Below are 144,179 nucleotides of genomic sequence, written 5' to 3'. Positions count from 1 at the left end.
AATTGACAAGATAACAATAGAAGAAACTGTAAATACAATTATTGATTAAATGCAATATGTTATGTCACTATACTTAACTAGGAATGTTTGACATGTTTTCATACCATAATATGGTTATAAGAAAACAATGCTCCATTTTGGTTGTATAGTTTGCTTTGAAATACAAAGAATTATACTTCAATTGGTCTATACCATTATATGTCAATTGGTGGATTATACGTCAATTGAGGTATAATCCACCATTTGGTGGTTATTCCTGACCTGTTAGGCGTATATCCAAACACAGCCGTAAATATAATCATGCGCATTTTTAGGAAGATGCTAGTGCTATACTTTTCACGAAAAACCATTTGACTTTATTCATGTCATGCATGTATAAACCCGAAAATCAGTCCAAAGATTGGCAAAAACGGAAGCAAGTCAACTCGCCCCATTGCAATTAGCAAAACGCCCCATTATTTTAAAATCGCTCCACTCTTGTTTAGGGAGCTACCATTTGATTTTTATGGGAGAGGGGGCTTTGACGGAATTTGAAAAAATGTGGGACAGGAGTTTTGAGTAAAAAAATAAAAGCCAGGACCGAAAAGAATGAATAATAAACTGTCAGGACAGATATAATTACAACTAAAAACAATGCAGGATAACTGTTCATAACATTTTCATCCTAGCCCCCCCCCCCCCCCCCCCCCACCAAATCAAGTGGTAGCTCCCTTCATACCAACTTGCTTGCCCCACATTAAAAAAAAATCGCCCCACTTGTGAAAAGGATTAAATCCTGTTAAATATACAATGTACTGCCAACAGTGGCAACTTGCCTAACTTGGGTAAAATCCAAATGAATATAATCATGATAATATATAATAAATATATTATAAACAGATAAAGGTCTACCAACTCGCCCTACATGTACTTTAAAAAAAATGAAAACTTATCTACCCAGAATTAAAAAAAAAAATTGAAATTTAATATATGATATTTATTGAATACACCTTATCGCTATTTGTCCGCCATTACTGGACATCACACAGGTTCCCGTAAAATTTTGACGTCACAATACAAAATATCTGACGCCACAATAGAAAAGTGATTGTTGTATGACGTCAAAAGTTCAAGCGGGACAGATTCTCGGGTCAGCCGGGAATAGCGATAAGGTGTATTTAAATGATGTTTCACTTCTTAAAATATAATTGTAGATTCATTATTTACTATTATTTAATTTATGTATTTATTGGAAAATAACTTTATTCTTGCATTAGCTTAGTTATTTGCAAAATAATTGCAAAGAAACCTGTTAATTGTATCATAATCTATCTGATTGTTTTTTAGCCGACTCAAAATCATGCTGTTAATTAGGGCCCCCTGTTGTACATGTACTTAGGAATCGGACACCTCCAGAAGATGAAAGATCTACTTTACATGTACGTAATGTAAATATAAAAATAAGAAAATGTGGTATGATTGCCAATGAGAAAAGAGAGGAATTGATAAAAGTCCGTGAAAATTCACTTGTTTTCCAATCCTAATAAAACTGTCATATTGTAATGTTTAAATAACCTAATTATTTTCAAAATAAAATCTTGTTTACACTAATGAGAAAAGACAACTCTCCATCAGAGATTAAATGACATCAAAGTTAACAACTAGAGGTCACTGTACATCCTTCAACAATGAGCAAACCCATACCATATAGTCAGCTATAAAAGACCCCAAATGAAAATGACAAATTTGTAAAATAATTCAAACAAGAAAACTAGCAGACTAATTTATATACAAAACAAAGAACAAAAAAAAACAAATTATGATACACAGCAACAAACGACAAACTGAACCACTGAATTACAGGCTCCTGACATGGGACAGGCACATACATACAAATATGTACAGGATGGGGTGGGGCTAGACTAGTAGTTTGTGGTGCCGAACCCACCTCCTAACCTGGTATATTGATGTGAAAAGGGCTTAACTCGTCAGATCTATACAAAGTAGAAAGACATCTAACAAAACCACACACAAGACGTGGTGGGTACTTACACATCCCCATACAAAAAAGACCCAAGTTCAGATCTGAGAGTACTCCCAGTTTCTAACACCTAGTTCAAAGCCAAAAACAAAGTACATTGTACATGTACAATGTATTTACCACCAAACCTTGCCTGGTTTAGTCCATTTCTCAGATACTACCTTATATAAAATAGTCCAACTTTTGGTGTAATTTAAACAACTTTGAATGACTTAAAATTTCAAAGTATCATGATTATTAATAACTTAATCCCCAAAGATTGGCATTATAAATCATGACAGATTCAGAGATCCTGTAATATATACTGTACATGTAATCACTTTTGTTCATCCCTTCATTCAAGGGTCATATATGGAATTCATATGATAGATTAGAACATTAATTAAATGATTAAATACTTTTTTGTAGTCATTTTTTTTTCAGGGAAAGTTTGTTGGTCTAGTTTTAAAAGATCAAAGCAAGCCAATTTTGCCAGATCAAAATATTAAAGGCAATTTTGGCAGATACATTGTATTATAACTTCATTTTATTAAACATTATTTATTTTAGCTTTTTCAACGAAAGTACAATTACTTTGAGAAGTAGGAGAAGCTAAGCAACAGGACAGAATTCATTTGAGGCATTGCTTTCTAGATTATATAGTGGAGTCATAGATTGTCCTATTGATTTATGTGGATATGAGGAGCAGTAGTCAATGAATAATTTTGTGATGAGAGGTATGTAATGAAAATGATAACTATGTTTGAATAATTTTTTCTTGTCAGGCTCTGTACATGCAGTTTCGAAGATTTTTTTAAAAGTTTGAGGTCAAAGAGTTTAAAGTTTGATTCTTGTAATGTTGTGGGCAAGTTCGAAAATTATCCATGTTAGAAGTGACAAATTAATTTTTTTTACAGGTCATTTTTATAGAAAATTGCATTCAAAGCTCTCTTAATCGCTTGTTCTTTTTTGTCTAGCCACAACAGTTATGAAGCTGTGACTTAAGCATGCTGTTTTCAATAGAGGCATAGTCTTAAAAAAATTGTTGATATTCATGATGAGGTCAGTTTAAGGAAACCAAGAAATAAAACCTTTGCACCTTTTGTTGGCGGTATACCATCTTTTCCGCAAGTTCATTGTTTTCTGTTTAGTATTAAATTTATAATTAAGATTTATTATTACATCGGTGATCCGTTTATTTGGCAATTTATACAGGAATAATGTCACTTTGAAATGTATGAGTTAGAAAGTAAGTGCTATTAAAATTTAGGTTTACAGAAGTTATTCTGTGGAAATATATATTGTTTAATGTAATGAAAATTGCATTGCAAGCAATCCCAAACAGGTCTACATTTCTTTTAGATTATTTATGAAAATGTTTAAAAGAACAACCATATTGTATACTACAGCAAAAAAGTTTTGAGGTCTTATATTGCTATCAACTCGTTCGAAGACATTTGGTTTCCGGACAATAACTTCAGTTTAAGTTTATGAATGTCTATGAAATTAGATTTAAAGGTTCAATACCACAAAAGGAAGGTTGGGATTATTTTTGGCGTCATGGTTCAACCAGTGTAGGAATTAGGGGCCAAAAAAGGCCCAAATCAAGCATTTTTCTAAATTCAGGACAATAACTTGTTTATAAGTATTTTAATTGCTATGAAATTGTACCACAAGTAGAAGGTTAAGTTTCATTTGGGGGTATTTGCCCAAACCATTCAGGAATTAGAGACCAAAAAGGGTCTAAAACAAGCATTGTCAGACTGGCCTATATTATTAATTGATCATGATAAGTTGTTCTCGTTTAGAATACATAAAATATTTGCCTCTGGACATTAAAATAAGAAAAAAAGTCAATCAATATTTGTTTTTGCATTATCAGAATGAATTTGCAAATATATAACAATTAAATTATGTTGTATCCTTGGAGCTTTTTCAATGACCTAGCATATAAATATAAAAAGATGAGGTATGATCCTCAATGTGACAACTATCAATTTTTAATAGACCAAAGGACAAAGATGTAAACATTTACTGGTCAATGTACAGCCTTAAACAATGAACAAAATCAATACCATAAAGTAACCTACAAGGATGAAAAATATAAACTACATACAGTAATGGCAGACAGCAAACAACATAAGAACCAACTTTCAAAATTAGCCAAAAAGGACTGGATTCATCAATAGGTCTTATAATAAAAAAGGTGCAAAAAACATGTTTTCCCAAACTAAAATATCTATCAGTTTACATTCAACAGATTTAGTGTAACAATGTTTCACAGTTTGTCATTTTATGCAGTCTTAAGAAAAGTATGACTGTGTAATGTCAAAATATTCAATATATCAAAAGGGTATAAAACCTATTTCTCAATGCAAGTATGCAAGGATGTACAGACAGACAAGTGTAAAACTTGATGCCCCCTCCGTTACACCAAGGGCATAAAAAAGAGATGCACAATGGGACTATGTTGGAAGTTTTAATAAATTATGAATTACATGTTTATGCAGAAAAAACACATACAAATGTGTGTTCTTGTGTGCAGATATAACTAATTCCATGTCAAAATTCCATGTATGTTTGACAAAGTTGTTGATATCCAAAAAACATTAAAAAACTTTAAATGGGGATTTTCCAGTTTTGGGACAATAACTCAAAATGTGTTCACCAAATGGCAAGAAACTTTTGTGACTTGTTTGTATCTATTGACATGAGCTCCCTTTCGATTTTTATAAATTTAAGATTTTATGTTTCCAAGTTGTGGGGTTATATTCATTTAAAAAAGGGAGATTTTCCAGTTTTCAGACAATAACTCAAAAATGCTTATAGCAGTTTTCATAAAACTTTGGTGAATTGTTTATATTTATTGTCATAAGCTCCCTTTTGGTTTTTATTAATTTTAGATTTTATGTTTCAGAGTTATGTGATTTTATTCATAAAAAAGGGGGATTTTCATATTTCAGACAATGCTTTGAGCAGTTATCATGAAACTTTGGTGACTGGTTTATATCTATTAAGATAACCTCCCTTTAGTTTTTCATGAATGTCTGATTATGACATTGAAAAGTTATTGAACTTTATTCTTTGAATAAGCGATTGGTGTATCATGTGCTCATGGTGCAGCTGTCTATTTATTTTGGGCCAGGTTTTCAAATTGGTCTACATGCAGGGGTTAAAATTTGCATTAAAAAATGAAAGGTCCTGGACTAATTGAAATTTTCAGTCCAGTGAAAGGTCCTCCAGTTTTTTTGTCAACATTGAAACCATTCTGAAGCGTACGAAAGGTATAAATAAAATGTACTTCTAGAATTTTATATTTGACATCATGAGTACGCATATGACGTCACATTGTTTAGTTGCTAAAGACAATGCAAAAGATTTGTTAAATGGTATTTATTTTAATATGCTGCATTAGAAAGTAGATAACTGTATTGTATTTTAATCTTGGCCTTCATTAAACTTGATTTTACCATAGGCGGATCCAGGGGTGGGCGGCCCCCCTTTTGTGGTAAAAATTTGGTTGATTATATAGGGAATCACTGAAGCATGACTGGAGTGGGCCCCCCCCCCCCCCTTTAGTTATAAAAAGTTCTGGATCCGCCACTGTTTACTGTCACATCACTAGGTAAATACAGAATTCTCCTAAATGGATAAGCTAATTGTTTGCAAAACTCTTTGAATACTTATTATAGTCTTGCATCCACATGCTATTAATAAAGTACTGTTTTCTCCCTTTCAGCTGTACATTGTATTACAACAAATGGACAGAGGAGTTGACTATTGATAGTGACTGATAATGGACTGGAGTAACCTAGGGTCCAATGACTCCATGCCTGACAGTCCATGTGTACATGTATGTCAACAGCCAATTCTAAGTATGATAGTTAAAAATATATATACAAAAGACCTAAAATAATAGTATGTGCATCTATGGGAGACTTATATGTCACTGTTATCACACAGTGTTGTGTGGCTTCATTACTGATTAGAGACTAATCAGATTATCCTTTACTTTAAGTTCAAATATAATGTACATGTACTCAATGATTATGACTTGCCTTCATTAACTTGTAATAATTATGATGCAGGATCCAACAAAAGTATTTTTTTTTTACCTACATTTTATGCATCAGTCTCGCTGATTTTTTAAGTACCTTGTAAATGTATATGGATATATGTATGAATTTAGTTGTAATACTTAGTTTTGAGCCTTGCACATATATACATCATTGTACATTGTCATAGAAGTTAAAATTACTTTGATCGCTGTCAGACAATGACAGAGTGTTTTGAACATTGCTTCATAATGTTGATCAGATTACCTTATTTAATTAATAAAATGTTATTGTCACAGATTGAAATTTTTAGTATTTTATAAATAAGGTCTTACAATGTATGGTAGGATTGTCAATGAGAAAACATTCCATTAGTCAAAGAGGATGTAAAAAAATTTAGGTCACTGTATGACTTTCAACAATGAACAAAACCATACTACTGTAAAAGCAGAAATTTTCGTGGAGGATTTAATTTCGTTTATTTCGTGGAAAGAATATATCCACGAAATTAAAACCCCCACGAAAATTTAACCTACATATAATATCACTTCCATTTACTGGAAACCACGAAATTAAATCCCCATGAAATCTTGTAAAGAGACAAAACCACGAAATTTTAACCCCACGAAAATTAATGTTTCTACAGTATATAGTCAGCTGTAAAAGATCCTGACAAAGTGAGCCACAATCCAATCCAGAAAACTAGTGATGTTCCAATTACCATGTGCAGTATTGGTTATAATATAAAAATATCACTTGTTTTCTCTCTCTTTGCCAAGGGATAACTGTATTCCTAATTTATTCTTATTGGAAAGCAGACTGCATCAGGTTAAGATTTTATATGATAATCACAGGAATTTTAATTTTCAGAATTAGCTCCTCAGATGTAAGTGGAAGGGAAGCTATATACATTATATGTTTAAATGAAATTAACAACAGGATTAGATATTGAGGAGATCCTATAGCTACAGTATATATAAATGTAACTGGTATGTATTTGTTACAGTATTTAATTTCCAAATGGTATAACAAAAATACTGAATTCCAAGGCAATTTCAAAAAAATCGTAAGGGTTCCGCAGAACCCAGTGTCTCGCCTACTTTTGCTGTTAATTTCATCATTTTCTCATCTCTTGGCGTCCGTTGTCGTCCGTTAACTTTTAAAAAAATCTTCTCTGAAACTATTGGGCCAAATAAAACCAAACTTGGCCTAAATCATCCTTAGGGTATCTAGTTTAAAAAATGTATCCGTTGACCCTGGCCATCAACCAAGATGGCCAATATTGCTAAAAATAGAACATGGGGGTAAAATGCAGTTTTTGGCTTCTATCTTTGAAACCAAAGCATTTAGAGCAAATCTGACATGGGGTAAAAATGTTCATCAGGTGAATATCTATCTCTGTTGAATTTTCAGACGCATCAGACAACCCGTTGTTGGGTTGCTGCCCCTGAATTGGTAATTTTAAGAATTTTTTTTTCAATTTTTATACAACCACAAAAAATTATTGGTATCACGTTGTCGTCGTTGTCGCCCAAAGACACTTGGTTTCCGGACAATAACTTTAGTATTAGTAAATAGAAATCTATGAAATTTAAACATAAGGTTTATAACCACAAAAGGAAGGTTGGGATTGATTTTGGGGGTTATGGTCCCAACAGTTTAGGAATTAGGGGCCCAAATAAGCATTTTTCTAGTTTCATGACAATAACTTGTGGAACAGTGTATGGATCTCTCTGAAATTATACTACAAGTTTCCATACCACAAAGGGATGGTAAGAAATGGCTTTGGGGGGTTATGGCTCAAACCATTTAGGAATTGGGGGCAAAAAAGTGAGAAAAAACAAGGGTGTCCTGGTTAATGGACAATTACTTAAGTACAAATTACAGTGTAAGGGAGGTAATTCAAATACATCTTGGAAATTTGAATTGAAATTATGACCATAACTGAGGGAAAGATTTTTTTTTTTGGAAAAAGGGGGGGGGGGGGGACAATTTTTTCTCCTCAAGATTTCAGAAATCAAAATCAAAAAGAAAATCCTTCAAATTTATTTTTTTTTTTAAAAAGGGGATGGAGGTCAATTCGCAACAGCATAGTGTATTACACAAAAGCAAAATTTTGAATATAAATTCAAATCATATAACCAATTCTAAGTTCTTTGACTACAGTTATTCTGTGTCAGAAACCTATTATGTGTCAAATATTGAATTGCAATCCAAATTCAGACCTGTATCAAGCGCGAATATTGTGTCCATATTTGCCCCAACTGTTCAGGGTTGGACCTCTGTGGTCATATCCAGCTGCGCTCGGCAAAGCAATTTATTGGTTATTATCTTGAACATTATAATAGAGATAAACTGTAAACAGCAATAATGTTCAGCAAAATAAGATTCACAAATAAGTCAACAGGATCAAAATGGTCAATTGACCCCATAAGGAGTTATTGCACTTTAAAGTCAAATTTAAAAATTTTTTCGTAAATTTTTGTTATCTTTTACAAAAGTCTTTTCCTGAAACAACTGAGACAAATTTAACCAAACTTGGCCATAATAAGCATTAGGGTATCTAGTTTAAAAATAGAACATAGGGGGAAAAATGCAGTTTTTGACTTATATCTTTGAAACTAAAGCAAAAGTATATCTGTTGCATTATTTCATGCATCAATTGTAAAATAAAAAAAATATCAGGTGAGCGACACAGGTTCCTTGGAGCTTTTAGTTGGTATTGTAATTTAAATGAGGTTACGACATGTAAGAAAGGGGCTTGAAAAATGAGGAATCGTGTTTCTACAAGCACTTAGTAATCTAGATCTATAATACTAAAATAACAAGGTCCAATTTGTGAGCCAGCATGACATAAAAATGACGATTCAAAGAATTCAACTTTATTTATAACTTATATATATAGGACAATGGTGTTGATTAAAAATTACACCATTCCAGGCCCATTTGTTTTCCACATAATTATTACTACAGATAATTAACAAGTTCTGGGTCGAAGGGTTCAAAAAGAAAGATTTTGAAAGCAGAGAAAACTGTGCACCTAATGACCAGCATGACATTATTAGATGACAAAACGAAAAATCTTAAAATTCAGGCTAAAAATAAGGCTAAGGTACTTTGCTTCAGTCACAACACCATGATGTCCCGGAGTATTCTAGTATATATTATATATACAGGTAATGTGTAGTACACATGCATGAATAGAGTTAGTTTTCATTATTACGGTAATTTATGTTGATAAAAATGAGAATATGTAGTATTATTGCCAATGAGACAACTATCCACCAGATGTAATACAATTCCAATTTACGTAAAAGACATTAAACGAAAAATAAATATGATAAACAACAACTATTATATTCCACTCCAGTTGTTCACACGATATATATATATATATATGTAAGTTTGGTAAATTATTGGAGATTAAATTGATGTTATCATTTTTTGCCTGATTGGTAATCCAATATTTGATGTATGTTTTACAAAAAATATATGCTGTTTTTGTCTCGCTTGACGGAGTCAAAAAGCGAGGCATAGGTATGCTGTTTCTGGTGTTGGTGACGACAGCGGTGTCAACAATGTATTAGTTTGTGATTAGGTCTAGTTTATAGTGAACCACAAGTAGTAAGTCGAAGATATTTGGTATGCAGTTGTATTAGTATTGGCACATCTCATTACCATGGAGATTATTTGGCCCCGCCCCCTCAGTTATGGTTTATTGACTTAATTTGAAATTCTTGCTTAGTCTTCATGTATTAGTTTGTGATTAGGTCAGTTTATGGAGAACCACTAGTGGTAAGTTAATTATGATTGGTATGCAGTTGTATAAGCATTGGCATATCTCATTTCCATGGAGATTATTTGGCCCCACCCTCTCAGTCATGGTCTATTGACTTTTAAATTTTTGCTTAGTTTTCATGTATTAGTTTGTGACTAGGTCAGTTTATGGGGAACCACTAGTGGTAAGTTCATGATAATTGGTATGCAGTTAAATACGCATTGGCATATCTCATTTCCATGAAGATTATTTGGCCCTGCCCCCTCAGTCATGGTCTATTGACTTTGAAACTTTTGCTTAGTTTTCATGTATTAGTTTGTGATTAGGTCGGCTTATGGGAAACCACTAGTGGTAAGTCAATGATATTTGGTATGCAGTTGTATTAGCATTGGCACATCTCATTACCATGGAGATTATTCCCCCCCCTCAGTTATCGTTTATTGACTTTAAAATTTTCTTAGTTTACATGTATTAGTTTGTGTTTAGGTTTTTTAAAGGGAACTACTTATGATAAGTCAATGGTATTTGGTATGCGTTGTATTAGCATTGGCACATCTAATTTCCATGGAGATTGTTTAGCCATGTACCTTTGGTCATGGTTCATTGACTTTGAATATTTGCAAATCTTACATGTTAAAGTGTTGCTATTTTAATTTCAACATTTGCATTATCGAAATTACTAAAAAGCGAGACATATCTCTGTGATTACAGTTTATTTTTTTTATTACAGCAACTGTATTCCAAGAGTCTGATGGCTGATAATGTATTACAGGATTTTATCATTCAAGCAATATCTTAGAAGGATAAGTGCAAATGTATGAAGGAAGCCTTGGGTACAAATAGCAATTACAGCAATTACATGCAGGAGAGAACTCTTAACATTACTAACAGACATGTAGTCATTATATGGGAGTGGTGTATTCAAGAAATCTAAAACACATGGAATTAAATATCGTGTATATTTTTTCAACCACAAGTACTCTCAGAATATAATACAATTCAAATTCAAATTATTGTGCCAACATGACAATTAGAAAAAGTCTAAAAATGAAAAATGCATGTTTTAAACTGATTTTTATATAAATATTTGAAATAACAAGAATTTTTAGTTTAGTGTGCAGCCACACTTTGAGATCTTCTAATGGTATATGCCTGTTATTTGTCAACATTTGTCTTCTTTTTGCCTTAACCTTAAGATTGGTGTTAAAATGAAAAACTGAAATAGATATATGAAATAAGAAGGAAATGGTTGTAAATAACAGCAAGACTTCCAATATGGTATATCAAAATATATTTCACAGAACTTTCTATTTCAGTTTATTAATACAATGAGATATGAGGTATAAATAAATCAGACAGCTACACAACAAAAACACATGAAAGGCATTAAGGTGCTAACATACAGTCCTCAACAATGAACAGGTGTCTAAACAATGTCATGATCTACTTAATTAACCAGTCTATACCAATCAAAGAGCTGCCATCAACACCAAATTCTTTAAATATTTTTTTTTATTAGGATGAGACTTAGACAACCACTGAAAAGGTTCCTGGCTTGAAACAGGCACAGGAATATGTGGCAGGGTGAAATACTTTTTTTCTTCAAAACTTTCAAAAGAAAAATTGGCATCTTTTGCAAGTAAGACTATTTCCATAATGGGATTGGATTGTCTCATGGCTGATAACCACAAAATGACTTGTACATACATATTAAAAATGAAATATACATTAGTGCATACATATTCTATAAATGAATCACCAATCCTTACATGACTTTTAAAAAAAGTATTGAGACTTGAACATAACCGAAAAAATTCTAGGAGTGACCTAAGGTGACCTGGATATTTGCTTGCCTTCTTTGTTTTATTGCATCTTATCTCTTGCATTGGAGATATTGTGAGTTGGGAGTTGATAGATAAATATTTTTTGTATTGTTTAGGATCAAGAAAGTAAAATATAATGGAAGTATGAACACATAGTCAAGACCAAGAAGAATATTTATATATCAAAATAGAATGTGTACTAGATTAGCATTAACTTATCTAAAATATGCTCAAATATTGTGAATTTGTGTGATTGATGCTCAATTCACCTTAATTTCATTTTGCCTGTGTATATATAGAGAAAACACATGTATAACGCATGTGTTAGAAAAATGTGTTAGAAATTGCATGTAATTCACATGAGAACTGAGAAACATGTCAACAATCATGGTAATTGGACAAATAGGAGGACATTTTGAAAAATATTTAATACAGGCACCATGCCTTTTACATGTAGTAATCACGCATGTATCACAGGTGTATTTCCTTACGCATGTGATTCACATGTGAAACACATGATTACATGTGTGTATCATGCGTATCACATGTGTTTTTCACACATGTGTCACATGCGTGGCATGAAACGTCTCTTTCACATGCGTGTGACACGCATGTGAAACGCATGTGTCACGCATGTACACATGTGTGGCATTTTTGCCAGTGTAACGCTGATTCTGGCCAAGTTTGGTTGAATTTGTCTATGTAGTTTCAGAGGAGAAGATTTTTGTAACATTTAACAGACGACGACGGACGACTACGACGACGACGAAGGACGACGGACGCCAAGTCATGAGAAAAGCTCACTTGGCCCATTGGGGGTAATAGCTTAACTTACGAACTTGATTATGGTTCAACTTTATTCTGGTGCGGCATACGTTTTGCCTCTAGCCACCGCTCCATCTTATTAAATTGACTTTCTAAAATAGTTAACATTTGTTTCAGGTCGACCCACTTTGCATCTCGTCATGAATATGCATGACATATTTGCCTTAGGACGTTTAGGGAGCAATCAATTAATCAGCTTCTTTTAGTGATGTATAATCATTAGTCTTCAGTTGAAAATTGTCTGAAACAGTTTTCCAATTTTTTGATTTTATATTTGAGTATATAAGCGAGGGTTCCAGTAGACTTAACATTTTTGAATTTGCATTTACATGGATAGGTTTAAAGATATTTATAATAGGGGATCCTACATATGAAAAATACGTTGAATATTTTTTATAAATTAAAATCAAATCGGTCGATCCTGTTTTATCTGAAATAAAATGTTTAGGATGGTAACTAAACATTCGGCTGAATATTACATACAACTGAATAAACGGTAAATTAAGTTCGGATTTTCAAGTGTACCAATGGTAAAAAAAATGTGTATGGTAAGAAGGCGACAGACAATATGATTGATTTATATTATGTTGTTTGGAGATTAAGAATGGAATCATAATTAAATAGTGTAAGGACTTCGGATGTGTTATGATTTTCATGATTTATTTTAAATTCTTTTCACCAATAGCAAGAAGATCTGCAATAAACATAAATTTTAGCATTTCTTTCCTCATTTGTCTTTTTCCATTTGTATTTTATATAAAATATCGTGGTCCACACCAGGGGTAAAATTGTATCATGTCCAGCCAAATTAGGAGGATGGGAGTAGAACAGAAAAAAAAATCTTCATTGAGTAGCAATAACCCATATATTGAAGCAAATAACGATGGCAGTCTTGTCTAGGTGACTAAGTTTTATTTTTCAAGATTTTTGTTTTCTGGTATAAGTTTCATAAACTTTAAGGCAAAAATTGATAAAAAGTGTTTTAAGGCCAACAATTTATTTTATGATTCAAATTATTTTAGCTGTTTGATTTATTTGTAGACATTGTGTTACTGACCTTTTTTATTTGATATATAAAGTTTTTCTTCGTCTACAATTGTCTTTGCAAAAGGCGCAAACAATGTGTTAAAATCAGACATGTGACTTATTTGAAGATTTAGCTGACATTTGTTGCTGTTTAAATATTTCAATAATTTAACTTGTGTGTAGATCTTATTTCCTCCTCAAAGAGATATTCAAATGGTTTAACGTGTAGATAGCGTGAAGCTCTCACCACACGAGGCATTGGATATACGACATCTCTTTTTCGACCAGACGTAGCTGCGTAGTTTATTATCCGCACAGCCAAACGGACGAACCCCTTTTGCAAAGATTTACTGTCAGACGGGAGAAGTCCAGAGAAGTCAATATTTCTATACCCAATGTAATCCTTTGGTTTTGAATAAAAGGAGATAAGGGTATACCTTAATAAGACAGCAGCCCCAAGACACAGACAAATCAAAATATTTAGAGTTATACAGTCTTTTGTAATAGAAATATGCCTATACAGAATTTTAATCTAAAAACTGCTAACTAAAAAATAAGGAATTAATTTACTATTATTTACCGTCTGAGATATACAAACAGGCAAAACAATATTTTTCGTAGTTGAGCAATATCAACTTCCCTTTTTTAATCTCGATCAATGGAAATCACAGAAGATGTAATATAAACCAGTAGAAGAAAAATTCTTCACTATATAGTAACGATAAAATAAATGATGATAATGGATGGGTACTTAACATCAAGCGGCAAATTGAATGCATTTTCAGGACAAGAACATGTAAATATAATTTGAAAATTAACCCTGCTTTGTACTAGACCGACACGCTGAGCCGAATTTTTAACGTGTTTGTTCACAAGGTAACAGTTCGCAGGAAGAAAGTTCATCCTAGCCGGACACATTTCTGACTTCGTGCCGACCAGTCTTTGCATGCTCTTACTCCTAAATGCCGCGTGCTAAGTGTTCAAACAGCAAATACCAATTTAAACGTCTTTGTTTGACCTGGTTGTGGTTCGAATTAACGACCTCCCGTACACGAGACCACCAAGGATGTTAGTAGTATAAAATACCACACCACAAAGCTCAAGTACAATAAATAAAAAAAAACATTTTAGAAACATCACAGATACTAAAGCGAGTTAAAAGTATCTTACCTAATTAGACACGTTAAATGACCTTATTGGAAACTACACTTAAATCGATGGCCGACTTCGGAGTAGATTTCAGACATCAACGCTCTTTGCAAATTAAAAATTCTTTCACCAATTCTTTGAAGGTTCTGGATGTAGCCAGCTGTTGCAAGGCTAAATTTCTGTCCTTATCCAAGAAACCCTCGTTTTCCAGTGGCATTTCAATTTCCCGTCCAATTTCATAGTCGACCTCCAAGACCTACCTATTGTATTTAAAATTTATGCCTTTTCGCCATGAACATGCATGACATATATGCCACTGAACGTAAAGCAAACAACGATCAATCAACTTGATAAATTATTCCATGTAAACAGTACACGAGGACATGATCTTGTACAATGCTATAATGTAAACTACCGTTTTACTCGGTATAATAGTGCAAACTTTTTTATATTTTTTTCGTAGTTTTTTTTTTTATTTGCAATTACCGACATGATCGATCACTAATATCTATTTCTAAATCTTTTTTTTTAATGTTTTTTTTTATCTACTGTATTATTACGGTCTATCATATATGATTATGTCAGGCAATTAAAACTAAGAAAGGTAAACGTTTTTTTTTCAAGAGGTTTATGCTTCATTTAGACGTGTAAAGGGAATGACGGTTGTTTGTTTTCATGTAATACATTGTATTTCAATTTAAGAATAAAATTTATAATTATTATATCTCATCTATACACGTTTTGATCGAGCCGCTCAAACCTACATTACTTGATTCTGAAGATGTTACATTTAGGCTGTTTCAATACGACTTTATTCATTGAAGTTTACAGGCATAGTTTTTTTTGTTAAAAAAAAACAAACAAAACAAACAAAACAAGATTAATTAATTAATTGGACTTAAGGATGTTCGCTCCTCTTGTTTTTGAATTTTTGCCAGATATTCGGAATCCTCTGGTTTTATCCATGTAGTGCCATTAAAAATTTTTGCCCACTAACCCCTACTTTTCTTTTCATATTTTGATTAAATATAGTTTAAAATGCCATCTTTGAAAATCATATTAAATCCTTGTTATTTTTTCATACTTTTATACAGAAAAAAGGTGCCAATGTTAAATGTATGAAAAATCTAGAGAGAATCATTTCCCGCCAAATTTTCAATGGCTTATATCTCGAAAACAAGCACACAGACCCCTCATTTTTTTCTTCTTTTTCAGTTCCTTTATTTATATACTATCAATTTATAACAGTCTTTTAAAAAGCTTGTTATTTTGAAACAGAGTAGCGAACATCCTTAACAGAAAACACTAATTATTTTGCATTTGTATGTCACGTAGTGTAGGAAAATAACATAATCAAAACCCAAATATACTTAACCTGAATATTCGGAAGGACCTTATGCATCTAGGTCTGTTTGATTAGAATTTGTGTAACAAGCTCTTAAAATAACTAATTGTAGCAAGAAGTTTACTAACTGTTTTCATATGGTCTGATCTCGACAAATCTATTGCATGATTACTGACAGATTAAAAAGACCAAATATTTATAACAAGAAGGTTTTTTGCAGAACATTCATTGGTCAGTTGGAAATGAGGTCTGCATAGGGATTTAATTCACTCATTTATAAGATAAAAAATCGTTATTTTGAAAAGATGAAATTTAAAAATATAAATTTACCCCTGAATTTTATAAAACTATCCTACAATGTATGGTATTAATTTAAATCTACTAAATGTGCAATATTTGAATAATTAGATGATGTATTGCCATTTAACCGGTCCGTTTTCCATGCAATTAGGTCAATGTGTCTAAAATACCCCGGCAAAACATTTTTGGACTCAAAAAGTATCTAATATCCGGTACGGTGACGGACCATCAACAGACAGAGAAAAGGTAGGATTTCTGTTTATTTATTTGTTATTTTTATGATGTTGAAGAATATAAGTACACATATAACTATTTTCGATTGTGAGATGTAATATTTTCTACAACCGTTTTAGACTAACGGAGAAATAAGTAAAAATGCACGTCAAAATGGGGAATTGAGTGAACCTTGCCTCGAATTCGTTAATTTCTAGTTAAATTGTGCACTTTGTACAGAAAGAAAGGTAGAGAAAGAAAGGTATTAACACGGAGATTAGTCACTTTTAGCATATCAATGTTTGTATTTATGTGCATGGAACGAAAGAAATTGGTCATGTCAAAATGGAAGGACCCGATTTTGTCAATGTTGTTTACTACTTAAGGACCCGGTTTTGTCTTTGTAAAGGACCCGTTGTTTTTTTTTCTTTTTTTTTTTTTTTTTTTTTTTTTTTTTTTTTTTTTTTTTTGGAAACGACAAAATTTATAAAAAGCAACGTTAACACGGATCTGAACATTGTCCGTCGAAAGAAATTCAATATATATATGTTATTGTTAAACAAACCTGTCTCGTTAAAATTTATTTAAGCGGGAACTTTTCGAAATAGGGAGTACACATTTTTTTAATCCTATACGTATACCTTATTGCACTTATCTTATTTATAGCATGCACTTAAATTAAATCTTTTATGAAATTATGATGTTTGTTTATCAATTTATCAAAAGAGTAAATCTAGTATGCTTTACTATACTAAACGCTATGTTTACCGTATTTACTCATTCATTCATTCATTAATTCATTGACGGACAGTCAGAAAAAGACTTCAGTCAAAACTATTCTGCACGAATTAATTGTGCATGCAACACCGCCAAATTTTCTGGTACTATATATACTGTGTTACTCGTACTAATGCAAATTTTTACACTTGAGCAGGCACATTTCACAGTTCAAATTCAAAGGAAACTTCAAGTTAACATTTGCAATAAATATAAATTACAATTATGTATTTTCAATGTGAATAAAAGTTGGTTTGGAGCATATTATCGTCACAATATCTGCGTCTTATTTAGAACAACCTACGTGGCCATTTACCCCGTAAAAATTGCCAATGAGACAACTTTTCATCAGAGACCAAATGACCTAAAAGTTAGCAAATATAGGTCACCGTATGGCTTTCAAAAATGAGAAAACCCATACCGCATAGCAAGCTATAAAAAGCCCCGAAATGAAAAATGTAAAACAATTCAAACGAAAAAAGTATCGACCTGATTTATGTACAAAACAAAAAAACGGAAAGCAAATATGATATAAAGCAACAAAAGATAACCATTGAATTACAGGCTCTTGGATTCGGGACTGGCACATATAGAATGGTGGGGTTAAAAGTGTTGGCGCCAACCATCCCCCACAGTGGTGTAACAGCACAACATAAGAACAAACTATAAAAATCAGTTGAAAAGGGCATAACGTATCTGATTACAGAGTCTGTATAGTAAAAAGTAACTCTAAGGAAAATTCCAAACAGAAAGTCCCGTACCAATGGCAAAATCAAAAACTCAAACACACCAAACGAATGGGAAACAACTGTCATATTCCTGACTTGGTACAGGCATTTCATTATGTAGAAAATGCGCGAATGGCGATTAAAGTTATATCTTTGTTATGATTAACTATAACTATAATATATACATGTATGTAAGGTAAGAAAGTTTGGATTTCGATGATTAATTTTAAATTTATTAGGGGGGGGGGGGGGGGGAGGGTTGGTCTTAATGAACTTGGTTATAATATTACGATTCCCAAAAATTGTATAAATTTATCATATTGTTAAACACATCTCACACCAAAATAATCTTTTTTAATTACTTCAGATGACAGAAAACGTGACTATATTGAGGGAGCAAAAGAGTCATTTCATGAGCTTATTCATGAAAACTCATCTGCTGTTACAACTGTTTTAAACAACACCAACGATAGTCTGGGTTTATTTGCTGTTTTATACAAAAAGTTCAAGCCGCCACGATTTTACATTCCTTGGTATCGCCATTCCGACCAGACCAAAATACCAACATGATAATCCTATTCACATACATCCAATTTGGCGGATGTACGAGAATCATTACACACTGGAGAGATAAAAGAACCGTTTATTTATAAAATTTTTAATAAAATAATCATTATTGCATTTTATGGATGGCCTGAGACTATTTTACTAATTTATACTTAATATAATAGTTACAAGGAGGGGTACACAGATTTTAAACGCATGGTTATTATGATCCCTTGCGCCGCATGAAAATTCATGCATACACATTTGTCTTCTTCTCTTGCTATATAATGCACATTAAGTGTACAGAATATCTTTTTTTCAGACGAGCATAGGACAGATTACACCCCCCCCCCCTCCCCTAGGTGGAGTGGAATATTTATTAAGATAATCATTGCAAGGCGTACATATACAGGTACACTATCGAAGTTTGAACACTTAAACCTCAAATTGCGTTACAACCTTCATTTCTTTGTATTTCGCCGTAAAAGTTATCGTTTTAATACACGGCAAAATTAAAATTACTTTTTTTCCAATAAAGCAGGAATTCAAGTGTTTACGGATTCAAATAAACGAGAAGCTGTCCTCTGAATGAAACCGTTTTCCAAAGGGCCATCAAACTCCTGTTGAACGACGGATTTTAATTTACTTTGTACGATTATGCATCATTTCCTATGACAAAGCCATTTCCTGCTTTATGAAATTTTAGGACGAAACCGGGTCGTATACATTGACAAAACTAGGTCCTTCAATTTTGACTTGACCAATTTCTTTCGTTCCATGCACATTACTACAAATATTGAGGTGCTCAAAGTGACTTGTCTTGCAATCACCATGTTAATATCTTTCTTTCCGTAACTTTGTTTCCGAACAATGTGCACAATTTAACGAGAAATTAAACAAATTCGAGAAAAGGTTCACTCAACTCATCCTTTTGACGTGCATATAAATTACTTATTTCTCCTTTGATCTAGAACGGTTGTAGAAAATATTACATCGCACAATCGAAAATAATTATATGTGTATCTATATTCTTCAGTATCATAAAAATAACAAATAAATAAACAGAAATCCTACCTTTTCTCTGTCTGTTGATGGTCCGTCACCGTACCGGGTATTAGATACTATTATTGAGCCCAAACATTTTTTGCCGGGGTAGTTTAGACACAGTGTAGGTAACGGTTATCAGTCTGAGTACTGTTTAACGATCATTCAGATTGAATATATCTAGACTCGTCCATTTCATGGGTATCAAGCTTCTGCAAGTGCCTTTTTCTGTACTTTTCTTACGTTTTTGATAGTTTGTAAATCAGTAAAAGTTTAATGACAAGTTAATATTAACATTAAAAAACTCCTCACAAAAAGGGCTGTTCAAATCCCCTTGCCCTTCGGGCTCGGTGATCTTAACATCCATTTTGTTCGGAGGTCTTTTAATATCAATATTAACTTATCATTGAACTTTTACTATTTAAAATATCTTCGCTTATTTCTTATCAAATAATAAACGCCGGAAAAAACGCCCAAAACATCAATTTTCAGAAATTTTTGCACATTTTTGATATTTTCCCTAAAAAATAACTTTAGTTTAACTTATGTAGGAAGTAAAACTATTTATTGTATTTCGGATATTATTAAATTCATTTTGGTTATCGACGTCTTTAGAAGCAGCCGCATTTGGCAAAAATATGTCAGGTTTTGATGTAGACTTTCTTATGATCAATTTCCTGTAAAATTTGACAACTTTATATGAGTTTGACCCTGCAACTGAAACAAATATAAAGGAAATTAGCTCTACTCTTTAACTGAGTAGATCAGATAAGCTAGCCTGAGACAAGTGGGTCAGGTAAGTTTAATACAAACCCTGTTGGATTGGTTGGATAAGTTGGATTAGTTGTGCTGGAGCTGCTGGCGCTGCAGGAGCTGCTGGAGATGCTGGAGCTGCTCGAGGGGTGAGTGCAAAAACTACAATAAAATCAATTACTTTTTTTTTTGATACATATTCAAGATGTTTTGATTGCAATCAGCATAGCGACGGAACATTAAATAAACATTACTGAAAAATTGACGTTTCTAAACTTAAAATATGGTAAGCTGGATTTTTTTAAACCGTAAAGCAACATTTATATTGCAGATATCTTAAAAGATTATCATAACTTGTTTTGAGGAGAATTTTGATATAATAGACTCATAAATGTGGAAAATATTCAATTTCAGATCAATATCTAAATCATATTAAAATGAATTATTAAAGGTTTTTTATGCAAGTGTCCAAATTCGGGATATCAAATTATATGTTTGTGTATTTGTATATTTAAAACATGTGTAGTTGATGTCAGATCTTTTCTAGTCATTGTTTAATTCATTTCCCCGAGGAAAATGGTGAGTTAAACCTTGTTTTATAGGTAGCTAAACCTCCCACTTGTATGACAGTTGTTTATAGTTCCGTTATATTGACAAAATGGGGTGAAATAAGATGCCAATTTAGGGCTAGTACCACGCCCTTAGCACGTTAACGATTCTTTGCAACAACTCCATAAGGGTACCCTGTTGTAAGGCAAAAAGACTACTGCTATCCAACATGCCCTTATTTTTCAATTGCATTTTAAATTTTCCACCGTGCATCCCGGTAGACCTTCCTTGCTGAACCTACCTTTTATATTAATTGTTAATTTATTTTCGTCCAGACAATGCATGACAAATTTGCCTCAGGATGTTACAGTGTATGTAATGTGCGAATCCTGAAATGTCATTTTCACTGTATCGTATCCGTGATGAATTTCTGATGTAGAATGATAAATAAACAGACGACAAATTCATGATTTTTTAATAAAATAACAGATAATATATGATGTGTACTGTTTTTTTTAAATTCATGATATAGGTATGAGATGCGGACGGGTTTTCACCGCGTCTACAGCCATCCAGGTGCAAAGATCCAGATCTATATGTAGGATAAAATTTATCCTTTCCTATTACACGCCATCATTTAATACATATATCTTGGAAAGTTAAGCTAATCCACGTCACCGAAAAAGCAACGTTTCTGTTTCGGTCTAAATCTACATCGCATACTAATAAATTAAACGGTATTAGAGCTATTTTTCTAATGCTTGTAGTTTAAAGGTGTGGTTGGCTTGCTGGCTTTGTTTGTATAAATGTTTGCTTAAGCATTATAATAAAGATTGAGCAAACATTTATACAAACAAACAAAGCAAACAAGCCAACCAAACCTTTAAACTACAAGCATTAGGAAAATAGCTCTAATGGATGCATTTTAGATAACAAAGAGCATTCACAAAACGATCTTCATTTCACGATTAAATGAGTGGAAACGTTTTCATCTTGTACAAACAATTGACGCTTTGATGACTGGATAATTGATATTTATCGTGCAATTGTGTATACATCTAATACAGTAAAGAAAGTTCAAACAAAAGTCGAGTCACCTTAATTTATGTTTGAATTTCTTATAAGTTGGTGTTACAAATAAGCAAATACGCAGTTGTAAGAATACAGGGAAATATTGACAACAGTCAGTTATTGTTACATGTTTAAATGGTTCTATACTACGAGGTATAACCGCCGTACAGTTCATTCCGGACGTTAATTGCTACATCGCGAAGCGATGTTGGTAGATAGACTGTTCTTATATTTTCACTAAAGACTAATTGACGTAATGTTTAGTTAAGTATTCAATATTTATTAAAACAAAATTTACTGCTCCTGACATCATTGTATATTATTTATATTACATGAACACTATGTGACTATTTTAAATAGACAGGTCTGTGAATTACTTGTAAACATCGCGAAACAAACACTGTGTAACTCAAACTTGATTAAACTACAAATAGAGCATACTAGTAGTTGGTTGGCTCTTACACTACATGCGACCGTGTGTTTTGTGATTTGTTGTTGTTAAAAATACATAATGCGAATGAGAAACCCGTTGTTTTAGTTATTTTTGAAGACATTTACTTGCAAAATTGACCTCAGAATTTTGGCACTGTACGATTCATTCTCTTAGTTTGTTTACTTTCTTTAGCACCGTTCGTTGTACATTCTTGTACTGTTCGTTTTTTAAGCGAGTTCTAAAACTTTTAAAGGAAAATTCTCCGTAGAAATACGTTATATTCATGAATGTTCTGCTCCAGTAAATTTTCGGATCCATGACAAGCTTATAGCAAACTCACCAACAATATTTGAATATGCATGATATGAACGTGGTTATACCCGTGTTTATTCAAGTAAGCATCTACGACTAGCTTGCATTTCAAATTGTAAATATCCTCAATATTAAAGTCATTTAAAAACTATTTTCAGTGTTTGCATGTCGAATACATATAAAAAAAAAACAATGAAAATTCATCGCACCTCCAAAAATTTCACATCAGAAATGATTGCACTTACAGTGATAATTCATCGCATCTATAGTTAAAACGAATCGCATCCAGTAATCAATAATAGGGATTCTGCTGCTTTAATTACACTTTTTGGACTTAAATCCTGTTATTAAACATTAAAAGGTTATATTCTAATGAAAATGTGTTAAAACATACATCCAAATCAATTATTGTGTATTTTCAAAAAGTAAACAAACGCAGTTTTTCCCATCATCCTTTATTCTACAATAGACATACTCGCATACAACAGTGAAAATGAACTAACTGGATTCGCACTTTATATACACTGTGTTAGACAAGTAACCGACCAATTGATCAGTGTGTACAATGGGAGAGAGATGGAAACTGTCTGACGATGATCCGTTAACTGCTTTTAAAAGAGGATATATTTTCATTCAATGCTTAATTGTAAATAATTATGAGTGGGTGGCTCCTTTTATTCATATATTTTTAACAATCATAAGTTTTATAAACAAATGCGTTTGGTGTCTCCAATATTCTTTTACTATCAGCATTAGTTATAGATGGTAAAATTCATTAATTTTGGTGGAAATTATACAAATTTTCACGTAAGATATGATTGCTTAATTGTAAATGATAATGTGTGAGTGGCTACTTTTATTGGTATATTCTTAACAATCAAGTTTTATGAATATATGCGTTTGGTGTCTCCAATGGTCTTTCACTATCAGCATCATTCATATAAAGGGTAAAATTCAGTAATTTGGAAGAAATTAGACAAATTTCAACGTAAGATATGAAAAATATTCAGTTTTGCTACGATTTGCAACAGACGTAAACAATGTTGTTTAGTAATTTGGTTGAGAAAAATTCTGAATCTGAAATAAGCCGATCTGGGCACTTTTCTTTCTGTTCTTGTTACGTCAGAGAAAGTATAATTCAATTATAAAAGAGAAATCAAATGGAATTGTCAAAATTGGAAATAAGGCAAACATTTATATAGAAAATAAGTTTGGGTGAATTTCTTAATATCGAGAGTATTGTCAACAACCCCGTTCTTGGATGAAGCCCTGTACCAATATTACCAAATTACCTTTGAAAATCATGATAATAAAGCGGTTAAAATCACATGTGATCTTTGTAAGTATAAAATGGCAGAATATTTGTATTGTTTCGGAGGAAATATGTTTTGATAATTAGAAACATTAACATTAACAGAAAAAGGAAGTCAATTGAAAATTATTGAGTGACTACAAACTGTTTAGATGTTTCTGTCAATGATACTGATTTTGTTCAAATAGTTAAGGGGTCTAAAATAATCCAGTGCGTGTAATAAATAATAATCTTGTAGTTGTATTTTATTTCAGAGCTACCCTCTTTCGCCAATTTGTTTATTCTTTTTATGATAATGATTTTCACAATTATTATGTCACCCGATCGACAATGTCGGGTGACATATTGCTTTTCCTCTGTTTCTTTTTCTGTATTATTATTATTATACTTCCACCTATATTGTCCGGGAGTTTTCTCAGTGCAAATGGAACTAATCTTAATGATTATTCAGTATAACAAAGAACACCATCTTTTGCGTTGCAGTGGAACTTTTGAACTAAAAAATGGCTGCCGTTACCATGGAAACCGAAAAGAGGTGGACAAATTAAATTTTGGGGTTTAGTGAATTATTTGGGTATGCTGAAACTTAAAACCATTAAATTTTAATACAATGTAGTTGTCCACTATATACAGGTTTTGGATGATTTGGAACTACTAGTATGTTGCCATCGAAACGGCAGCAAAAATTTCAAAAATATCAAAATGCTCAAAACTTGGTGAAACTTCACAGAAATGTTGACTGGCATGTGTAAATGTGGCATTTGGCTTTGGAATTTCCAAAATGACTGCTGTTACCATGGAAACAATGCAAAAAAGGTCAAAATGCTGCAAAAAACAAAACCTTAAAGTAGCATTTCCTCTCTTAAAATGGTAAGTCAAATCCATTGAAACTTTGATGGTATGTTCCCTTCCATGTACCAATGTGGCATCTGTCTTTAAAAATTTTGGAATGGTCTCTGTTACCATGGAAACCAGCAAAAATGTCAAAAATTTCAAAATGCTCCAAACTTACTGAAACTTTACAGAAATGTTCACTGGCATAATATATATCTGGCTTTTGACTTTGGAATTTTAAATAGGCTGCCGTAACCGTGGCAATGGGGGTGGGTGACATCCGCTATTGCTTGCAATAGCAAATCTAGTTATCATTATTATTATTATTATTATTATTATTATTATTATTATTATTATTATTATTATTATTATTAAATTTTATCATAATTATTATTATTATTATTATTATTACTTTATGCTCTAATTTATCTAATTTTTAGAAAATAAAAATAGAGATTTAAAAATTTGGTGCTTTCTCTTTTCTTTATTTCATCATGAACGCTCCAAAAATACTTACAGGACAAGGTTGTATAAATACTTCAATACTTGAGGAGCTATATGACCTATATAAGGGAGGTAAATATAATAGTGGAAATAACCTAAGATATTCGTGGTTTACTGAGTTTAAAACATAGAACAGATAATACAGAGTATTTGAAATGAGATTTAATGAACATTTCGACACCAATGGACATTGACAATATGAAAGTATTGGGCATGGACAGATCAAGACTGCCGAAGACATGGTTATGATAATGACAATTTGATATAAATTTTAGTTTTGTATTTTAGGTATAATTCATAATGCGGCTATTTTATTGATATGTTTATATATATAATTCTGTACATAATCGGGTATATTGTTCTATTAAAAATAGAAACCGCTTCTAACATAGGAAAGTTAAGAGAAATAGTGTTCGTAATATATAGTAGTCGTAGAATAGTTTAGTGCATAATTGTATCCCTTCCTTTGATCATTGGTGTATAATTGTCTCATAGCAATCATACCATGCTTCCCTATTTTTATATTAATAGTATCTTTAGAAACAGAAATAATGGTAGATTGTGCAATTTCTTTCAGGTTTCTATTCACCAGAGCAGTTACACATTTTAGATATGGTTATTGATAAAATAAAAAATGTGCTATTAAATTTAAAGATATTTTATATAAACAACATACTATATAGAAATAAGAAGATGTGGTATGAGTGCCAATGAGACAACTCTCATCCAAGTCACAATGTGTAAAAAGTAAATAATTATAGGTCAACGTACGGCCGTCAACACGGAGCCTTGGCTCACACCGAACAGCAAGCTATAAAGGTCCCCAGAATGACTAGTTTTAAACAAATCAAACAGGAAAACCAACGGTCTAATCTATAGTTGAAATTCATAATAAAAAAACTTAATGGTGAGTCATATCAAAGATCAGTTTCCTTTCACCAGAACAATTACATATTTCTAGTACATGTGTATGGTTAGACTATCCATGAAAATTTTGGAAAATAAATATATAATTTAGTGACTGTACACCCATTGCAGTGGACAGCGTGATAACCATGACCAGGTACTGTCGAAACCAAACATTTAGATGTCAATACGTATAAACGTTGATTAGCAGAAAACTCTTCCAAGTCTTAAACAAAACATATCTTCATGGTCAAATTTACATTGGGATGTTGCAATTTAGGTTTAGATATAAAATAATACATTTACGAACGCAAAACGTAGTTAGTAATTATTTGTTACAGTAGTACTTACATATGAGGGGTAATGATAACACGAGCAATAACGATGTTAATCCTCCACCTAAGCTACCGCCGAATACACCGACAACTCCACCATTAAGTCCTCCATCTTGTAGTCCATCGTCTTGAATAAGATAAACTTCTGTTTCAGCCGTATCAGGATCCGGTTTAGGAGGAGGAAATCCGCCAAATGGTGGTCCTATTCCCGGTGGTGGTAGAAATCCTGGTGGAAATCCTATTCCCTGTTGTGGGGGAAGTATCTGACAGCTAACATAAACAGGACCATGCGTCAATCCAATTGAAATATTGATGACAAGGATGGTCAGTTTGAAATACGCCATCTATTTACAACAATAACTGATTTACATAAATATTCCGTAACCACAATTATAAAAAAATCGGATTTGAATATAAGAGAATTGTATTCTTGTTTGAATCTTGTTCCAGCACTTAATAATTTCGTTACCAAAATAATATTTAGAAAGCAAACGATTCTGTTCTTAGTTCTAATTACAAGTTCTATCGGACAAATTTAAAATTGTATATTGCTGAATTACATTTCATTACCTTTGTAGTCACCGGTTGTCTATAAAAATATCCGTTCCCGATCCTTATATATGCTGTGATGAGGAAGATAAGACTTCGGGGAACTCTACAAGGTTGTACTATCTTGTATATTTTGAATAACAGGATATTACACATAGTTTACATATGTAAAATGCATTGCAAGATTATTTAGACGAAAAGCATATATTGGAATGTAAAAGTGAGACGCATGTCATGGCTAAAAAAGAAAAAGACCAACAGACAAACATCAGTACACACAACACAAAACTAAAGACTGAGCAACACGAAGCCCGACAAAAACTGGGAGTGATCTCATATTCTCCGGAATGGTATGCAAATCCTGCTCCACTTATGGCACCCGTCACGTTGCTCATGTGAGAACAAACCCGGCGATAAAACCACATAAAACCACTAGAAACTGAAATGAAAGTCAAATTCCTAAATTATCATTAAAAATAAAAAAATAAACAACTAGAAAATAGATAATAAAAGTAAACTTCTTTTATATAAAAGACTGAAACATAATGATGAAATAGAAACATAAGACGTAATATCAACAAACTTAGATTAAGCGATCATAATTTATTGATCGTAAAGGGGACAAAATTCCGGTGTCAGTCCTGAAATACTGTTGGACATGTGAAACATTATGTTTAGTATTGCAGGAAAAACTAGATTATTAGACCAGCTTTTATTGAAAAAAAATACTCGAGGCAAATTGTACAGAAAATTTTCATAATTTGAAAGATAATGCAAAATTGAAATATATTCTCAGCACATTAACACAAAAACAGGTAGAAAGCATATGTTCCTTTATAAAATAGTCATTTTTACTAAAGGTAGATGACTAGTAATCGAATTGTCAACTATATTGTTATAGAAGCAGGGGTTCAAATCCCGCTGAGGGAAGAACAAACATTTGGTAACGCAAATTTGCGGATCTAACATTGTAGGGCTGAATATGAAACGAAGTAAATATAAAGTATAGTGTTAGACCTGTATAACCTCAGGTTATCCGGTGGAGAATGTCTGTCGTAAAGAAGTCACATGTTTAGACGTATATAATGTGACGATATGTTTAATTATCCTCTTTTACGACAGACAAAAAATAGCTCATCTCACCATTAACTTTCCATTATACATCACATGAAAACAACGTTCAAACTTATGATTGCGTTGGATAAAAAGCGCAATTTTTATACGTGTGCATGCAAAATAAATTTCTTGGTAGAGGGGTCTAAATACAGCACAAACAACATTTTCCAAAAGACCAACAAATTGAAAAATAAAATTGAGAATGGAAATGGGGAATGTGTCAAAGAGACAACAACCCGACCATAGAACAGACAACAGCAGAAGGTCACCAACAGGTCTTTATACAAAAAGTATATTTTAACAAAACGCATTTGACTAGCAGGTCGAACAACGGATGTTCTTTGACCCTGCTGACTGCCATTGGCGATTGCCAAATAAACGGATCTCCAGATGTAACAAAATGGATCTTAACTGTTAATTTAATACCTGTCTTCGGGTGTTTTTTTAATCCGACCTTGTTCAATTTGAAGGACAATATTACTTCTATGGATTTAAGCAAGATTTTCTTTTACTATTTGTCTTTAAGTTGTCAATACTTTCTGTGTTCATTACTGATCAATGATTTACTATGGCACAAAAACAACATTATGTGTTGCGCATCAAAACAAATTGAGATCTCGAAGAAAACAATATAGTTCCTTGTTTTTTTTTTCTTTAAAAATATCAAATTCAAAGTAACAAAAATGAATAACTTATCAAAGAATTCATATATCGAAAAATATTCAACACGTGTCCGAACAATGCTGAAAGCTAATTCATGCGCTTCGCGAATTCGTGACTTATGTTTTGTTGGTTACTCGTTGAATAGTTTTCGACTTTCTAATTCTACGATTATTTATTCTTTAACTATCTAAGAATCAGAAATAAGAAATAACTCATTTCTTCAAATAACCACAATATTCAAAAATACTTAAAAAAAATTGTATTTAAATTGTTTGTATCTTGTTTTAGTATTAACTAATTTCTTTACAAACATAATATTTAGAAATCAAAGATTTCTGTTCTTAGTTCAAATTCCAAGTTTGATCGGCCAAATATAAAATTGTATATTGCAGAATTACATTTGATTACCTTTGTTGTTGCCGGTTGTCCAGTTTATGAAAATAATCGTTCCCGATCCTTATATATGCTGTGATGTGGAAGATAAGCCTTCGGGGAACTCTACAAGGTTAAAGAATCTTGTATATTTTGACTCATCAGGATATTACACATGTGTTGCTTATACAAGTATAAAACCGGTGATAAAATTTCAAACAACCTAAAAACACTGAAACTGAAATAAAATTAATTTTAATTTTGTGGACGAAATCGTATACCATGAAGCGGTTTGTATGAAGATGAACAAACAAGGAAGCGTTGACATGCTGTTAATAAAGACATCAACTATGTGCATGTGTTTTGCTGCAAATGAAGGTAGAGACATTCATGTGTTAGTTGTCACGCACTCTTTGTACTAATTAATTGAAGTACACGTCTTCGTGGTTTCTCAGACATACCCACCAGCTTAATGTCTGGTGTATTTCTCAAATAACACACATTCAAAGAATGCAAGGCTGCACATTAAGCTGGTAGTATGTCTGAGAAACCACGACGACGTGTACTTCAATTAATTAAACACTGAAACTGAAATAAATAAAGGCAACAGTAGTATACCGCTGTTCGAAACTCATAAATCGATAGAGATAAAAACAAATCCGGGTTACAAACTAAAACTGAGGGAAACGCATCAAATATAAGAGGAGAACAATGACACAACAAAAACACAACATTAAAATGTAACACACACAGAAACGAACTATAATATAACAATGGCCATTTTCCTGACTTGGTACAGGACATTTTAAGAAAAAAATGGTGGGTTGAACCTGGTTTTGTGGCATGCCAAACCTCCCGCTTTTATGGCAACGTCAAACACAACACCAAAACGACAACATCACATGACAGGACCACAATACAAATAAATGGGAGAACATATAGGACAAAGAAACACACGAATAATAGCTAGCAGAAGGTACTAGGCTTAAAATTCAATACGCCAGACGTGCGTCTCGTCCACACAAGAGTAACAAGTGATGCTCAGATAAAAAAAGTTTGAAAGCCAAAACAAGTACAAAGCTGAAGAGCACCGAGGACCAAAACTTCCAAAAAGTTGCGCCTAACACGGCCAGGATTTTCTGCCTGGGACAAGAACATCCTTATTATTTAGAATAATTTATAATTTTGCAAACAGTAAATATTATAAAATGACTATATAATAGATATACATGATAAAACCAAAGTGGGGACTAAGTACAGAATTAAAACGGATACATTACGTAAAACAACTTAATCCAACATATAAAAATACACAGCCGAGTTAGCTAAAGCCTCAACGCACAAAGTGACGTCACATTTGAAATTCTAAAAAACACACAAAGTGACGTCACATATGAATTTGTAAAAATATTTCCCAAAAATAAGATAGGATTAGGATTGATTCAAGATAGATTTGTAATACTGCCATTACATTTATTAATAACAATGAAAATTACAATACTTATTTATATCAAATTGTGGTAGTAATTAGATAATTAATTGTATTATCTAGCTATGTCGGTGTTTCTTCTGAATCCAACTGTAAACCAAATATATTGTATAAATTTCGTTGAACCAAACTTAAATCTAATAAAAGAAGGGGGTGAATAAAATTAATTTTAATTTTGTGGACGAAATCGTATACCATGAAGCGGTTTATATGAAGATGAACTAACAAGGAAGCGTTGACATGCTGTTAATAAAGACATCAACTATGTGCATGTGTTTTGCTGCAAATGAAGGTAGAGACATTCATGTGTTAGTTGTCACGCACTCTTTGTACTAATTAATTGAAGTACACGTCGTCGTGGTTTCTCAGACATACCCACCAGCTTACTGTCTGGTGTATTTCTCAAATAACATACATTCAAAGAATGCAAGGCTGCACATTAAGGTAGAGACATTAACCTGTAAGTTTTCAGACACTCTTATCTGAAGATCACGAACTGGAAGTTGTCGTCGTGGTTTGTCAGACATACTCACCAGCTTAATTTCTGGTGTATTTCTTATGTTCCTATCTTTTCTTATTCAATTCATATTAATACTTGTTTTTTTAAAGAATTTTTACAACTTTTGATGCCATCTTGGTAAACCTGTATTTACGACATTACACTAAAATACGAATCTGCATTCTATTTTAACTATCTTTGCAATTGGTTGACATCATTAATAAAGATATAATTGTTCGTAGTAGAGATTATTTCAATGTTTGCCGTATCATTGATGATGGAGTTGTTTCTGTTTTTGTTTGTTTTTGTTTGTTTGTTTGTTTTTTTTTTTGATTGATTTTACTGTTTTTTTATGTCAGTATAATGTTTTACGTTTCTTCAGGCTTTAAAGGGTGTAGGGCAAATCTAAAAGATTTACCATTAAATTCAATAACTGTCTTTTTGATCTTTATATATCACTTCAAAGATTTGTATTTCTACAAAAGGAACTGTTACTGACTTCATTTACTTCATTGTTCTTGTATTCGTGGGAATATTTGCTTATTATACTTTATTGAAATATCCCGGAAAATAATGCAATTTGATTGGCTATTTTGACCGGGAATGTGAACCCATATACCCTGCAAAAAAGATCATATTTTTAATAAATGTTAAAATCAGTACACTCCATTATAATACAAGTGTTATTAATGATTTTCATAGAGAATATACGCTCATATTTCCGTCAGTTGTTTATTCCCCGGTCTAACCTCTACCTCTGGTGCCATGGTCCAGTTTTAGAAGCCCTTATAAAGGCTAGATATGAGGCATACCGGGTAACCCCTTTTTCTATGCTGCCGGACTCGGGTGTGTCTAGGGTATTTGTGGTATAGTGCATGCTAAAGTCTATGCCTACCTCTACCTATAATACCATGGCACACTTTAAGAAGCCCTTTATTAGGCCAGTCAACACTACAGTGTTAGGGCTACGGGACATACCAGCTAAATCATATTTTCGTGGAAAACTTTAGGTGAAAAAAGAGTGAGTAGAAAAATTCGAATGTTTTACATTAAGCAAAAAAATATACCAGAATATTTGACTAATTTAATTCCATCAACAACACAAAGTATGATAGTATATCCACCACTCAATGGTACCGATATAATATTTTATTAGATCAGATTCGCATTGACTGATGAATAATTTCTAATATAAGTTGCGCAAAAAGGTCACGCCTGCTTTCATCCCTGATGTCATGGCCTACTTTAAGAAGCTTTTCTGATTGGGATCCATTAATATATCCTCCAGAACTAGAAATTAAAGAAACAACAGACACGGCTTCTTCCGCTTCGTTTTTAGACTGATACCTCGAATTTGACATAAGCGGTCATCTCAGTACGAGACGATTTTATTTTTGAAATTATAAATTTCCCCCACCTTAGCAGCAATTTACCAACTTCACCTTCATATGGGATATACATTTCCGAACTCATTCCGTTTCAAGAGCTTGCAGCTGCTACTCAGATTTTATATAAAACGTCACTAGTGTCTGAGCAGAAAGTTGATTAACCAGGGTTATGTCAAAGTACGTCCCTTCTTTTTTCTAAAAAAGTTCATCGGAAGATACCAAGACCTTGTTGATAAATATTCCGTATCAACTTCACAAATAATACATGATGGTCTTGAAGTATAGATTCTTGATACTGACGTTGTTTATCTTCTTAATTACGTGTTATAGTGCTCTTTTTATTTGTCTTTGTATAATTTTAACCTCTACTTTTTAGTCCAGTTTTGGTAATATACTTTTGGCGTTGCACCGGATATATATATCCGGCTATTATGTTATTGTGTTATGGTCAATTTTGTATTCTTGTCTTTCATTTTACCTCATGTACTTTGTCTATAGAGTGCCATTTTTGCTTTTCTTTGTTGAAATAGTTATTTGTTTTATAATGATTAAGATTATAACACAATGTTGACTGCTGTACCCTAATTTTTGACATTTTTACCTATTATGTCTGTTTGTTTTGCTCACAAATTGTTGTCAATATACTTTTATTTCATGCGACTGTCATACAAGTGAGATGTTTAGCTAGCTGTAAAACCAGGTTTAATCCACCATTTTCTACATATGTTTTCCATTCGTTTGATGCGTTTAACATGTTTAAGTCTTTGATTTTGCCAATTGTTAAGGGACTTTCCGTTTTGAATTTTCCTTGGAATTCGGTATTTTTTTGTTATTTTGGAAATTTTTGTAAGGTCAGACGCCTATTCCTTTTTAGGGTTTCCAAATATTGTTTTCTACACTGCCGGACTCATACGACTCTAGAGAATTGTGGAAAGATGCACCCTAATGGCCATGTTTTCCTCTAGTACCATGACCCGGCCATGTTTTCCTTTATCTCTGGTACCATGGCCCATTTTATGAAAGCCCTTAGTATGGCCATTCGACAATATTGTATTGTTTGTTCCAAGAAGACATTTACTTCTTGTTGTAGTCTTTATATTATTATGTACGTTCCACATGTAACCTTTAATATTTTTCGTTTGACTGATCAGTGAACAATAGTGGTAGCACGATACAGATTGTATAATTTTAAAAGACTTGCCTAGTGTAATGTGTTTATTTAAGATAGATACTAATAACAAGCTATTGACAATGAGATGTGTCTCGCCTTTATATAATATAAATGTTGAGTGTTGAAAACGAATATTGAATATTGAAATCGAATGTTTAAAAAAAAAAAAAAAAGGAATAAAAAAAAAGTTTCGAAAAAAATTTTGAATGTTAAATGTTGAAATCGAATGTTAAATGTTGAAAACGAATGTTGAATATATATTGAAATCGAATGTTGAAAAATGAATGTTGAATGTTGAAAACGGATGTTCAATGTTGAAATCGAAAGTTGAAAAAAAAAAAAAAAATGAAATGAAAAAAAAAAGTTTTGAAAATTTTTTTGATGTTGAATGTTGATATCAAATGGTGAAAAACGAAGGTTGAATGTTGAAATCGAATGTTGAAAAACGTATGTTGAATGCTGAAAAGGAATGGTGAATGTTGAAAACGAATGTTGAATGTTTCAATCAAATGTTGAAAAAAAAAAAAAAAATTGAACAAAATCTTTGAATGTTGAAATCGAATGTTGAATGTTGAAAACGAATTAAAAAAAAGAAGAATGAAAAAAAAAAAAAAAAACAGAAAGACAAGATGAATGTCGAATGTCGAATATTGAATATTGAACCAACTTGACATCCGTATTGTCATTCCTCATGTGCCCATGTCCCATATTTATAAAACAGAAACATTTTCATATTGTCAGTGTCCATTGGTGTCGAAATGTTTATTAAATCTCATTCTAAATACTCTGTAATATCTGTTCTATGTATTAAACTCAATAAACCAGGATTATCTTATGTTATTTTCACTATTTTTTTAACCTCCCTTTAGGTCATATAGCTCTTCGTGTATATAATTATTTATACAACTTTGTCCTGCTTTTGTTTTGTTTTTTAAGCGTTCCTGATGAAATAATAATAAAAAAAAAAACGCTCTAGATGCACCAAATTTTAAAATCGCTATTTTCATTTACTAAAATTTGGATAGATAAGAACATAAAATAATAATAATAATAATAATAATAATAATAATAACAATGATAATTTTTGTAATAACCTTTATCATAAAATAAAAAAAATAATTATGTGAAAGAGAGTTGCTCTCAAATAAAGTATAATTTTAAGGTTATCATCTATCACTCGAACTTGATTATATGAGACCCTTAATCATTTGAACAATATATATATATATACAAGTCTAAATTGAAGACAACGTTCATACCTATGATTGCGTTGGATAAAAACCGCAATTTTTATACGTGTGCATGTAACAAATTTCGTTGTAGAGGGGTCTAAATACAGCACAAACAACATTTTCCAAAAAGACAAAAAGAGTGAAAAAAATATATTATAACAAAACGCATTTGACTAGCAGGTCGAACAACTGATGTTCTTAAACCCTGCTGACTGCCATTGGCGATTGTCAAATAAATTGATCACAAGGTGTAACAAAATGGATCTCTATATTAATTTAATACGAATTAAAAAACAATAAATTTGCGGCAAAGATAGTATACCACAACAAAAGGTGCTAATTTTTTTAAAACCATATCCGGATTTCGACAATGAATGTCTCTTCAGTGATGTTAGGGATCGAAAAGTATTTGGAAGGCTATTTGATTTACCTCAATTTAGGATAGACTCTTGAATTTTAAAGAGTCAAAATAGGATGAACGGATTATATAAACCGGAGGGAAAATATAATACAAGCCCAAACGAAATAAATATAAACAAGTCTAAATTGAAAACAACGTTCATACCTATGATTGCGTTGGATAAAAACCGCAATTTTTATACGTGTGCATGTAACAAATTTCGTTGTAGAGGGGTCTAAATACAGCACAAACAACATTTTCCAAAAAGACCAAAAGAGTGAAAAAATATATTATAACAAAACGCATTTGACTAGCAGGTCGAACAACTGATGTTCTTTAACCCTGCTGACTGCCATTGGCGATTGTCAAATAAATTGATCACAAGGTGTAACAAAATGGATCTCTATATTAATTTAATACGAAGTAAAAAACAATAAATTTGCGGCGAAGATAGTATACCACAACAAAAGGTGCTAATTTTTTTGACTCTTGAATTTTAAAGAGTCAAAATAGGATCAACGGATTATATAAACCGGAGGGAAAATATAATACAAGCCCAAACGAAATAGATATAAACAAGTCTAAATTGAAAACAACGTTCATCGCAATTTTTATACGTGTGCATGTAACAAATTTCGTTGTAGAGGGGTATATATTCAGCACAAACAACATTTTTAAAAAAGACCAAAAGAATGAAAAAATATATTATAACAAAACGCATTTGACTAGCAGGTCAAATGTTTTACATATATACCGGTATATGTAAGACTCAGATCAACGTCCGGTCTCTAATCGACGCCCGTTCCTCATTCAAATCGACGTCCATATCTGATGTCACAATAAAATAAGATTCCAAATCGACGGCCAATTTTATGCCCCTCTAATCGACGTCCAATGTTTGGCTTCTTTAATGGATGTAAGCAATTATAGGCAACCGTTTGTCATTCAACAATGATAAAAACCCATATCGGTTGGCTATAAAATTCCCCGACATGAAAAATGTAAAACAATTCAAACTAGAAAACTAACGGCCTTATATATAACAATTAAATTCTGAAAAACAAATATGACAGACATAAACCAACGACAACAACTGAACTACAGGCTCCTGACAGGCACATAAAGAATGTGACAGGGTTAAACATGTTTGTGAGCGCTTAACCCTCACCTAACCTGAAACAGCAGTGTAACAGCACAATATAAAAACATAATGTTCATATATTTTGTATATGTTTCACTCCAGGTGTAAAACTCAGAAATTTGTTCAAAAATATCTTACAGATTCCGAATTATAATACTCTCAGAACAATTGGCTGTACTTCTTTATTTTGTCTATTGTTGAAGACTGAAGGTTGCCCTCTAGATTTCGTTTTGATTTCTTTGTCGTTGGGTTATGAATGGTATACGACAACATAGATCGATTGGATTAACTTCTATCTATTTTAAATATGCATGTATATGTTATAAGATGTCGGTGGTTGTCTTGTTGTCATTTATCATTGTTAGTCCTTTCAATTTGTTTTAGTTGATTCTTTGGGAAGAGATGTAACTGAATTTGTTGTTCCTTCTTTTACGTCTACTTAAGTCATTACGATTCTTAAGATGATATAAATAAAGATCAATCTAATAACAATAATGCTGTGTCGGATAGAAATCGACCTTATGCAAATAAGTATCAATACATCTGTTACCTATTTCGGGTTGAAAAAATCTCTATGGAAGATCTGTAACTGTTTGAAAATTGAATTGTTATAAGAACCCTACAAAACAGACCCAAATTCATCTTTTATTTCGTATTTGAATGTTTCAAAATGAATCAAAGTCTTATACATGTACATGTATACATGCAGTAATTTATTATTTATTGATATTGGACATCGATCGGACGTCGTTTTGGCAATACATGAAGTCACATTGGACGTCGATTAGAGGGTCAAAATATTGGACACTGATTTGAGAATGTGACGTCAGATATGGACGTCGATTGGAGGAAAGGACGTCGATTAGGGACTGGACGTCGATCTGAGTCTAACATATATATGAAAGAAACATTTGTACAATTGGTAGTCACTCAATAATTTCAAACGCCTTCCATTTCTATTAATCTAAAAGTTTCTAATTATCAAAACATATTTCCTCCGAAGCAATACAAATATTCTCAAAGTAAGCTGCCATTTTTTTTTTATAATTAAATAATACTTTTTTCGGAAGTAACAAGAAAAGGAAGAAAAGTCTAGAGAGCGGCTTTGTTTAGATTCAGAAATTTTTTCAACCAGATTACTAAAAAAAATTGTTTACGTCTGTTGCAAATCGTAGCATAACTGAATATTTCTACAACATATCTTATGTTGACATTTTTCTAATTTCCCGAAAATTAATTAATTTTACTCTTTCTACGAATAAGGCTGACAGTAAAAGAATATTGGAGACACAAAATGCATATATTTATAAAAACTTATGATTGTTAAAAATATATCAATAAAAGTGCCACTCTCTCATAATTATTTACAGTTCAGCATTGGTGAAAATTAACGGCTCATCGTCAGACAGTTTTCATCTCTCTCTCCCACAAAACAAATTAACAATTAATTATTAATACAAAAGTTAGGTTCTGCACGGGATGCACGGTGGAAAATCTGAAATGTCATTGAAGAATGAGGGCATGTTGAATAGCAGTAGTCATTTGCCTTACAACAGGGTACCCTCATAGAGTTGTTGCAAAGAATCGTTAACGTGATAAGAGCGTGGTACTAGCCCTAAATTAGCATCTTATTTCACCCAATTTTGTCAATATAACGGAACTATAAACAATTGTCATACAAGTGGGAGGTTTAGCTAGCTATAAACCAGGTTTAACTCACCATTATCTTTGGAAAATACCTGTACCAAGTCAGGAATATGGCAGTTGTTTTTCACTTATTCTGTTGATTGATAGGGTTTCATTTTATAAGTTTTTTTGGACTTCCCCTTTTTTAATTTGCCTTGGCGTTCAGTATTTTTGTTGCTCTTTTTAAGAATTAATCAACAATGACTAGAAAAGATCTGACATCAACTACAAATACACAAACATATAATTTAAAGGTCCCTAATCTGGCCACTCACATGAAAAACCCTTTGATAATTCATTTTAGATTTAGATATTGATATGAATTTATTATTTTTCATATTTATCAGTGTACCATATCAAGTTATGGTTAGCATTTTAAGATTTCTGCAAAATAAATATTGCTGCAAGGTTTAAAAAAACCAGCCAACCATTTATTTTTAAAGTTTAGAAACGTCAAATTTTCAATTATGTTTAATTTTCCGTCGCTGTGATGATTGCAATTAAACATCTTGAATATGTATTCACACAAGTAATTGATTCTAATTGCAGTATTGGCACTCACCCTCCAGCAGCTGCAATCCAACCAATCCAGCTAATCCAACCAGGTATGTATTAAACATACCTGACCCACTTGTCTTAGGCTAGCGTATGTGATAACGTGGTCTTACTCAGTAATACAGCGTGGCTAAGTTCCCTTGTATTTGTTACACTTGCAGGGTCTAACTTATAAAGTTGTCAAATTTTACAGGAAATTGATTATAACAAAGTCTATATTAAAAAGAGGCGAAGGATACAAAAGGGACATTCAAACCCATAAGTCGAAAATAAACTGACAACACCATAGCTAAAAAGGAAAAAGACAAACCGACCAACAACAGTACACAAAACACAACATAGAAAACCAGAGACTGAGCAAAACGAACCCCACCAAAAACTTGGCGTGATCTCTATATCATATACTTGAAATAGAGTTTCACAAAAATTAATTTACATAATTCCGTTTCACCAAAATGTTTTTCAGCGCTACGTTAAGCTGTTAAAGGCACTTTGTATAAAATTCAAAATTTTACATAATTTTCTCAAATACTGCTTCGAAAGGCGTCGATAGCCAAAATGAATCCAAATGTATCCGAAATACAATACATAGTTTTACTTCCTACATATGTTTAGTTAAAGTTAAAAATGTTTTCCTGTACAATTTCGTGAAAATACTAAAAATTTGCTGAAAATTGCTGTTTCAAGGGTTTCTTCAGGCGTTTATTATTTGAAGAAATAAGCGGAGATATTGTTATAACCTTAATGTATATTTATTTCGCTTTGAAAAAGTAAGTATTTCAAAATAGCCCATGTGTGAAATACGTTTAGTGAAATTAGTGATACTTTTTTGGCTAAAAATGTTATCAAACCTTTATCTAATGTTGACTGCAACATAAATTTAAATTACTGTAATCACACTTGAAAACACATATTGTATACGAATAGGCATCTATATACAAGTCATGATGGTAATTCTATCGAAAGTTATCTCTTATGACATTGGATCATTCGATAGCTCATCGTAACGCTACTTTGTACCAAAATGAGATCTATATTTTTCAATAAACACTGAATTTAATGCTTAACGGTGTTGTGACCTTCGTTTCATTTTGCGGGGGAAAGAGGGGCAAAGAGTAGAAGGATGTTTTAGTGGACGGAATTTTCTATTTCACCTGTTACAAGTCACACATGTTTGTTTCACTCGGAAATTTATTTTTAAACACAAATATATCTTGCATTTTGTGGGGAAATACGTATTTTAAAACTGTCTTTAATAAATTAGTTCATTTCCAAAATCTATATCTCCTCCGGAAAATGGAATAGTCGTCCCCTCATATTTGTAAAACACTAAGGGAATAAAGAATCCGCTACATCTGTTTCATACACTATGTCATTTCATTGATGTAAAATAGATCATCCTTTTTTTATTCTATTCCAGTTGCTGCTGCTGAAGTAGTTACCACTGTTGTTGCATCTACCACTGTTGCTGCAGTTATCACTGCAGCAGTAGCTACCACTGCAGCAGCTATGTAGCTGTACTGGAGAATTTGGTAGTTGCAGCTAGAATTGCAGCTACCGAGGCACCTCCAACAACTCAAATGGCTGGATCGACTAGAACTGGTGGCTAAAATGGATGTGCAAAAAGATATATTGTATGTATCCAACGTATGGTTTATGCTTATATAAATAAGTATTAATCTGTAATCTTTTCGTGTTTATATGCAGGAAGAAAACGGGATGTGGGGAATTCCTCAAAGAGACAGCAATATACGAGGTTCTGGTTGGGTTTACAGAATAGAGGAAAAGGGCATAAAGTGGAGGGCCAAATATATAGAATAAGGAAACAATACAAAAAAATAGAGAATATAATAATAATAATATTTTATTCAGAGGCAATACAGCTTATAGAATATATATTTTTCCATTAAATTTTAAATGCATCAGTGTAATATTGATAACACTAATTATACAAAATACACATATGGCAGAGAATGACAATAAATTCATATGATAAATAAGGAATACAACTACATATTACGGATTTCTTCGATATTGAACACAAATTTACCTAAATTATTAAGTTCTTTTACATTGTGAACTGATAACAACTGTATAAGTTTATATAAAGTGGATGTTTTTTTCCAATGATATTCTTAATATATCGTTTTCTTAAATCACTATACCTATTACATTCTAAAATAGAATGGTATTCATCTTCAACAATATTGCTATTGCACATAGTACATAAAATTGAGAATGGAAATGAGGAATGTGTCAAAGAGACAACAACCCGACCATAGATCAGACAACAGCCGAAGGCCACCAATGGGTCTTCAATGCAGCGAGAAACTCCCGCACCCGGAGGCGTCCTTCAGCTGGCCCCTAAACAAATATATGTATACTAGTTCAGTGATAATGGACGCCATACTAAACTCCAAATTATACACAAGAAACTAAAATTAAAAATGATACAAGACTAACAAAGGCCAGAGGCTCCTGACTTGGGACAGGCGCAAAAATGCGGTAATCTATTTTCTCTATCTACATTGTAATATCTGCCTGTCTCTATTTTGAGACCAAGGGCAGAGATACGATATTTACATATATAAGTTTTATATATTTGATTTACAGGTCTATCTAAATAAAGTTGCAATATATTTGTGTCATATATATATATATATATATATATATATATACACGGCCACCAATCCAACTAAATCATACACAAATAATATGAAAACAAGTGCGTTAATCCGACTTCCGAGTATGCAGTAGAAGTAATAAACAATCAGGAATTGCTATACATTCACAAGGTAAGTCACCTATTTATGTCATAAGCTTTATATTTTAAAAAAAACCGAGAATGTCATTCGACCCTTTATTTTGTTTTCCTTCATGTGTTATCACAACTTTGTTGTACATTGAGTAGTATTTTTACTACAGCTTTTCTCCCGGTGAATAACGATACAATCTGCACGAAATTCTTACCGACATCTTATGTTATTTGTTAATAAGACACGTTATGCATGAGTACTGGTACATTTATTGATCGGTGTGATATATAAATTAATTATACGTTGCGAGATGTGTATATATGTCTTTATTATCATTTTATCGATATAAACCTAGGAGGATATGGTTTGAAGGTATCATATGTGATTAAAACGTACCAAGTATGAGTTGATGGTAACGTAAGAACACACTTCGAAAAATTTAGATCATAAAATTGCTCTTAGTATAATGTAGTTACACATCTCAATAATCCAGCTTTCTAATAAAAAAAACATCTTTATATGTGTAATGCTTGCTGAAAAAGCTCTCCTCTAAATTTATTTTCTTGTCTTTGCAGGTTCCAAATGGGAAAAGTTAAAGGGATTAATTTGACGTTTTTGCAAAAAATACAGATTGATTTTCTTTTCGCACTATTACAGATACAATATTGATGAATTGGTCGTCAAAGAAAAAGGCGATTTCAATCATTGTCCAATGTTGGTTATTTGATTATTTTTATCGTTTGTTTGCTGTCTCATTTTGTTAACGTTTCATCAAAGACATCCATTTCTTTATATAAGGTTCTGGTTGAGAGGTTATTTACTATTCCGAGCGAGTATTCTTATTTTTATAAACATTGTTAGATTGTTAGAAGCTGTTAAACTTAGATTACTTCATTTAATGAATTTAGGACGAGAATATTTATATATGATATGCAGGTTGCTAACTTGTTTATAACGATAAATAGCAAATAGATGCGTACAATAATTATTTGCATTTCCAGGCAAATAGTTTTGATCTGCGTGTTTCATTAAATGGATTTTTTTGCTAGCTCAGTTTTCGACTATTAGTTTTCTTTTATTGTTGAAGGCTTCCAGTAGACACTCCGGTCTTCGGTTAATAAAACTGGCAATCCCAGTCAACTAAGATAGGAGTCGAGCGCATCCGCCTTAAAAGGGTTGAATTTAAACCTTCATGCTTACTGGCTAATTATTACTGTTAGATATATATCCCTTAAAGGAAGGACGGTACCTAAAGATGAATTTATTCATAATTAACATTGACATTGTGTAAAAGAACATCATCATGTTGGTTACTAAAATATCTCTCACTTAATCATACTCGTTACTTTTAAGTCATATATGGTCCTTCTTAACCATACATTCTTAATTTTCTTGCGATAATTTGATAATAAGTACAATTATAAAGTATTTTGCTTTCTAGAATTAATTTATATATCACACAGATCAATAAATGTACCAGTACTTATGCATAACGTGTCTTATTAACAAATAACATAAGATGTCGGTAAGAATTTCGTGCAGATTGTATCGTTATTCACCGGGAGAAAAGCTGTAGTAAAAATACTACTCAATGTACAACAAAGTTGTGATAACACATGAAGGAAAACAAAATAAAGGGTCGAATGACATTCTCGTTTTTTTTTTAAATATAAAGCTTATGACATAAATAGGTGACTTACCTTGTGAATGTATAGCAATTCTTGATTGTTTATTACTTCTACTGCATACTCGGAAGTCGGATTCACGCACTTGTTTTCATATTAATTGTGTATGACTTAGTTGGATTGGTGGCCGTGTATATATCTATTAAGTATACATTTAGATGAATTGTTAAAAAACGCATTAACGTCAGTAATAAAGGTATCTTTCATTCGTTCCTTTAGCTCATGTATAAATATATCAACATTATCTACGCTTTGTTTTAGTCATGCATTATAAAAACCATATTTACATAAAATATCTCTGACTGAACATGCCCAATTCCATTTGTCTTTGGGTTTTTTCAATGAACTCTCCAACATATCTTCATAACATGCTTTTAATATACAGTTATCAGTATTTAATGTTTTAAACCAAAACTGAATCATTCTTCTGTGTCTTTCATAAAACACAACGTCCCAATTCACAGTAAACCATGTTATTAACAATAGTTTTTCTAACCTTTAGAATTCGCTTTAAAAGAAATAACTCTACTTTCTCTATATCATCAGCATTATATTTACCCCACACTTCACAACTAGAATTAAGAATACTAGATACATAAGTATCAAATAAGGATAGTAACGTTTCACAGTTATAATAATCATCTACAATTTTACTACATAAAGCAAAAATAGCCTTTCTATCTTGATTGGCTAACATTTTTTTGTGTTTAAAAAGCTACCATTATAATTAATAAGGATACCTAATACAAAATTGTCACATATATCAAGTTGGTTATTATCTAAAAAAACATTGTTTCTTGACTTTTTACACTACCTCTATTTCTAAACACGACTACTTTAGTGTTAGACATATTAATATATAAACCATATTCCTTTGAAGAAGAGTTTACAGCATTTATCATATTTTGCAAATCATCTATGTTCTCGCTAAATAAAACATTGTCGTCTGCGTACATAAGTAAAATTTATTTCAATTCATATGACTGACAGCCATTACTAATTAGCAATTTTACATAAAACATTTATCAAAGGCTTTAATATAATCAATGAAACAACAATGCAAGCGTTTACCCTTTCTTAATGACTTAGAAATTAATGAATGAAGACAGAAGATGGCACCATGGGCGGCTATTTTCTCCCTTGATTTTTTCCACAGTATAATCTTTTCCAAACGTCTTTCGTTCTTTACTAAATAACAGTATAATGTACAGCTCCATGCGTGTCATTTACGGTAATATCTACATTATACGTTGTATTTCTGAACATGCAACTCATGATAGTAATGCTTAAAGATGGATCAAAACTGCTGTCGGTTTCCGAATTCATTCATGTTGCATTTTTTAAATTCAATAATAATTTATTGCAATATTAGACACAAATCATTGCAACTTATATTAAGGTATATCCTTACCTTTATATAACTAGTAAAGCAGTTGTAACATATATAGAAAGCAAAGAAAAAGTGATCTCACATTCCTGAGGCGGATTTAAGGGGACAAGGGGCCAGGCCCCCGGACCCTCCCTAATGGAGCTACATATATGGATAATGCATAGACTTTTGAAATGTCTCACTCTAAACGTTGCTTGGTTAAGGGGCCACGCCCCATCCCTTTTTCAAAATCTGGATTCGCATCTGCATTGGTACAACAGAGGAGAAAAAGACAAAGTGGAACACAAAAAAGAAAAAAAAATGCTGACTTTGAATATTAAAATCTTTTTGACTGTTTAATGAAACAACAAATTTATCAAAAAGGACAGGCCGATAAGGGCTGTTTTTGGCCCCACCCCCAAATTTCCTTTAATTTGTCAAGTTGTAACTCTATACCACAAACCATCTGAAATGGTTGCATTTTGGGTCTATCTGGTATATTCTGTTGCCTAGCAACCAGTATAATGGTGGCGATAAACTCAATAAATATGCTAAATATACAGCTTTAATCTGTTTATGTTTAAGATCCAACCTGTTTAACATGCAGTAAATCAAACACTTATATACTGTTTAAATGTAACACAATGTAATGCACATTATTGGGCAAAATCGTTATAATTTCTCCTTAGCAACAAAATTATGCCCATAGCAACGGCCATTTATTTTCTTTTGCACTGCTTGGCTATAAAAAAAATATAAAATAAACTATCGCACCAACCTTGCACTTAAACGATTTTTTATCTGAAGTGATATGTAGTATGAACTGTCTAAATGTTAAAATTTCAAATTGGTACAAGCATGGTGCAGTGGTCAAAACGAAGGAAAACCACCCAAGTTTCTTTATTTTGCTTATGTTCCTGATTATGACGTCACAGTCGTTTACACTCCCCATTGTGTTGTCATTAAACATTTTTTGATAGATAAAAACAGTGTTTTTCAAATCATTTCCTCTAGTTCTAATAATTGATGGTGAAAAATATGATCATTTTAATTTTTTGTTATTTTGTAAATCTGGGGCCATTTTAGGCCATTATAGCTCCTACTCCTTTAAGAAGTAGTTGCGTAAGTATAGCGTTTCAATATCAATGTGTATATATCTATAATTTATATTTTAGATCATTGACCAGAGATATTCTTTCGTTGTGATACACGGCCACCAATCCAACTAAATCATACACAAATAATATGAAAACAAGTGCGTTAATCCGACTTCCGAGTATGCAGTAGAAGTAATAAACAATCAGGAATTGCTATACATTCACAAGGTAAGTCACCTATTTATGTCATAAGCTTTATATTTTAAAAAAAAACGAGAATGTCATTCGACCCTTTATTTTGTTTTCCTTCATGTGTTATCACAACTTTGTTGTACATTGAGTAGTATTTTTACTACAGCTTTTCTCCCGGTGAATAACGATACAATCTGCACGAAATTCTTACCGACATCTTATGTTATTTGTTAATAAGACACGTTATGCATAAGTACTGGTACATTTATTGATCGGTGTGATATATAAATTAATTATACGTTGCGAGATGTGTATATATGTCTTTATTATCATTTTATCGATATAAACCTAGGAGGATATGGTTTGAAGGTATCATATATGATTAAAACGTACCAAGTATGAGTTGATGGTAACGTAAGAACACACTACGAAAAATTTAGATCATAAAATTGCTCTTAGTATAATGTAGTTACACATCTCAATAATCCAGCTTTCTAATAAAAAAAACATCTTTATATGTGTAATGCTTGCTGAAAAAGCTCTCCTCTAAATTTATTTTCTTGTCTTTGCAGGTTCCAAATGGGAAAAGTTAAAGGGATTAATTTGACGTTTTTGCAAAAAATACAGATTGATTTTCTTTTCGCACTATTACAGATACAATATTGATGAATTGGTCGTCAAAGAAAAAGGCGATTTCAATCATTGTCCAATGTTGGTTATTTGATTATTTTTATCGTTTGTTTGCTGTCTCATTTTGTTAACGTTTCATCAAAGACATCCATTTCTTTATATAAGGTTCTGGTTGAGAGGTTATTTACTATTCCGAGCGAGTATTCTTATTTTTATAAACATTGTTAGATTGTTAGAAGCTGTTAAACTTAGATTACTTCATTTAATGAATTTAGGACGAGAATATTTATATATGATATGCAGGTTGCTAACTTGTTTATAACGATAAATAGCAAATAGATGCGTACAATAATTATTTGCATTTCCAGGCAAATAGTTTTGATCTGCGTGTTTCATTAAATGGATTTTTTTGCTAGCTCAGTTTTCGACTATTAGTTTTCTTTTATTGTTGAAGGCTTCCAGTAGACACTCCGGTCTTCGGTTAATAAAACTGGCAATCCCAGTCAACTAAGATAGGAGTCGAGCGCATCCGCCTTAAAAGGGTTGAATTTAAACCTTCATGCTTACTGGCTAATTATTACTGTTAGATATATATCCCCTAAAGGAAGGACGGTACCTAAAGATGAATTTATTCATAATTAACATTGACATTGTGTAAAAGAACATCATCATGTTGGTTACTAAAATATCTCTCACTTAATCATACTCGTTACTTTTAAGTCATATATGGTCCTTCTTAACCATACATTCTTAATTTTCTTGCGATAATTTGATAATAAGTACAATTATAAAGTATTTTGCTTTTTAGAATTAATTTATATATCACACAGATCAATAAATGTACCAGTACTTATGCATAACGTGTCTTATTAACAAATAACATAAGATGTCGGTAAGAATTTCGTGCAGATTGTATCGTTATTCACCGGGAGAAAAGCTGTAGTAAAAATACTACTCAATGTACAACAAAGTTGTGATAACACATGAAGGAAAACAAAATAAAGGGTCGAATGACATTCTCGTTTTTTTTTTAAATATAAAGCTTATGACATAAATAGGTGACTTACCTTGTCAATGTATAGCAATTCTTGATTGTTTATTACTTCTACTGCATACTCGGAAGTCGGATTAACGCACTTGTTTTCATATTAATTGTGTATGACTTAGTTGGATTGGTGGCCGTGTGATATAATCGACATTTAAGAAAATGGTCGATTTAATCTTCAACAGGAGAATCACGAGTATGGACATTTAGGATTGTTTACTTCATGCATTTTCGTATAGGTCACCATTGTCATTTAGGGAACAGCTTTGCAATATGTTAATATTTGTTTTGTATTCAGTGCATGTACTATAATTCAGTGGTTGTCTTTTATTGCTGTATATCCTATTTGTTTATCTTCAATGCTTTGTATATAAATCAGGCCGTTAGTTTTCTCGTTTGAATTGTTTAACATTTGTCATTTCTGGTCTTTATTAGTTGACTATACGGTATGGGTTTTGCTCATTGTTGAAGGCCGTACGGTGACCCATAGTTATTAACTTCTATAGCATTTGGTCTCTGGTGGAGAGTTGTCTCATTGGCAATCATGCCGTGACAACTTATTTTTATATGTAAATGTTAACATGAACTGCGATGCAAGTCAACAGATTAATAATTGAAAAAAAAATATAACAATTATGGAAATCATTATTTTATTTGTTAATTAATCACAATATTTTTTTCAATGTCTTGTTTGATTTAAAAAATATATCAAAACAGCGGAAATGGAGAAAAATGAGGCAAATAGATATAGACTCTGACATATGAAATTTACTTGCGAAAAATAATTTATGTAAATCCAGTTAAGATGATCTGGATGGGATCCACAGCATATAGAATAACTGGTAAAAACTAAAGAATAGAACTTGAGCAAATACAACTAACTTGAATAAAGAATAGAGAATAATGGATTGGCAATTTGCTTGAATATAAAGAACATGTGTATAAAAATAAAGAATAAGGTGAAATAAATGTTAACAGACAAACATTATTTACAGATTAACGAAATGGTTGATAACCCTTAAGGCCTTTCATAAAATTGGAGATAGTGGAGATAGTTGCAAGGACTATTTTGGGTCGAGAACAGTACGGAACATATAGGTACGAAATCGGTATAGAAACCGGATGCGGATATGGATAGTCGAGCATGCGTGCAACGTGGAACATAGAAAATGTCAATTTTCGATGAATTATGGTTATGAAGATATCGTCTTATTTGTGCTAACTAGAATGTAACCTTAAAGAGTGACCCGAGGAAAATTTAAACCGTAAATTCCATACCTTTTACACATATTTTCCACACAGTGACCATAAGGAAAAAAATGTCTTGTGTCTACAGACTTTTTAAGTGACTTCTTTTCAGCACTGTCCCTCAAGTTTTATATATGAATTCTAGTCAAATCGGCACCTGGTTAAATCGGAACCTGGTCAAATCGGTACCCGGTATAGTCAAATCGGCACCTAGTCAATTTGGCACCTGTTTAAATCGGCACCCGATGAAGTCATTTCGGCACCCATGTTAGATATGTTTAATATATGTTTTTTTTTCAGTATTTTAAGCATAAAGATTAAAATAAAGAAGGGGTTAAACAAGTATTGACTTATTTACATTTTTGGGGGATTTCTGTATGTATTTTTTTTTTGTCAACTTAATGTGTATTCAAGGTATTGGATATTTTTTATGCATGTTTTAACTAGTTGAGCATTTTGCATGATTGTTGGTTTAATGCTGTTTAAAGTTTCCTGAAAAACCACCTTAATTGCTAATTATTTTGCATGCAAGTTTGATTAGTGATAGTAATGAAAGGAACTCATAAGTTTTCCCTTTTATTGCATCTAATTTTCTCATAATTAAACAATAGCTTGGGTAATGGCTTCATTGTTTATTATTAAGTTTTTGAAGAAAAAACAGCAATAACTACCTGTATAGAGTTAAAACAACAAACATGTTAATTATGTAATTGATAAAAGTTATTAATTAATTAATTGAAAAGAAAACTAATCAAAACATCAGTCATAGAATGTTGAGAAAACTTTAAACAATAAATTTTTAAATTTATTTTTAAAGATGTAATGAATGATAAAATCCAACCCCAAAAATAATCATAAATAGAAAGATCATTTATACATTTTTAGAATTATTTTTATATATTTATTATATCAAATATTATTGGATGCCGAATTGACTTTAAATAGGTGCCGATTTGACTAGATGCCGATTTGACCAGGTGCCGATTTGACTTTTTCTATGGGTGCCGATTTGACCAGGTGCCGATTTGACTTGGAAGCCCCAAAAACATTAATTTGAAGACGGTCCAAGAAAAAAGATATGAGGCTCTTAGTGGTGAACATGTTATGGGGAGGGCAATGCCAAATTCTGATTGCTTCCTAAACTTAAGATATTCAAATTGAGCGAGGTAGTCTCTCTTCTTCCACTTTTTACCCCAATAAGGCAATATACCCCAACATACCCCAATATACCTCAAAAAACAGTTTCAACATAATTTGGTTGAATAATAATATCATTTTAGGCATTTTCGTGTTATTTTTACAACAACAATACCAGTTCTGCCAACTTTTAATAATGCAAATGCGTGAGATTTGGCCAAAATCGTAAAGATCAAAGAGAAAAAACAATAGATCAAAGGAAAATGCAGCCAAATAAGCATGAAAATGCGTGAGTCTCACGCTAAATGCGTAAGACTTGGCAGCCCTGCAATACTTTATTTTATAGATATATTTAATTTTAAATCACTTTTTTCCTCGTAACTTGTTCCGTTCATGTCAGCCGCTTCTGATCACAAAATGACTTTTTACCCCAATATACCCAAATATACTCCAATAAAACGTTTCAGTGCAATATTCATGTTCTGGAATGATAGTTTAACCATATTTATTTCAACAAACAATCCTATAAAATTGAGAATGGAAATGGGGAATGTGTCAAAGGGACAACAACCCGACCATAGAACAGACAACAGCAGGTCACCAACAGGTCTTCAATGCAGCGAGAAATTCCCGCACCCGGAGGCGTCCTTCAGCTGGCCCCTAAACAAATATATATATACTAGTTCAGTGATAATGAACGCCATACTAAACTCCAAATTGTACACAAGAAACTAGAATTAAAAATAATACAAGACTAACAAAGGCTAGAGGCTCCTGACTTGGGACAGGCGCTAAAATGCGGCGGGGTTAAACATGTTTATGAGATCTCAACCCTCCCCCTATACCTCTAGCCAATGTAGAAAAGTAAACGCATAATAATACGCACATTAAAATTCAGTTCAAGAGAAGTCCGAGTCTGATGTCAGAAGATGTAACCAAAGAAAATAAACAAAATGACAATAATACATAAATAACAACAGACTACTAGCAGTTAACTGACATGCCAGCTCCAGACTTCAATTAAACTGATTGAAAGATTATGTCTTCATCATATGAATATCAGGCACAATCCTTCCCGTTAGGGGTTTAGTATCATACCATCATAACATATATGAGAAGAACATCACCCGTGTCATGCCAACAACTGGTTTTTAAATGTGTTTGGTGCCGATGCAAAGACCCTATAAGTGAATCAATATTAACGCCAAAATATGCAACCTTTAATGACCTGACAACAGTATCGTAACTATACACATTTGTGTGTATTTAGAAGCTTTTAAAACTGTAAATGTAATTAATTTGTATACAGATAATGGTAACACTAAAGACCAGAACAGACCAGAAAATATACAGGGCAATTTTTATATTGCAATTTCTTTTTCACTCCTTCAAATTTAAGTTTTATTCAATAACATTGTATTTTCTGAAATAAGAGTTGAAATGTTTTTCATACATGTAGTTAAAATTAGAAATATTTTACTCATATTTTGAAATATTTTTCTTCAAATTTTAATTTTTTTTTCTCATATATGACTGTAAAAAAATAATTAGTGAAGAAAAAATCATATGGTGGTGCACTTCTTTTTTTACTATGGCCATTTGAAAGTACCCAATTCTGATGATTTTCCCATTTTTGGGCTATTATCATGAACAAAATCACAGTTTCACAATTAAACTTTTTTCATACTTTCAATAAAGATGAAGTGGACCAATCTGAATAAATTTAACTTAACATTGCTTAAGGTAGATGGGGTGTCTAAATTCTAATCCATAGATTTTTTTAATAATTTGCCAAAATGTAGTTTATATCATGCTTTTTAAAAAAAAATAATAAAAAGAATGGGTCACGGGGCTTATTTTCACGCTATAGGTTGTTCAAAATTGACAGATTTTGTATAGATTATGTATGGAAAACCCAATTTTCAGCCATAAAACGAAAACTACACCATAGAATTTTGAGATAGAATATGAGAAGATAGCTTTAATAGTATGCTTTCAGATAAGAAAAAGAAAAAATGGGGTCACCGAACCCGTTTTCTTGCTACATAATAAAATAGGTAAATTCCTAACACATTCTATTATAAAAGTACCTTTATCTGAATTATCTGCCCTTTCATTTGAGTTGCCTCCCCTTATGTGGCAAAGTTGGAAAAAATTGAATCAAACAAAAGTTTTCTGTTTTTTGTAAAATACAACCATAAATATGATAAAACATGTCATTTTCTATATTGAAATGAAAATTCTTACACATGAATTACCTACTACTCTCAAAATTTGCACATTCTATAAAAGATCTAGACCGATTGCTTTCTGGTATTTCAAAATCCAAGATGGAGGAAGACACCCTATCTACCTTAAGAAAACTATAGGTAGGTGTTAATATAAGAAAATTTCATAAAATGTTGTTGCTTTTTCGTGTCAAATTTACCATGCTGTCAATTTTGTAAATTTGGGATTTTTCTCTTTTTTTAGAACAAAAAGCATATTATTTCAACTTCTTTGTTATAAGGCCAAAAATAAATAATTGTTTGTTTCCCCAAACCCGACCCTATCAAGTCAGGTGTGGGTAGGTAGGTAGGTAAATTATTTTATTTTTTTGGTAAATTTGTTTTTTTTTGGTACTTGTAAATAGGAAATTACAAACCATCATTATAGGGCAGTATTTTAAATTCTAGGGTGTATCAAGCTATCAGTTTCCTCATGTGAGATATATTAAATAAAACTCTTATGTATAATTTGAAATAATTTATTTAATTGGGTGGTAATTTTCCAATAATGACACAGTCTCTGCAAACTGGTAGAACAATACGATGTGTTTTAATGGCATCTTGGTCCTTTGTTGCCCCCACAGCTGCACAGAAGGCACAGATATCGGGCTGTGCCAGGGTAGAGGCATAATATGGAAATTCCACATGTGTATTACAGTCTATCTGTAGGCGCACATTCACCACCCCTTCGAGAGCATCACCTGAAATAAAAGAACAACAGATATCTTTAATAAATAAAAAATAATATCTTAGAGTACTTTGTATATATATATTGGGAATTTTCAATGAATAAAATGTCTAAAATACTGAGCCTTCTGTTTATTATATTAAGCAGTATAATTTGTCAGAAATCTGTCTAAGTTCAATGTCAGAGAGTGTACTACTAGAATGAAGTTTATACCGTTCATTGAAGTATGCAATTTTCCACTGAAAGAAGGATTTAAACATTGAAACCATATCAAACACTGAATAACTCAATGGAACATGCATATAAAATACAATCAACTGAGAGTGTATGAACATTTTATTGTATGTTAAATGTGGAACTTTCATTCAATGTTGGTTCACAAAATCATGCTATGCAAGACCATGTTATTATATATATATTAAAAGTGATAAGAAAATCTTTTGGGAATACTATAAAAGCAAACCTTCAGGTGTGATAACAGATCCACAACAGTAGTCGTACTTGGTTAGCAGTCTGTCGAATGCTCTGGATTCTCGAACAGTTAGAGACTTTTTTGCGGAAAAGCAGAAAATACCAATTTTAAAGCCTTTGGTTCAGTGACTCCGACGGGGATCGAAGCCACCGTACTCGAGGCGAGCACGCTACCATTGTGGCAGCCTTCTTTTTAGAGAAGTATGGGCTGTCTGCTTTTACGAGACTAGTGTGGAGTGGTCTGCTTTTATTAGGGACCAAATGATTAATTTAAATCAATTGCTTTCAGGCCTCGGGTCAAATTAGTAAGGGCATAAGGAAATCATTAGGGAATTTAGGTTAAGGGTTTGCAAATTTGCAAGAAAACAAGAAAAAGAATGCAAACAAAGGTGGGGAGACTCTTCTTATCCTAAAAAAGTCTACCTTTGCTTGCAAGAAATAGATGTTGGGACGGTCACTTATTATGCATACCTGTAAACTTGTTAATAGCTTCTTCTTTTCGCTTAGGAAGTTTGTTGACAGCTTGACTGGCTCCCATCATTTTGTCAAAGGTATTGACAATATTTGAGGAGGAGGCTTCTTTTTCTGTAGAGGTCCCATCAATGTCAATGCAAAATTTCAAAAACTTAAAGTCTTTATTAAAGTCTAGTGCCAGTTTCATGTCATCACCATAGTGTGGACTAAATATTTCTGTAGAACCACTTTTTTCAGAAATGGATACACGGATGTGTTTTTGTCAAGAGCATCCTACTTCTCTTCAGTCAATTGTAAATCGGCTATCACGTCCTCACATACATGTATGTCTTCAAATATTTCCTTCTTCGAAAATCTGCGCAACACATTTGTTACCAAGTCTTTCTTAAAGTTTCCAGTCGAAAACGGCAACAGAAACCAACAGAACGGCGTCCATGTTCTGACATTTAAATGTATGAACAATCTAGAGAATATCGTAAAGACCCGAGACCATGTGGAAGAAGAAAGCCAAGTCGCGTCATCAAGACGTTTTCAACTATGCCGATTACAAAGGCGCTTTGAAGAACAGCGTCTCCTTCTTATGTCTTATGTATTTGACTCCTCCATTTCATAGGAGCACCGCACCACCACATGAATTTAGATAAAAAAAAATTCTACAGAAAATCGGCAATAAAATTATTCCGGTCGTGGCGATTTTTCCGGGTCGGTCAGGATTGGGGAAACAAACAATATTTTATTTTAGGCCCAAATGATTGAAAAAATACATATCTAAGAAATTTGAAAAGAAAAAATTGATATGGGATATACATGTTTCTGGTAAAATCATTTCTTGTACCCCTCACCCATTTTCTCAACATTTTGGCTAATGAGACTGACTTGATTGGTAATAAAATTTGAAAATTTCATTACTCAAAAACTACTTATTGTAAATACACAATTTTTTCACAGAGTTAAGTTTGATTATAATATTTTTTAAATTCATTGATATTTTCCACTTGTATCACATGTTTTGGAAATAATTCCAGAACAAGATTTCAATGAGACTGAAACGTCAGAAGAATACATCCTTAACCGAGTCTTGTTACTTAAAATGGCATATATTCATAAAAACGCAGCAAATTTTCAAAAAGATGAACAATGAATAGCTCTAACTTGATTTACTGAGAAGTAACAAGCATCATGAGCATATGAACAATGATGAAAACATCAAAAAAATTTACTATTTTCAAGGCTACACACTTTTCAAAAACCCAAAATAAAAATATGGTTCCTTGGAAGAAGTTGTTCCATTTTCTATAAATTTTTGCCATTTTAAGTAAAAAGACCCAGTTAAGAAAATTTCCAAAATTGAAAACACTAAATTTCAAAAGTGTAGTAATTTGGATTATGCAAATGCCTGAACTTAAAATTCAAAGGGAGGACATTTTTTTTTTACCAAAATGGTAACAGTTGAGTTATCTTTCATTGTCTTTCTTTCACCCAGATGGCTCCCCTCTCACAAATTGTTCATCTTTATCTGACCTTTTCATAATATTGAAGGCATTACTTTTCCATGAATGTGTATATATATGTTTGTATTTTTCTTGATTGATTTTCCTCATTCCCTTTGAGTAGAAAATAAACATATTTGATCTGGTTGAGAGGAACTATCTCTGTAAAATTATTAAACTGAATGGCAACATTATGAACTGATTAAAACATAACCTGATTACATAAACATTCAACTTTCATTAACATAAAAAAATATCTGATAATATAACTGACTACACAAACCACTCATACTTCTTAAATAAGGGATAGCCATATGTACAAAGGCAAACAACAAAAAAACACACGATCCATATATTCTGACTCGGTACAGGCGTGTGTAAATGGTGGGGGGAAACCAGTTAACTTGTATGTATTGTGAGGTAATACTTTTACTTACTTGGTATTTTAAAGTGAAAAGTAAAGATTCATACCTGCCAACTTTTTTTTGGGATTTTAAGCACAAGAGGACCTAATGCTCCTCTTATATTGCATGTATTGTCATAAGTGTTTTTAATCTACTTCTATATTGTTTGAATGAATGTACATGTATATCCTTTTAACTCATTTGAATGCCGGTTTTGAGATGTTCAAATAATATATTAAAGAATTTAATTCAGATCAACACCTCTTATGGGGGGATATCACCCATAAATCAGATAGTTGGTAGGTCTGAAGATTTATTTTTGTATTTACAGATTATGGGAGCCAACAGTAGTAGTATCAGTGAACTGACTAACAATGAATATTTGATGAAGCTAGCCGGCACAGAATCTCTGTCTACTATTGATCCATTCTGGAATCAACTGTTGTCGTATTCTTTCCTGATCCCAATAAACAGGTATTCTCTAATTTTCATGCTTTTTTCACATTTCTCGATCGATGTGAGAAAATTTTTTCTCATCTCTAGAGAAAACTTTGATCTCAACAAATGATTGGTCGAAATTCAATTATGACGTCAAATTTTCTTGGTTTCTGTTGAATTTCCTATTGTCAATAATTGTGATGTCGTGAAAAAAGACGACCATGTCTGGGAAATGTACACTTTGTTTAGATATCGTCTAAAAATCATTAGAGAAACAGATTCCACCAAGGTCTATATCTCGTGTATTACGATATTTCTTCCCTCTCAACAGTTAAATTTAAACTATTTAAAAAGCTTGGCAAGCCTCACCCTTTAAATATTAAAATTTAACAGTCTCAATTGGAGAAATATTGTAACACACTTGATGCAGTGGTGGAATCTATATTTATACTCGACCATGTTTACAATTAACATGATTTTAATGTGGATTTTGTCTTTCTCATCTGCCATTAGTGGGAAATGGACAAAGAATTCTTAATGGTTCCCTGTGTCTATCCTTCCTAATAAACATGTCATTTCTCTTTTTTTATGCCCCCCGCCGTAGCGGAGGGGGCATTAAGTTTTACCCTTGTCCGTCTGTACGTCCCAAAATTGGTTTCCGTTCGCTAACTTTAGTTTGCCTCAACCAAATGTTATGAAACTTATACACAATACTTATTACTACAAAACACAGATAAAGTTTGAATTTTGGTGGTGTCACTTTTACCATTCTAGAGTTATGCCCCTTTACAAATGGAAAAATTGCTGAATTTTTCATTTCCGTTCTCTAACTTTAGTTTGCCTCTACCAAATGTTATGAAACTTATACACAATGCTTATTACCACAAAACACAGTTCAAGTTTCAATTTTGGTGGCGTCACTTTTACCGTTCTAGAGTTATGCCCCTTTACAAATGGAAAAATTGCTGAACTTTTTGTTTCCGTTCTCTCACTTTAGTTTGCCTCAACCAAATGTTATGAAACTTATGCACAATGCTTATTACCACAAAACTCAAATCAAGTACAAATTTGGGTAGCGTAACATTTACAGTTTTTGAGTTATATCCCTTTATAACGTTATATGCAAGCGGGGCATCATCTGTGTCCCATTGACACATTCCCCATTTATTTTTTTATTTTTACATGTACATCATCATGAGAATTGAACATAGATTACCTTGGAACAATAAGTTAACCTATTGTGTTTAATTTTTTTGTCAAATGCTATGCTGAATTTGAGTTCACATGATTGGGCTTCCAACGGTTGGCTGTAAAATCCACGAGAGCTGTAGTAAAGACTTACGATTAATAAATATACAGTAAGATATCTTTTTGATATATAGAAAAACGTATGAATTTATATATGGGAAGATACATGTTTGTTATTGCCTGTTAACTGAAAACTCAAAATTAATTAATAAATAAACATCTTGACATTGATGAGTTTTTAGCTAAGAGCACTCTTGGGATCTGTTGAACATCTACTTCCATTAACTTAAATTTTTCATCACACATGTTTCCAGTACTACTGAACATAATAAAATTAATTCAAAAAGCATGGATTTTTCTAGCACTCCAGAGGGTCCGGTTATCTTACCCCTTCCCAATGCCACAACTCCTAAATTTTTCCCAATTTCGGAAGGAAAAATTCCCAAACAATTTCAAAATTTCCAAAAAAAATATATCCAGAAGTTATTCTTACCGAAACTACGCTCTTCACTTTGAAGGTGAAAAAGGCAGTAAATTCTTATCACATGTGCCCTTTAAGAAGTCCGATATTTTGCTACTTAGATAAAATATTTTTAAACATGTTTCTGTTTTTATTTTCACAAAAACATTATTTCTAATGAACTATACACACTAAAACTCACATCTGGTGTATTTGTTGTTTTCCCAATTTCCTTGAAAATCTCGTAAAAAAAATCCCAAAAGTGCCCAGGGTCCTTTTTCCCAAAATACTGATAGGATAACAACTGCATTCTGGTTTATATTTCTGTACTTTTCCAGGTTTTTCTATACTTTAAGGCTCTTTTGGTATGACCAGCTCTGAAAGTTTTTATTCTAGGTTTTTGTTTTTACAAATATTTTGGCCTCCAGCAACAATGAAGAGTCACCAATTGTTGAAATGCGCATCTGGTGAAGTCGAAGTCGGTATAATAATATTTGTTTATATTGCAGCTCTGATGCCAAACTTTTAGAAGAATCAACTGTTTCAGTCTGTAAGAACCTTGCCATCAACAATGCAAAATCAGGAAATTTTGGATCACTTGTACGGAACTTTCTCGTCAGAGCTACAGAACTGAAAGCATCAGCGCAATGTGAAGAGTAAGCAATTATGTTCATACATGTAAACAATGTGGGTTAACCATCAATGAGACTGCAAATCTAAAAACTGCAATTCCTCAATGGACCAAGTGAGGAGCCTGTAGTTAAGTGGTTGTCGTTTGTTGCTGTATATTTTATTTTTTTTTTATTTGTTTTATAGATAAAATCAGACCGTTAGTTTTCCTTCTCGTTGGCACTAATTTACAATTGTCATTTGGGGCCTTTTATAGCCTAATAACTTACTTTGTGGTATTGGTTTTGTTGATGGCCATACAGTGACCTATAGTTTCTCAACTTCTACATCATATGGTTTCTGATGGAGAGTTGTTTCATTGGCAATCGTACCACATCTCCTTTATTTTTACATAAATACCAACATATAATTAATGACATTTATAAACAAGATGAACAAGATTCCTGACTAGGACAAGCATTAAAGTACGGGGAGGGGTTGTAAACATTAAAACTTGATTGCTACATTTTCTTTTTTATAGAAATAGAAGATCTCTGTTTTATTATGCTGACTATACGGTATTGGTTTTTATGTTGTATATTGGTATCACGAAGTCGTCAGCGTCGTCCGAAGACATTTGGTTTCCAGACAATAACTTTAGTATAAGTAAATAGAAATCTATGAAATTTAATCACAAGGTTTAAAACCACAAACGGAAGGTTAGGATTGATTTTGGGGGTTATGGTCACAACAATTTAAGAATTAGGGGCCAAAAAGGGGCCCAAATAAGCATTTTTCTAGTGTCCAGACAATAACTTGTGGATCAGTGTATGGATCTCTCTGAAATTATACCACAAGTTTCCATACCACAAAGGGATGGTTAGGATTGGCTTTGGGGGGTTATGGCTCAAACCGTTTAGGAATTAGGGGCAAAAAAGGGGGTAAAACAAGGGTTTCCTGGTTAATAGACAATTACTTAAGTATTGGTCTGTGGATCTCTATGAAATAGATATTGGACCATTAAGCATTTTATAAGGGATAGCATTCGATTGATTCATGATATTTTACAGAATATAGAAGAGAACAATATTTTGGGATTTTGATGTTGAGAAAGGTTTGATTCTTTACGTTGGGACTTTTTGCTATAAGTATTACAATTTTTTTCATATGCTGAATCTAACTGTGTATTTGGTTGTTGGGCCCATTTTCTAATTGATCCAAATTTTGGTCCTAAGGCTATAAAATTTGTTTTGTTTGATTTAATAAACATTGAATACATTTTAAAAGATGATACATTTGTAATTACAATGTTATATTTGAATTACCCCCCTTACATTGCTTTTGAATTAAGCAAAATAATTTTTAGGGGGGATCTATTTTTCTTCAAGATTTAAAAAATTGTCAATTTTCCAAAGAAACATTGTGTGTCACAATTGCTAATTTTTTGTATATCGTCTGAAAACAGATTTACAAAGTATTGTGCAACAGCACAGTGTATTGCACAAAAGCAAGAAATTGAATATAAATTCAAATCATATAACCAATTCTAAGTTTTTTGACTACAGCAGAGCTCCAGATAAGCTGTGTATTTGCGTGATCACGCAATACAAATAATTAAACACCCAATGCAATTGCCCATTGCAGGGTTCAAAAACCCAATTCATTCAAAGGAAAACCCAATTATATGCCAAAACCATGAGTTCTTAACGCTTTTATTCGCTATTGTTTGCGTTATTTACCCTTATCTGATTACAGTCGTCGCGTCAATCTATTTTTATAATATTTATAATTGGAAATGTCCTTTCGTTCTAAAAATAGAGCCCTGCATCAAGTAGCCGAAATGGGTCCCTGTTGGAATTTTCCGTTGCTCAAAAGGTACACGTGTTTATGAAAACATTTCGATCTTCTCGGCGTTTATCCAATTAGCGTTTGTCTTGTTGTCATATTATTTTCGAATTGCTCGGGATTTATCATAACATACAATGAATTAAAACGAAAGTAAATATCCGATAAAAATATTGAATAGAATAAAATTGAGAATGGAAATGGGGAAGCATGTTTTCAGCTTCTTTTTGATACTTTAGGGAAAGCTATTATGATGATAACTTAACATACCTTAACAAGAACATTGCTAGAACGATAAACACGGGGTTTTGTCAAGAACGAAATCAGTTGGAAAAAGTGAAAGGCCAAATCAATTATGACATGATATATGTAGTTGGAAAGCATCAGAAACCAAAGTTCTAATCAGCTGGGACAACTTAACCCAGATTTATGTAAATTAAATTAAACAAAAACATTCAAGTATAATTTTAGTTTATATATTATTTTTTTCATTTTAGGGGACGACCATTTGATATTCTGTGGGGGGGGGGGGGGGGGGGGTCAGGAGGATTTGTTTTGAATCGGTTATTTATTTCTGTAAACTAAGAGGACAGATTATTTATTTTCTGCACTGTTGAAGCAAGATTTTTCATTTTCATTAAAACAAGGGACTGATTATTTATTTTCATAACTATATTAATAAATTTTGAAAACATACAATTTTTAAATTCATTTTTTATTATAAATAATACATGTACAGTCAAGTCATTAATGTACCATTTAATCAGAATTAATCATCATCCTCTGCGGAAATGAATCTTCTGAATTCCAAACTACAAATACATGTATTGCATGCATACATGGTATTAAAGTTGGGCTGTGACTAGCTTCTTTTAAAAGTATTACCAAATATATTTACGCCGAGCGGAGCGAGGCAAAAAAAATATTGAAGGGTTTTGCAGCTGCTGAAGGCTCAAAAAAAATATAGAACAAATGATGCAAAATCGTGCTTTCTGGGCGTTCCCAGACCCTTTCTTATTCTGAAAACGCAAGTTCTGTTTTAATAACTTTTTGACAATATTTTGGTCTCAATGCAAAATGTATAGATTCAGCGTAAGACTTAAGTTTTTATGGACAACATCAAAAGACCAATATGAAGAATAAAGTAAAAATGTAATTCACATAGTTAAGTATGTGGCTGCTGGTTTTTTTTTGTTGTTTTTTTGTTGTTTCGGCATGCAGAATTTAAATCTTTTATACCTGTAAATTATATGGGGTTTTATTCAAATTGAGTTAAGAGGGGGCTGATTATCAGTGATATAACTATGTCAAGTAATTTTTAATAACACATTTCAATTACAACTTGATGTAGCTCTTAACTGGGATACAATTTAAAGTAGTTAAGTTGTAAAATTAGCCAAAAAGTCTTAAATAAAATAAAACTCATGATCAATTTGAAAACAAAATGACTAAATCACAAAAGGAATGCAACACTAAGAGAATACAGAAGGGCAATCAATGAACAAAAGACAAATTTAAAGAAACATTGATCCCGAAAAAACAGGTGCTACATCCAAGGGAGAACAGAACTTGTTTCTTGCAAACACTCGCTGTGAAAACAATTTGATATGAAGACAAGCTTTTGGTTTTAAAATTTCCTACATAAAGGCATTTGCCTCAATGTAGTTACAGCCCTGTAATAAAAGTGAGGTAAGTGTTCCTGAGCCAATATACCTCAAGTTAAATGAAACCCATTTAAGACATATCAAGTATATTTAAATAATATGAATACCTTTATTAATAAAAGATTTGGGAAGTGTTTCCCGAATTTTTTTTTGAAAAAAGATGAATTTTATGAAGAATCTGGTGCCACCTCATACTTTCGAATAGCATTTAAAAAATGGCTTAAAGACCTGCCGAGTTATTCATTTTCAATACATTGTAAGTCAGGTTATTTATTTTCGAACAACCACAGAACAAACCTTTTATTTTTGTGATTATCAAGGCTGAGTTATTTATTTTCAAAATCCTCCTCTTTAAGTTGAATGTGGTCTCCGTCATTAAACCTATAAACCTGGTCAAGGTTTTGGGGTATATCTTAAATCTGGGAACTACTTATTATTTTTATTAAAAAGTAGATCTGGCAAATAGGTGAAAGGACTGGCAAAACTTTCTTACAGCACCTAAATTTCACATATATTACATAAAAATCTAAACACTTAGCCACGCCTACGTAGGGTGATCATATGGGATCTAGAAAGGTAATTAGTAACTGTCCAACTATTGACACCAGCTGTAGTTTATATAAGTTGTGAGAAGATACAAAACTGGCAGAACGTTTAAAATCGGACACAAATTAAACGTACAATTGCTCGTCAGTGAATAAACCAAATAAAACAGCTAGCAATTATATACAAAGAAAGAAACACATTTAAGATGGAAAAACATCTGCATGGGGTTGATATAATGTGATTATAACATGCCTAAACATTCAATATTGTGTTGATGAAAACACCCAATACATTATGGAGCTTGGTGGTGAAAAACCCAATTTGATATTTGCTTGAGGGGTGAATTGGAATTGATAATGCAATTTAAAAACTTTATCACCCAATTACATAAAAAAATGGTGGGTAAAAACCCCAATTTGTGAATTCTTATCTGGAGCTCTGCTACAGTTATTCTGTGTCAAATATTTAACTACAATCCAAATTCAGACCTGTATCAAGCGCGAATATTGTGTCCATTTCTGCCCCAACTGTTCATGGTTGGACCTCTTGGGTTGTATCCAGCTGCGCTTGGTGAAGCAATTTATTTTCATTGTTGAAGGCCGTACGGTTGCCTTTAATTGCTTACATCCACTTTATTTGAACATGAGTGGATAGTTGTCTCATTGGCAATCATACCACAGCTCCTTATTTTTATATCTATTAAAGTAAAAGAAAAATGAAATTCTATGTTAAATCTTGTATTAATTTTCTTTCAGTAACATATTCACCTGGCAGACATATAATGCCCTGTTTATCATCAGAAGTCTTTGTAAATATTTTGTGGAACATTTGAGTGAAGAACTTATCATTCAACAGTTTGAAGCCAGACTACCTAACATGGATGGTAAGATCTTTTTTTTGGAAGGATGTGGTTTAATAACACCAGGTTTAATCCACTATTTCTACATAAGGAAATGCCTGTACCAAGTCAGGAATATGACAGTTGTTTTCCATTTGTTAGATGTGTTTGAGATTTTGATTTTGCCATTTTATAAAGGACTTTCTGTTTTAAATTTCCCTTGGAGTTCGGTATTTTTGTTATTTTACTTCTTTTTTTTTTAAATGATTGAAATGTAGATAATTCACACAGGGTGACCAGTCATGTCAGGGTTTATAAAATAGTGAATGAAGTACCAAAAAGAAAAAGAATAGAGACAGAAAAGTAAAAAAATGATCAAATAGCAAATAATGGGATGGTCAAATATAAGAAAAAGTAACAGGCAAAAAAATAAAGAATAGATTGATTGATTGATTGATTGTTGGTTAGTCAGTAGTAATACTTTTATGTGTGTCTTTTATATACATGAATATGTAAGCCATATTTACTTGAATAAGAAAATTTGTTAGATTTAGATTTTCCTTTCAAGATTTAGATTATCTCCCCTTATGTTTGTACAAAATATTTTTTTTTACAATTCATGAACATTTCAATTTTTGGAAGTCAAAACATTCCTTAAGCAGTTTTTCTGGTTTGCTTACTATTTTTTAACTAGCCTCCAATCTGTTATCTAATGCACTATACAGAGAAATAGATTGTGCACAGATGTTAAATAACTGCACAAGGCCTTCAAAAAATGCTCTGAAGAGTCTTGTGAAGATGCTGTATTTTGAAAACAGACAAATCAGATTGTCAACGATACTATGTATTATAAACTGACAGTTTAACACACCATTATATTAATACAGCCTAGAGGAATTGGAGATAAGAACAAATATTCATTTAAACAAAATCTGAATGACAAAGGGAGATAACCTACCTCTAAATTATTTACCTGAAATAGCAAATAAATAAGTATTACCCCTAATTATTGGTGTTAAATGTCACTTTCAGCACTGAAGATTTTATCATGGCGGCCAGTTTCTGTTGGGAAAGGAACCCCTCATAAGAGCCTCATGTCAATAGAGTTAAATATATTGTATATATATCCAATGAGATCAAAAATATTGTAAAATTATTTTCATTGATTGACTTCAAGTTTAAGAAATATTTTATGCCAAAAAAAATATATGCCTGTTTACGGTTACCCGACAGACCCTACTTTTGAGCGCCAACCCTAAGTCATTTTATTCCCGTCATAAAGTGAAAAATTTAACTGATATCGTTTCAAAAGCGAAGAATTGCCAATGAAATAAATCAATTGCCTGATACTGTCATACATCTAAATGTTCACCAGCATGAATATGACAGCTGTTTTAAGTAACTCGTGATTCATTAAAAATACAGGTAAACTCTGCCCATGGACATCTCGAACCAAGGCAAGACGGACCGCACCACTCAAAATCATGTCGCCAAAAAAAGAAGTCTGTTTGTTTACATTTTTGATCAAATCACTCGAAAAACATGATCCTAGCCGGACACAATACCTACTGTGAATTAAACACACCAAAATCTAACATTCATCAAAATGAACATTGCACAATTATTGTATAATATATACTAACTGTTTTCCTGTAATGATTATAACAGGATATGTAGAAGCAGATGAAGTTGGACCACTGACAGAGGAACTCATGAATTCATTGGTAGAATTATTGGTAGATGTTCCTGTTGTGTAAGTCTTAAAATTTTTGCACAAGTCCCCATACTTCAAATTTTTTTAGGGAAAACATTTAAATTTGCTATAATAAGTTTGATGCATAAATAGACCTTGTTATTACTCCTTTAGTTTTCTTCAAAGCTAATACATTTTCAAAGTTCAAACTTTTTTTCGTAAGGGTGACATACAGCACACTTGTTATCTAAATGATTAAATCATATAAAATTATAAGTAGGGACTATTATAATAGAGTCATGTATTGGATGCTCTAAGCCAATGTAATACTATAAATTCAGAAATTATTGCATGCATTTATTATTGAGGTTTTTGAAAAATAGAAAAAAATGTGAGTTTAATTAATGCGGTTTCAGAAACATTTGCTTACAGATATATGTATCAGTTATCAGAATGCAAGTTCTTATTATTGAGATACTCACCCAGTTGCATTATTCGCATTAACAAAAACCTCTCAATAATTTCTGAATTTACAGTAGCTAATCTAGATGCAGGACAGTTATTTAGACGTGATAACTATCATTATATATTATTTCTTTTACAGGAATTTTACATATGCTCTACACTTAGAAGCTCTGAACACACTACTGGTATTATTGTCAATACAGATGTTCCAACCACAATCTGCCAGTAAATTTGTTACTTACAAGTACATGATGGAGGGAAGATGGTAGGTTTATATAAATATGAGATACAGAGAAAGTTCTGTGCACATAAGAAATACATGGAATTAATATTATTTCAGACATAGTCATGGTAGTTTATAGATTCCACCACTACATCAAGTGTGTTACTGTATTTATCCACTCGAGACAGTTAAATTTTAAAAATCAAAAACGGGAGGCTTGTTGAGAGTAGAGAAAATATTGTAATACATGAGATATAGTGGTGGAATCTGTTTCTCTAACATGTCTAATGATTTTAAGACAATATCTAAACAAGTTTATTCTCCCTCTTCAAAGGTTTGCAGAAAGTTATGTTCTTTATATGTGATGTCAACAGGCATGGTCGCCATTTTTCATGACGTCAAAATAGGAAATTCAGAAGAAATGAAGAAAATTTGACATCATAATTGAAATTATGACCAATCATTTGCAGAGAACAAAGTTTTCTTTTGAGATGATAAATATTTTTCTCACACCGATCGAGACATATGAAAATAGCATGAAAATTAGAGAAGCACATAATTTGTGACAAATTTGATAGCTAGATATCATGTGATTTATAAAATATATCTTTGCTATTTAAGGAAACCCATATTACTGCAGGCAGTGTTTCAAAATTTGAAGAAATTAAACCTCTAAATCAAAATGACAGTGGAAACAGTATACGTCATGTACAAAGACGTGACATTATACCTATAGTAAAAAACAATGTAATTTCACAAAAGAATTTGCAAATTCTCTGATTTTTAACCGGATTTTCGAAGGAAATATCGGTTATTGAATTGGGGATGTACGGCGGGCGGCTGCCAAACAGTGTCTACACAATAACATGAAAACGCTTTAACAAATTTTTTTCAAATTTTAATATGTTGTTTCCTGCGACTTAATGGAGGTCTAGTTCAATTTTCAAGATTTTAGTATTTCTCCTTTTTGAGTTATCACCATTTTTAATATCCAAAATTGGTATTTTTAAATATTTTTCTCTCTTGTTATCAATTATGACTAAGGTAAAACATATGGTAAAAGTCTTATCTCACAATTATAATTGGAGTGACAGATTTATTTGAAAATTTTCTGTTTTCTGATAAGATCTGTAGGACTGTATAAATAAATTTATAAATTTACTAGTAGGACTGTATAAATGAAGGTTGAAATTTACTGTTCATTATTAGACACTTTGAAGATAATTACAGATAAGTTTTATAGGTTTTTAAGAGATAGACATTTTGAAGTTAATTACATTACTAATAATTATATACCTAATGTTAGAGCACTTTGTTAAAAGGTTAAACCATAGTTCTGTTCAAGGGGAAATAACCTTTCAATTTGCAAGCATGATTCATTAGATAATAATCTATTATTTATAAGTTAAAAAGTTAAAATTAAGATAAGATAAGTTGCAGATCTATATTAGTATGTTACAGATGAAAGAAAAAATATTGGGAACTATCAACTATATATATAAAGTTTGATTTTGATTTATACACTAAGTGATAAGATAACACACATCTGGTAATTTTCAATGCAATCACCCAATTATAATTGGAGTGACAGATTTATTAGAAAACTATTATTTATAATTAATTATAATTTGAAAATAAATATAACATCATGTCTCTTTACATCATATCTAATTTTAGAGTCTATGGTTAAATCATATTTAATTTTAGATTAACATGATCATGATGATTAGTTCATGGAAATAAAGTTTATTTCCATTTAAACAGAAATGGTTTAACTAAGGAGTATTTCATCAAAAATTGAATTCTTGGGGTTCTTTGATATGCTGATTCTAGCAATGTACGTAGCATTTGGATATATGTAAATGTTCAATTTCAAATTTTTCAGTTCTTTGACCACATTTATTGTGTCCATACTTGCTCAACTGTTCAGGGTTTGACCTCTGCAGGAAAATCTGGTTTGCTGTCACTCTGACAGCCCCTTGTTATGGGATAGCCTTGATGGACTTGTGGTAGCATTAATTCCCTGAGTGGTGTAGGTCCTGTATTTTTATGCCCCATTATGGGCATTATGTTTTTTCGGTCTGTGCGTCTGTTTGTTTGTCCGTCCATTTGTCCGCTTCAGGTTAAAGTTTTTCAGGTTAAAGTTTTGGGTCAAGGTAGTTTTTGATGAAGTTGAAGTCCAATCAACTTGAAACTTAGTACACATGTTCCCTATGATATGATCTTTCTTATTTTAATGCCAAATTAAAGTTTTGACCCCGATTTCACGGTTCACTGAACATAGAAAATGATAGCGCGAGTGGGGCATCAGTGTACTATGGACGCATTCTTGTTTATTAAGCAACTGGGTGAGTTTCACAATTATAAGAACTTGAATTCTGATATCAGATATATATATATATATATATATATATTATGCAGCTTTTCCAGAAATCGCAATAACTAATCTCACATTTTTGTCTATTCTTCAAATATATCAATAATAAATGAATGCAATAATTTCTGAATTTACAGTAGTTTGGATTTATAAAAAATGTTAAAAAAATTTCAAATAAGTGTCCATGATATAATAGATTCTGGGAAGTATGCAAAAAATCCTTAAAATCAAAGAGTATGTCAATTCTAAAGTATTGAACGATGAATTAATTTCTCTTTTTAACTGCAAAATAAACATACAAAGCGTGTTTTTTTACCAGAAGTATAATTTCACTCCTACATTTGATGAAATTAAATATGTTGCTGACTCCATCAATACATTGAGATATTAAAACAGTTGATATTTTAATATAAGTCATTAAACATGTTAAAACTAAGGTTGATACAAGAAATTTTCATTATTTTTTTCAGTTCTATCCATGCCTGTTTATTGATAAAGGCATTGTTACGGAATTATACATCACAGCAGAAATGTCCTCCAGAATTATATAAACATACGTCAGATGCTAACAGCATGGTTGCTTCTGTGGCTGGTAAGAGTTGTCTCCCCTCTTATGCTAATCAAGAAGGGCATATGGTGTTCAAAACAAAGCAAAAAAAAATCAGTGCAATGAAAAAAAAATGTCATACTGCCCTCAGTCTATAAAGGAGAAAACCACATGTATCTTTTCAAATATGCAAGTTTGATAACAATATTTCTCTATTCTAATTAATAAAGTTTCCTTGAAAAGCAATTTTAACTGTCCAAATTGGAAAAATAAAGATATAAATTGTATTTAATGTCTTTGTACTTTTGTTTGAGTCAGGGCAGTTATTTTACAGTCAAATAAAACTACAAAAGAAGCATTCAGTTCTTATTATCATGTGAATCAGTGTTTGAGATATTTTTAAGGGTTAATGGGAATAACCTCAATGTTGGTATTCTTTTAATTTATATGATGGTTGTGTTAATTTAAAGTTGTGATCTCACCATGCATAAGTCAGGAGCCTGTTATTCAGTGGTTGTCGTTTGTTGTTATGTAACACATTTTTTTTTTGTTCATTGTTTTGTACATGAATAAGGCTGTTAGTTTTCTCGTTTTAATTGTTTTACATTTGTCATTTCGGGGACTTTTATAGCTGACTATGCGGTATGGGCTTTATTCATTGTTGAAGGCCGTACAGTAACCTATAGTTGTTAACTTCTGTGTCATTTGGTCTCTTGTGGAGAGTTGTCTCATTGGCAATCATACCACATCTTCTTATTTTTATATAAATATTTTAGTGAAAATGTTGCCAGTACATTACAGTATAATTCTATTTTCAGCCAGCTTGTGGTCGGTTATGACACTAGGAATGGCAAACAAAACTGAGAAAACTGAGGCAGAATATCAGGAGACATTATTAGCCAATCAGAGCCTGTTATTTCTGTTAGTGCTATCTAACCATTGTACAACAGAGTTCAGCTTGAACAACCCATACAGAGAGGCTTTGTGTTCATTTACTAACTCACAGGGTAGGAGACATACTAATATATTGCTCTTGTTTTCTTGAAATGTAAATAATTTAATTTTGGATGTAACACGTCTTCTGATTGGCTGATTTGTTTATCAGCTCATAGACATACTTTTGTCATGTGACCGTGACGTCATCAACGTTTTTTCATGGTTTACTCATGTTTAAAATGGAATTTAGAATTAAATTATAAGAAATGACTGTAATATTTTTTCTGTCTATTCGACAGAATATTCTACGCGGGTTATTCAGTGTGCACCACATTTTTGATGTTATTTCTTCATAGACAGAAAAAATATTACAGTCATTCCTTAAATAGATTGATTATTAATGTTTATCAGTGTTGATAGGCTTGTGAAAAACATATATGGAAACAATTTTGCAAAACAAGGAACCTAAATAATTGGGATGACCCCTTGAATAAAGAAAAATTGTTATTAGAAAATGTGGGGTCTTATGTCAATGAAAACGCATCTCAACAAAAAGACATTGAAAGGTAGGGATATTGATTCAACAATAGCATGTATATAGAAGACTTAATTTCTTAACAATATGTCAAGCCCTGAATAGATGTTTTTCCCCTTTATGCAAATTTGTCCGCCATTACGTAAAATCACACAAGTTCCCGTCACAATTAAAAAGTGATTGTTGCTTGACGTCAGAGGTTATTCAGAGCAGATCTAAGGTCATTCAGAAACAAAATTCAATTAAATACCAAAAGTGTGAATACGTTTATTGTCTCAAGTCTGGAGAAATAGTGAATAAATTGAAGTGAGTGTCAAAGACTTTTCTTAAGGTGGTACCAAACACCTTGACTAAAATTAATTTGGCTCGTTTAATTTTCACAAAATTTTGACAAAATATTTACTTTGACCCTAAGACAAAATATAAAAATTTCAAAAAACTTGAACCACACACTTTATTGGAAAAATTTCATTGAATATACAAATGTATACAGTTTGACAAACACTAATTTTGATCATTGAGAAGCTTAATATTTCCTTAACAATAGAACATGATTAAAACATTCAGCTGATTTTTACAGAGTTATCTCCCTGTAGTGTTATGTACCACCTTAAGGTGCTGTAATATCAGATATTTCTGCCAGGATTTCTTCATTCAATTGTTGAACAACAGACATAAAATTGGAGATAAATTATTATATTTTAAAATTTATGCAAATAATGCTATCAATTTTTAAAAGACTGAAAGTTTTTATTTTTTGCAAAAGCAATATATTTTTGTAAAAAAAAACATTGCAAAAATTTCCCAATTTTAGTTTGACAATAGACAACCACTGAAAAGAAATAAATAATGTTTCTGTCAGATAAATCTGTTCATTATATTATATCTCTTTCAGATCAGTCTACTCCAAGTCCAACCAAAGTAGCAGCCACATTCAAGTTTGACTTTACAGATCTGTATAATAGTTTGTGTTCGTCATTACGAGATGACCAGACGACGTTACTGTTGTATTTATTGATACATCAGAATGCTTCCATGAAGGCTTTCATATTGTCTAGAACAAATATTGATCAATTAGTAAGTTGATTTCATTTTCTGGTACATTTTTCCATTATAGTTGAGTCAGATAGATTTTTCTAACTTGTTTTTTCTTGCCGGGGACAAAAGTGTTTCTGGCATCTGGAATTCCAACAAGTAATGTAAATATAAAAATAAGACGATGTGGTATGAGTGACAAAGAGTCAACTATCCACCAGAGACCAAATGACAGATTTAAGCAATGGATGTTTTAACACTGGTATGACAATTTGTCTGCCATTACATAAAGTCAAACAACTTCCGCCTAAAATTTTGTGTCACAATTTTAAAAAATATGGCGTAGTGATTAAAAAGTGATTGTTCCATGAAGCCAGAAGGTTATTAAGAGACAGATCTAGCATCATTCTAAGCAAGTTCAGCTAAATACCCCAAAATTTAAATACATCTATTATAGGTTGCTGTACGCCGTTCAAGTAAAGTTAAGTTATACATGTAGATTATTACACTAGATTCATTTAAATACTGTGATATCACAGTAAAATGAAAACTATTTTCACAAGTGAAAGGAATCATGTACTTTCAATCCACTGATGTCATACAACATGTACAACATTAGGTGTTCGTGTCAAGACGTTGTCAATGACATGTCATCCAAACAAAGTGAGAATTCATAGATAAAGATATCGTTTCTTGCATTTTCTTCTTTGTTCACTTCGAAAGTCAAATGTGCTAAAAAGAATAACTAATCCAACAGTTCAAATATAAAAAAAATATATTCAACTCTTGACTGAACAACAGGGATATCTAATGTGCCTCCCATGTCCCCATGCATTTTATTCTGAAACATCTCTTGCATATAAATCCTTGATTTTTAAAAAATTGTAGAAAAACAGCAGCAATTATTATGCTATATACAATTTGAAGGAAAATACATAGTTTGTTTACATACTGAAAGAGTAAAAATCAACAAAAACTAAACTCGTAGAATTTAAGTGATATCATTTTTTAGCAATTGTCCTTTTATTGCAGGTGATGCCGATCCTCAAGATATTATACCATGCCCAGGACAGAAACTCACATCACATTTACATGGCTTTAATAATACTACTGGTTCTTAGTGAGGATGAAGTCTTCAACAAAGCTGTTCATGAAATTGTAAGCAAATGGTAGTATTTTATATATATATATATATATATATAGAACTCATACATGTTAAAGTAAACTGATTAGGACACTTTAAATAGATGTTTGTGAATTGTCAGAATCATTCATTATATTTTCTTAATTTCAGTTTGTAATGAAAATGGCAGTATATAAAATACATGCATTTTTCAGACAACCATTTGTGTTTATCAAAGATATTTATATATAATCGATGGTTTTTCAAACGAGAGGTTGTTTCTTTGCTACAATCTTATCGAAGAGCGAAACCCTGAGATGAGATGTGGCTGAGAAACATCTTCGAGTTTGAAAGACCATTGATAATCTATTTATCGCTATTTTGCCTATGACGTTGTTGATGTTTACATTGACAACGTCACGTGCCCCCTTAGTTTTTGATGATAATTTTCTATCTCAAGCAAGTAGTGTGATATGAATAATTATCACAAAAAAAGATCAAAGGAAAAATATGCAAAATAGCGATAATTAAATTATATCATCAAAACTAAATGTTCCCGCCTGACTATAATTTTTGTAACACTGAATAGATGCAAAGGGAGACAACAATATCAAAAATTGAAGTAGGTATATCCGAAACCAATGATGATGGAAAGGTCAACGGAATAATATTGTTTTTCTCAATTATTACCCAGCTAAACCAAAAAGAATTATCATTAGGGAGGATAACAAAATACAGTTTACATTTCACCTTTAGGTTAGAGAGCCATATATTAATTGATTTGATCTGAAATATGGAGATGCAATGCACAAAAAAAAGGTCTTCTCATATAGCATTTTAGAAGGCTATTCCATTAAAATAAATGAGGGAGAGTAAATAGAATGATTTATTTTTGTACATGGGTAGTGAAAAACCGACATGTAAAATAATAGCTGGTCAAAGGTTAGACAAGATTGAATATTTAAGACAACTTAATTATATATGTGGTATATTTCTTTAGTAAATACAGGTTTATAATATGTGGATTTTTGTTTACATTAAAGATATTACGAGATATCCCCTGGTTTAAAGATAGACATCTGACAGAGATTTCACTTGGTGGATTGTTGATTGTTGTGGTTATCCGAACAATACAGTATAATTTAACAAGGATGAGGGTAAGTTGAGAGTTGCAGAGACGACCTAGAATTATGAATAACTGCACTGTTTTAAAGCTGTGGATTTTAATTTCACATATGAATTTTTTTGGTGCTGCTGAGTCAGGAAAATAGATATTAGAGATTTTTTAGCACAATACTGATAATTGTATTCTTATGCAAAACTTGAATAAGTAATTTTTTGGGGGGAGATCATTCAAATGTATTAATCAGACATGTCAATGTATTTATTTGTATTTTGTAGGATAAGTACCTGCATACTAATTGTCTGGCAGCATTAGCCAACATGTCTGCTCAGTTCACAAATCTCCATCCATATGTTTCACAGAGACTTATTAAGTAAGTTGACAAATTTTGAGCGTAGGATATAACTGCTGTAGAATGTTTTTGACTGGGCAAACAAGACACATGTTAATCGGGCATAATCTTGCCAGCAAAACGATGATTTAAATTGCGAAAAAATCTGGCAGGCACACTTCATAGTGATGTTATGCCACCATCAAAATCAATATAAGGGAGACAACTTGTGATTAACAAGTCACACATACAAACAAAAATGGTGATTGACAAGGAAACTCAAGATTTTCAACGACTATTGCAGGGGTTTATCTAGGTATTTTGGGAAAAAGGACCCTGGCCAGTTTTGGGAATTTTTTAACGCGGTTTTCAGTGAAATTGGGAAAACAACCTATATACCAAATGCTAATTTTAGTGTGTTTAGTTCAATAATTTTTTTCTTTTTTGGTGAACATGGTGAAAATAAAGTAAGAAACTACATGAATGCTATTAATAATTCAATTTTCTGTTCTGTTTTTTGGTGAAAAAGACAAGTATTGTCACATTTTATTTTATTTTTACATGAAAATTTGTGAACTAAAATATTTTTCTGTATAAAATATATCCTGTTTCTTTTTTCTTTTTTTTTATATACATTTTTTAGTTTTCAATTTCAGGGTTGTTATTTCATAGCTGTCACATGCTTGAATTTTTTTTAATTTATTTATTTCAAGGATTTGTATATTTAGAACTATACAAATAATTTTTTTTGTTTATTAATTGTATTTTATCTGCAAACCCGGAATTATAGCCTTATCCGTTTCCCGAATTTGATCTGGTTTTGTAATTTTCTTCACTTCCTGTGTTTTGGCAGCCATTGTTTGTCAATGTTGTTTTTTGTCAGTCATTATGTTTCAACTGGGATTTACACATTACTTGTTGGCAATTTTTGGCATAAAACTAGCGGTTGAACATAATAAACATCTCTGTCTTGAATAATAAAGATGAAAATGAGTTTTGTAATCAATTGGGAATTTTTCCCCCAAAATTGGGAAAAATGTAGGGGTTTTGCCGTTGGGAATGGGTCCGAATACCGGACCCTGTGGAATGCTAGAAAAATCCATGTATTGTTGTACAAACAATATGTTTACATTTTTATTCATACACACCATATTTTTGTTTCAGTTTATTTGCTTTGCTAGGCAAGAAGCACAATAAGGTGATTGACATGATCCGAGACGCTGCACTGGAGGATACAGAAGATCACGGTAAAGATTCTGATCAGGAATCTGAACCAGATCATGTAAGCAATGTTTCATAAAAGATATGTAGGCTTTTAGAAAATATTTATTTGACCAGGTTATGAATATGATATTTGGATGATTATTTTTCATATTTTTAAAGCTGAAAACACTGCTCACTATATTAATCATTGTAAAAGCAGAAATGTATTTTGGGGTTTCAATTTTGTTTATTTCGGGGATATATGTTATCCACAAAATAAGAATCCAAAGAAAATTTTAACATACAAAGAATATTTCTCATTGAACTGGCAAACGCTGGAAACCACAAAAAATATGTCCCAATGAAATTAAATTTAGAGACAATACCACAACATTTTAACCACTTGAAAATAAATTTATCTATGTATAAGATACAGTTGCTATCGGGTAAGTCTTTATGCTATAAGCGTATCAATTGTGTTGTTTTTTATCAGCTTAAGTGAAATGTATGTACTTCATGCAAGCAACAATCAAACAATCTGCAATTCAATAAAAAAAATTTTTTTAATGATTTTATCAACTGAAAAAAAATCTGTCAAATAGATTGATTATTGATATATATTGTAAATTCAGAAATTATTGCAATGGCATATTAATGAGAAAAATGTGGCAGTATCAGGTCTACACTAATAAAAAGGGGGCATTCATAATTTCAGAAATGCTATCCTTCATAAAATTTTTGCAATTGCAGCAATTAGATCTTGCATTTTTACCAGTCATTGGCAATAATATATGCATGCATTAATTTCTGAATTAACATAATATGGTAATAAATACATTACATGTATATTTCACGAGAATCTGTTTGATTAGCTAAAAACAACTGTGCATTATTCAAAAATTAACCTTCATATCAAAATGAAATGTTACATTCCTGATGACACGTGCTTCCACAAAAAAGTGCACAGATAAATAAAAGAAAAACTTGATAAAAGTCTTTTTTCATGGTCTTATTAGCATAAAAATATAATTATAAGAAATGATGCACACATATTTAGAATGAAGTGATCCACGCTTCATACCAAATGTGCTTCAGTCAGCACTTTTACACCCCAGTAAAATTACAAAAAGAAGCCTTCTTTTCTTAAATAATATTGTATTTATTTCTTCACATTTCCCTTTCAGATGCAAGATCTTGCTGTGTTAGAAGAAGTTATTCGAATGGTTTTGGAGATTGTAAACAGTTGTTTAACGAACAATATACATCATAATCCTAACCTTGTATATACATTATTATATCAAAAAGACATTTTTTCTCAATTCAGAACACATCCAACATTTCAGGATTTAATACAAAATCTTGATACAGTAAGTAGTAAAAATAATAATAATAATTCTTTATTTAAAGAGTGTTTCACAGTAAGCTATAAAACTAATATTCCTGAGTCCCTCATGAAATGCAATGAAAAATAACAAACAAAGAATTACAAAACAATCAAACACACACATAAAAAAAAATAAGAAATTTTTTATGAAATATACAATTTTCAAAACAGGTAAAATGATGAATTCATATAGTATTGGCATCATTCAAATTATCTCAACAATATTTGAAGTTTGAAGTAAGTGTGTGAAAAATTATTATGCATATAAAATTACACAGCTTCTTAATGTTCCAACAAGTAATTTTCGAAATCATTTTTGAATGAGCTTGTACTTGAGTGATTTTTTCAGGGATATTGGTAACTTATTCCTTAAAATAGATCCTGAATATATAAAAGATTTCTTACAGTAGTACTATCATTTAGAAGGAAGTTTGTTGCATGGATATTTTGGAATACAACAGGGCATTTTCCAATTACCAACCTTGTTTCCAAATTTAGAAAGTTGAGTCAACTGAAACAATTAATGAATAGGACAAACTATATCCCTGTCTATACAGAGCTAGTGGTATGAGCATGGTGTATTGTGTGGGATCTGACATAATTTTTAATTAAGTTCATTACATATTTACCGTAAAAATATATGAGAAATTTGTGATTATAAAATGTAAATTTATAACTGTTTTATTCATCAAAACTTCCATAAATTAATATAGACAGGAAAACAGTTTGTCGTACCTAGGAGATGGTTTCATCGTAAAAAATTGTAAAATTTGAATCCAAAAGTTGTTAAGTCTTTTATTCAAGCTTTTTTATGCCCACACCATTCTCGAGTTATTTATATAAAGAAATTGTTTAATATGCTCATTGATATTTTATGTATATGTTTTAGGTGTTGTGTTACTATTCAACAAAACTTGAACAACATGGATCAAATATGTCACCAAAGGAAGTGTTAGAAGTTATCATTGAGTCTTCTAAAACATTTAGAAGGGACAGATTAAAAGTAAGAATAATTTATTATAGATGTCCATTTTCATTTGCTTATAACTAAAAGAGAGGTGAAAGATACCAAAGAGACATTCAAACTCACAAGTCGAAAATAAACTGACAATGCCATGGCTAAAAAAGAAAAAGACAAACAGACAAACAATAGTACACAAAACACAACATAGAAAACTAAATACTGCGCAAAACTAACCCCACCAAAAATTTGGGGTGATCTCGGGGGGTAAATACTGGAAACGTTATTTGACCTAAAAATTTCAAAAAAGGTTAGATATTGAGACAGGCCTGTGTTATTTCAAAATATTTTTGAGAAGCTTTACAATTCATGGGTTTTTAGAAAAAAAATAGACTACATGTAGATTTAGGCGAGAATAAACACACATAAGATCATAATTGATCTAATAATATTTAAATATCTGTATTCATTTAGATATTTAAGTTGCATTCAATGTTTAGTTGTATTTTATTTCAATATGATATGGTACTTTGGATTTATTTATTTTCATGGGTACCAATTTTTGTGGATGGAGGAAAACTTCCATTTTCGTGTATATATGATTTCATGGTTTTGCTTTAGTCAGCATATATTTATATGGAACATTTGTAATGCTTAGAACATTTAAGATCGTGATTTCCCTGTACTCAAGGAATCCAAGAAAATTGGTATCCAACGAATGATTATGAATCCACAGTATCCAATTAACTTAGATTTCTAATGGCTAATTCAGAAATATATTGGTAGAATATTTTTGTCTTCTTTATAATGAATCAATATGACAGATTCATTGTAAACAGAAATGAACACACTTTTTGATATTGTCTATATCTACATTTGATTAATATTATGTTAGTATTCTTTTTGTCTAGCCTGCTACTTTTGTTGCAAAAGCGAGACATAGCGATCCTACATTCCGTCGGCAGGAGCGGCGTCCACAAATACTCACTCTGTGGTTAAAGTTTTTGAAATTTTAATAACTTTCTTAAACTATCCTGGATTTCTACCAAACTTGGACAGAAGCTTGTTTATGATCATAAGATAGTATCCAGAAGTAAATTTTGTAAAAAAAAAATCTTGTTTTTCCGTATTTTACTTATAAATGGACTTAGTTTTTCTGCCAGTTAACATTACATTCACTCTATAGTTAAAGTTTTAAAAATTTTAATGACTTTCCTAAACTATCCTGGATTTGTACCAAACTTGGACAGAAGCTTGTTTATGATCAAAAGCTAGTATCTAGAAGGAAATTTTGTAAAAATTTATTTCCTGTTTTCCAAATATTAATTATAAATGGACTTAGTGGTTCTTCCAGTTAACATTACATACAGTCTGCAGTTAAAGTTTTTAAAACATTTATTAGATTCATAAACCATCCTGGATTTTACCAAACTTGGACAGAAGCTTCTTACAATCAAAAGATAGTATCTAGAGGAAAATTTTTAATAATTTTTTCCCCATTTTTGTTGACATAGCGATCCTACATTCCGTCATCGTCTGAATTAAGGGATAAATCATCAGACAATGTAAAAATTATCTTCTTTATCATTTGTTCATTCAATAAATTTATGTTTCAACTCTTTTATAAATCTATAGATTTGATTGCATACTGTATTCAATTTTACAAGCATAACTTTTTTCATACATTTTATTTCATTAACTGTAAATCTATTTGTGCAATCCCCTATCACACTGAAAACATAGGTAACAGCAAAAGTAGGCACGACACTGGGTTCCGCGGAACCCTTACGAATTATTTTAAATGCTTAGTAAAAGTGGTTAGATATGTCTTTTCTAAGATTAATAAGAATTTTCATTATCTCAAGAACTGTCTCGGTGGTCTCATTTTCACTTAGAGAGTGGGTGGTCATGGGTTCTTATCCTGGCTGGGTCAAACCAAAGAGTTTCAAATTGGTATTTGCTGCCTCCACACTAATAAAACAGCATTAAAGAGTAAGACTGGTCTTCTAGCAGTCAGAATAATGTGTCAGGGTAGGGTGACATGGACAATTTACCTTGTAAACTAGTACATTCACAAATCTGGCTCTAGTACAAAGCAGGGTTAGTTTTTATATTACATTAACATGTTTCGTCCTGAATATGCATTTAATTTGCTGCTAGGCATTAAACAGCCATCCATTATCATCAACATTATCTGAAGATTTAGAATGTAAAATTCAGTTGTTTATCAGGGCTGTTCCATAAAAACATACATGGGACCCAGGGAAGACACTTCCAAATCGCAACTATGGGTGGGTGTCATAGATAGATATAAGAAGATGTGGTATGAGTGCCAATGAGACAACTCTCCATCCAAGTCAAAATTTATTAATTTAAACCATTATAGGTCAAAGTATGGTCTTCAAAACGGAGCCTTGGCTCACACCAAATAGCAAGCTATAAAGGGCCCCAAAAATCTATGTTTTTTGCATAGTGGAAATGTAAGTGAAATTTTAATTTGCCTCTATAGGTGGTTACCTCATTTTTAAAGTGCTTTCTCTGGGTACCATGTGTGTTTTAATGGAACAGCCCTCATGTTTATTGATTAGAATATTTGTAAATTTGTTTATAATTCTTTAATAAAATTATTTTCTACTTTCAGAAATTTCCTGACCTGAAGTTTAAGTATGTAGAAGAAGACTCTCCTGAAGAATTTTTTATTCCCTATATCTGGTCATTAGTGTACCATTCATCAAACATGTACTTTAATGCTGCAAGAATTGTATTGTTCTCATTGTCTAGTTCCTGACAAGCAATAAGATCTGTTGATCAGGTTTTAGTTCTTAATGTTCCCGGCTGCAAGCTAGAGATAACACAATGTGGGGACAATGTACAAATATCCCTGGATCTGCCCTTCTTATAAATACAGATTTTATAGAATTTTCTAATATCTATCAGCTGATGGTCAGTCGACATTGAAGATGAGAACTGCTTTTCATTGTTGTACAAGTAATTCCCCTTGGTAAATTAATAAATTTGACCTCAAATGGACAATGAATTTGGTTCCTTTATTTTTGATACGGAAAAATCATAAATTGTTTAGGTAGTATTATCCAAAAGCCACAAGTTTGTTTAAATTTTTTGTTTGTAACAAGAAGGTGAAAAAATATATTTTCAGCTATGTTCAACAGTAAACTGATTGTTATAGTTTTCAAGTTGATAAAATTCTATGCTTGCACTTTCCCTTTTTAATTAACTGAATTTTCATTGGCACCATAAACACATACATGTCTTCAGAACCATGATAATTTAAAGTCATCTTTTGGTTATATAATCAGCACATTGCATTTAGTTGGAATCATTTTTAGTTACTTTTTCATATTTTTTTATGTTGCTTCAAATAACCATACCATTGCTAAAATGTGTTGTGTATTATCGCAATTTTCTTTAAAAAGAGCATAACAGTGATGTTATTTATAGAACTTGTTAATTACGATAGTATTGATGTAAAGTTATTGGTCTTTTGAATAAACTCATTCATTAAGGTTATCAATTCATCAAAGTAAGATCTTTGAATATTATTTCAATTGTCTTTAAAGGTTCATATATTGATTTTACACATAACTGAAATTGTATTGATATGAAGTTAATATCAACACTCATGGTTTTAAATTCTGTTGATACTTATATTGTTGCATTGCATATGATCATGCTTTTTTCTGACTGCTTATAATGTTTTAAATCTAAATCCATTGGAGATGTTCTAATTGATACTTTAGACTTTGAAAGTATGATATATTTATCAGTTGAAATTGGGCTTTGTATTAGAATGTATTTGATATAGTCGGGAACCTGAAATCTATTTCTGTTAATTCGTAAATTTTTGTGTGCATTTATTATTTGCAATAGTTTGACAATAGAGGAATGTGCAAGATTAATTATTGCTATTTCAAGAAATTCAGCATTTAAATAATGACAAATGCAAGGTTGTTTTTTTTAAAAACCTATCCTGTGGTAATTTTTGCAATAATAACAGCATTGCAAAAATTTCTGAATTTACAGTATTTCTATGTAAGTACTCCTGTTCTTGCATTGTGCTCCATTCAAGAGTATTATGTTATGTTCCAATCCCACCAATTATTATATGCCATGAGCAAAATTTTAAATTTTACTTCCTTCTTTTGTTGTCTCCCTTGTGAGGAAATGTGTTGAAACCAGACTTAGGTATGCTGTTTCAGGTATCAGGGACAATTGTTAAAGTTTGTGATAAGGGTACACAAGCAAGACATAGCTATTTATGGAAATTGTTGTTAAATGATGATACAAAACTAACACCTCTATATTTTGTTCATATCTAATTTAAGTATTTATTATCCACTCTTGATTGTTTTTATCTACTAATTTTACTTATGAAATTCAAATGGCTGGATTAGATGAAAATGGTAATCATTGGGTTATTGTGGTAAATTTTATATTCCCTTGCAAAAAGGATTAATTTTTTATGAAGATCGAAGATATTGATCGGTTTCGATATGACGTAATTTGAGGTTCAGTTATTTCCTTTGGCTACCATTTTGGAGGGGAAATGGCTGATTTTCTTATTTGACTAACCAAATTGAAACATTCGATACAAACAAGTCTGATAACAAAATCCTTACTAGATCGTAGTTATGAATCAAGCAAGGCTAAAAGAAATTAAAATTGTTTAGAACATGACTTTTTCTAAAGCCTAGCAGTAAGTATATCAAGTTGAATTTGTGCACGTAGACCTTTAAAATGGTGACACAAGGGAAGTAACCCTTGTTCAAATTGTGGCAATTGAAACATCTATTGTGGGCCTTGAATGTTATTGGTTTGCTTTCAGTATAGATTTGTAAGTATTTGAAGTTTCAGATCTGGAAGTACTTCATGTTGTGGAAGAATTGTAGTTTTTTAATTCTCTTTGTTTATTTGTTTTGTTATGGAAAGCATGTAATGCATTCTCTTGCAAGATGAATTTTCTCTGAAATTACTGAAAGAAAACAGAAACAAGTCCACCCCTTGCAGTTTCCCTAGGTACTGTTCTTTTATCATAAAGGCTGTTCCATTAAACATAATGGGATCCAGGGAAGGCACTTGAAAATAATTCATTAAGAATTTAAAGTTTATTTTAAGACGGCATATATATACACAATGACAAAGAAAACATGAGCTCTGATGAGCAGCTATGTATGGGTGTCCAAATATTTTGTTGTATTAAGAAAAAATTCGAAGTGAAATTTTATTGAATTGCTTTTTTTGTTGGGTACCCAATTGTCAAAGTCTTTTGGCATCATGTATGTTTTTATGGAATATAAGTATTAATGGGTCTGATTATTGTATGTTCTAATTGTAAATGTACCATTACTAATTTCTATAGCAAATTGTTTATGATGTATTTATGTGATAGACTGCTTAGTTTGTGATATAAATAACCATTCATACTGTCATTACAGATAGTAAATTGATGGAGTCATGTTGAGAATAATAATATATGTAATAAGTTCACATGAATATGCCGATCAAAACAACTGATAATATCTGGTCACACGGTATTTTCTTTTGCAGTAATTTTTTTGACAAGTTGTTTTTATATTCAATACTGAATAAAGAATTCAAAGTTCTTGTTGCAAACAAATTTGAATTTTATGTATAAGAACGTATCCAAAAGCCCTAGGGGATTCCAATTTTTTATTGACACAAAATGCATGAAAATGTTCTCTGTTAGTAAATGTGCCTTCACATATGTGAACAATGGGAGGCAAAGGGTACACACTTCAATGAGACAGCAACCCAGAAATACATTAAAGATATGAACATATAATTGCATTCAATATATTCTTAATTTTTCGTATTTATCAGTTTGTTTGAGACGTCAAGATATTGAAGTCATTAAACTTGATTCAGATTTTCAGTATAAAGTAATGATATATTTTAGAGTATTTGTTATTGTAAGTAATTGTAAATATGAGGTTAAATATGTATATCTGTGGTTAAATATTTATTGTTATAGTCAGTACATTGATTACAAATTGCAAAAATATGTTGATTTTGTTACTCAATTTGCATTAATTTAAAATAATTTTGATAGAGTTTGTACATAAAAATTATTTTAAATTTCTCCATGAGTATGCTTAAGTTTTTGTTTACTCTTTTTGATTAGGCTATGTAACTATATATTTTAAAGCATAAACATCTTAAAATACTGTTAAATCTTCTATTAGTGGTTCATGGTTTTGACTTTTTCCCTTCAAAATAAAAAAAACCCAAAACACTCAAATATGCTTCAAATTACTAATATGAAACAGACACCAAAGCAACCAAGGTCAAATGTCAACTACAAAGCTAAAAAAAGCAGTATTTAGTCATAGTACTGGACCAATATTATGTAGATGTCACAAATGTTCAAAGATGAACTATAGACTTAATTGTTGTTATATTGATATTCAGATTCATGGGGCTAACACATTATTTACACAAATTGTTTCTATTTAAGTTCATCATCATAGTTATTCACTGCCATTTAGGGATCAAACCTGCATTAGATACCTTCTTATCATTGTGATAATTGTGTCGCAGGCGTGGAAATTTTTTTACTGCAAATTCTGAAATTTCTTTTAAAATGTTTTTATTATTGCAAAAATCCTGATGGGATAGGTTTTGTAAAAATAAATACTTGCATTATAAATTTTCAGTATTTTTATGCATCATTCCTGATATTGTAATAATTAATCTCATATTTTTGTCATGGTTTAGGTCAATTGACATATATCCGAGATCATTAATGGTAATTATTGTTAACTTATGTAATTTGCCCCCTTACTGCTTTTTTTACAGTTCATAACTGTAGTAATTAATTTCACATTTTTGTAATGAATCAGGTCAGTTAACCTGAAATCATTCATGATAAAAGTTCTTTAACTGTAATGGATATATTTTGCCCCCTAACAGTTGTTTTCACTGATCATAACTGTCGTACAAGGAAAAAGCTGTTAGTTTTTTTTTATCATTTATGTATTTACACATTTAGGTCATACTTCTGCCTCATTTCAAAACTTTTCTGTATTGGGCTGTTATTTCATTGTCGTAAAAGGTTTTTCTTGTTATGAATTATGTTATGCTTTGTTGTAGAATATTTTGTGTTTATTAAGATATTTCTTTATAAAAATGTGAAATAAAAATTATAATTTATTTTAATGGTGACTTTGTGTTTGTTTTAATACAAATGTATGTCTACCAGTTCTATTTAATCTTGTATCTGATCGGATAGAAATCGACCTTATGCAAATGGATATTATTAGATCTGTTAACTTATAAAATCTCAATGCAAAGTCTTTAACTGTTTGAAAGTTGAGCTGATATAAGAACACTACAAAACAGACCACAATTCATCATTTATGCCATATTTGAATGTTCTAAAATCAATCAAAGTCTTGTACATGTACACGTATACAGGCACTTGCATAAGGTCAATTTCTATCTGACACAGCTCATATGTTACTCACCTTGGAAATGGAAAGGACAAATAGTAGAATACCTATTCTGCAGGTCGTACTGATTATTTAATGTAGGCAGTATACTTATAATTTGCTTAAATCTATTGATCAAAGGTCAGTTATATTTGGTATGTAGATAAGATAAGACAAATACTTGCCATCATTTTCATACTCCAGTGGTAAGAAGTTTCCAGAATTAAGTCTTCATCAACAACTTTGCCCAGGTAAGCATCTGATGATGTGAAATTATAACACTGTATGACAAGCCAAGACTCTTCATAAATTGTAAGGGGCTGACCATTTAACTTTTTGGGGGGCTTTAGTTTTTTTATGGGGACATTTTTTTTTCTTTAAAGCGGCATTTAAGCTTACGATTTCGACAAAAATATGAAAGTATTCTTTTTTTTTCAAGCATTGATAAAAATTGAATTGGGAATTATTTTCCATTTAAAGAGTTCAGTTTGATTAAACTTTGTCAAAATTAGCTCAAAAACATCACTGATGTATTATTGACTCATTATTTCAACCTAATTTGAATACGTATTCATACTACTTTCAAATTCAGCCATTTGCTGGAGATGGGTTATGCATGTGTGAATCATGTTAAGTTATTTAAAAGAAAATAATGGCAACATTGAAAGGTGAAACAAGGGAGCTAATGGGAAAACCCATATTTGACCAATACGGCCAACAAAAAAAACCAATTTTTTCATACAGGTAAAATGATGAGTTATATATTTTTTTTGTAATTTATAACATGAAATCAAATAGAAATAGAAAAATCGTATGATGGCACGTGCATGTCTGTATATTGATATTTATGTTTATATCAGTTCATTTGATGATCAGCATTCTTTGGAGGTCATCTTAATGCTTTATTAGATGCCATTTATACTAAAATAAGCACGAAATGCCGATACATTATAATCCATGTATTATTAATTGTTTATTTTGGACTCTTTGTAATTTGGATCAATATTTTGGTATGTTGTAAATCAAATGATTTTTTTTAAGCAATTCAGAATAAAAAAAACAACATGCGAACATCGGCTCAATCGTGACAATAAAAGTCAGTTACATGAAACCAATCCAGTAGAAAGGAAAATAAAATTTGGTGGTGAGTAATGTTTGTTTTTCGTTTGAATTGTTTCACATGTGTCCTTTCGAGGACTGTTGCTCATTGTTGAAGGCCGTATTATGAGCTATAGTTTATAGTGTTAATTTCTATGTCATTTGGTCTCTGCCACATCGTTTTATATTTATATTGGGTATACATTATCAAACAGTTTGGTAAACAGTTCCGACAAGCTTGAGTGAACAAGTGTTCTGGTGTGATTTGTTATCTAACATATCTTTTCATCACAATATGGGATATTGCTGCAAAGGATATTTCACAGAATGCTAGGTTATTTTTAGCCCCAAAATATATGATTAATCTTTGTATGATATTTATTACTTTGCGAAAAAGAAATTATTGATTTGTAAGTTAATATTAAAAATAGCTAGATAATTAAGTGTAATACAGTTCCTATATGTACCAACTGAGAAATAAAAACTTAATAAGGGAGAACCAACAGTATATTACCACCAAAGAAAAGGAAGTTAACTATGAGGAATGACAATTATTCCTAATGTAAAAAATATGTTACATGATTGTCTGAATAGGGATACATGTTGTGCAAGTCCTGAATATCCTGAATATGTTTCCTGCTAGACATTTTAAACCGACCAATCAAAAGTGGTCTATGCAAGGTAACTTCCTGAAAATAAAAACATAATGAAGGATATTGTGATCATATAAAATTACCAGACGCCCAAGGCCTTCCATTCGAAATACAAAAACTATTTATAAAAGTGCTATATGGATATATATTGACGATATATTATCCCAGAGACGCAAATAACGGTAACAAATATCGAGTTCAACACACAGTCTTCTATATTTGACACTGAAGTGTCTATACAATACGTTCTACTCTAAATAGCTCCGAGTCAATATATATAATAAGTTGTTAATGAAAGTATCCGCCTTCAACATCTTGTTATACAATAAAAAAAAACATTAGAAAATAAGCAATACCAGTACATGTTTTATTTGTAACTCCAATATAAAAGTAAGGAAATGCTAAAAATAAGGATAAGCGTACTAGTGTTTTGAGGCCTTTAAATAAAATGTTTTCTTTCAATAGATGCGCAGTTCGGGGAGCATCAGTTGGCAGTGTCGGCTAACTGTTGTCTAGATGAGCTAATTAGAACCAAACATTGCCTTTGGTGGTCATGTTTTTCGTCAAATCTCTAAAAATGATGACTCTTTGCGTGGAATATCTTCTATACGCAATTCCTACAGTCTGTTGAAATTTGATAGTTTTAGAGATGCAGATTTTATTTTCCTTTCACATGATCAACATTAGATGAAGATCGTTTATATGTGTCCTCAAATTATCAATCACTTTTAGTTCTTAATAGTTCGTCTGTTATTCGGGGAAGTATGAAATTTTGCAATTAGAACTAAAGAATGATCTGGTTTCCATGTTTTTCAAAAGATAGAATCAAAATGCTTCCAAACATTCTTCCTGGCAATTTCGCTAAAATTTGCAATGTAGTTTTAGAAAAAGACCTAATCATTGAAACTGGAATGCAGGAGCATGAAAATAGATGACATATACTAATTGATTTTTATTCTGGGAAAATTAGATTATTGGTGGAAATTGTGCTTTGAATTGACTTTTAGTCACGGTGAATGAACAGCGAGGTACTTTGTTTCTTTTGGCTTTTTGTTGGGTGTTCTTAGGATAAGAGCCATATCTAATTAGGATTAGGAGTATAAGGGGTGGGGTTTCAATACTCAACACACATGTTTAACCGCATCATATTACTTAGGCTTGTCTCAAGCCTGGAGCATGTAATTTAGTTGTTGTTTGTTGCTGACAGTTATACTTGTAGTTCGTTTTAGGTATAAATCGTTTTTTTTGCTCCCTTTTTTTAGCCCTGTTCAAAAATCTATTAGGTTTCGTACAACTTGCTTCTTATCGATGTTTGATCAACTACGTTTATATCCCTTTTAACTTCTATGACGACACAAAGGATTTTCTACACCAGGAATATTCTACATTACTTTGGCAAAACCGGAATTTTGTGTCCTCAAAGCTCTTCAACCTAGCACTTTATTTGGCATTTTAACTTTTTCGATTCGAACTTCACTAACTAGTTTTTTTAAGGACAAAACGCGTGTATGGCAAACAAAACTTTAAGTATTTTTAATGAATTATTTTATATTTGATGTATATGAAACTTTTAAAAGAATCCATACAAAACCGCACCTCGACAAACGAGGGTCACAAGATCACAGAAGAGTAAACAAGTTTTGTATAGAAAAGGTATATTTAGTCCATCATATAACATATCTGCAAGACGGAGAGAGCAAACAAGCGTTACAAGAAACAAAGCAAATAAGACAAAAAAAAAAAAACAAGGAAAAGCAATTATAAATGTACAGCATATATTTTTATATCAAATCTCTTAAACGTGACACGTGGTACAAATTTAAAGATAAGTTGATATTGTAGTGATAAAACTCTTACTAGTAAATGAATAAAACCAGAAAGCTACAAATCCCCATAATAGTAAGGAATACAGGATCGAAAATCAACTATGAAATTTCATCAAATAATTATTTAACGTATAAGCAAGGCACCGTGATATATATTTATTACCTTATATACAAAGAATGCAACAATACATTTGATTGTTAATTTCGCATGTGTACAGTTTTGTTTTTAAATCTCGTTGCCGACGAGTTTTTGTTTTTGTTTTGTCTCGTGCTTTGTTTTGATGTGTATCTTTCTAGTTATTTTATGAATAAAAAGGAGCTGTAGGCTATAGTAAATGAAAAACACAAAAAAGCCCAAAAGATATCTAGAGGTCAAAATGTGTTCTTCAACACAAAAAGTGCCTATAGAAATGGTTTAGTACAGATTGAAGACCGTATGCTAAACCCTACATGTCTTATTTTGTTGGATTGCTGTCTCATCAATGAATATTTACTAAGAGATATGTCAATATATTAATAGTTTCATGTCTTGTCCAGCTCTTACTTGCCCCAAAATTTAACAGAATTTTTAACTAACTTAACATACATCATAGATCTGTCTTCTACATAAAATTTCTCAGGTGAATAAAAAGTCAAGGAGATATAACCTCAAACATCCACTTAAAAGTTTCAATACGTTGAACAATGAAATTAGTTTGTGAATGGTTTCAACTAGTTGTTGAGATCCCAATCTTAAGTCTTTTAAATGAGATCATTGGAGTAATAGAAGTGTAACATTTATAATACAGCATACAATAAGTTTGTACAGAGATAGAAATTAACTCTTTTACACAGGTAGGATAAAAAATACAAATAAACGCACACACAAAATATTAATTAACAAAGAACGCTCGCATTTAATAAATGATATCCTACCATCTTACACTATAATATCATCGGTTGTTCTTCATAATAGAGTCGTAAAACAACGTCATAAAAAGCAGAAAAACACAGAGTTGAGCTATACCCGACGTAAATAGGAAAAACGGAGAGATGTCTTTTTTTTAATATGAAAATTCAGCCGCTTTAAATATTTTTGCACGCGTTTAAATCATTAGATAAATCAAGAGTTGCGTAGCAGAGTAGAAGTGACCACATGACTGATTGTTGGAGTTTACAGCAGAGCAATACAACTTCGATCAACGGATTTAACTTCCAATGTTATTAATACAATTATATATTAACTGACTGAGCAAAGACAGGATTAAACGAAAATCACAATTGTTAAAGTCATTATTATACATTCATAAAATGTGAAACAGAAATCCATGCACAGTCTGTAATGTATACTTAGAATAGTTTTAAATGTTAGTTTGAACTTATCGTGTTTTCCTTCAAAGCAAATCCGGTATGAAGTCATGATTATATTATTACAACTTCGCCTGGCCTTGACAATGTTGACTGCACGTGGTTTGTTTCCGAATGAAACTGGTTAGAACTAGAATAAGTTAAATCATCATCTATTACAAATTAAGCGAACATGCACAACAATCAAACATGTGTGGACGTATAGAACGATTAATATAAAATAAGGAGATGTAGTATGATTGCGAAATAGTCAATTATTCATTAAACACTAAATGATCAGGGTACAAACAACTACAGGTTTCCGTACAGTCTTTAAAAATCGTCCGTAAAGTAAGCTGTTAAAGGCCTTAGGATTACAAAATGTGAAACACTTTAAAAAAAAGCGGGTAGCATGCATGATATTGTGGGGTTAAACATGTCGGCAAGCTTAAACTTAATTGAATTGTAGCGGGGAGCATGCATGACATTATGGGGTTAAACATGTCGGCGAGCCTAAAGTTAATTGGGTTGGAACGGGGAGCATGCATGATATTGTGGGGTTAAACATGTCAGGCAGCCTAAACTTAATTGAGTTGGGGCGGGGAGCATGCATGATATTGTGGGGTTAAACATGTCGGCAAGCCTAAACTTAATTGAGTTGGATTCCTTTGTCCTAAGATTTGAAAACATGCATATTTTGGTCACTGTTAAGATGTCCTACCTAGTAGCATCTTACAAACTTGGTACGCTATATTCATTACAGGGATATGTTAATTGTCCGGTGGAAAAAATACATACATGAGGATCTGGATGGGGTTACCATAAGAAATAATAATGTGCCAAATAAAGAAAGAATAGGAAACAATTGACAAACAAAAATAAGAAATATATAATATAAGGACGCTTCAATATAGAGAATAGAGAACAATGGGCTCAAAATATGACGAAACAGAGCATAAACGCCAGAAACATAAAACATAGATAATAAATCGACAGTATTTGAGAGATGCCAATAAACCAGAAATACGGAAAAAAGAATTTTTATTGAATTATTGAGTCCATAATATCTATAGTTTTATTGTTATTACGAACATTGTTTTTTCCCGTGAAATTAGGAACGTATACTTTAGAAGTTAAAAGGAGAAGGAAAGGGGGAATTGAGATCTCAAATTGTTTTTAAATCCGCCAATCTGACAAGTGGTTGTTGTTCGTCAATATTCATATGTTTTTTGGTTATTGGAGAAATTGGTGCCGATGGCAGATAGATGTTTTTTAATCTGTTTATTTATAACTTGATATAGACTCTGAGCGATTTATAGCGTGACATTTATGGAGCAGGATTTGCTTACCTTTTCGAATCACTTGAGACCACCACCGATTTGTGTTATGGTTAGTGTTGCTCAGTCTTTCGTTTTTTTCTATGTTGTGTTTTGTTTCCGGGTGTTTTTAATTGTTTTTCTTTTCTTGTTATAGAGTTTTTAGTTTGTGATCAACTTATGAGTTTGGATATTCTATGGCATCTTACGCCTCTTGTTTGTATATATATTTGTCAAATGTTGAAGACTGTATATTGACTTCGAGAAATTTTGACAAGGATTCATTGATTTCCTTAGATTTAACTTCCCTTTTCTTAATGGTAATGTACCATTGAATCTCTTTTATGGAGTTTCTTTTCCTTAGTTGGTTTACGTATTGACTGTTTTAAAGTGCACTTAAATATCTTAATATTCTTGTCATTAACTTACAAATCAAGACTTTCTTTTCTCACCAAGCAATCAATTAACTTCAATAGTTCTATCATAGATTTTAGGACTGAATAAAATCTATCATACTGTAGTATGGCATTTTACATCAATACCCAAAATTGTCATTAAAAGCTATATTAAATAACAAAACATTTCAAAACGCTCGTACTTTCGATCTTGTTGGAATTGTGCACCTCACCGTTTGACGATGTTTTGACAACGTATTATTCTATTTGGCTAAAAACACTAATTTTGACAAATCGCATTGTTATATTGATATTGAGTAATTTTTACAGCTTGTAATTTTCATTATTCAAAAATATCATAGAAAATCTCTTCGCTGAAGTTTTATCACTTTTAGGTTTAGATCTTTTGCCCTATAACAGCTTATCAAATCATACAGAGCAATCACATGACCGGTCTAGAAGTTCACGACCTCTACATAAAGAAATAAACACGGACACTTCACTTGTCATTATTCCTGTAAAGGTGTGCACACGTTGTTGCATGTGGTATTATATAGATTTGGTGTAAATGTCGTCGCAATAGAGCCGATGTGCTAGTTGTGTTTGTAACTTCTGTATAATTATGCGCTAGTGATATAGATGTGAAGGGTTAAAAATTTGAAACCACCAAATGGCAGAATCATGAGGTTGCGACGTAAAGAGCGTGCGCCCCTCTTCACCAAACACCAATAAGATTTTGGTATATAAAAAAATATATTTGACTGTGCTGCTCTTGGCATTTTTTTTAACATTATGGAAAATAACGCCCCCCTTTTCATCAAACGTACTTGCTGGCTCATGTGTATCTGTCTATCTCTTATAACATGTTGTCACTGCATGTTTTCCATCTTTTGTAATTCAAGTTTCATCAAATATATTTCATGTCTGCTTATAAATCATTACAATTTAATAAAATCTTAGATAGTCTCTCGATGTGGAAGCATGGTCATCGTTTTGTATCGAAAGGTAACATTCAAATACCTAGTTTAGTGTCGTAGAACTGACTCTAATCGATGTATGACCCTCTATCAAGAAAGTTATAAAACTTTTAAAACAGCCCCAGAAAAAAAAACACAACTGTTGAAGGTCACGAGAAAGATTGTGTAAAGAGTACCTAAGTTGTGAATAGGAACAGAAAATTTATTCTTTCATACTACATATCTACAAGTCAGTTAAAGCAAACAGACATCACAAGAAACAAAACAAATTAAGCAAATTGCGAGGTAAAGCAAGTATAAATGTACAATGTTTATTTCTTATTCAATCTTTCAAAGGTGACACATGCTACAAACTTACCTATAACATGTATTTATTTACAGGTAAAACCTTACATAAAAATCCCATAAGTGTTGAAAAAAAAGATAGTTATGCAAAAATAACTACACGTGGTGTGCATCAAGACATATAGCTGTAAACGATGTGTGTATTAAGACATATTTTCATATATCCCCTAACCAAACTTGCCTGAAGTCAGTCAATTGATTAAAAAAATATAAGTTTTATTTTATTACGATCGGAACAGCTGAGTTTTTATTAACGAGCTGAGTGCATTTTATTTTTTTCATCTTTAAGCAGCAAACTATTTATGGATGATATTAAATGTTCAATTGTATCAAAGTAAAAATAAACCAAAATCAGTTTTTCTGGTAAATGTTGTATACTTGTTTTGTACAAAATAAAAGTCAAACATATGTTACTGTTACACTATGGTATGGCATATCTTCCAATGAACAGCGGTGTTCCTGTTTCGTCATCCTGAATCAAAAACAAGAAAGGATGATCTGCCACAAATTGAAATGGCTGGGGCTTAGGATCCTGTATTGCAGTTGATCCACTAGTTGATGTAGTAGCAGCTGTCGCTTCGCTTCCATCTTCATTCACTTCAATATAAGCTTTATGACGTGCATCAGTCACACGCACGCGTGTTACATTAGGCTGGAATATTTCACTAAAGTCCGCAATATTTTCGTCAAAGATTTCCGTTAAACCTAACGCTTTACAAATTGGCGTCAAATCGTACTCGCTTGACATTGTAAATTTGGGAATTCGAATAATTGTCTTCTGTGTCTTCAGACCGCTTACAAGTGTTTTGAAATTATACATGGTAAGTTTACTTTCTAGTTCAAAGAGTCCATCTTCAGCATTTGGCAAAACAACTATCATAGAGATCTTGTTTTCTTTATATGGCAGTTGTAAAACCTTGCAGTCAAGTGAAAGGTCTTCACCAGACTTTGCATCAAACTCACCGTACATCATATTAACCAGCTTTTGCTCATTCGCTCTCACGAAAAAGTTCCTTTGTTTCGTGTCATTCCTGTTGAACTCTTTTTTCCATGTACCTTTAAAGTAAATAGCGTTTGCTACTACTAATAAAGTATTTTCATTAAGAACATTTTTTGGAATCATATTTTTAATTTGATTATTTGTATTTTTGGAAATCCAATCATTTATTGTCAATCTTGACTTTTCCGCCTCTGTTACAAAATCCAAGAGTTCAACATCACTACCATAGTATGCAAACGCCTTTGTAGTAAAAGTGCTTAAAAGATTTAAACTCTTACTGCCGTATAACCTGTTTGCAATAGATAATTTTACTCCTGTTGTTGTTCTCGTCAAGAGTTCATCACTAAGAAGCTTGTATCCCTGGTCGATATCATCTGGTTTTTCATATTCGAAAATAACCGACTTCATCTGGTTCCTAGTCGTTTTGCCGGTTCCAAGCATAAGGAGTAATAGTGCTGACGTTATACTGTATGGCGAAATGAATTCATTTCCAGTTCTGTCTAATTTGTTGTACAAGGAGTTGGAAAAATTTGCAATCCCTTCTTCGAAGACTACATTCGATCCATTAAGCTGAGAAGCCATTTAAGAGCTTACAAGATGAAATAAAGCAAGTATGATAGTAGTAAATTTGTTTACGGTAAAATTGAGAATGGAAATGGGGAATTGGTGCATCTTTATATATACCGGACTTGTCAGCTTTGACACATGTTTGTTTATAAGAATATGCATGTATATATAGCTTGTAAGCCATGAATTAATTAACATTCTTCGTCAATATGTCTACCACTATTAACACGTATGACTCAGTAGCTAAGATTCTCATTATGTTTTCTTATCTTGTTGACAGTTGAGTGCATTTAAAAAAAGTCATTAATTTTATTTTCTCGATTAATTGTAGTAAAACTAAGATTATTCAGTTACCTATTAAAGGACGGCCTGTATTTGGTTTATCGAGGAATCAGTCCATTTTTCTACTCTTGTATTACATATATCTAGGTTACTTGACACAGTAGTGTAAATACAACTATCGAGGAATCAGTCCATTTTTCTACTCTTGTATTACATGTATCTAGGTTACTTGACACAGTAGTGTAAATACAACTATCAGGTATGTGGGATTAGTTTGGCGAGCAGAGTAAGCACCATATTTTGGAAACTCTGTAAGAATTGAACGAAACAAATTATCTTTTGATTTACCATAAAGTTTAAACTGAAAATGAATCATCACAAAATAACCAGGACTAATTGAAGTATGAGTTATGTTATATAGATACAATGGATAAGCGTGGATTCTTGAAAAAGAAACCATGAGCCCGGAGGGCGAATGGTTTGTTTTTCATGATTCTACGCTTATCCATTGTATCTATAACTTAAACTATTGTGTTAATTTCTTTTCAAAATTAAAGCCTTTTCTTAATTAGAAGGTACTGTAAGTGAGTTTAAATAACCATGTTATCGTGTCCAACGATGCATTGATAATTCTCAGATCACAATTAATTGGTTAACAAAATACAAATATAACACTTCTACCTTTAAAGATATTTATATTATCAGGCATCTGAATATTATCTGTTTTTACAAAATAAGACATATTGGAACTTATTTCTAATAAAATTGAGAATGGAAATGGGGAATGTGTCAAAGAGACAACAACCCGACCAAAGAGCATATATAAAGTATATATGATAAGTATGTTACCGAAATTTCTAGCACTCTAGGCACATCACAATTTTCTAGCATAGAAATTTGCGAACAAATATTTGTAAAATTATGTAGTAAAACAGATGAAATCATACTATATTTATACAACAAAAATTGACAAATAGAATGTAATCATTTGTGTTTCAAACATGTGAAATAGCCAATAATAATCCAAAAAATAAACGGTAAAACACGCTATTATTACAAAAATATCCACTATAACATGCAAAATTAGAAAAAAAAACCAGAATTGGGACAACAGAGATAATACAGGGATTCGAACCTAAACCGACAAATCCCTATATTTTTAACTCGTTGATTTTAAGCATGCTAACCTCGCGGCTACCAACTTATACTATACTGCCCATTGTGTATACATAAAGGTACAACCCCTGTGTGTCCGATGTTCATTTATATATATAAAATAGACATCTAAGTTGTAAACCATTGGTAGCCGAGAGGTTTCGTCGATGTGTTGATGTCAGTCATTCATAACAGATTTCAAGGAAGGGTTCGATTCCCAGTGAAGGCATATACAAATTACAAAAATTAAGTCTAGGTTAGTCTATGGAAAGGTATATACTATGAAATTTAGAGCGAGGGGCTTGCCCCGAGCTCTTAATTTCATAGTATATATCTTTCCATAGACTATCCAATTTAGCACATATTTACAACTCGAGTAATCTTTTAATTGGTCTATTGATAGTTTATTTTGGCTGAATACTTGTATCACAGGTGTTTGTAAAAAGGAGCTCATTAACGAAGTTTTGTAAATCTACTCACTAGTATTATTGTTAAATATGTGATTTCAAAAGGCCCTCAAGTTCACTCCAGAATGAAAAGATGGTAGCTGCTGGTGTAAGTATGTATACTGATATAAAGCGGTGTTTTACTATACATGTTCTTCTTACATGGTAAGATGACAAAATAAATTGACCAAAAGCAGGCAATAATTAAATTGCAGTGGAAGCTTTACATGTTTTGAAATTTTTTATTAATTTCACAGTAAAACTAAAGCTATAATAAATTTGAAACATAGAGATAGTTTGTCCCCATAGATATAGTCTAGCAGATAGGCATTAAAAAGCAACTACCAATAGATCAGAGATTATAGGATTGTGTTTTGTGTTTTTTTTTTTTTTTTATTATTTCAAAGTAAAAACTAAAAGATTTATCAGAATATGTTTATATATATATATATAGGTGGCACATTATCTTCAGACATAATCACAGTTTTCAAATTCATGACATCGTCCTGAACATGCATGAAATATTTGCCACTGGACATTTAGCAACCAATAATCAATAAATCAACCAATTAATGACGAAATAGATCACCTTCCTTAAGAAAGTTTATCACCAATTTGCTTTAATTTTCCTGCACAAGGTTTCATAGTACACACTTTTCTGTGTACAAAGTAATTGCATGGATGATACATTATCATAATTTTAAGATATCGTTGTACTCTAATCAAGGTATAAAGAACCATATGTATTACCCTTTATTTAAATGATAAAATTTGCAATTGTAAAAAACAATTTTTAGATCCAAAGATTTTAATAGCAAGATATTTAAAAATCAACATGAAAACTAATTACAAACTATTTAATTTAAATTAGAACACAGCATTTTATTCAAAATAGCCAGTGGCAATTTTTGTTTTAAATATCTTGATTACGATACAATGAAATCTAACCCTTGTGGTCATTCATGCGTAGTTACTTAGTACACAGGAAAAGTATGTACTATGAAAATTAGAAGGCAAATATAAGCAATTTGATTGGACGAGAAGTTGTAAATATGTGCTAAAGGTAAGTTTTTAAATTAATTCCATTAGTGAACAGAAATCAGTAAATTAGCCAATTAAAACTTAATGAAATTAGACACACAAAGGAAACAATTGAATATAATTTGGTGAGTCCATTTCAGAGGCAGATTTAGGAAGCGTTGATTCTAGAAAAAGAATCCACGGTAAATGAATAGGCTTACGTCACCACAATGGTTTAAATAAATGTAGAACTTTAAGAAATAAATTGGCAAACTGTTATGTCCCATTTAAGTAAATACAGGTCATGCAGAAGCGAACATCAACTATGAAATTGATCAAATGAATAATGAAAGTAGAATCAGGTCTCTTTGATGTACATTTATTACCTTGTATTCAAAGAATGCAAAAATCACAGAATTACTACTTAAGTATCCGCTAATAAGTAGTATACAGTTACTCCTGTCTGATGATGATTTGTAAAAATCACATTTGTTCAGTTTTGCTTTTTGGATTTTTTTGCCTATGAGTTTTTTAATTTTTTTTCTTGTGTATCTGTTAAGTTAAGTAAAAAATTATCGACAAAAAAAAAAAGCAAAAATATATCTAGACGTCAACATGTGGTCTTAAACACATGCTTATCACCTACGAGCTTGAAAAAACACGATTGGTACAGATACTAGCCTGTTGTTGAGGACCCCTTGTTGACTTCCAAATATCTTTTATGCTGTTGGGTTGCTTTCTCACCAAGGAATAATCACTGAAGGATATGTCAATATCATAAAAGTTTCATGTTTCGCAAAATACTAACTCGCTACAAATTTAAAAAAATTATGAATAACATAACATGAATCAACATCTGTTTTCTATATCAAAGTTCTAAAGCGAATAAAAAGCCATTGAGATATAACTTCAGACAGCCACTAACAAAATTCAACACGTTAAACAAGGTAATTAGCTAGGTAAGGTTTCAAATAATTGTTAAGATCACATTAACCATAAAACGCAAATACAAGCACAAAAAAAAAAAAACAAAGAACGCTCGCAGTTATTAAACACAAAGTCGATATTTTACCATCTTACGGTGTAATATACAGTCCGCCAAAAGTTAAGCACCACCTATTTTTATTGCATCGAAATTTTTTTCATTTAAAAAAATCAGTTAATCCTCGAAAAAGAGAAAAATATTCATGTAGCAATTTTGCTAACATATACCATAAACAAACCGTAGACTTAAGTTTGTTCACGTATGCAGATTATATGCATTTGAAATTTGCGTTCATAGAAATAGTGAAAATTACACAAATCAGAAACGGAATTTAAGTTTCACTGTGGTTTTATTTTTTTACAACAATTAATCACCCAATATCATTTAAAGTCTCTACAAATAATCTTTGGTATGTTCGGCAAATTTAATGTCAATATTTGGGTCAATAGGATGTGTAACACCCTCTCTTCCGGTACAGTTCCAAAACACGGAGTCTCATACTCTGTACAAGCCCTGTGAACTTTAGTTGAGCAAATTTATTCCATTGAGCAACAATTGCGCTTCTTAAATCGCTAAGATTTTGCAAAGGGTGATCTCTGCGATTGAGATTTCTTCCAATGGCATCCCAGACATGTTCGATAGGGTTCATGTCTGGAGACATGGAAGGCCAAAAGATAGTGTCAATGGCTTCTTGCTCTTTGTACTATTTGTACTCGGTTACAATCCTTTCCCTGTGTGGTCTAGCATTGTCGTACATACACAAGGGTCTTGAAGCAAGTGGAGGATTATCAAAATGAGGAATACAATGTTTGTAAGCACCAAATTCCTGTATGTCTGTCCGTTCATGTTACCCTGCAGAATATGCATACCCACCTTACAACAGAATGAGAAGAAACCCCATACTGTAACACCACCAGCAACGCACGCAGTCGTTGGGCAATTTTTGTTTTGGTCACTAGCAGTTTTATTTCCACGACAAACTCGTATTCTGCCGTCTTTTGGTCGTAACAGAAACTGACTCTCATTTGACCAATGAACATTTTGCCAGCTTCTCATGTTCCAGCGTCGATGGTCATTAGCCCTTTGAAACCTGATTATACGGTGCCTGGTTGATAGGACAGGTCTCTTGACAACACGACGTGCTCTTATGTAGCCTCTATGAAGTCGACGGACCAATGTTCAAACACTAACATGACCACCTTGACGCCAGTGGTGTCTAAGTTGTGGGGCAGGAGTAAATGGGTTGGCTTTAGCACAACAAATAAGGAGTCTGTCATCACGATCGGTAGTTAAACGGGGTCTTCCGGGCCTTGGTCTATCATTTACAGTTCCTGTGTCAACATGACGTTGTAAAAATCTGAAAATGACGGTGTGTTTAACATTGAAATGGTTACCTATGCAACTAGTGTTCCTATCGGCATTTGACATGTCAATTGCTTGCCAAGGTTCAGTCACATATAACTTTCCCCTTGCCATATTTCACAGTGACTTGGTAAAGGTCAAATTTCACCTGTACGCGCGACAGTAGGAAGATGATTTAAAGGCATCGAAACAGTGTATTCGAAAAAGTGCAGATGACCTTTAATAAAAAAATATTTGGCGTGTTTATCGGAGTTTATTTTTTTTGATCGTAATGAATTTTCTTAGTGTATGTTATAGGAAATTCATAACACCAAACATAAATAATTTTTCGCAATAGTTAACAAAATATTGCCAGTTATATTTAGGTGGTGCTTAACTTTTGGCGGACTGTATATAAAAGGTTATACTTCTTAATAGATTTTGTACAGCAACGTCAAAAATAGCCGGAACACGTCGTTTTGAGTTATACTGATAGTAAATTTGTAAACGTTAGGGAATGGACGAGAGATTTCTTTATTTATGATGAAAAATCGAGCCGTTTAAAATATTTTTGAAGATTGCAGCATATTCCACAACGATCGACGGATTGAATGTTATTGGTACAAATGCATATTAACTCACTGATCGAAGACTAGATAAATCGTAAGGCACCTTAATTTTACATTTTTGAAACTTTTTACGAAAGGTGAAAACCGATAGTATATTTAGAATAGTTTTAAAGCTAGTTTGAGCTTGACCTGTTTTCCTACAACGCAAATCCGGTATGAAATCACGATTTTATTATTACAACTTCATCTGGCCTTGACCATGTTGACCCTATGTGGTTTGTGTTTTGATGAAAAACCGATAACAATTAAAATAAGTTAATTTATCATCTATTACGAAGTATGTGAGCATGCACAACAATCAAACATGTGTAGACGGGCACTTATGTAGGCGTATAGAATAATTTGTATGAAAATAAGGAGATGTGTAATGATTTTTAAATAGACCGATTTCAATTAAACAACAAATGAGTAGTGTACGAACAACTACAGGTATTAGTATGGTCTTCAAAAATAAACAAAACGTGATCGTGAAGTAAGTTATAACAGAACATGCGATGACAAAATACAAATGAAGAAAAAAAAACAATGACCGATTTTTACGAAAACAGTTAATGAGAATATTTGGCAGACATTTATTAATGACTACTAGCGGATTGTATGCTCACGGGCACATTTGACGGGGTTAAACATGAAGGTGAACTCAAACTAAAACTCGACCGTATAGTAAGCTCTAACAGGCCATGAGATGATAAAATTTGAAACAGTCAAAAACACAATGGCCGATTTATACAAAAACAGTAATTGAAAATATTTTACAGCCTGTAACTAATAAAAAGTTAATATCGGGCTCATGGTTAGGGACGCGTACATTTGGCGGGATTAAACATGTTTGTGATCTCAAAGTAAAACTCGACAGAATAGTAAGCTATAACATGTCATGGGATGACAAAACGTGAAACAGTTAAGAAAAACCAATGGCCGATTTATACAAAATCAGTAATTGAAAATGTTTTGCCGACAATAACTAATGACAAAAAGTAAATGTCAGGCTCATGATTTGGGACGGGCACATTTCGCGGGGTTAAACATGTTTGTGAACTCGTACTTAAACTTGCTTAGGTTGGTTTCCTCATTTTTTTTTAGATTTGAAAGCATTCAAATATTGGTCACTGATAAGATTCTTACGTAACAGCAACTTACAAACTGGGTAAAATATAACACTACACTCAAGTTTGTCCGCATTGTCTACCAATCTTTTTGATAAGGTATACTTTTACCTATATCGTTAGTTATTACACTATTTGTTTTCTGTCTGCTATTGTAGTTTTCAGTAACTGTTGTAGATTTTGTGTAAGTATCGGCCAAATAGACTAATTTTTATAAAGCTTATTGTTACATTGATATTGTTTAATCTTTTTACAACTTGTAGGGACCTCGGTGGCCGAGTGGTTTAATGAGTCGAACTACTGTATCACTACCTTTTAACACGCAGGTTTTGAGTTCGAATCCCGCATGGGGTGTTCGAATCCCGCATGGGGCAGGTGCACTCGACTCCAATCGTAAATGACAAGGATTGTCAGTTTTCATATCGAAGGTCGGTTGTTTTCTGCGGGCACTCCAGCTTCCTCCACCAACAAAAACTGACCGCCAGAATTAACACCACACCAATCTATTAATCAATCAATTACAGCTTGTATTTTTCATTATTTTTGTGAAGGTGTGCAAACGTTTTTGTATATGGTATTATATAGCCACCAACTTTAATATGAAACTTTTTTATTTAAACTGTTCTGAAAATTAGTAGTCAATTTTTTAGACTGATCCACTGCAGTAAATTCAGTACTGTTAAATTTGTTTTCTTTAGGCAATTACTATTTGTTCTGTCTATGTTAAGATGGTACAGTAGTTGTTTTGTAACTAGACTCATTTGGAAAATACTGAATTGACAGCCAACTACTTGTCTGAGCAGTACTGAATTTACCGCTGTCGACATGTCTTAAAATTGACCAAACGTCTAAAAAATACTGAAAAATGTATTGGTCAGGCTTTTCAAATGTTGATAAGATCAAATTGTCCTTTTAAGACTAAAATTCATTTATTAGTGTATGGTAAGATTTCATGTAAACTGGTTTTGTTTTCGTCGCGATAGATCCTATGTGCTAGCTGTGTTTGTAGCTCCTGTATGTTTATGGGCTACTGATAAAGATGGAGAGGGTTAAAAGGCCGCATTATTTTAAACTACCCAATGGTAGAATCAGATGGTTGAGACGTAAAGTGAGAACACCCCTTTTGATAGAAAATATGTAATGTTGTGGGACAGAAACGTCAACAAATATTTAACCGTGCTGCTCTCGGAACTTTTTAAGCTTTAAGTACAATTACGTGCCCCTTTTCCTGTTTCCCAAATGCCCTTGTTGCAAGCTGTTTATTCGTTAACAAATCATATTGTCACTACGTGTTTCTATCTATTGTAATTCTTTTTTTTTCGTCAGATATTGCTTGTCTCCCTTGAAATATTATGTTTGAAAAATAATCTTAGATTGTCCCACGATGAAGACACGTGACCATCGTTATTCATTGTAGGGTATTCATAAAGGATGTCGTAGAGCTGACATCTTACAGATTGGTGAGCGTGAATCGAGAAATATATAACACGTTGAAAATAACAGAACCACGGCATTTTAAGGCAATGATACGGAAAACATACAAACATCACAAGAAACAAACCAAATTCATGAAAAAGCAAGTATAAATGCACAACATTTTTTTGTAAAAGCTTTGAAAGGTGACACATACTATACAAACTAACTTAAAAGGGGTGTTTATTTACAAATATAATGTTATACAAAGAATCCCTCATAATTTGCATTTAAAAATTGATAGCTGTTCAAGAAACTTAAGTGGTTATCAAGACGGACGGGTATAAAAACCCTTATGTACACAATGTGAGTATTAAGACAGAAAGGTATAAAATTTCCTAAAACATTTTGCGTTAAGTCAATCAATGATTACAATAGGATTGTTTTATTATAATTATTTTACATTTTTTCATTAACAAAATGAATGCATTTCATTCTTTTCATTCATAATTATGTAACTGTTAAACTATGGTCTGGCATATCTACCAATAAACAGCGGCATTCCTGTTTCATTATCCTGAATCACAAACAGGAAAGGATGATGTGCCACAAATTGAAATGGCTGGGGCTTAGGATCCTTTACTGATGTTGTTCTAAATCCAACAGTTATCGCAGTAGCAGCTGCTGCTTCGCTTCCCTCTTCGTTCACTTCAATATAAGCTTTATGACGTGCATCAGTCACGCGCACGCGTGTTACATTAGATTGGAATATTTCACTAAAGTCCGCAATTTGTTCGTCAAAGATTTCCGTTAAACCTAACGCTATAAAAATTTTTATTGTAAATTTAGGAATTCGAATTATTGTTTTCTGCGTCTTTAGACCACTTACAAGTGTTTTTAAATTATTTGTGGTAAGTTTACTTTCTAGTTCTGAGAGTCTATCACCAGAATTTGGCAACAAAAATATCATAGAGATCTTGTTTCCTTGATATGGCAGTTGTAAAACCTTACAGTCAAGGGAAAGGTCCTCACCAGACTTTGCATCAAACTCACCGTACATCATATTAACCAGCTTTTGCTCATTCGCTCTAACGAAAAAGTTCCTTTGTGTAGTGTCATTCCTGTTGAACTCTTTTTTCCCGTACCTTTAAAGTAAATAGCATTTGCTACTACTAATAAAGTATTTTCATCAAGAACATTTTTTGGAAACATATTTTTAATTCAATTGTTTGTATTTGTGGAAACCCAATCATTTATTGTCAATCGTAACTTTTCCGCCTCTGTTACAAAATCCAAGAGTTCAACATCACTACCATAGTATGCAGACGCCTTTGTAGTAAAAGTGTTCAAAAGATTTAGACGCTTACTACCGTATAACTTGTTTGCAATAGATACTGTAACTCCCGTTGTTGATCTCATTAAGAGGTCATCATTAAGAAGTTTGTATCCCTGGTCGATATCGTCTGGTTCTTCATATTCGAAAATAACCGATTTCATTTGGTTCCTAGTCGTTTTCCCGGTTCCAAGCATAAGGAGTAACAATGCTGACGAGATACTGTATGGCGAAATGAATTCATTTCCAGTTCTGTCTAGTTTGCTATACAAGGAGTTGGAAAAATTTGCAATCCCTTCTTCGAAGACCACATTCGATCCATTAACTTGAGAAGCCATTAAATGAAATGAAGCAAATATGATATGTGTAAATTGTTTTAAGATGCATCTCTATATATACTGGACTTGTCATCCTTGACACTTGTTTGTTTGTAAGAATATATAACACTTGTAAGCCACGAATTAATTAACATCCTTCGCAAAGCAATATGTTAACAATCAGTGACACGTATGACTTCGTACCTTAGATTCTCATTATATTGTACTTCTCTTGTTGACAGTTGCATGCACTTAATAAAAACCTCATCAATTTTACTCGATTAATTGTAGTAAAAACAAGATTATTCAATTACCTATTAAAGGACAGCATTCGGTTACTGAGGAATCAGTCCATTTTTCTACGCTTGTATTACATGTATATAGGTAATTTGACACAGTAGTGTAAACACAACTTTCAGGTGCGTGGGATTAGTTTGGCGAGCAGACTAAGCACCATATTTTGAAAACACTAAAAGAATTGAATGCAATACAGTATCTTGTGATTTACTATACATTTTTTGAATTCATAATGGGTCATCACAAAACAACCAGGACTAATTCAAGAATTAATTTTATAAATATATGACTTTAAGAAATAAAATTGGCAGACTATTACGTCCCATTTAAAGGAATACTGGTCATGCAATAGCGAAAATCAACTATGAAAATGATCAAATACATAATGAAAGTTAAATCAGGTTCTCTTTGATGTATATTTATTACTTTCTATTCAAATAATGCAAACATCACAGAACAACTACTTAATTATCCGTTAATGAGTAGCATACAGTCATCCCTGTCAGATGACGATTTGTAAAAATCTCCTTTGAACAGTTTTGCTTTTCACATTTCTTTGCCTATGAATTTTTATTGTTTTTACTCTATGCTGTTTTGTTGTATTGTATAGATCTGTTAAGTGAAATTAACACACATTGACATAAAAAGCGCAACAAGATACCTAGAGGTCAATATGTGGTCTTATACATAGGCCAAGTGTCTATACACATGATTATCACCTACGAGCTTGAAATACATGTTTGGTACAGAAACTAGCCTGTTATTGAAGACCAATTTTTACCTCTAAATGTCTGTTATGCTGGGTTGATTTCTCCTCTTCACTTAATAATGTGCTAATATATTAACAGTTTCATGTTTCGTAAAATACTAACTTGCCCCAAATTTAAAAGAATTATGAATGACATAACACGAATCAACATCTGTCTTCTACATCAAAGTTCTGAAGGGAATTAGAAGCCATTGAGTTTTAACTTCACACAACCACTTACAAAATTAAATACGTTGAGCAAGATAATTAGCTAGTGTAAGGTTTTAGCAAGTTAGATCACATCACTAAGTCTTTTAAGCTCGATCATTGGAATAACACAAACACATATTACATGTATAATAGAGCATACTATACAAGTTTGTACAGATAAGGAATTTATTTTATTACGCCGGTACTCTAAAGTAAAAAATCAACAAATCAAAAAAAAAAAAAAAACGCAAATACAAGGACAAAAAGCAAAGAATGTTCGCATTATTTTAAACCCGCCGATGCGATGTCTTACCATCTTACTGTTTTTGGAGATTGCAGCATATCATTACTCAACGGATTGAATTTCCAATGTTAACAATACAAATCTATATTAACTGATTGATCAACGACTGGATAAATCGAAAAGCATCCTTGTTTCCATCCTTATTATACTTTTCAAGAAAGGTCAAACCAGATTCACGAATACGATCTGTATTTTATATTTAAAATAGTTTTAAAGTTCATTTGAGCTTGACCTGATTTCCTATAACGCAAATCCAGTACGAAATCACAATTTTTATTTACAACTTCACCGGCCCTTGACAATGTTGACCGATGTGGTTTATTTCTTGATGAAAAACAGGCAACAATTAAAATAAGCTGAATTATCATCTATTATGAATAAAGTGAACATGCACAACAATTAAACATGTGTGGACGGACACTTATGTAGGCGTATAGAATAATTAATATGAAAATTAGTGATGTGTAATAATTGCGAAATAGACAAATTTCAATTACACAACAAATGAGCAGGGTACAAACAACTACAGGTAACCGTACGGTCTCCTGAAATGAACAAAACTCGACCGTAAAGTAAGCTAGAAAAGGCCATGAGATGACACAAATGTGAAACAGTTTGAAAAAAGAAATAACGATCGATTTATACGAAAACAGAAAATGATATACTATGGCAGACAGTAACTAATGACAAGAGGATTTTATGCTCATGGTGTGAGATGGGCACATTTGGCGGGGTTAAACATGTTTGGGAACTCAAACTAAAATTCGACTGTATAATAAGTTATAACAGGGCACGGGATGACAAAACGTGAATCAGTTAAACACACAATGGCCGATTTATACAAAAAAAGTATTTGAAAATATTTTGCAGACAGTAACTGATGACAAAAAGTTAATTTCAGGCTCACGGTTTTGGACGGGCAAATTTGGCTGGTTTAAACATGTTTGTGAACTCAAACTTAAACTTGATTGGGTTGGTTTCCTTATTTTTAAGATATGGAAACATGCAAATATTGGTCACTGATAAGATTCTCACGTAACCATGGCAACAGCAACTTACAAACTGGGTAAAATATAACACTACACTCAAGTTTGTCGGCATCAGCTATCCAACTATTTGATAAGGTATACCAAAAGTAAGTTACTACACAATTTGTTTCTGTCTGCTATTGTTGTTAAGAAAGATAAGTTATTAAAGTATCTTTTCAGTTTGCTAAATAAACTAATCTTGACATAGCTTATTGTTATATTGATATTGTTAAATCTGTTTACGTCTTATATTTTTCATTATTCATGTGAAGGTGTGGAAACGTTTTTGTAAATGGTATTATTAAGCCACTAGTAAACCAAATTTAATATGAAACGGTAACTTTGATCTAAATTGTTCTCAAATAGTAGTCAATTTTACAGATTGATCCACTGCAGTAAATTCACTACTGCTAAGACAATTTCATTGCATTCAATTTAAGATCTGTGCTGTCTATGTTAGGATGGTTCATTAGTTGTTCAGTAACTGGACTCATTTGAAAAGTACTGAATGGATGGCAAACCGCTTGTCTGAGGAGTACTGAATTTACCGCTGTCTACATGTCTTAAAATTGACCAAACGTCTGACTCTTCAAATGTTGTTAAGATCAAATTTCACATCATAACCTCAACAAGATATTTCAATGTTATATTGGCACGCAGCCTGACTAGCCAATCCATAAGATAATGCCTGTTCCACATGCGTTTCCTCATTCTCTTACTGGCTAGCGTCGAGTGAAGAACTGCAAGAGATTCACTGCAAACTTTTTTCTATTTTACTTAAGTGGATTTTGGGGATTTATTCAATTTTTTTGGATTTTACATTGAAATGTCGTCATGAGTAATTCAAAAGATGACGAGGTTTCATTACAGGACAATAGTGCGTCTGGCGATTGAGACGATGAACTCTATGTTAACCACGCGGTTGACATTGAAGAAGCACGTGGATCTCAGTCAAATGTCCAAAGTGACAATAGTTTGACTGAAAAACACAAGAAGAAAAGGAAAAGGCCAAAGTATGTCAATCGGGATTTTCCTTCTGATTGATTCTTCTGAGTCGGAGAAGCAATGACTATTTCCAAAAACGGAAAAAGTCTAAAGCCGCAAAGTATGGCAGCAAAAAAAAATCCTTAAAGAAGGATGACCTTTCTTCTGACTCTGAGTCGGACAAAGAGGTAAGGTCCGTTATTAGTGAAATTGTATCTAATTTAACATACAGCGACAAAACGGCAACAAGAGTTATCATCGTTTTTATCCTCACAAGAAGGAAAAAACAAGACCTCAGTTTTCTAAAGATATGGAATTATAACTTGATGACAATTTTAATAGATTTATTCCATCCCACAAAGTTCAGGGATTCATTTTGAACACGATGTCCGTCCCATCATCGACGGCTTTGCCATCAGATCTATTGATCCTTTGGATAAAGCTTTCGTCAGTATTCAGACAAAGGTTATAGATACCATGGGGCCTCTTGGCAATTTATGGATGTTATTTAAAGATATTCGATTAAAAATCGATAAGGGGTGTTACGATTCTATTGCGCAGGCGATTGTTGACAATGTTGACTTCCGTCATATTCTTGATCTGTTAGAGAAAACAATTTGTTTAATAGGACAATCTAATGTTGCAATTAATTATCAGCGACATTTGTCAATCCTTCAAAGAATAAACAATCAAGATTCAAAGAAGGCTATGTCACTACTAAAAGACAAACAGGAATGTTTAGCGTAAAATGACAAGCATCTGTTTGGAAGTGGGTTCAAGGAAGAGCTGAAGGAATGGAGCAAAATAAAGAAAGAAGTTTCCGAAATGGCATTAGCTCTCGGTGGAGGAAAGAAAAAAGTCACAAGAAGAAGGTGGTCAACTAAGACACACCTCGTCAGGTGCAACAAAGACAACAATGGGAACAAAAGGAATCTTATCAAGAAAAAGTCAAGGCATCCGAGTCATTCACTAAACCTAGTGACATTATCAAAACACTTTCCTATAGCAGGACGGTTAAAACATTTTGTAAAGAACTGGGAAATAATCAGCTCAGACTAAAAGATATAAAAAGATATCCAAAATGTTTTCAGTCACGTCCGATACAACTGAAAGATCCATGAATGACAGTACTCAATCAAAAAGAAAAACACAAGATGTCAACAGAGGTCAGAGAAATGTTGACAAAAAGAGTCATTGTACCAGTAAAACCATGCAGGGATCAATTCCTAAGCAATTGGTTCTTAGTACCCAAAAAAGATGGAGATCAAATACAAGTATTAAACTTAAAACAATTAAACCAAAATGTAATGTACCAACGTTTCAAATGGAAAGCTTGTTCATGATCAAAGACCTGCTAAAACTGGGCGATTACATGCTAAAAATAGACCAAAAGGAGGCATATTCATTTCTGTCAATCAGTCAAAATACATTTCTGAGGTTCAAATGGGAAGGAACCCTGTTCGAGTACACAGCTCTACCCTTCGGGCTAGCAGAGGGTCCAAGATTGACCAAAATAATGAAACCAGTAGTAGGTATATTGCAAAGGATGGGTGTTCGTATGATCATATATCTAGACGACATACTCCTCACTGTCTTTCCAAAGCCAGGAAGAACAAGGCAACATTATTAGTAATAGCCCCTGCATGGCAAGCACAACCATGGTGTCCAATGTTATTGGAAATGTTAATACAAGATCCAATAAAAATACCAAAATTTCCAAATCTTTTGATGTCACCCCAGGGGGAACCACACCCACTGACTCAAACAAGGTATGTCAATCTTGCGGCATGGACAATTTCAGGGGACGAAGTCCTACAGAGGGACTACCAAAAGCAGCTGCAAAGTTGCATGAAAAAACATTGAGACCAGGAATCCATCTTTCTTACAAGAGCTCCTGGGGAAAATGGGTCAGCTGGTGTAGTGAACAATCAGTTAATCTTTTTCAGGCCACTTTGGCCACTGTAATTGAATTTCTCACAACATTGTTCAAAAATGGTTTACAATATAGAACAATAAATACTTATAGGTCTGCAATTTCAAAGAACCATCTATTAATTGATAGTTTACAAGTAGGTAAACATCATCTTATAATTAGACATATGAGAGCCATTTTTAATGAGAGGACACCAACGTCAAAAATATGACGTTGTTGGCTCTATCTTCAGCAGGTAGAGCATCTGAAATAGGCATGTTAAATTGTAAATATATTAAACAACAAGGTTTACAAACATTGTTTGAGTTACCAAAACTAACCAAAACTTGTCGTCCTAGTTCTTAAACTAAATCAATAGCTTTCAACTTTTTCCCTACTGAAAGGAGTTTATGTGTTGTTACTTGCATTAATGACTATTTGTCTAGCACACAATAATGGAGAAAACAAGGAGATAATATTGATAGATCATTGCTCCTTTTAAGTGTTGTGAAACCTCATCATCATATAGTTCCTTTATCAGTTGCAAGGTGGTTAAAAGAGACAATAAACAAATATGGTTTCTCGTCCCTTTTTACTGGTCATTCAACACGTTCATCCTCTACTTCAAAGGCAAAACGCGTTGAATTATCAACACAAGATGTAATAGATCTACTGTAAACCGATAGTATCCAATAATTTTCAACAAGCAGTACTTACTAGGTAAGCTTTAAACTAACATTGGATTATCTTGTTGAGGTTATGATATGAAATTTGGAATTTTATAAGCACACGAAGTGTGCGAAATGGAATTCTAATTTTATGAATAACCGAAACAAGATATGAAAGTGTTCCCTCCTTCCTTCGCCTTTATTCACATTCAATTTTATGGTTTATTCTATTTTATTTACTGGATATACTCAGTATTCACTTTTCACAAATATATATTTGTATTTTGCAGGTCTGGGAAGTAGAACCAGAGAACAGGGATGAATTCTGAACAGTCCAAGAAGTATTTCTTAGACAAGAGTAAAAATGATGACCAAGATTGGACCAGGATTATAATAAATGATATTAAATGTTTTAATTTGTTTAGAGTATTTTTGTTTTAATGTTCTAAAATAGATAACACAAAAAAAACAAAAGAAATACACAATGTTAACAGGTTTATAAAATAAACAAAAGAAATACACAATGTTAACAGGTTTATAAAATCAACAAAAGTACATAATTGAAAATGTGGTATAATATAAATTAGACCAAAAAGACATGTGTTCTTTAATGGGGTTGTATTTTCAGTCGTTTCCTGAAGTTTATTCCTATTGATTTTGTTAAGCTTATGGTTTGATTTTTCAATCAAATTCTGTTTTTTCTTTACTCGACGCTCTTCAGTAAGAGAATGAGGAAACGCATGTGGAACATGCATTATCGTAGGGATTGGCTAGCCAGGCTGCGTGCGCAACCAGAGATAACACTTTCATATCTTGTTTCGGTTATTCATAAAATTAGAATTCCATTTCGCACACTTCGTCTGCTTACGAAATTCCAAATTGTCTTTTAAAGACTAAAACTCATTTATTAATGTATAGTAAGATTTAATTAAAAATGTTTTTTGGTCGCGATAACTCCGATCTGCTAGCTGTGTTTGTAACTCCTGTTTGTTTACGGGTTAGTGATAGAGATGGAGAGGATTAAAACGCAACATGATTTCAAACATCAGTGTTAGAATCAGGAGGTTGGGACGTAGAGTGAATACGCCCCTTTTAATAAAAAATATGTAAGATTTTGGTATATTCTCGCTAACAAATATTTCACTGTGCTACTCTCGGCACTTGTAAGCATCAAGGACAATTACGTCCTCCTTGTCCTCAAATGCCATTGCTGCAAGCTGTTTGTTCTATTATTCATGCTGTCACTGCGTGTTCCTATCTATTGTAGTTCAATTTTTCGTCAGATATTGCTTGTCTCCCTCGATATTATTATATTCGAAAAAGAATCTAAGATTGTCCTACTATGTGGACACATGGCCATCATTATTCATTGTAGGGTATTCCAAAAAGGATGTCGTAGAGCTGACTTCCTAGAGATGGACGAGCCTCTATCAGCGAAAAGCAAGTATAAATGCACAACATTTATTTTTTTGTAAAGGCTTTGAAAGGCGACACATAATATGCAAACTAACTTAAATGAGGTGTTTATTTACTAATATAATATAACAAAGAATCCCACATGATTTGAATTTTTAAAATGGATAGCATTTCAAGAAACCTAAGTGGTTATCAAGACTGACAGGTATGAAAACCTTATGTACACAATGTGTGTATAAAAAAAAGATATGTATACAATTTCTTGACAAACTTTGCGTGAAGTAACTCTATTGATTACAACATGATTCTTTTATTAAAATCATTTCACACTTGTTTTTATAAACGACATAAATGCATTTTATTCTTTTCATTCAAAACTATGTTACTGTTACACTATGGTCTGGCATATCTTCCAATGAACAGCGGTGCTCCTGTTTTGTCATCCGGAATCACAAACATGAAAGGACGATCTGCCACAAATTGAAATGGCTTGGGTTCAGGAACCCTTACCGAAGTTAATGCAATAGTTAATGTAGTAGCGACTGAAGTTTCGCTTCCTTCTTCGTTCGCTTCCATATAAGCTTTATGACGTACATCAGTCACGCACACGCGTGTAACATCAAATTTGAACATTTCACTAAAGTCTGCAATGTTTACGTCGAAGATTTCCGTTATTCCAAACGATGTATAAATTGGCTTTAAATCGTTCTTGCTTGTCATTGTAAATTTTGGAATTCGTACTATTGTCTTCTGTGTCTTCAGACCGCTTAATAGTGTTTTGAAATTATCAATGGTAAGTTTTCTTACTAGTTCGGAGAGTTCATCACCAGAATTTGGCAAAACAAAGAGATATTGTTTCCTTGATATGGCAGTTGTAAAACCTTGCAGTCAAGTATAAGGTCTTCACAAGACTTTGCATCAAACTCACCATACATCGTTTGAACTAGTTTTTGCTCGTTCGCTCTCACGAAAAAGTTTCTTTGTGAAGTGTCATTTGTGTTAAAAATATTTTTCCATTGTGCCTTTAAAGTAAATAGCATTTGCTATTATTAATAGAACATAAGAACATTTCTCGGAATCTTTTATTCGATTATTTGTATTTGTAGAAATCTAGTCATTTATTGTCAATCGTGATTTTTCCACCTCCGATACAAAATCTAAAAGTTCAACATCACTACCATAGTATGTAGATGCCTTTGTAGAAAAAGAGTTCAAAAGAATGAGACGCTTACTGCCGTATAACCTGTTTGCAATAGATACGGTAACTCCCGATGTTGTTCTCGATAAAAGTTCATCATTAAGAAGTTTAAATCCCTTGTTAATATCATCTGGTCCTTTATATTCAAAACTTACCGACTTCATCTGAATTTTAGTCGTTTTGCCAGTTCCAAGCAAGAGGAGTAACAATGCTGACGTGATACTGTATGGCGAATTGAATTCATTCCCAGATCTGTCTAGTTTGCTATACAAGGAGATGGAAACATTTGCAATCCCTTCTTCGAAGAACACATTCGAATCATTGGCACGAGAAGCCATTGACAAGCCTACAACATCAAATACATCAAATACGCTAGGAGCAAAACACTTGTACGATGCATCCTCATATATGCAAGACTTGTCAGCCTTGATTCATGTTTGTTTGTAAGAATATATATATATATATGTACCATAAATTAATTAAAGTCCTTCTCACAACAATTGTTCTACCATAAGTAACACGTGTGACTTAGTAGTTCAGATTCTCAATGTTTTTGTTAATTCAATTTTGAAAATTGCGTGCCCTTAAAAAAAATCATTAATCTAATTTTCAAATTTTTTCTCGAATAATTGTGGTTAACCCAAATTTATCAAATTGCCTATTAAAGGACGGCCTTTGGTTAATCGAGGAATCAGTCCAATGTTTCTACGCTTGTATAAAGATAACTGATACTGTAGTGATAAAACGCTTACTAGTAAATGAATAAGACCAGAAAGCTACAAATTTCCATAATATTAAGGAATATTTAATGCTGTACTTAGGACAGGTTTATGAATTTTGTCAGATTTCGGACTTCTTGAGTTGTTTCCTACGATACAGGGTGAAATAGTTTGCCCCTTATCACCCACTTTTCTTTTCGTAGAAGACTTCAATAGCTCATAAAAGGTCGTTACCAAAGTTTAAGCAGATTCTAGAGTTTTTTCTTACGATTTGAGACCCAAATAATGCCAATGCTAAATATAAGGTAAAAGTCCGAGTCAGCCTTTTCCCTTCATTTTTTAAAAATCAAATATTGCAAAAAGGAGTTCCTTAACCTGTCAATATTTTTAGTTTATGTTGTTCTTTTACTAATGCTCTTCTGACTTTTTTTTAAAATTCTAGATTTTTTAAAATTTTACCTAACTACAACCTTAACGTATAAGCAATTCACCGTTGTATATATACTACCTTATATATAAAGAATGCAATAATACATTTGATTGTAAATATCGCATATGTACAATTTTGCTTTTAAATTTCGCTGTCGAGTTTTTTTGTGTTGTGTTATGCTTTGTTTTGACATGTATCTTCTAGTTGTTTTATGAATAGAATAAAGCTGTAGGCTCTAGTCAATAAAAAAAAAACACACAAAAAAGGCCAAAAGATATCTAAATGTCAATATGTGTTCTTAAACACTAAAAGTGCCTATAAAAATGGTTTAGTACAGCACTATTCTGTTGTTGAAGACCGTATGCTAAACTCTTAATGTCTTATTTTGTTGGGTTGCTGTCTCATCAACGTATATTCACTAAGAGATATGTCAATATATTAATAGTTTATAACCGGGTTTGTACTAACATGAGCAACACGACGGGTGCCACATGTGGAGCAGGATCTGCTTACCCTTCCGGAGCACCTGAGATCTTTGGTGGGGTTCGTGTTGCTCAGTCTTTAGTTTTCTATGTTGTGTACTATTTTTTGTTAATTGGTCTTTTTCTTTTTTAGCCATGGCGTTGTCAGTTTTTTTCGACTTATGAGTTGGAATGTCCCTCTGGTGTCTTTCGCTCGCCTCTCTGTTAATGTCTTGTACAGTTCTAAATCGACCTTAATTTAACAGAATTTTGAATAAAATTAATATACATCAGAGATCTGTTGTCTACATCAAATTTCTCATGTGAATAAAACGTCATTGATATACATGATATATAACCTCAGAAGTCTACTTAAAAAATCAGTTAATGAATGGTTTCAACTAGTTGTTGAGATCCCAGCTTTCAGTCTTTAAATTAGATCATTGGAATAAAAGGAGTGTAACATATATAATAGAGCGTACAGTAAGTTTGTACAGAGACAGAAATTTACTCTTTTATACAGGTATGATTACTAAATGCAAACAAACGCACACACACAATTATACTTACCACCGAAAACCCGCATTTAGTAAATGCAAAGTGTGAAACCTGCCGATACGATATCTTACCATCTTACACTGTAATATCATCGGTTGTATTTCAAAACAGATTTCGTACAACACCGTCATAAAAGCAGGAAAACGCAGTCTTAAACTATATCCGGCGTAAATCGAAAAAAAAACTGAGAGATCTCTTTACTTAGTATGAAAAATCGAGCTGCTTTATATATTTTTGCACGCGTTTAAATCATAAGATAAGTCAAGAGATGCGTAACAGAGTAGAAGTGACCATGTGACTGATTTTTGGAGATAACAGCAGAGCAATACTACTTCAATCAACGGATTCGACTTCCAATGCTATTAGAATAAGTACAATTACCCTAAATTCAGATATGATTGCGTGCATTTATTATTGCGAATTTCGAAGAATCGTCCAAAATGCGAAATTAGCTATTGCGATTTCAGGATATTTTGCCTAAATATACATGTATTGATTTCAGAAAGCAAGTTTTTAGTATTGCGATACTCATCCAGGCGCATCGCATTGATAAAAACCTCGCAATAATTTGTGAATATATAGTATATATTTTCCGACTGAGAAAAGACAGGATTAAACGAAAATCACAATTGTTTTAATCTTGATTATGCATTTCATTTACTTTCCATAAAAAATGAAACAGAAATCCGTATACAGTCTGTACTGCATATTTAGAATAGTTTTAAATGTTATTTTGAACCTATCGTGTTTTCCTTCAAAGCAAATTGGTATGAAATCACGATATTATTATTTAAACTTCAGCTGGCCTTGACAATGTTGACTGCATGTGGTTTGTTTCCTGATGAAACTGGTTAGAATTAGAATAAGTTAAATTATCATCTATTACAAATTAAGTGGAACATGCACAACAATCAAACATGTGTGGACGTATAGAACGATTAATATAAAATAAGGAGATGTGGTATGATTGCGAAATAGTCAATTATTCATTAAACACTAAATGATCAGGGTACAAACAACTACAGGTTTCCGTACAGTATTTAAAAATCGTCCGTAAAGTAAGCTGTTAAAGGTCATGGGATTGCAAAGTTACTGTGTTCGCATAGGTTATGGGATTGCAAAATGCAAAACACTTAAAAGAAAATACCAACCACCTGTTTTATATTAAAACAGTAAATGAAAGATATTATTGCAGATTACAATTAACAACAAGGTAATAACATGCTCATAGGTTGAGCGGGGAGCATGCATGATATTGTGGGGTTTAACATGTCGGTGAGCCTAAACCTAATGGAGTTGGATTCATTTTTCCTAAGATTTAAAAACATGCATATTTTAGTCACTGATAAGATGTTCTACCTAGTGGCATCTTACAAATATGGTACGCAATATTTATTAAAGGGATATGTTAATTGTTCAATGGAAAAAGCATACATGCTGAAGGACGCCTCCGGGTACGGGAGTTTCTCGCTGCATTGAAGACCCATTGGTGGCCTTCGGCTGTTGTCTGCTCTATGGTCGGGTTGTTGTCTCTTTGACACATTCCCCATTTCCATTCTCAATTTTTATGAAGGTCTGGATGGTTACCATAAGAACTAATAATCTGCCATAAAAAGAAAGAAAAGAGAACAATTGACAAAAAAAAAAAAGGAAAATATAATACAAGGATTCTTCAATATAAAGAATAGAGAATAATAGGCCAAAAGTATGACGAGCAGAGCATAGAATGTCAGAAACATAAAAAATAGATAATAAATCGACATTGTTTTAGAGAAGCTGATAAAACCGGAAATACGTAAGAAAGAATTATTCTATTGAACTATTAAGTCCATAATATCTATAGTTTTATTGTTTTTACGGAAATTTATTTTTCTCCGTGAAATTAGGAACGTATACTTTAAAAGTTTAAAGGAGAGGGGAGGGGGATTGAGATCTCAAAATATTTTTTTCAATCCGCCACATATGCATTACATGAGCACAATTCTAGTAGTTGTTCTTCGTCAATATTCATATGTTTTTTTGTTTATTGGAGAAATCGGTGTCGATGGCAGATATATGTTTGATAATCTGTTTATCTATAATTTGATATAGCGTGACATTTATGGATCAGGATTTGCTTAAATTTTAAATCACCTGAGATCACCACCGATTTGTTTTTATGGTTAGTGGTGCTCAGTCTTTCGTTTTGTCTATGCTGTGTTTTGTTTCAATTGTTTGATTTTTTAGTCGTTTTTCGTTTTTGCCATGGTGTTTTTAGTTTGTAATCAACTTTTTTGTATGTTTTTTGAATGTTCTTTGGTATCTTCCGCCTCTCGTTTGTATATATACATGTTAAATGTTGACGACCTTATATTGACCTCGAAAAACCTTGACAAGGATTAATTGATGTTAATTAAGAAATAATTCATGGAAGCCATAGATTTGTTGGACATTTACATATGGCCTGGGCCGTGATATTCGAATTTTATTCTGAGCGTTAGCGAGGGATAAAATTAACGAATATCACGACCCAGGCCACGTGTAAATGTCCAACAAATCTATGGCTTCCATGAATTATTTCGATTCTAATAGGACAAATACGGTTATTTAAAAACTGAAGCGAAGGTAAGCTTGCCAAGTGTATGGCTGTTCTATTTTGCCCCCTGTAAGATAAAAGCTACAAATTTCAAATAAATCTAAGTCTTACATGAATTATTTCTTAAATAAGCACTAGAAAAAATGTGTTCAATTCTCATAATCCTTAACCCAAACATTTTTTTTTTTTCGTTGGCTACTATTTACTGTCAAATCCAGAGTTGACATGTCGTTACTAAAGAGTGAGCCGCCATGTTGACTTGCTAAAATCCACAAATGTGCAAATAATACAATGGAATAGACAATGAAACAACACTTACCTCAAAACTCCATTTTAATGCAATATTATCCGAATTCAGGGCGTATACGTAACGGAAAACCATCAGCTTGAGAGTTTTCATTCGTATGACGTCATGTTATGACATGACGTTAATGCGCCAAGATTATTTATGAAATTTGGCGGAATTTTATTTTATTTTGATTTTATACATTTTTTAAGCTCTTGTGAATTAATTATTTTTGTTATGCATTATAATAGGAATAACGGTTCTGTAGTTTCTTTTTCAATTTCAATTTGAACACAACGAAATCGACATAGTGTTTGCACATAGGTTACGATACATGTGGATTTACGTGGGAGGTAAATAGTAGCAGCCACCAATATGCACATCTCGGAGTCTTTGCTAAGTATAGATACATCGAGAATTTTATCACGGTGTTGTTTACAAAGCGAAAGAAGCACGTCATATTAGAATGTAATATTGATTTCTTTTATGAAGTTTCTTTTTCTGTTGGTTTACGTATGGACTGTTTTAAAGTGCACTTAAATATCCTTATATTCTCAATATTTACTTGGACATCAAAAACATTTTTTTTATCTCACCAAACAATTAGTACCTTTTGTTAGCTATTATTCGTGTGTTTCTTTGTCCTATATGTTCTCCCATTTATTTGTATTGTGGTCCTGTCATGTGATGTTGTCGTTTTGGTGTTGTGTTTGACGTTACCATAAAAGCGGGAGGTTTGGCATGCCACAAAACCAGATTCAACCCACCATTTTTTTTCTTAAAATGTCCTGTACCTAGTCAGGAAAATGGCCATTGTTATATTATAGTTCGTTTCTGTGTGTGTTACATTTTAATGTTGTGTTTTTGTTGTGTCGTTGTTCTCCTCTTATATTTGATGCGTTTCCCTCAGTTTTAGTTTGTAACCCGGATTTGTTTTTATCTCTATCGATTTATGAGTTTCGAACAGCGGTATCTACTGTTGCCTTTATTTATCTTCGAAATTTCTATCATAGATTTAGGGACTTAAAAAAATTTATCATACTGTATCATGGCATTTGCATCAATACCTAAAATTATGATGAAAAGCTATGTTAGATAAATCATTTTCAAAACCGCTCGTACATCCAAGTTTATTGGAATTGTCTACCCAATCATTTGATAATGTTTACCAAATGTTAGTTATCACATAATAGTTTCTGTGTGTTATTTCTGTTAATAAAGTGAATGAGTGTAGATATATTTCTATTTGGCTAAAAAAAAAAAACACGCAAATTTTGACAAATCGTATTGTTATATTGATTGATATTGTTTGATTTTTACAGCTTGTATTTTTCATTATTCAAAAATATACACTTTTACGTTTAAATCTATTGCACTAAAACAGCCATTCAAATCGTACAGATCATTCAGTTGACCGGTCTAAAAATTAATGACCTGTCTCTAATAAAATGAACACGGACACATTTATTGTCATTAATCCTGTAATGGTTTGCACACGTTATTGTATGTGGTATTGTATAGTATTGATTTTTTATGTAAATTTTGTCGTAATAGAGTCGATCTGCTAGTTCTGTATAATTGTGCGCTGGTGATATAGACTCATACCTCGAATAAGCGATCATCTAAGTACCAAAATCTATGACAAACGCGACGATTTTAATTTTGAAATTATAAACAACAATATACCAACGTCACCTGCATATGGGATATACATTTCCCAACTCATTCGGTATTCAAGACGTCGTACTTTTGTTATTTTACTTTTAATAGATGGGAAGGGTAAAAAACTAAAACCACCAAGTGGTAGAATCAGGAGGATGGACGAAAAGAGCGTACGCCACTATTTCATCAAAAACAAACAAGATTGTGATATAAAATTGTAAAATAAAATATTACACTGTGCTGCTGTCGGCGCTATTTTTAACATTCTGGATCATTAATTACCTTTTCATTAGACAGCCTTTCTTACGTATGTGTATCTGCCTATCTCTTATAATATGTTACGTCCGCCTTTTCATCAAATGTTGTTTTTCCTCTTGTTTATCTGTCTGTCCCTTATTACATGTTGTCGCTGCATGTATTCCATCTATTGTAATTCAAGTTTTCGTCAAATATTTTTCGTTTGCTTATAAATCATTACAGTTAAAACAAATCTTAGATTGTTTCATGATGTTGAAGCACTGTCATCGTTTTGTATCGTACGGTTATATTCAAGTACCTAGTTTGGTGTCGTAGAACAGGCTACAATCGATGTATGACCTTCTATCAAGAAAGGAATAAAGCTTTTAAAACAATTCCAAGCAAAACATGACCACAACTTTTGAAGGTCACGAGAAAGATTGTGTAAAATGTACTTTAGTTTTGAATAATAAACTAACAATTTATTCTTTTATATTACATATATACAAGACGAATAAAACAAACAAACATTATAAGAAACAAAACAAATAAAATAACAAGCAGAGAAAAGCATACCTAAATGTACAGCGCTTATCTTTTACTTAAAAGGTGACACATGTTACAAACTTGCTTATAGCAGTTAGTTATGTAAGGGTAGAACTTTTCACAAAAATCCAACAACTGTTGAATATAAAAACAGATTGTTTTGCAAAAAAACCTACTCATGGTGTGCATCAAGGCAGATAGGTGTATACGATGGGTGTATTAAGACAAATACTCATAAACCCTCTAAACAACTTGCCTGAAATCAGTCCACTGATTGTTAAATGAAAGTTGTTCTTATTACGATGGTTCCAACTATGTTCTTATCAACCAGATATTTTATTCTTCTCATTCATTAGCAGGAAATATCTTATGCATGCTATTAACTGTTCAATTGTATCAATGTAAAAATAAAAATAACCAGTATCTCTGGTACATATTATATACTATTTTTGTTCAAAATAAAAGTCAAACACATGTTACTGTTAAACTATGGCCTGGTATATCTTCCAATGAACAACGGTGTTCTTGTTTCGTCGTCCTGAATCACAAACAGGAAAGGATGATCTGCAACAAATTGGAATGGCCGGAGCTCAGGTTCCTGTAATGAAGTAATCCTTCCAACAGTTATCGTAGTAGCAGCTGAAATGGCTGGGGCTTAGGATCCTTTACTGATGTTGTTCTAAATCCAACAGTTATCGCAGTAGCAGCTGCTGCTTCGCTTCCCTCTTCGTTCACTTCAATATAAGCTTTATGACGTGCATCAGTCACGCACACGCGTATTTCGTTAGATTGGAATATTCCACTAAAGTCCGCATTTGTTGCGTCAAAGATTTCTGTTAAACCTAACGCTTTACAAATTGGTATCAAATCGTACTCGCTTGTCATTTTAATTTTGGGAATTCGTATCATTGTCTTCTGTGTCTTCAAACCGCTTAAAAGTTTCTTGAAATTATCCGTGGTAAGTTTACTTTCTAGTTCTGAGAGTCCATCACCAGAATTTGGTAAAACAAAGATCATAGAGATCTTGTTTCCCTGATATGGCAGTTGTAAAACCTTGCAGTCAAGTGTCAGGTCTTCACCAGATTTTGCATCAAATTCACCATACATCATTTGAACTAGCTTTCAATCATTCACTCTCACGAAAAAGTTTCTTTGTGAAGTGTCTTTCTTGTTGAACTCTTTTTTCCACGTACCTTTAAAGTAAATAGCGTTTACTACTACTAATAAAGTATCTTCGTTAAACACACCTTTTGGAATCATATTTCTAATTCGATTGTTTGTATTTGTGGAAATCCAATCATTTATTGTCAATCGTGACTTTTCCGTCTCCGTTTTAAAATCCAAGAATTCAATACCACTGCCATAATATGTAGTCGCCTTTGTAGAAAAAGTGTTCGAAAGATTAAGATGCTTACTGCCGTATAACCTGTTTGCTATAGATAATGTAACTCCGGTTGTTGTTCTCATTAAGAGTTCGTCATTAAGAAGTTTGTATCCCTGGTCGATATCATTTGGTTCTTGATATTTGAAAATAACCGACTTCATCTGGGTTTTGGTCGTTTTCCCGGTTCCAAGCATAAGGAGTAACAATGCTGACGTGATACTGTATGGCGAAATGAATTCATTTCCAGTTCTGTCTAGTTTGCTATACAGGGAGTTGGAAAAATTAGCTATCCCTTGTTCGAAGATCACATTCGATTGTTTAACCTTAGAAGCCATTCAAGAGCTTACAAAATGAAATAAAGCAAATATGATATGTGTAAATTGTTTTAAGATGCATCTTTATATATACTGGACTTGTCAGCCTTGACACTTGTTTGTTTGTTAGAATATATTTAACACTTGTAAGCCATGAATTAATTGACGTCCTTCCCAAAACAATGTCTTCAATCAGTTACATGTGTTGTAGTATTTATATTGTGATTTACTATTCCTGACAGTTGCATGCATTTAAAAAAAGCATCATTTGTTAAACATTTCTACTCGATTAATTGTAGAAATGATGTCATAGTAGTTTAAAAACGACTAAATGAATAAAACCAGAATCTGCTATCAGTTCCCATTTAAAGGAATGCAGGAACGAATTTCAACAATGAAATAAGTTCAAATAAACGTAGAAGCAAGTCTTTGAAATATACATGCATTACCTGATAAGCAAAAAATGCAAACAGCACATCAAGTAGCATACATCTATCCCTGTCCTGATAGCAATTTGGAACAATATCATTTGTACAGTTTTTAATTCTATTTCATCGAGTTTTTGTTTCCTTTTATGACCTGTATCTTTATAGTTTTTTATATGAATGTGGTGTGTGGGCTAGATTCAATGACACAACAACACCTATCGACAAAAAAGCCGCGAACGACATCTAGATGTCAACATGTGGTCTTTAACATAAGACAAGTGTCTTTAGAAATGGTTGTCAGTTAAGAGTTTGACATACACGATTATTGCAGACACTAGTCTGTTGTTGAAGACCATATATTGATCCACAGGTGTCTTTTATTGTGTTTGGTTGGTGTCTCATCAATGAATATTCACTAAAGGATATGCCAAATGATTAATCCTAATTCATGTAAGCTAGATCATTGGAATACCAGAAACATATATAACAGAGCGTATAATAAAAGTTTGTTCAGAAATTGAAATTTACTCTTTTACAACGGTATGTTAAAACACAAATACAAGCACAAAATACCTTACCAAAGAAAGCTCGTATTAGTAAATGCAAAGTGTTAAACCAGCTGATAGGATATCTTATCATCTTATAATGTAACATCACCGGTTCTACTTCATAATAGATTTCGTACAACAACGCCATTAAAAGCCGTAACACGCAGCTTGAGCTATATCCTTCGTAAATCCTTAAAACTGATAAAAGAGACAAAAAAGTTATTTTTTTTTTATGATAAGAAATAATATAACCGTTTTAATATCTTGAAAGCTTTTAAATCATCACATAAGTCAAGCGTCGAAGTGACCGAAAGAATTTTTTTGGAGTTTGAAGGAGATCAATACATCAAACTTCCAATATTAATACAAATGCCTATTAATTGACTGATCGAAAACTGAATCAAAAGAAAAGCACAATTGTTTCCTTTCTTATTATATATTGTGTGGACATTTGGACCGACACTCTTAACTAGACTGTGATGTGTTTTTACATTTCGTGACAGTCGACATTGAAGACATGTTACACCACATAGAACATTTATGTGATTATGACTCCAAATCAACCAATTTTTGATTTTGCTAATAATTGCATTATGCAAAGCGGAGAACCAGCAAATACATATTTTGGAGTCGTAAAATTAAAGACAAACAAAAACGAATAAAATGGTCAAGATATATTACATTGAACATGGAACATGCATGGAAGGTACTGGGATTTAAATTAAGACGACAGCAGTTAATCGATGGAAAATCTCGTAAATCAATCAAGAAGAGACAAATGAAAATAAATAAATAAATAAATAAATTTAGGGAATCACATGAACTGCAGAAGGAGCAAGACCAGATGAGTAGAAGGCATAACAATTGCTGTTATGCATGCATCAATCGCCATGCTATTCCACTCAGTCAAAAACTAATTTAAATCCGCCACATATGCATGTGCAATTTATGATCAAGACTCTGGCAAGTTGATATCTTCCGTAAATATTCTAATGTGTTTGGTTTTTTGAAAAATTTGATGTCAAACGCAGATAGATGTTTGATAGTATCTTTATTTATTTGTTAGTGTATACTCTGACCGATTATAAGTTTGACATACATGCAGCAGAATTTGCTTACCCTTCCGGAGCACCTGAGATCACCAACAATTTGTTGTGGTGTTCGTGTTGCTCAGTATTTCGTTTTTTATGTTGTGTTTTGTATACTGCTGTTTGTCTTTTTGTCGTTTTTTTATGTTTCTTGCCGTGGTCTTTTCAGGTTTAATCCACTGATGAGTTTGAATATCGTTTTGTATCTTCCGCCTCACGTTTGTATATATACATGTCAAATGTTTAAAACTGTATACTGACCTCGAGAAATATCCACAAGCAAGAATTGATTGGTGTCTTTATATTTAATTTCCCTTTATCTGAATGAAGATGTACCATTGGTTCTCTCTTATGAAGTATCTTTTTCTTAGTCGGTTTACGTGAAGACTGTTTTGAAGTGCTTGTAATTATCTTAATATTTTTAACATTTAACTTACAAATCAAGAATTTCTTTTCTCACCAAACAATCAATTATCTTCGAAATTTCTATCATTGATTTCGCAAAATACCCAAAATTGTGATGAAAAGCTATGTTAGATAACAAATCATTTCAAAAAGCTCGTACATTAAAGCTTGTTGGAATTGTCTACCCACCCATTTGATAGTTTTACCAAACCTTAGTTATCACACATTGTTTTGTCTGTGTTATATTGTTGTTAAGAGAGTAAATAAGTGTAAGTATCTTTCTATTTGGCTAAAAAAACTAATTTTGAAAAATCGTATTGTTATATTGATATTCTCTAATTTTTACAGCTTGTATTTATCTTTATTCAAGAATATCCTATAAGCTGTCTTCGCTGAACTGTTACCATTTTTCCGTTTAAATCTATTGCCCCAAAAACAGCCTATGAAATCGTACAGTTCAATCACATGACCGGTCTAGAAGTTCAAGATCTCTACATAAAGAAATAAACACGGAAATAAACACGTATATTTCACTTGTCATTATTCCTCAAAAAGTGTGCACACGTTGTTGTATGTGGTATTATATAGTATTGATTTCATGTAAATGCAGTAACCATAGAGCCGATGTGCTAGTTGTGTTTGTAATTTCTGTGTAATTATGCGCTGGTGATATAGATTGGAAAATTAAAATTCTAAACCACTCTTGGTAGAATCAAGAGGTTGGGACGTAAAGAGCGTAACCCCAATTTTCATAAAAAAAAAGAAAAATTGTGGCATAAAATCGTAAACAAATAAATATTTCACTGTGCTGTTCTCTGCGTTATTTTTAACCTTATGGATCATTACGTCCCCCCTTTCATTTGTATCTGCCTATCACTTATTACATGTTGTCACTGCCTATTTTCTGTCTTTTGTAATTGAAGATTTCGTCAAATATTTCTTGTCTGCTAATAAATCATTACAATTAAAAAATAATAAATTGTCTCACGATGTGGAAGCATGGTCATCGTTTTGTATAGGAGGATTACATTAAAATACCTAGTTTCATGTTGAAGAACTGACTCCAATTGATGTATGACCCTCTATCAAGAAAGTCATAAAGCTTTTAAAACAGTCCCAGAAAAATAACTACAACTTTTGAAGATTACGGGAAAGATTGTGTAAAGTGTACTTCAGTTGTGAATAGGAACAGAACATTTATTCTTTCATATTACTTATCTACAACACAGAGAAATCAATCAAACATCATAAGAAACAAAACAAATAAAATGCGAGGTAAAGCAAGTATAAATGTACATCACTTATTTCTTATTTAAGCTTGCAAAGGTGACGCATGCTACAACTTACCTATAACATGTATAACATGTGTTTATCTACAGGTAAAACCTTATATAAAAATCCAATCAGTGTTGAAAATAATAAACAAAGTTAGTCCTGCAAAAATATCTACACGTTGTGTGCATCAAGGCAGATAGCTGTATACGATATGCATATTAAGACATATATTCATATATCCCCTAAACAAACTTGCGTGAAGTCATTCAATTGATTAAAAAATAGTAAGTTTTGTTTTTATTACGATCGGAACATAAAATCGAAGTTTTTATTAACGAGCTGAGTGCGTTTTATTTTATTTTTCTTATCTTTAAGCAGCAAACTAATAATGCATGATATTAAATGTTTAATTGTATCAAAGTAAAGATAAGAATTATCAGTATTTCAGGTACATATTATTTACTAGTTTTGTACAAAATAAAAGTCAAACATATGTTACTGTGACACTATGGCCTGGCATGTCTTCCAATAAACAGCGGTGTTCTTGTTTCGTCGTCCTGAATCACAAACAGGAAAGGATGATCTGCCAAAAACTGGAATGGCTGGGGCTTAGGTTCCCGTACTGAGGTAATCCTTCCAACAGTTATCGTAGTAGGAGCTGTTGCTTTGCTTCATTTTTGTTCAGGACAGATAAAGCAAACAAACATCATAAGAAACAAAACAAATTAAACAACATGTCAGGTAAAGCAGATCTAAATGTATAGCGTTTATTTTTCTATCTGAGCAGGAAATTATTTATGCATGTCAATAACTGTTCAATTTTATAAATGTAAAAATAAAAATAACCAATATTTCTGGTACATATTTTATACTATTTTTGTTCAAAATCAATGTCAAATACATGTTACTGTTAAACTATGGCCTGGCATATCTTCCAATGAACAGCGGTATTCCTGTTTCGTCATCTTGAATCACAAACAGGAAGGGATGATCAGCAACAAACTCAAATGGCTGGGGTTTAGGATCCTGTATTGAAGTCACTCCAATAGTAATTGTAGTAGCAGCTGCTGCTTCGCTTCCCTCTTCGTTCACTTCAATGTAAGCTTTATGACGTGCATCAGTCACGCGCACGCGTGTTTCATTAGCTAGGAATATTTCACTAAAGTCTGCAATTTTTTCGTCAAAGATTTCCGTAAAACCTAACGCCGTACAAATTGGCTTTAAATCGTACTCGCTTGTCATTGTAAATTTGGGAATTCTTATTATTGTCTTCTGTGTCTTCAGACCGCTTACAAGTGTCTTGAAATTATCCACGGAAAGTTTATTTTCTAGTTCCGAGAGTCCATCACCAGAATTTGGCAAAACAAAGATCATAGAGATCTTGTTTCCTTTATACGGTAGTTGCAAAACCTTACAGTCAAGTGAAAGATCTTCACCAGACATTGCATCAAACTCACCGTACATCATATTAACCAGCTTTTGATCATTCGCTCTCACGAAAAAGTTCCTTTGTGTAGTGTTATTCCTGTTGAACTCTGTTTTCCACATACCTTTAAAATATATAGCGTTTACTACTACAAATAAAGTATTTGCATTAAGAACACCTTTTGGAATCATATTTTTAATTCGGTTGTTTGTATTGTTTGAAATCCAATCATTTATTGTCAGTCGTGATTTTTCCGCCTGCGACACAAAATCCAAAAGTTCAATAGCACTACCATAGTATGTAGACGCTTTCGTAGAAAAAGTGTTCAAAACATTTAGACGTTTACTGCCGTATAACCTGTTTGCAATAGATAATGTAACTCCCGATGTTGTTCTCGTTAAGAGTTCATCATTTAGAAGTTTATATCCCTGGTTGATATCATTTGGTTCTTCATATTCGAATATTACCGACTTCATCTGGTTTTTAGTTGTTTTGCTAGTTCCAAGCATAAGGAGTAACAATGCTGACGTGATACTGTATGGCGAAATGAATTCATTTCCAGTTCTGTCTAGATTGCTATACAAGGAGTTGGAAAAATTAGCAATCCCTTCTTCGAAGACCACATTCGATCCATTAACCTGAGAAGCCATTTAAGAGCTTACAACAAAGCAAATATGATCGGAGTAAACTATTTTAAGATGCATCTGTATATATACTGGACTTGTCAGCCTTGACACATGTTTGTTTGTAAGAATATATATAACACTTGTAAGCCATGAAATAATTAACGTCCTCCTCAAAACTATATGTCTACAATCAGTGACCTGTGACTTCATAGCTTAGATTCACATTATGTTGTACGTCTGTTGTTGAAAGTTGCGTGATCTTAATAAAAAGAAGGGGCGAAAATCAACTAAGGCATTGGACAATGAACGTAGAAGCAAGTCACCGTAATGTATATTATTAACTTATATGGCAAGAATGAAAAAATGCACAAACTTATTACTAAATTGTCCGCTAATAAGTAGAATACAGTTATCCTTGTCTCATGACGTATTATGCAAATCACATTTGTACAGTTTTGTTTTCAAATTGCTTTGGCCTTAAGTTTTTTTGGTATTGTTTTATGTTTTCTTATTGTTGTGTATCTGTTAAGATAAGTTAACATCCATCGACATTAAAACCGGAGGAAGATATCTATAGGTCAAACATGTGGCCTTTAACACAACACAAGTTTCTATAAACATGGTAAAACCATTCAAGTACATGTTTCGTACAGACACTAGTCTGTTAAGGTTGCTTGATCATTAATGAATGTTCACTTAATAATATTTCAATATATCAACAGTTTCATGTTTCGTAAAATACTAACTCGTCCCAAATTTAAAAAATTGTGAATAACGTGACATGAATCAACAGGTGCCTTCTACTTCACATGTCTGAAGAGAATTAAAAGCCATTAAGTTATAGCTTTATACAACCACTTACAAAATTCAATACGTTGAACAAGGTAATAAGCTTGTGTTATGTTTAACTAGTTGTTTAGATAGCATCAATAAGTCTTTTATACTCGGAATACTGGAATAACAAAAACAAATATAACAAAGCATACCATACACATTTATACAGAAAAGGAATTACTTTTATTATACCGACACTCAAAAGTAATAATAAAAAAAAAAATAAAAAACGCAAATACAAGCACAAAAAAGGATGCTCGCATTTAGTAAACGAAAAGTGATAAACCCGCCGATACGATATCTTACCATCTTACTTTGTATTATCATCGTTTTTTCTTCAGAAGAGAATTCGTACAAAAAATTCACAAGTAGCCCGAATACGTAGTTTTGGGTTATACTGAGAGTCAATCTGTAAAAGTTAGAGAATGGACGAGCGATTTCTTCATTGATGATGAACAATCGAGCCGTTAAAATTATTTTTGAAAGCGTTTAAATCATCAGATAAGTCAGGTGAGACGTAGCAGAGACGAAATTACTATTTGAATGGTTTTTGAGATTGCAGCATATCAATAGTCGTATCAACGGATTGAACTTCCAATGTTATTAATACGAATGAATCATAACTGATTAATCAAAGACTGAATAAATCGAAAGGCATCCTTGTTTCCAGTTGTTATTCATTTCTTTAAATTTTCATTAAAGGTAGAAACTGATTCACGAAAACAATCTGTATTGCATATTTAGAATAGTTTTAAAGCTATTTTGAGCGTGACCTATCTTCCAACAACGCAAATCCGGTATGAAATCACGACTTTATTATTATAACTTCACCTAACCTTGACAATGTTGACTGCATGTGGTTTATTTCTTGATGAAAAACTGGTAACAATTAAAATAAAATAAGTTAACTTATCATCTATTACGAATTAACATGCACAACGATCAAACATGTGTGGACGGACACGTATGTAGGCGTATATAATAATTAATGTGAAAATAAGGAGATGTGTAACAATTGCGAAATAGACTAATTTCAAGTAAACAACACATGACCAGGTTACGAAAAACTACAGATCCGTACGGTCTTCAAAAATGAACAATACTCTTCCGTATTGTAAGTTATAAAAGGCTTTGAGATGACAAAAGGCGACAAAATGTATAAAAGTTAAAAAAATGATAGCCGATCTATACGAAAACAGTATTTTAAATATTTTGCAGACATTTAATAATTACAACAAGTGGATTTTATGCTCAGGGTTTGGGACGACATCTTTATGGTTTGGGACGACATCTTTATGGTTTGGGACGACATCTTTGGCGTGGTAAACCATGTTTGTGAATCCAAAGTCGATGGGACGACAAAATGTAAAACAGTAGAAAACAACCAATGGCCGATTTATACGAAAAAAGTACATGAAAACATTTTAGAGACTAACTAATGACAACAAGTGGATTTCATGCTCAAGGTTTGGGACGGGCACATTTGGCAGGGTTAAGCATGTTTGTGATTTCAAAATTGAACTTATTTGGGTTGGTTTCCTTATTCTGAAGACTTGGAAACATGCAAATATTTGTCACTGATAACATTCTCACAAAACATCAACGTACAAATTGGGTAACATATAACAGTGCGCTCAAGTTTGTCGGAATTGTCTACCTAACTATTTGATAAGGTATACTAAACATTAGTTATTACTCTATGTTTTTGTCTCTACTATTGTTGTTAAGAAAGAAAATAATGTGTAAGTATCTTTTCAGTTTGCTAAATAAATCTTACTGTCGTATTGATATTGTGAAATCGTTTCAGTTGGTATTTTTTTCATTATTCATGTGAAGATGCGTAGACGTATTACATAATATAGCCACTAGTAGTCCAATCTTATCTGAAACAGTAAGCGTGATATAAACAGTTCTTAAAAGACCGAAAAATAAAATTCGTAGTGTGTTTTGTGTACTGTTGTTTGTCTTTTGGTCTTTTTTTCCCTTTTTTGCCATGGCGTTATCAGTTTATTTTCAACTTATTAGTTTGAATGTCCATTTGGTATCTTTCGCCTATCTTTTATGAAATAATTGTCAATCATTTAGTTCAATTTTCAGACGGATGCACTGCAGTTATTTCACTACTGTTCAGACAATTTGCGTGCTGTCACTTAAGATATGTTCAGTCTATGTTCAGATGGTTCAGTAATTGTGATTTAAATGTACACATTTACAAAATACTGAATTGACTGCAAGCATTTTATGAGCAGTACTAAATTAACTGCTGTCGACATGTCTTCTACAAATTGACCGAACGACTGAATATGACTGAGTAATTCATTATTCAGACTTTTCAGATGTTGTTAACATAAAATTTACCATTTAAGACTTAAATCCATTTACTATTGTATAATAAAATTTCATGTCAAAGAAAAATTTTGTCGCGATAAATCTGATGCGCTAGCTGTGTTTGTAACTCCTGTTTGAGTTTGTTCTAGTGATGTAGATAAAGAAGGTTAAAAATCCATATCATTTTAAACACCAAGTGGTAGAATAACTTCGGACATAAACAGAGTATGCCTATTTTGATCTAAAAAATAAGATTGTGGCATAAAATCTTCAAAACATATTTCACCCTGCTGCTCTCAGTGCTTTTTGCAATATTCAGGACAATAAAGCCCCATATTTCCCAAAATTTTCTTGCTGCCTCCTGTTTATTATTTATAACATGCTGTCATGGCATGGTTGCCGTCTATTTTAATTCAATTTTCCTTCTAATATTGCTTGTCTCCTTTGAAATTATCACAATCTAAATAGAAACTTAGGTTGTCTTACGATGTGGACGCATGGCCATCGCAGGGTATTCAAAAAGGATATCGTAGATCTGATTTTCTATCCATGTATCAACCTATATCAATAGATATATGGCACATTAAACATAATTCCATACAAAACAGGACCACGGCTTTTGATGCTTATGATACTGAGAAAGCAAACAAACATTATGAGAAAAAAATCAAATAAAACAAACTTCAAGGAAAAGCAACATTTATGTTTTACTAAAGATTTGAAACCACAAACTAACTTTTTATTAGTGTTTATTTACAGACAGATCATTACAAAAATATCCAAAATTATTCAAATATAAAGTATTTAGTTATACAAAAACCAAGGTGTGTATCCACACAGATAGGTATAAAAACCTACATGTGCACAATGTGTATATTAAGACAGATATGTATACACTTTCGTAAAAATCTTTGCGTAAAGTCAAGTACTTGATTAATATATAACAGGTTCTAATTAATTTTGATCAGTACGCATTTGTTTTCATTCAAAAATATGTTACTGTGAAATTATGGCCTGGCATACCTTCCAATGAACAGCGGTATTCCTGTTTTGTCATCTTGAATCACAAACAAGAAAGGATGATCGGCAACAAATTGGAATGGCTGGGGCTCAGGAATCCTTGCTGAAGTAAATGATACAGATAACAAAGTAGCGGCTGCTGCTTCGCTCCCCTCTTCGTTCACTTCAAGATAAGCTTTATGACGAGCATCAGTAACGTGCACGCGTGTAACATCAGCTTTTAGCATTTCACTAAAGTCAGCATTTTTTGTCAAAGATTTCCGTTATTCCTAACGCTGTACAAATTGGCTTTTAATCGTACTCGCTTTTCATTGTAAATTTAGGAATTCGTACTATTGTCTTTTGTGTCTTCATGCCGCTTACAAGAGTCTTGAAATTATCCGAAGTAAATTTACTTTCTAGTTCGGAGAGTTCATCACCAGAATTTTGCCAAACAATGATCATAGAGACCTTGTTTCCTTGATATGGCAGTTGTAAAAGTTTGCAGTCAAGTGTAAGGTCTTCACCAGACTTTACATCAAATTCACCGTACATCATTTGAACTAGTTTTTGCTCGTTCGCTCTCACGAAAAAGTTCCTTTGTGAAGTGCCATTTGCGTTAAATTCTTTTTTCCATGTGCCTTTAAAATAAATTTATGTTCTTATTCAATACTTCAAACGAACATAAAGCATTTACAAAGTAAAAACTCAACACAGTTTTTGGTTATCAGCTCGCCCCGACAGCACAGAAAGCTTATTTTTATTATAAACAATAAACAAATGTCCAATTTGCTGTCATCGACCGCTGCCATCACATATAAACACAATCTACAATAGAAAAATGTTCTATAAGTTGAAGAAAAAATCATTTCGATTTACATACATGTATTTTATCAACTATTTTCTACATAACATACTGATTCACATTCCTATGAAGTCTTAATAAAAGGGGTGGGTGGGTGGGAAAACGAACCTTTCTGTCGGATAGGCGAACCTCGAATGACAATTCTAGATATCTTATTATAATTTTAGCGCTAAAATTCTAGCATGAAGTTATCATGATTGATATAACTTAAACCGGTAATAACTTACTGATGGTCCAATCAAATTAAACATAAACATGTTTTGATTTAAACACACGTGTTAAAAGTAAACAAATACACGTGTTCCCGAGTAACCTTTATAAATACATTTATGTTCTTATTCAATACTTCAAACGAACATAAAGCATTTACAAAGTAAAAACTCAACACAGTTTTTGGTTATCAGCTCGCCCCGACAGCACAGAAAGCTTCGATTGATAAAGAAAGGGACATAAAGAAAAAGGGGGGACAAACAATATAAATTACAATCCTAAATTCTTAGATACTGACAATCTGTTGAGTATACTCTCTTTAACATAACCATCTTTGGCTTTATCACTTTTCCATCTCCCGTGTTTCTTAAACAACCGGTCATCTATTCCAGCTTCTGCCGCGGCAGTAGCTCCTCCTGACCTCAAACTATGTAAGCCAAACTGTTTTTTATCAAGACCTAAACTGTCAAGTGCAGATAACAATAACTCTCTGGCTCTGGTGTAAGAAATATGACTACTCTTTCTAAGTTTGTATATATTCAAAGATTTACAATAACAAATAGATCTAAAAATAAAATCATTCGATTCTTCAGGAATGTTAGCTAACTTTAGATAACGCTGAAGTACATCTACCGGGCATGTAATATTCCCTGTTTTTGAAATGACAACATCTTTCCCTTCCCTATATACATCAGTTTTACTCTTGACTAAATGAAGTGTAAGGTAAGTAGGGGAAAACTGTATATCAGACCTTCTCAAGTTAGCTAACTCGGAGAATCTTAAAAAGCCAGCATAGGCTAATAAACACATACATGCTATTCTTACATCTTTTAAATTACAAGTATTATTAGCATATTTACATACAATATTTTTCAAAATATGCGGTGTGATAGGTTCTTTTTTGACAACTGAATGACCTATTTTTCTATGAGCCCCTTCAAGAACAGATGCAACTAGATTATTTTCACTGGGATCAGCAACGCCAGCTAATTTATGTGCCCATTTTATGGCGTAAAAAGCATCATTTAATTTTGAAACCGATTTTGCAGTTTCAGACAAATGAATTAAATATAAAGAAATATGTAAATGAGATGCTGGCAATGGTGAAAAAGAATATTGACTAGTCCACTTACACCATGAATTGAAGGCATATCTATATTTCTTCTGAGTACTCGCAGCCTTGGACGAAAGAAGGAATTCTGGTAACTGTTTGAACAAACTGCTGAGATCATTATTAGAGGCAACTTGTGAATTAAAGTCTGACCAATGTCCTACTGAAAAAATATCTGAAAAACGTAAAATTGCAATAACATTTTATATACATATACAGAGGACGAATTATTAGCATATTTCAGATTTCTATACACAGTAAAATATAATATATATTCAAATATTTCAACGCCAGCTACAATATCTTTATAGATACTAGGGCCATAAACTGTAAAACAAATTACCATGCCTGCTAAAATATCATTATAGATACTAGGGCCATGTCAAATAAAAAACCAAGCCTGCTACAATATCATTACCGATACTAGGGCCATGTCAACATAAACACCCATGCCTGCTACAATATACATATACTAGGGCCATGTCACAAACAGACCATGACTGCTACAATATATCTATATATATATTAGGGCCATGTCACAAACAGACCATGCCTGCTAAAATATATCTATATATATTAGGGCCATGTCTAAGATGCATCTAGCAAAACAGCCAAAACTGGCGAACCAAACGGTTCAATTCCGAATATCGTATTCTTATTCGAACCTTGCTTATAAATACCATCAGTATTTTTAAACACAATAACATCTTTTACGTAATCTTGATAAATCAGATGTTTATCGAATATCAAAGGCCAGAATGCAGCAGAAATCCACTTAGGCACAACTAACGTGCCTCGAGCTTTACAAGCTATAATGTGTTTAATCGATCGTATCACAAGATTAATTGGTGGAACTAGCCAATTATTTTCATTGGTCCAAACTTGAGAAAATGCATCAACTGCTTCAGAATCAGGTTGCCAAAATAAGGAGTTAAATCTCATAACTTTTCTATTTTCGACACTTGCAAACCTGTCAATCGAATAAGGACCCCACATATCATTTAAAAAATTGAAAAATATATGTGTGACTCCCCAGTCCTCGAAATCAACCATTTTGCTGATGTAATCAGCCTTTTCATTTTCTTTTCTGGGAATCCATTGAATGTCAATTGATATTCCTTTTTGAATGCAAAATGAAAAAATAGATTTTGCTATAACATGAAGATTTTCTTTCATACTTCCCGAATTAACAATTTTGACACAATTTTGATTGTCAGTAAACCACTTTATAGTTTTTCCTGTGAAACTATTCTTAAAAGAAAAAAGGGCCAACTCTATAGCTTTCAGCTCTCTCCATGTGGAGCTTTGTACCGTTTCACTACATGTCCACATCTTATGGAAAATCTTATTTTCTAATTCAACGGTGTATGCACCAGCGGCAATATTACTAGCATCTGAGTATATGACAACAGAAGATTTACTGTAATGACATAAATTACGATAGTTAATCATGGTGACATTTTCTAACCAGAACTTTAACTCTGATAAAACCTCGACGGGTTTGTACCCTGTAATGAGAATATCCCACCCAATTCTACTTTCAATTTCCATGTAACAGAACTTTGACATAATTCTAGCCACATTTCCGATTACGGGAGTCATAGAAATAATTCTACCTACAACCTGAGCTAAAGATCTAGCTGTAACATAGGGAAATTTAGCCAAAATTACATTCAATGAGAAAATCAAATCGTCAACTCGACGTTGAGTAATAGATAATTTGTATTCTTTCGAGTTCCAAACTATTCCCAACCATTCTAACTCGGTAACAGGTTTAAAAACAGACTTCTCCTCGTTAATAAGGAAACCAGCATCAATCAAAGACCTTTTTACGAAGGACGATTGCTCATTACATGTATTTTCATCTGGACTCATGCCAAATCCATCATCTAAATACAAAACAACTTTTATACCGTTTCCACGCCAAAATTTTACTAGTGGCCTCAAACATTTAGTAAAAATGTACGGACCGGTAGTAATTCCGAAAGCTAAAACAGTATAGCAATAAAATTGACCTTCCCACTGAAAACCTAAGAAAGTCTGTTGCTGTGAGCATATGTCTAAGTGAAAATAACCAGATTTTAAATCAAACTTAAACAGATACATATCTTTGTCAAAATATTGTATAGCTAACTTCCAATCCTCAAATTTTATTTTTTCGCGCTTTATGTGTTTATTCAATTGACTCATATCTAAAATAAGTCGTTTCTTACCGGACTTTTGAGTAGCAACACTCAATGGATTTACCACATATGGTTGAAAAGGCACTTTAATTACGCAACCTATTTGAACTAAATCTTCAATTGACTTTGTGACAAATTCAGTATTCTGCCGTGCTGATCTATTATTTCTGTGGTACATTTTAAAAGGTGTATCTATAAATGGAATAACATAACCATTTTTTATTGTATCAAGCACAAAAGGACAAGCACCTATATTTTCCCAATACTTTACATGACAAGCTAATCTACCTTTCACCCCTTTAAATTTATCATATGACTGACAATTTTCAAAATATTGAACTTGATCTAAAAAAGATTCTATATAATCGTTATCAACAAAACATGTAGAAAATTGGTCATTAATAGTGTCTAAATACTTATCATTCACAATGACTGGAGAGTGACGTTCAGGCCCTACTTTACTACTTCTGGTAGGTTGTGGAGTTGCTGTTGGATGACCTGAGACTGGCGAGAAGAGGACAGTTTTTTCTCCAGTGGCCTTGTTGCTTGCAGTAGTGGCACGTGTCGATTGAGCAAGGCTCACGCCTTGCGAAGCTCCCACGAAAGGGCTGTTGCTGATTACGTTGATAATGCTGAGCGTAAGCAGGGTTACCATAAGATTCCGCAGGTTGTTGACGAGGCGGATTTTTTGGGTAAGGTTGCTGGCGAGATTTTGACTTCTCCTTGGAGGTACGGATAGCTCTGGTCTCAGCTTGTCGTATCTTTCTCTCATCTTCAGAATCTGAAGCCACGGCATTGGATTCGTATTCCCTAACGGTTCCCCAACCAGCAGGGGAAGCATCAGCTATGCGTATTTTCTTATTACGGCTTTTGATCTTATCAGTTATGTCAAGAACTAATCTATAGGCTTGAGTATTGGAGTTAGGGATGAATTTTGAAAGTTTATTAACAGTGTCTAATAATTCCTCGTTAAAGGTGTACTGAATTCTGTTTCCTTCCCCCTTAAATTTTAGAGTGACGTCCTCCTTAATTTTTCTCTTAAGGCAATCTTGTTCTTGTATGAGTTCAGATTTCAACTCACCTAACTTGCTGTCTAAAATTGTCTTAAAAAGCTCTACAGTATCTACCAAATCAGACGACTTATCAGCTGCTTTATGAATATTAGGTGGCGGTAAACTATTATCTCCTTCGAGTAGTATGTCTTCATTCAATTCCAGACGTGGAGAAGATTCGGACATTTTACCAAGTGGCGATTTAAGAAAAAACGAACCTTTCTGTCGGATAGGCGAACCTCGAATGACAATTCTAGATATCTTATTATAATTTTAGCGCTAAAATTCTAGCATGAAGTTATCATGATTGATATAACTTAAACCGGTAATAACTTACTGATGGTCCAATCAAATTAAACATAAACATGTTTTGATTTAAACACACGTGTTAAAAGTAAACAAATACACGTGTTCCCGAGTAACCTTTATAAATACATAGCATTTGGTATTACTAATAGTGTGTTTGAACAAAGAACATTTCTCGGAATCATATCTTTTATTAGATTGTTTGTATTTGTGGAAATCCAATCATTTATTGTCAATCGTCATTTCTCCGCCTCCGATACTAAATCTAATAATTCAACATTACTGCCATAGTATGAAGACGCTTTCGAAGAAAAATAGTTCAAAAGATTTAGACTCTTACTGCCGTATAACCTGTTTGCAATAGACAATGCAACTCCCGATGTTGTTCTCGTTAAGAGTTCATCATTAAGAAGTTTATATCCCTGGTTGATATCATTTGGTTCTTCATATTCAAAAATTACCGACTTTATCTGGTTTTCAGTCGTTTTGCCAGTTCCAAGCATCAGGAGTTACAATGCTGACGTGATACTGTATGGCGAAATGAATTCATTTCCAGCTCTGTCTAGTTTGCTATACAAGGAGTTGGAAAAATTAGCAATCCCTTCTTCGAAGACCACATTCGAACCATTAACTTGAGAAGCCATTAGGAGAAGAGTCTACAACATGAACTAAAGCAAATATGATAGGTGTAAATTGTTTTAAGATTCATCTTTATATATACGAGACTTGTCAGCCTTCACACATGCTTGTTTGTAAGATTATATATAACACTAAGTCTTGTAAGCCATGAATAATTTAACGTCCTTCGTCTACAATCATCGACATGCATTACTTAGTAGCATAGATTCTCATTATGTTGTACCTCTCTTATTGACAGTTGAGTGCACTTGATGAAATCCGCATTAATTTTATCTTTTTTAACTCTTTTACTCGATAAATTGTAGTAAAACCAAGATTAATCAATTACCTATTAAAGGACGGCAATTGGTTTTTCGAGGAATCAGTTCATTTGTCACGCTCAAAATATGCCAAAGGGCCTTTCGTTCATTGAACATAAATGTTAAAGACACTCTTGTACATGTCTTACTGTAGGAACAAATTGTCAAAACACTTACGTCAGAGAATTGTTTTGTGACTTAAAATGCCTCATATATATAACAAATGATGGCTCTGAAAAGCGCATTTTATGAAAGCTATCCTTGGTACCAGATGGATTTCAAATACTTGTTTCTTCGTCACTCTAGTCCATGGACTTCTCACCTGGCCGTTGCCATTTTGTTTACATACGTCAGTGACGTCATTTTGACGGGAGATAATGTGTAAAAGTCGATAAGGCTCAAAAGACAATAAGGAGTTATTTACCAGGCAAATAAAAGGATAATTCATCGCATAATATTACTTCTAAGGATAATTCGACATTCCTTGAATTAAAATGATAATTAACCCAAATAGTTCATTTTGATTCTGCATGAGTCTTCTTACGGTCATGTTCATCTTCAGTTAGTTTTTGGTGATTATTTTAAGTTATTTGTTAATGAAGGTGCCACTACAGCTTACCTCGACCCAATACTTGTACCTGAACGTAATACAGGATCAATAGAAACACCCATTTAAAACACTATGATATTAACTGATTGGTCGAACACTGGATAAATCAAAAGGCACCCTTGTTTCCATTGTAATTATACATTTTATTTTATTTTTCAAGCAGGTGAAAACTGACTCATGAAACAAATTGTATTATATATTTAGAATAGATTTATCCTAGTTAATTTGAACTTGTTCTGTTTTTCTACAACGCAAATCCGCTATGAAATCACGATTTTATTCATACAACTTCACCTGGCCTTGATAATGTTGACTGCATGATGTCTATTTCTTGATGACAAACTGGTCAAATTATCATAACTTACGAATAATGTTAACATGCACAACATTCTATGAAGGGCCGTACGGGTCATAAATCATTTTCTTACACGTACGCTAGAGGTGCGCGTAACAGTTTGTTCACGCACCCTGGAGGTACGCGTACCTGTCTGTTCACGTACCCTGGAGATACGCGTAGCTGTTTATTTGTGCAGCTAACAGCAACAGAAAACCTGTCATCCCTTTCCCTGAATAATGGATTATCTGTGTCAACATCATTTCTTTATCCAATCAATTCAAATTTCGCAAAATTAACCGATCATTAAGGTTCAAATCTGTATTAGTCACAGAATAAAAATGACACATGATAACTTTTCGTCACTAACGTAATCTGCATACAAAACCTCTCAAACGCAGCCATTAAAATTTCGTTTTACATTATTTAAAAATGTACTTGCATCGTTCTTTTAAAATGTTGTAAAAAAGGCCTGATTTGATTGGTCAAATAGTATTCTCCAGCAGACGAGTTCATTGTGCATAGGGAATAAAGGTTATTCAGCATAGGTGTTGTGTTCTATGTTATGGTGAGGTTGAAGAGTTACCGAATGTCGTTATCACAATCACGTCCTCTTTTTTTCCGAATATGACCTACCAAATAAGACATATCTGGGCAGACCCAATCAAGCAAAAAGCATGTTTAACCCCGACAAATTGGTCGTTGTTTTTTTTTATCATTTTTACTGTCTCACATTTTTGTCATCCCATGGCCTTTGATAGTTTAAAATATAGACGGGGTTTGTTTATTTTTGAAAATCGTACAATTACCTGTAGTTATTCGTACCCTGCGTATTTGTTGCTTAATCGAAGTTGGTCTATTTCGCAATTATACTATATCTCTATTTGTATACTAATTATTCTATACGACTACAAACGTGTTCCTCCAAACACGTTTGATTGTTATGAAGGGCCGTTCGGGTCATAAAAAATGTTTTTGTTTTGTTACACGTACGCTAGAGGTACACGTAACAGATCGTTCATGTACCCTAAAGTTACACGTAACACGTTGTTCACGTACCCTACAGATACACGTAACACTTTGTTAACGCACCCTACAGTTACGTGTAGTTTTAGGCTACGTGAACAAATAGTTACGCGTAACTGTAGGGTGCGTTAACAAAGTGTTACGTGTATCTGTAGGGTACGTGAACAACGTCTTACGTGTAACTTTAGGGTACATGAACGATCTGTTACGCGTACCTCTAGCGTACGTGTAACAAAACAAAAACATTTTTTATGACCCGAACGGCCCTTCATAACAATCAAGTTTGGAGGAACACGTTTGTAGTCGTATAGAATAATTAGTATACAAATAGAGATATAGTATAATTGCGAAATAGACCAACTTCGATTAAGCAACAAATACGCAGGGTACGAATAACTACAGGTAATTGTACGATTTTCAAAAATAAACAAACCCCGTCTATATTTTAAGCTATCAAAGGCCATGGGATGACAAAAATGTGAGACAGTAAAAATGATAAAAAAAAAAACAACGACCAATTTGTCGGGGTTAAACATGCTTTTTGCTTGATTCGGTCTGCCCAGATATGTCTTATTTGGTAGGTCATATTCGGAAAAAAAGAGGACGTGATTGTGATAACGACATTCGGTAACTCTTCAACCTCACCATAACATAGAACACACAATAATCTAAAGCTAGAATCAAGTGTTAAAAGTTTAATTTGTACAAATTACTGTTTATTTTTTGTTGTGGATTGAATTACAGATTCTCTAATTTTAATTTCTGACAGCTTTGACTAGTACATGCCTGATTGAAATCATAATTGTGTTCGTCTAACTCGATTCCATAGATAATCAATCAACATTGCTATAAAATATATGATTCCTAAAATTGTATGACATATATAACATGTTTAAACACCTTAATATGTAAAATCTAAATAGTTCATTTGCCAATTATCGATTTAATTCTTTTATTACACACTTTTGACTCAAATTGCTTCCCTTTGTTAATTATTGACTGGTTCTATAATTTGAAAGTGATATGTTAGGGTTTTAACCAATTTTTAGTGAAAAATAACTACTTGTATCAAAATGTGTTGGTATAATAAAATCAGAATTGATGTAATTAAATCATTTGAAAAAACTGAATGGAAACACACATTACGCATAAATAAATTTGCCTTTTCTGCTAGCTCTTAATTGTCAATGGAAATTTATGTTCGTCCAAAGGGTGGCAGCCAAAAAAACAATATCTACTTACACGGTCTAATACGGAACTTGCCAAATAAACTATTAATTGATAAATAGTACCATTTACTTCTTTCATGAAAGGGAGTAGGAATATAACCTTCAGTGCTGTTAATTTTTTTAATGTATCATGGGCTAACCGGGATTCGAAAAATTACAATTGTGTAGGATACGCTGAACTTGGAAATTACTTTCATAAAAGAAAACTAAAACTACTACACAATTTTATCTGTTATCCCTCCAAGGTTGAATAAATATTTTCATTCCAACAATGAACCAATTTCGAGTTGGTCTGACATTGAAGGAAATTACAATTTTTTTTTTGTAATTTTTTAGAGTCACAGTAGAAAACAGAAAGACCACAATTTATTGTTTTGCAAACCACATCTAGTAAATGTAAACAAAACTGTGGCCAGTTCTACCTAATTTTGTATATTCTTCTAATTTAAACGAAACCAGAAAGTAAATATCAATTGAAGATCCTCTTCCAATTTTACTTATTTGGTACCGATCAAATGAATTGCCGTTAGAGGCAAGTTATTTCAATTGTTGAGAAACCTTATCGTCTTCAACTAAAAAGCTATTTTGATATATATAATGAATGAAAACTTAATCATCCGAATCCAGTTGATGTGTCTAGAGCAACGAATGACTAAATTTACCAGCTTATCGATGCAGCTTCGATGTTCTTTAATATATTTCATATATTGCAGCAACATAGGTTTAATGTTTAGATATCTCAGATGATATATTACGCTCATGCAGGATACTACTATGGTGACTTAACTAACTTTGGTGTGCTCCTTACACAAGAACTGCGTCAACAGTGTTATGAGGAAGAACGACTGAAATCGACTTAACATAAAATTTACTGTCATTATCACGAATTGATTTCCCGATACGATGTGTCTGTGTCTCAACTCAAAAGCGACATGGTCTCGTTATATATATATCGTTTGATACCCGAAAAGTCGTATAATCTGTAATTTTTCAGATTTTGACATTTAACATCACATGGTGGGTGATAAAGTCTTATCAGGACGCGCCAACACTGTTGACGCACCTGGTCTTGCTTCTTTTGGAGTGCATGCAACTCCTTCAGTTTTAGTTTGATTTGTCTTCTTAATCAAATCATAAGATTTGAACATCGATAAATTACTGTTGCCTTACTTTAGTTATGTTCTTAAAATATTTGATCACTCATTGTGACATCAACGTCACTATAATCTACTAACTTCAAATTTCCTGTGTCTTCACAAGAGAATCATACTGTTCCTTTATTTTATTGATAACATTTTTAACAATTGAGTCCTCTTATTCCCGTCTGTGATCTACCGAATTATACCTATCAACGGGTTTGTACTTACATAAGCAACTCGACGGCTACCACCTGTGGATCTGCTTACCCTTCAGGAGCACCTGATATTACCCTTGTTTTTTGGTAGCGTTCGTGTTGCTTTAGTTTTCTATGTTGTGTTTTATATACTGTTGTTTGTCTTTTGGTATCTTTTGTATTTGCATTGGGTTGTCAGTTTATTTTCGACTTATGAGTTTAAATGCCTCTCTTTTTTAACATATGCTGTGTCATATTAAAAAAAAATAATAAAAATTTGTAAATTTCCATAGCCTTCTCTGAAACAGGACCGTGATTATTAAGATCTAGTTGTTCTAAAATGATCCACTTCGTTCTTTTTTTTTTACTATTAACGAAATACATGTATGGCGTACCAAATTTTAAATCCTGGTTGATATGATGAGTTTGTGATAAGCAAATGATCTCATCTATAACGATTTTGAATTTTTATGTAATGCTTAATTGGAGTAGGTTTTATGTGAAATTTTAATCTATACCGTTTGGATACATTTCATATACTATTTTGGAATTGACTTGTACAAGCACTAAATATAGAAAGGAGTAATAGTGACCAAAGTATGGGAAATGTCTTGATACAAAACATTTTTAGATTTTATCATCCCAATCGTGTTTAAAGTTTTGATAAATAGCCATAC

At 32.4% G+C, this 144,179-nt stretch overlaps 5 protein-coding genes, 2 long non-coding RNA genes and 4 pseudogenes across 10 annotated transcripts in view; 3 read left to right on the top strand and 8 right to left on the bottom strand.

The window, feature by feature from the left end:
• Positions 1 to 10,934, top strand: part of LOC127721905 (uncharacterized) — an 11,840-nt gene extending 906 nt beyond the window's left edge. For both annotated transcript variants that reach the window (XR_007991521.1, XR_007991522.1), the window contains exons 2-6: positions 1,327 to 1,418; positions 2,570 to 2,736; positions 5,739 to 5,852; positions 6,925 to 7,043; positions 10,563 to 10,934. This is a non-coding gene — a long non-coding RNA (uncharacterized LOC127721905). The remainder of the gene's footprint in view (positions 1 to 1,326; positions 1,419 to 2,569; positions 2,737 to 5,738; positions 5,853 to 6,924; positions 7,044 to 10,562) is intronic.
• A 37,850-nt stretch (positions 10,935 to 48,784) lies between these two features.
• On the top strand, positions 48,785 to 84,609 carry LOC127721892 (dymeclin-like). The gene is made up of 16 exons (XM_052228705.1): positions 48,785 to 48,917; positions 56,163 to 56,305; positions 58,487 to 58,633; positions 63,397 to 63,524; positions 65,148 to 65,232; positions 65,777 to 65,902; positions 68,708 to 68,829; positions 69,603 to 69,791; positions 71,151 to 71,332; positions 72,323 to 72,448; positions 73,457 to 73,570; positions 73,815 to 73,909; positions 75,032 to 75,149; positions 76,255 to 76,437; positions 77,344 to 77,457; positions 80,057 to 84,609. Exons 2-16 carry the CDS (start codon positions 56,166 to 56,168, stop codon positions 80,201 to 80,203), a joined length of 2,016 nt encoding a protein of 671 aa, XP_052084665.1. The 5' UTR covers positions 48,785 to 48,917; positions 56,163 to 56,165; the 3' UTR covers positions 80,204 to 84,609.
• Positions 84,610 to 92,769: 8,160 nt separating this feature from the next.
• LOC127721895 (leukocyte elastase inhibitor-like) lies at positions 92,770 to 94,479 on the bottom strand. Its single transcript, XM_052228711.1, has one exon. The coding sequence runs from the start codon at positions 94,397 to 94,399 to the stop codon at positions 93,239 to 93,241; it is 1,161 nt and encodes a 386-aa protein (XP_052084671.1). The 5' UTR covers positions 94,400 to 94,479; the 3' UTR covers positions 92,770 to 93,238.
• A 406-nt stretch (positions 94,480 to 94,885) lies between these two features.
• On the top strand, positions 94,886 to 110,983 carry LOC127721914 (uncharacterized). Its single transcript, XR_007991530.1, has 2 exons — positions 94,886 to 94,925; positions 110,853 to 110,983. It is a non-coding gene; the product is annotated as an uncharacterized LOC127721914 (long non-coding RNA).
• LOC127721901 (serpin B3-like) lies at positions 103,146 to 103,995 on the bottom strand (annotated as a pseudogene).
• Positions 110,984 to 112,371: 1,388 nt separating the features above from the next.
• LOC127721098 (serpin B6-like) lies at positions 112,372 to 113,340 on the bottom strand (annotated as a pseudogene).
• Positions 113,341 to 120,597: 7,257 nt separating this feature from the next.
• LOC127721904 (leukocyte elastase inhibitor A-like) lies at positions 120,598 to 122,455 on the bottom strand (annotated as a pseudogene).
• Positions 122,456 to 126,483: 4,028 nt separating this feature from the next.
• On the bottom strand, positions 126,484 to 128,300 carry LOC127721894 (leukocyte elastase inhibitor A-like). Its single transcript, XM_052228709.1, has one exon. The coding sequence runs from the start codon at positions 128,166 to 128,168 to the stop codon at positions 127,008 to 127,010; it is 1,161 nt and encodes a 386-aa protein (XP_052084669.1). The 5' UTR covers positions 128,169 to 128,300; the 3' UTR covers positions 126,484 to 127,007.
• Positions 128,301 to 132,077: 3,777 nt separating this feature from the next.
• Positions 132,078 to 132,953, bottom strand: LOC127721902 (neuroserpin-like). The gene is given in 2 exon segments (XM_052228718.1): positions 132,078 to 132,572; positions 132,574 to 132,953. Coding segments are annotated over 2 exon segments (549 nt in total). The 5' UTR covers positions 132,864 to 132,953; the 3' UTR covers positions 132,078 to 132,313.
• Positions 132,954 to 133,022: 69 nt separating this feature from the next.
• On the bottom strand, positions 133,023 to 137,594 carry LOC127721893 (integrase/recombinase xerD homolog). 3 transcript variants are annotated; one of them, XM_052228708.1, is made up of 3 exons: positions 136,705 to 137,594; positions 134,514 to 134,666; positions 133,023 to 133,133 (listed from the first exon to the last, which is right to left on the bottom strand). In XM_052228708.1, the coding sequence occupies exons 1-3, from the start codon at positions 137,513 to 137,515 to the stop codon at positions 133,117 to 133,119; spliced, it is 981 nt and encodes a 326-aa protein (XP_052084668.1). In that variant the 5' UTR covers positions 137,516 to 137,594; the 3' UTR covers positions 133,023 to 133,116. The 3 variants fall into 3 exon arrangements, with proteins under 3 accessions (XP_052084668.1, XP_052084666.1, XP_052084667.1); XM_052228706.1 differs by lacking the exon at positions 133,023 to 133,133 and having other exon boundaries at positions 133,143 to 134,666; XM_052228707.1 differs by lacking the exon at positions 133,023 to 133,133 and having other exon boundaries at positions 133,143 to 134,675; positions 137,095 to 137,594.
• Positions 137,595 to 137,631: 37 nt separating this feature from the next.
• On the bottom strand, positions 137,632 to 138,705 carry LOC127721903 (leukocyte elastase inhibitor-like; annotated as a pseudogene).
• Positions 138,706 to 144,179: the final 5,474 nt, after the last annotated feature.

The sequence above is a fragment of the Mytilus californianus genome, unplaced genomic scaffold (genome assembly GCF_021869535.1).
Source record: "Mytilus californianus isolate M0D057914Y unplaced genomic scaffold, xbMytCali1.0.p SCAF_12, whole genome shotgun sequence".
Classification (NCBI taxonomy): domain Eukaryota; kingdom Metazoa; phylum Mollusca; class Bivalvia; order Mytilida; family Mytilidae; genus Mytilus; species Mytilus californianus.
This window is presented reverse-complemented; position numbering and strand designations above follow the sequence as displayed.

Coding starts and splice junctions, on each gene's coding strand:
- LOC127721892 (XM_052228705.1), top strand. CDS start 56,166: ATGGGAGCCAACAGTAGTAGTATCAGTGAACTGACTAACAATGAATAT. Junction 71,333..72,322: donor GAACAAATATTGATCAATTA/GTAAGTTGATTT, acceptor CTTTTATTGCAG/GTGATGCCGATCCTCAAGAT. Junction 73,910..75,031: donor GTTTCACAGAGACTTATTAA/GTAAGTTGACAA, acceptor TTTTTGTTTCAG/TTTATTTGCTTTGCTAGGCA.
- LOC127721895 (XM_052228711.1), bottom strand. CDS start 94,399: ATGGCTTCTCAGCTTAATGGATCGAATGTAGTCTTCGAAGAAGGGATT.
- LOC127721894 (XM_052228709.1), bottom strand. CDS start 128,168: ATGGCTTCTCAGGTTAATGGATCGAATGTGGTCTTCGAAGAAGGGATT.
- LOC127721893 (XM_052228706.1), bottom strand. CDS start 137,515: ATGCTTCCCCTGCTGGTTGGGGAACCGTTAGGGAATACGAATCCAATG. Junction 134,667..136,704: donor TGTTGCTACTCAAAAGTCCG/GTAAGAAACGAC, acceptor TACGTTTTTCAG/ATATTTTTTCAGTAGGACAT.